Genomic DNA, 125,000 nt, shown 5'->3' on the forward strand with positions numbered 1-125,000 from the left:
AGAGGGGTGCGTGAGAGAGAGAGAGAGGGGTGCGTGAGAGAGAGAGGGGTGCGTGAGAGAGAGGGGTGCGAGAGAGAGAGGGGTGCGAGAGAGAGAAGGGGGTGCGTGAGAGAGAGAGGGGCGTGCGTGAGAGGGGTGCGTGAGAGAGAGAGGGGTGCGTGAGAGAGAGAGAGGGGTGCGTGAGAGTGAGAGGGGTGCGTGAGAGAGGGGTGCGTGAGAGAGAGAGGGGTGCGAGAGAGAGAGAGATGCGAGAGAGAGAGAGATGAAAGAGTGAGACATGCGACAGAGAGAGAGATGAGAGAGAGAGATGCGAGAGAGAGTGAGACATGCGCGAGAGAGAGAGAGATGCGAGAGAGAGAGATTAGAGAGAGAGAGAGAGATGCGAGAGAGAGAGAGATGCGAGAGAGAGAGATGCGAGAGAGAGAGAGAGATGCGAGAGAGAGTGAGACATGCGCGAGAGAGAGAGATGCGAGAGAGAGATGCGAGAGAGAGAGATGCGAGAGAGAGAGATGCGAGAGAGAGAGATGCGAGTGAGAGAGAGATGTGAGAGAGATGCAAGAGAGAGAGATGCGAGAGAGAGAGATGCGAGAGAGAGGGGTCCGTGAGAGAGAGAGGGGTGCGTGAGAGAGAGGGGTGCGTGAGAGAGAGGGGTGCGTGAGAGAGAGAGAGGGGTGCGTGAGAGAGAGAGAGGGGTGAGAGAGAGAGAGGGGTGCGTGAGAGAGAGAGAGAAGGGTGCATGAGAGAGAGAGAGGGGTGCGTGAGAGAGGGGTGCGTGAGAGAGAGAGGGGTGCGTGAGAGATAAGGGTGCGTGAGAGAGAGGGGTGCGTGAGAGAGAGGGGTGCGTGAGAAGGGTGCGTGAGAGAGAGAGAGAGGGGTGCGTGAGCGAGAGAGGGGTGAGAGAGAGAGGGGTGCATGAGAGAGAGGGGTGCGTGAGAGAGAGGGGTGCGTGAGAGAGAGAGGGGTGCGAGAGAGAGAGAGGGGTGAGAGAGAGAGGGGTGCGTGAGAGAGAGAGAAGGGTGCGTGAGAGAGAGAGAGGGGTGCGTGAGAGAGGGGTGCGTGAGAGAGAGGGGTGCGTGAGAGAGAGAGGGGTGCGTGAGAGAGAGAGAGGGGTGCGTGAGAGAGAGAGAGGGGTGCGTGAGAGGGGTGCGTGAGAGAGAGAGAGGGGTGCGTGAGAGAGGGGTGCGTGAGAGAGAGAGAGGGGTGCGTGAGAGAGAGAGAGGGGTGAGAGAGAGAGGGGTGTGTGAGAGAGAGAGAATGGTGCGTGAGAGAGAGAGGGGTGCGTGAGAGAGAGGGGTGCGTGAGAGAGAGAGAGGGTGCGTGAGAGAGAGGGGTGCGTGAGAGAGAGGGGTGCGTGAGAGAGTGGGGTGCGTGAGAGAGAGAGGGGGTGCGTGAGAGAGAGAGAGGGGTGCGTGAGAGAGAGAGAGGGGTGCGTGAGAGAGAGGGGTGCGTGAGAGAGAGGGGTGCGTGAGAGAGAGTGGGGTGCGTGAGAGAGAGGGGTGCGTGAGAGAGAGAGGGGGTGCGTGAGAGAGAGAGAGGGGGTGCGTGAGAGAGAGAGAGAGAAAGGTGTGCATGAGAGAGAGAGAGAGGGGTGCATGAGAGAGAGGGGTGCGTGAGAGAGAGAGAGAGGGGTGCGTGAGAGAGAGAGGGGTGCGTGAGAGAGAGAGGGGTGCGAGAGAGAGGGGTGCGAGAGAGAGAGGGGGGTGTGTGAGAGAGAGAGGGGCGTGCGTGAGAGAGGGGTGCGTGAGAGAGAGAGGGGTGCGTGAGAGAGAGAGGGGTGCCTGAGAGAGAGAGAGGGGTGCGTGAGAGAGAGAGAGGGGTGTGCGTAAGAGAGAGGGGTGCATGAGAGAGAGAGAGAGAGAGGGGTGCGTGAGAGAGAGAGAGGGGTGCGTGAGAGAGAGTGGTGCGTGAGAGAGAGAGAGGGGTGCGTGAGAGAGAGAGGGGTGCGTGAGAGAGAGGGGTGCGTGAGAGAGAGAGGGGTGCGAGAGAGAGAGAGATGCGAGAGAGAGAGAGATGAGAGAGTGAGACATGCGACAGAGAGAGAGATGAGAGAGAGAGATGCGAGAGAGAGTGAGACATGCGAGAGAGAGAGATGAGAGAGAGAGATGCGAGAGAGAGAGAGAGATGCGAGAGAGAGTGAGACATGCGCGAGAGAGAGAGAGATGCGAGAGAGAGAGAGATGCGAGAGAGAGAGAGATGCGAGAGAGAGAGATGCGAGTGAGAGAGAGATGTGAGAGAGATGCGAGAGAGAGAGATGCGAGAGAGAGGGGTGCGTGAGAGAGAGAGGGGTGCGTGAGAGAGAGAGGGGTGCGTGAGAGAGAGGGGTGCGTGAGAGAGAGGGGTGCGTGAGAGAGAGAGGGGTGCGTGAGAGAGAGAGAGAGAGAGGGGTGAGAGAGAGAGAGGGGTGCGTGAGAGAGAGAGAGAAGGGTGCGTGAGAGAGAGAGAGGGGTGCGTGAGAGAGGGGTGCGTGAGAGAGAGAGGGGTGCGTGAGAGATAGGGGTGCGTGAGAGAGAGAGGGGTGCGTGAGAGAGAGGGGTGCGTGAGAGGGGTGCGTGAGAGAGAGAGGGGTGCGTGAGCGAGAGAGGGGTGCGTGAGAGAGAGAGGGGTGCGTGAGAGAGAGGGGTGCGTGAGAGAGAGGGGTGCGTGAGAGAGAGAGGGGTGCGAGAGAGAGAGAGGGGTGCGAGAGAGAGAGAGGGGTGAGAGAGAGAGGGGTGCGTGAGAGAGAGAGAGAAGGGTGCGTGAGAGAGAGAGAGGGGTGCGTGAGAGAGGGGTGCGTGAGAGAGGGGTGCGTGAGAGAGAGGGGTGCGTGAGAGAGAGAGGGGTGCGTGAGAGAGAGAGAGGGGTGCGTGAGAGAGAGAGAGGGGTGCGTGAGAGTGGTGCGTGAGAGAGAGAGAGGGGTGCGTGAGAGAGGGGTGCGTGAGAGAGAGAGAGAGAGGGGTGCGTGAGAGAGAGAGAGGGGTGAGAGAGAGAGGGGTGTGTGAGAGAGAGAGAATGGTGCGTGAGAGAGAGAGGGGTGCGTGAGAGAGAGGGGTGCGTGAGAGAGAGAGAGGGGTGCGTGAGAGAGAGGGGTGCGTGAGAGAGAGGGGTGCGTGAGAGAGAGTGGGGTGCGTGAGAGAGAGAGGGGGTGCGTGAGAGAGAGAGAGGGGTGCGTGAGAGAGAGAGAGAGAGAGAAAGGTGTGCGTGAGAGAGAGAGAGAGGGGTGCGTGTGTGATGGATTGGATAAAATGCCTATTTCTTCATCTGTAATACTTTGCTATGATTCCTTACTCAAAATGGCTACCGCAGTTACCCCTCCCTTCAAGTAAGGAAAATGGCACCGAGGAATTCCCCTCAAATGCTGATGTGTCCAAGAAAAACTACAAAAACAAGACCATAAATCACAACAACAAGACCATACAAGGACGAGACCTAACAAAAGAATCACTGAGCTGTCTAGCTCTTTTGCATACAAACCCCCTCCCCTACAGCCCCTGTATATGAACGCAGGCTCTGTAGGAATAAAGTCAGACATTATCATACTGAACGTGTGTCAGCGTGATCTTTTCTCAGTGCACGCATTACCTACGTAAGAAAATAATCTGGACGGGGACAGATATTCTGCAGACGATTGTTCTGATCCAAATCAGTTGGCGCCCAACGTGGGGCTCTGGGTTTTGAACCAACGGACAGCCGTGCGCAGAGGGACCGGGGTGGACCAAGTGCGGACGCGGCAGGAGACTGATCACCTCTGGAGTACGGTAAGATAACATTTATTATCTACCGATACGCACTGTCTCCGCTGTTGGTCTATTTCTGTGTCTCATACGGCTCTCCAAGGTCACCTAAAGACAGGTAGATATCTTGCCCAGAGCCCGTTTTAAACTCAAACCTGTTACCTAGACTATCTGTCACTCAGTATATGTTTACATGTTGTATATGTTAGTCAGTGCCGCAAGTGGGAGCCCGGAGTGGAGTGGGATTTTTGTCGGCTGACTAGAGATCGTGTCATTGTACGTTGTAAACTTGGTGGAAGGAGGGGTAAAGGGGGAGTAAGGTATAGTCGGTTCAGAGAGGAAACACGGGAATCCCGGTAGTGACTGTGCGGTTTGGCGCGTTGCGAGGGAAGGAGTGTTTAGCGCGTTACAGTTGGTAACTGCGCGGAATCCTGCCGATTGATCCCTGAACAACCTTTCTCTCTCTCGTAATCAAGTTGTATGTTATGTCCAAAATGTGTTTGTGTATTAGTGTTGAGAATTCATGAGGACGGGTGGGGATTGTTGAGAGTAGAAGAGATAGCCCATAGGTGCTTGGGCGATAACCCCTAGACATTAAACTGCCCGAACTCCTGTTTTTTTCCGCTTTAAGGTACGCTTTGCAGTAGGAAAAAGAAAGTGAATAGGAAAGAAGAGGCAAGTGAATTTGCTGATAGATAATCAAGGCATATGATTGTGTTGTGAAAGTAAGTATTGAGGGTTATTTTTATGAAAGGTTTATATACAGGAATTGGGATACAATTAGAACCTGTGTATATTATTTGGAAGGGAAATAAAGTGTTATAAGTGAAGGGAAAGAAGAAAAAAAAAAAAAAGCAGGACATTTTTGCAAGTAATTGCAGTATAGAGAAAAAAAAAAAAAGGTGCAGTTTTAACATTTGAGCACAGGCAAGTAAGACAGGGAAAGGAGTCTTAGCCTGCCACCTAGTGGCGGAAAGAGAGAGAACAGAACGAAGAGGAATGGGAGCAGCTTTCCCGGTAACTGGTAAAGATTTTTTTTTTTTTTTTTTTTTTTTAAAGGGTTTGTTCGTGCTGGCCACACGAATGGGTCTTTTAAAACCAGAAAATATTCTTTTTCCTTCTGTTCTAATGGCAACTAGAAAGAGGGGTCTTTTTCTGTGGGAGGGAGACGTTCAGGGAGCGCAGTCTTGTGTGTTTTTTTGAATCCCACAGGGAAACATACCTTACGTTAGTATGGGTCAAAATAATTCTGTTGAGGGACAGAAGGGTCCAGCTGCATTTATTTTATCATTGCCAGGACAGAAGTTAATATAATAACAAGTAAAAAAGAAAGCCAGTAGGCTGTTTAAAGTATGTAGTATTACTGCAGCAGAAGGCAGGTTACAGCCAGAAGAGTGGCGAAAGATATTGAAAGAAAAGAGAGGAATTTTGAATGATAACAACCTGCTGAAGATAGCAGAAGCCTGGTTTAATGTTACCAAGGCTGTCCAGAGAAAAATGGACCGAGCAGGAGATAGAAAAGGGAGGGAAGATTGTTTTAATTGTGGTGGGACTGATTTATCTATACTCACTCCTTTGTTACCTTCGCTCCCAGCTCCAGCAGCACCCCCACCTATACAACCCACTACCCCGCCCACGAATGACAAACCAATTTTGACTGTTTATGTAGCATAACTATATTCTGTGATGCAGGCGGATGATTCCTATTACACCCCGACTGCGCCCCTAATGCCCATGATGCCAGTCCTTTCACCCCAAACAATCACTGCCCCAGCGTTAGGGATTCAAGTCTACCCTGACACAACAATAGCACACAGACCCAGCAGCAGTGTCCACTACAGTGCGCCCTATAGTTTTGACTCAGATAGTGAGTCACAGGCCGTTGCACAGGTGGCAAACATGACCTGGAATACTAACCCCAGACACCCCCCAGTACCCGACCCCTGCCCATGGTTATATGGGCAGACGCCCAAGCAGGTAGAAAGCGCCCCAATAATGTATGTCACCTCACCCCCTTCCTGGTAGACACAGGTGCAGCCAGGAGCGTAATTAGAGCTGCAGACATACCTGACCCTTCCTATTTGTCTGATATTGATGTTTCATGTGTGGGGGTAGATGGCACACCGCGCTCTAGCCCATTAACACGACCCCTACAGATAGGTCCCTACCCTGAACTATTTGCACGATTTGTAGCTTCCTCTACCTGCCCGCTTAATCTGTTTGGCGCTGATGTTTTATCCAGGTTACAGGCCTCCATAATATTCTCAGAGGACGGCACCATTGATGTAACCGCCCCGCTCTGGGAGTCAGATGTCTCTGCCCTTTGTTCCCTTCCAATACTTTTGGCATTAGCGGACAAACCCTCAGCTGCCAGTATACCGCCCGCTGTCATGGATAGGATCCCGTCCAAATTATGATCCACCGGCCCTGAGGATAACGGGCACCTAAGGGTACCACCCATTGTTGTACAGCTCAAACAAGGGCCCTGCTTCCCCGTAAACTGCAATACCCCTCTTTTCCCTGTGAAGAAACGCACCGCGAAGGGTGAACCTGATAAGTATAGAATGGTTCAAGATCCTCAAGCAGTAAAAGATGCAACCATTGTACGATGTTTTAACAACAAATCTTTTCCAGATGACCCCAGAGGCTTCCAAGAATTTCACTGTTCTCAAACAGGTAATATCCTCGGCCCCTGCCTTGGGCCTCCCAGACTATGATTTACCCTTTAAGCTTTTCGTATCAGAATGAAATGGACATGCAACTGGAGTGTTAACACAGCCACACGCTGGCCGATGTCGACCTATTGGTTATTACTCCAGCCGTCTCGATGCTGTGGCTCGTGGTGGACCGTCCTGTCTTCGTGCTGTCTTTGCTGCTCAAGCACTGCTGGATAAAACTTCAGACATTGTTCTAGGGCATGACCTCATTCTTCTGGCACCACATGACATTGCTGCTATTCTCAATCAGACACCTCAGGTTGCAATGCTTGCTTCTCATTCCAGACAATGTCACCCTTCTCTGGTGCCAAGTGCTTAACCCCTCCACTCTTCTTCCACTTCCCGAGGGGGGAGATGTGCAGGGACACGAACAAGAATAAAGCACAGCTGGAGTCGACCTACCCCATGATTGCTTCGAACTCATGAAGCTAGAAACAGCTCATCTGCCCACGGTGAGTGAAACGCCGATACAGAACCCAGATCTAATCCTGTTTGTGGATGGTTCTCGATAAGCTGATCAACAAGGCACCTACTATACGGGTTATGCTGTCACCACAGACACTGTGGTCCTACTGGCAAGCACACTACCGTCAACAGCATCTGCACAAGAGGCTGAACTACAAGCCCTCACTGCAGCGTGTAAACTGGCAGAAGGACAAACGGCGAATATCTACACTGACTCTAGATGTGCCTTTGGAGTAGCACATGATTTTGAGAGGGGTGCGTGAGAGAGAGAGAGAGGGGTGCGTGAGAGAGAGAGGGGTGCGTGAGAGAGAGAGAGGGGTGCGAGAGAGAGGGGTGCGAGAGAGTGAGGGGGGTGCGTGAGAGAGAGGGGCGTGCATGAGAGAGGGGTGCGTGAGAGAGCGGGGTGCATGAGAGAGAGAGGTGTGCGTGAGAGAGAGAGAGGGGTGCGTGAGAGAGAGAGAGAGGGGTGCGTGAGAGAGAGAGAGAGAGGGGTGCGTGAGAGAGAGGGGTGCGTGAGAGAGAGAGAGAGGGGTGCGTGAGAGAGAGAGGGGTGCGTGAGAGAGAGGGGTGCGTGAGAGAGAGAGGGGTGCGAGAGAGAGAGAGATGCGAGAGAGAGAGAGATGAGAGAGTGAGACATGCGACAGAGAGAGAGATGAGAGAGAGAGATGCGAGAGAGATGAGAGAGAGAGAGATGCGAGAGAGAGAGAGAGATGCGAGAGAGAGTGAGACATGCGCGAGAGAGAGAGATGCGAGAGAGAGAGATGCGAGAGAGAGAGAGATGCGAGAGAGAGAGAGATGAGAGAGAGAGAGAGATGCGAGTGAAAGATGTGAGAGAGATGCAAGAGAGAGAGATGCGAGAGAGAGGGATGCGAGAGAGAGGGGTGCGTGAGAGAGAGAGGGGTGCGTGAGAGAGAGGGGTGCGTGAGAGAGGGGTGCGTGAGAGAGAGAGAAGGGTGCGTGAGAGAGAAAGAGAGAGAGGGGTGAGAGAGAGAGAGGGGTGCGTGAGAGAGGGGTGCGTGAGAGAGAGAGTGGTGCGTGAGAGATAGGGGTGCGTGAGAGAGAGAGGGGTGCGTGAGAGAGAGAGGGGTGCGTGAGAGGGGTGCGTGAGAGAGAGAGAGAGGGGTGCGTGAGCGAGAGAGGGGTGCGTGAGAGAGAGAGGGGTGCATGAGAGAGAGGTGCGTGAGAGAAAGAGGGGTGCGTGAGAGAGAGAGGGGTACATGAGAGAGAGAGAGGGGTGCGTGAGAGAGAGAGGGGTGCGAGAGAGAGAGGGGTGCGAGAGAGAGAGGTGGGTGCGTGAGAGAGAGAGGGGCGTGCGTGAGAGAGAGGGGTGCGTGAGAGAGGGGTGCGTGAGAGAGAGGGGTGCATGAGAGAGAGAGGGGTGCGTGAGAGAGGGGTGCGTGAGAGAGAGAGAGGGGTGCGTGAGAGAGAGAGAGAGGGGTGCGTGAGAGAGGGGTGCGTGAGAGAGAGGGGTGCGTGAGAGAGAGGGGTGCGTGAGAGAGAGGGGTGCGTGAGAGAGAGGGGTGCGTGAGAGAGAGGGGTGCGTGAGAGAGAGGGGTGCGTGAGAGAGAGAGGGGTGCGTGAGAGAGGGGTACATGAGAGAGAGAGGGGTGCGTGAGAGAGAGAGGGGTGCGAGAGAGAGAGAGAGGGGTGCGAGAGAGAGAGGGGGGTGCGTGAGAGAGAGAGGGGCGTGCGTGAGAGGGGTGCGTGAGAGAGAGGTGCGTGAGAGAAAGGGTTGCGTGAGAGAGAGGGGTGCGTGAGAGAGAGAGGGGTGCATGAGAGAGAGAGAGGGGTGCATGAGAGAGAGAGTGGGGTGCGTGAGAGAGAGTGAGGGGTGCGTGAGAGAGAGAGGGGTGCATGAGAGAGAGAGTGGGGTGCGTGAGAGAGAGAGAGGGGGTGCGTGAGAGAGAGAGAGAGAGAGAGAAAGTGGTGCGTGAGAGAGAGAGAGAGAGGGGTGCGTGAGAGAGAGAGTGGGGTGCGTGAGAGAGAGAGGGGTGCGTGAGAGAGAGAGGGGTGCGTGAGAGAGAGAGGGGTGCGTGAGAGAGAGAGAGGGGTGCGTGAGAGAGAGAGGGGTGCATGAGAGAGAGAGGGGTGCGAGAGAGAGAGGGGTGAGAGAGAGAGGGGTGCGTGAGAGAGAGAGGGGTGCGTGAGAGAGAGAGGGGTGCGTGAGAGAGAGAGAGGGGTGCGTGAGAGAGAGGGGTACATGAGAGAGAGAGAGGGGTGCGTGAGAGAGAGAGGGGTGCGAGAGAGAGAGGGGTGCGAGAGAGAGAGGTGGGTGCGTGAGAGAGAGAGGGGCGTGCGTGAGAGAGAGGGGTGCGTGAGAGAGAGAGGGGTGCGTGAGAGAGAGAGGGGTGCGTGAGAGAGAGAGGGGTGCGAGAGAGAGAGGGGTGCGAGAGAGAGAGGGGTGTGTGTGAGAGAGAGAGGGGCGTGCGTGAGAGAGGGGTGCGTGAGAGAGAGAGGGGTGCGTGAGAGAGAGAGGGGTGCGTGAGAGAGAGAGAGGGGGGTGCGTGAGAGAGAGAGAGGGGTGCGTGAGAGAGAGTGGTGCGTGAGAGAGAGAGAGGGGTGCGTGAGAGAGAGAGGGGTGCGTGAGAGAGAGGGGTGCGTGAGAGAGAGAGGGGTGCGAGAGAGAGAGAGATGCGAGAGAGAGAGAGATGAGAGAGTGAGACATGCGACAGAGAGAGAGATGAGAGAGAGAGATGCGAGAGAGAGTGAGACATGCGAGAGAGAGAGATGAGAGAGAGAGATGCGAGAGAGAGAGAGAGATGCGAGAGAGAGTGAGACATGCGCGAGAGAGAGAGAGATGCGAGAGAGAGAGATGCGAGAGAGAGAGAGATGCGAGAGAGAGAGAGATGCGAGAGAGAGAGATGCGAGTGAGAGAGAGATGTGAGAGAGATGCAAGAGAGAGAGATGCGAGAGAGAGAGATGCGAGAGAGAGGGGTGCGTGAGAGAGAGAGGGGTGCGTGAGAGAGAGGGGTGCGTGAGAGAGAGGGGTGCGTGAGAGAGAGAGAGGGGTGCGTGAGAGAGAGAGAGAGAGAGGGGTGAGAGAGAGAGAGGGGTGCGTGAGAGAGAGAGAGAAGGGTGCGTGAGAGAGAGAGAGGGGTGCGTGAGAGAGGGGTGCGTGAGAGAGAGAGGGGTGCGTGAGAGATAGGGGTGCGTGAGAGAGAGGGGTGCGTGAGAGAGAGGGGTGCGTGAGAGGGGTGCGTGAGAGAGAGAGAGGGGTGCGTGAGCGAGAGAGGGGTGCGTGAGAGAGAGAGGGGTGCGTGAGAGAGAGGGGTGCGTGAGAGAGAGGGGTGCGTGAGAGAGAGAGGGGTGCGAGAGAGAGAGAGGGGTGAGAGAGAGAGGGGTGCGTGAGAGAGAGAGAGAAGGGTGCGTGAGAGAGAGAGAGGGGTGCGTGAGAGAGGGGTGCGTGAGAGAGAGGGGTGCGTGAGAGAGAGAGAGGGGTGCGTGAGAGAGAGAGAGGGGTGCGTGAGAGTGGTGCGTGAGAGAGAGAGAGGGGTGCGTGAGAGAGGGGTGCGTGAGAGAGAGAGAGAGAGGGGTGCGTGAGAGAGAGAGAGGGGTGAGAGAGAGAGGGGTGTGTGAGAGAGAGAGAATGGTGCGTGAGAGAGAGAGGGGTGCGTGAGAGAGAGGGGTGCGTGAGAGAGAGAGAGGGGTGCGTGAGAGAGAGGGGTGCGTGAGAGAGAGGGGTGCGTGAGAGAGAGTGGGGTGCGTGAGAGAGAGAGGGGGTGCGTGAGAGAGAGAGAGGGGTGCGTGAGAGAGAGAGAGAGAGAGAGAGAGAAAGGTGTGCGTGAGAGAGAGAGAGAGGGGTGCATGTGTGATGGATTGGATAAAATGCCTATTTCTTCATCTGTAATACTTTGCTATGATTCCTTACTCAAAATGGCTACCGCAGTTACCCCTCCCTTCAAGTAAGTAAAATGGCACCGAGGAATTCCCCTCAAATGCTGATGTGTCCAAGAAAAACTACAAAAACAAGACCATAAATCACAACAACAAGACCATACAAGGACGAGACCTAACAAAAGAATCACTGAGCTGTCTAGCTCTTTTGCATACAAACCCCCTCCCCTACAGCCCCTGTATATGAACGCAGGCTCTGTAGGAATAAAGTCAGACATTATCATACTGAACGTGTGTCAGCGTGATCTTTTCTCAGTGCACGCATTACCTACGTAGGAAAATAATCTGGACGGGGACAGATACTCTGCAGACGATTGTTCTGATCCAAATCAGTTGGCGCCCAACGTGGGGCTCTGGGTTTTGAACCAACGGACAGCCGTGCGCAGAGGGACCGGGGTGGACCAAGTGCGGACGCGGCAGGAGACTGATCACCTCTGGAGTACGGTAAGATAACATTTATTATCTACCGATACGCACTGTCTCCGCTGTTGGTCTATTTCTGTGTCTCATACGGCTCTCCGAAGGTCACCTAAAGACAGGTAGATATCTTGCCCAGAGCCCGTTTTAAACTCAAACCTGTTACCTAGACTATCTGTCACTCAGTATATGTTTACATGTTGTATATGTTAGTCAGTGCCGCAAGTGGGAGCCCGGAGTGGAGTGGGATTTTTGTCGGCTGACTAGAGATCGTGTCATTGTACGTTGTAAACTTGGTGGAAGGAGGGGTAAAGGGGGAGTAAGGTATAGTCGGTTCAGAGAGGAAACACGGGAATCCCGGTAGTGACTGTGCGGTTTGGCGCGTTGCGAGGGAAGGAGTGTTTAGCGCGTTACGGTTGGTAACTGCGCGGAATCCTGCCGATTGATCCCTGAACAACCTTTCTCTCTCTCGTAATCAAGTTGTATGTTATGTCCAAAATGTGTTTGTGTATTAGTGTTGAGAATTCATGAGGACGGGTGGGGATTGTTGAGAGTAGAAGAGATAGCCCATAGGTGCTTGGGCGATAACCCCTAGACGTTAAACTGCCCGAACTCCTGTTTTTTTCCGCTTTAAGGTACGCTTTGCAGTAGGAAAAAGAAAGTGAATAGGAAAGAAAAGGCAAGTGAATTTGCTGATAGATAATCAAGGCATATGATTGTGTTGTGAAAGTAAGTATTGAGGGTTATTTTTATGAAAGGTTTATATACAGGAATTGGGATACAATTAGAACCTGTGTATATTATTTGGAAGGGAAATAAAGTGTTATAAGTGAAGGGAAAGAAGAAAAAAAAAAAAAAGCAGGACATTTTTGCAAGTAATTGCAGTATAGAGAAAAAAAAAAAAAGGTGCAGTTTTAACATTTGAGCACAGGCAAGTAAGACAGGGAAAGGAGTCTTAGCCTGCCACCTAGTGGCGGAAAGAGAGAGAACAGAACGAAGAGGAATGGGAGCAGCTTTCCCGGTAACTGGTAAAGATTTTTTTTTTTTTTTTAAAGGGTTTGTTCCTGCTGGCCACACGAATGGGTCTTTTAAAACCAGAAAATATTCTTTTTCCTTCTGTTCTAATGGCAACTAGAAAGAGAGGTCTTTTTCTGTGGGAGGGAGAAGTTCAGGGAGCGCAGTCTTGTGTGTTTTTTTGAATCCCACAGGGAAACATACCTTACGTTAGTATGGGTCAAAATAATTCTGTTGAGGGACAGAAGGGTCCAGCTGCATTTATTTTATCATTGCCAGGACAGAAGTTAATATAATAACAAGTAAAAAAGAAAGCCAGTAGGCTGTTTAAAGTATGTAGTATTACTGCAGCAGAAGGCAGGTTACAGCCAGAAGAGTGGCGAAAGATATTGAAAGAAAAGAGAGGAATTTTGAATGATAACAACCTGCTGAAGATAGCAGAAGCCTGGTTTAATGTTACCAAGGCTGTCCAGAGAAAAATGGACCGAGCAGGAGATAGAAAAGGGAGGGAAGATTGTTTTAATTGTGGTGGGACTGATTTATCTATACTCACTCCTTTGTTACCTTCGCTCCCAGCTCCAGCAGCACCCCCACCTATACAACCCACTACCCCGCCCACGAATGACAAACCAATTTTGACTGTTTATGTAGCATAACTATATTCTGTGATGCAGGCGGATGGTTCCTATTACACCCCGACTGCGCCCCTAATGCCCATGATGCCAGTCCTTTCACCCCAAACAATCACTGCCCCAGCGTTAGGGATTCAAGTCTACCCTGACACAACAATAGCACACAGACCCAGCAGCAGTGTCCACTACAGTGCGCCCTATAGTTTTGACTCAGATAGTGAGTCACAGGCCGTTGCACAGGAGGCAAACATGACCTGGAATACTAACCCCAGACACCCCCCAGTACCCGACCCCTGCCCATGGTTATATGGGCAGACGCCCAAGCAGGTAGAAAGCGCCCCAATAATGTATGTCACCTCACCCCCTTCCTGGTAGACACAGGTGCAGCCAGGAGTGTAATTAGAGCTGCAGACATACCTGACCCTTCCTATTTGTCTGATATTGATGTTTCATGTGTGGGGGTAGATGGCACACCGCGCTCTAGCCCATTAACACGACCCCTACAGATAGGTCCCTACCCTGAACTATTTGCACGATTTGTAGCTTCCTCTACCTGCCCGCTTAATCTGTTTGGCGCTGATGTTTTATCCAGGTTACAGGCCTCCATAATATTCTCAGAGGACGGCACCATTGATGTAACCTCCCCGCTCTGGGAATCAGATGTCTCTGCCCTTTGTTCCCTTCCAATACTTTTGGCATTAGCGGACAAACCCTCAGCTGCCAGTATACCGCCCGCTGTCATGGATAGGATCCCGTCCAAATTATGATCCACCGGCCCTGAGGATAACGGGCACCTAAGGGTACCACCCATTGTTGTACAGCTCAAACAAGGGCCCCGCTTCCCCATAAACTGCAATACCCCTCTTTTCCCTGTGAAGAAACGCACCGCGAAGGGTGAACCTGATAAGTATAGAATGGTTCAAGATCCTCAAGCAGTAAAAGATGCAACCATTGTACGATGTTTTAACAACAAATCTTTTCCAGATGACCCCAGAGGCTTCCAAGAATTTCACTGTTCTCAAACAGGTAATATCCTCGGCCCCTGCCTTGGGCCTCCCAGACTATGATTTACCCTTTAAGCTTTTCGTATCAGAACGAAATGGACATGCAACTGGAGTGTTAACGCAGCCACACGCTGGCCGATGTCGACCTATTGGTTATTACTCCAGCCGTCTCGATGCTGTGGCTCGTGGTGGACCGTCCTGTCTTCGTGCTGTCTTTGCTGCTCAAGCACTGCTGGATAAAACTTCAGACATTGTTCTAGGGCATGACCTCATTCTTCTGGCACCACATGACATTGCTGCTATTCTCAATCAGACACCTCAGGTTGCAATGCTTGCTTCTCATTCCAGACAATGTCACCCTTCTCTGGTGCCAAGTGCTTAACCCCTCCACTCTTCTTCCACTTCCCGAGGGGGGAGATGTGCAGGGACACGAACAAGAATAAAGCACAGCTGGAGTCGACCTACCCCATGATTGCTTCGAACTCATGAAGCTAGAAACAGCTCATCTGCCCACGGTGAGTGAAACGCCGATACAGAACCCAGATCTAATCCTGTTTGTGGATGGTTCTCGATAAGCTGATCAACAAGGCACCTACTATACGGGTTATGCTGTCACCACAGACACTGTGGTCCTACTGGCAAGCACACTACCGTCAACAGCATCTGCACAAGAGGCCGAACTACAAGCTCTCACTGCAGCGTGTAAACTGGCAGAAGGACAAACGGCGAATATCTACACTGACTCTAGATGTGCCTTTGGAGTAGCACATGATTTTGAGAGGGGTGCGTGAGAGAGAGAGAGAGGGGTGCGTGAGAGAGAGAGGGGTGCGTGAGAGAGAGAGAGGGGTGCGAGAGAGAGGGGTGCGAGAGAGAGAGGGGGGTGCGTGAGAGAGAGGGGCGTGCGTGAGAGAGGGGTGCGTGAGAGAGCGGGGTGCATGAGAGAGAGAGGTGTGCATGAGAGAGAGAGAGGGGTGCGTGAGAGAGAGAGAGAGGGGTGCATGAGAGAGAGAGAGAGAGAGGGGTGCGTGAGAGAGAGAGGGGTGCGTGAGAGAGAGGGGTGCGTGAGAGAGAGAGGGGTGCGAGAGAGAGAGAGATGCGAGAGAGAGAGAGATGAGAGAGTGAGACATGCGACAGAGAGAGAGATGAGAGAGAGAGATGCGAGAGAGATGAGAGAGAGAGAGATGCGAGAGAGAGAGAGAGATGCGAGAGAGAGTGAGACATGCCCGAGAGAGAGAGATGCGAGAGAGAGAGATGCGAGAGAGAGAGAGATGCGAGAGAGAGAGAGATGCGAGAGAGAGAGAGATGCGAGTGAAAGATGTGAGAGAGATGCAAGAGAGAGAGATGCGAGAGAGAGGGATGCGAGAGAGAGGGGTGCGTGAGAGAGAGAGGGGTGCGTGAGAGAGAGGGGTGCGTGAGAGAGGGGTGCGTGAGAGAGAGAGAGGGGTGCGTGAGAGAGAGAGAGAGAGAGGGGTGAGAGAGAGAGAGGGGTGCGTGAGAGAGGGGTGCGTGAGAGAGAGAGGGGTGCGTGAGAGATAGGGGTGCGTGAGAGAGAGAGGGGTGCGTGAGAGAGAGAGGGGTGCGTGAGAGGGGTGCGTGAGAGAGAGAGAGAGGGGTGCGTGAGCGAGAGAGGGGTGCGTGAGAGAGAGAGGGGTGCATGAGAGAGAGGTGCGTGAGAGAGAGAGGGGTGCGTGAGAGAGAGAGGGGTACATGAGAGAGAGAGAGGGGTGCGTGAGAGAGAGAGGGGTGCGAGAGAGAGAGGGGTGCGAGAGAGAGAGGTGGGTGCGTGAGAGAGAGAGGGGCGTGCGTGAGAGAGAGGGGTGCGTGAGAGAGAGAGGGGTGCGTGAGAGAGAGGGGTGCATGAGAGAGAGAGGGGTGCGTGAGAGAGGGGTGCGTGAGAGAGAGAGAGGGGTGCGTGAGAGAGAGAGAGAGGGGTGCGTGAGAGAGGGGTGCGTGAGAGAGAGGGGTGCGTGAGAGAGAGGGGTGCGTGAGAGAGAGGGGTGCGTGAGAGAGAGAGGGGTGCGTGAGAGAGGGGTACATGAGAGAGAGAGGGGTGCGTGAGAGAGAGAGGGGTGCGAGAGAGAGAGAGAGGGGTGCGAGAGAGAGAGGGGGGTGCGTGAGAGAGAGAGGGGCGTGCGTGAGAGGGGTGCGTGAGAGAGAGAGAGGTGCGTGAGAGAAAGGGTTGCGTGAGAGAGAGGGGTGCGTGAGAGAGAGAGGGGTGCATGAGAGAGAGAGAGGGGTGCATGAGAGAGAGAGTGGGGTGCGTGAGAGAGAGTGAGGGGTGCGTGAGAGAGAGAGGGGTGCATGAGAGAGAGAGAGGGGTGCGTGAGAGAGAGAGAGGGGGTGCGTGAGAGAGAGAGAGGGGGTGCGTGAGAGAGAGAGAGAGAGAAAGTGGTGCGTGAGAGAGAGAGAGAGAGGGGTGCGTGAGAGAGAGAGTGGGGTGCGTGAGAGAGAGAGGGGTGCGTGAGAGAGAGAGGGGTGCGTGAGAGAGAGAGAGGGGTGCGTGAGAGAGAGAGAGAGGGGTGAGAGAGAGAGAGGGGTGCGTGAGAGAGGGGTGCGTGAGAGAGAGAGGGGTGCGTGAGAGATAGGGGTGCGTGAGAGAGAGAGGGGTGCGTGAGAGAGAGAGGAGTGCGTGAGAGGGGTGCGTGAGAGAGAGAAAGAGGGGTGCGTGAGCGAGAGAGGGGTGCGTGAGAGAGAGAGGGGTGCATGAGAGAGAGGTGCGTGAGAGAGAGAGGGGTGCGTGAGAGAGAGAGGGGTACATGAGAGAGAGAGAGGGGTGCGTGAGAGAGAGAGGGGTGTGAGAGAGAGAGGGGTGCGAGAGAGAGAGGTGGGTGCGTGAGAGAGAGAGGGGCGTGCGTGAGAGAGAGGGGTGCGTGAGAGAGAGAGGGGTGCGTGAGAGAGAGGGGTGCATGAGAGAGAGAGGGGTGCATGAGAGAGAGAGAGGGGTGCGTGAGAGAGAGAGAGGGGTGCGTGAGAGAGGGGTGCGTGAGAGAGAGGGGTGCGTGAGAGAGAGGGGTGCGTGAGAGAGAGGGGTGCGTGAGAGAGAGAGGGGTGCGTGAGAGAGAGGGGTGCATGAGAGAGAGAGGGGTGCGTGAGAGAGAGAGAGGGGTGCGTGAGAGAGAGAGAGAGGGGTGCGTGAGAGAGGGGTGCGTGAGAGAGAGGGGTGCGTGAGAGAGAGGGGTGCGTGAGAGAGAGGGGTGCGTGAGAGAGAGGGGTGCGTGAGAGAGAGAGGGGTGCGTGAGAGAGGGGTACATGAGAGAGAGAGGGGTGCGTGAGAGAGAGAGGGGTGCGAGAGAGAGAGAGAGGGGTGCGAGAGAGAGAGGGGGGTGCGTGAGAGAGAGAGGGGCGTGCGTGAGAGGGGTGCGTGAGAGAGAGAGAGGTGCGTGAGAGAAAGGGTTGCGTGAGAGAGAGGGGTGCGTGAGAAAGAGAGGGGTGCATGAGAGAGAGAGGGGTGCATGAGAGAGAGAGTGGGGTGCGTGAGAGACAGTGAGGGGTGCGTGAGAGAGAGATGGGTGCATGAGAGAGAGAGTGGGGTGCGTGAGAGAGAGAGAGGGGGTGCGTGAGAGAGAGAGAGGGGGTGCGTGAGAGAGAGAGAGAGAGAAAGTGGTGCGTGAGAGAGAGAGAGAGAGGGGTGCGTGAGAGAGAGAGTGGGGTGCGTGAGAGAGAGAGGGGTGCGTGAGAGAGAGAGGGGTGCGTGAGAGAGAGAGGGGTGCGTGAGAGAGAGAGAGGGGTGCGTGAGAGAGAGACGGGTGCATGAGAGAGAGAGGGGTGCGAGAGAGAGAGAGAGGGGTGAGAGAGAGAGGGGTGCGTGAGAGAGAGAGGGGTGCGTGAGAGAGAGAGGGGTGCGTGAGAGAGAGAGAGGGGTGCGTGAGAGAGAGGGGTACATGAGAGAGAGAGAGGGGTGCGTGAGAGAGAGAGGGGTGCGAGAGAGAGAGGGGTGCGAGAGAGAGAGGTGGGTGCGTGAGAGAGGGAGGGGCGTGCGTGAGAGAGAGGGGTGCGTGAGAGAGAGAGGGGTGCGTGAGAGAGAGGGGTGCATGAGAGAGAGAGGGGTGCGTGAGAGAGGGGTGCGTGAGAGAGAGAGAGGGGTGCGTGAGAGAGAGAGAGAGGGGTGCGTGAGAGAGGGGTGCGTGAGAGAGAGGGGTGCGTGAGAGAGAGGGGTGCGTGAGAGAGATAGGGGTGCGTGAGAGAGGGGTACATGAGAGAGAGAGGGGTGCGTGAGAGAGAGAGGGGTGCGAGAGAGAGAGAGAGGGGTGCGAGAGAGAGAGGGGGGTGCGTGAGGGAGAGAGGGGCGTGCGTGAGAGAGAGGGGTGCGTGAGAGAGAGAGAGGTGCGTGAGAGAAAGGGTTGCGTGAGAGAGAGGGGTGCGTGAGAGAGAGAGGGGTGCATGAGAGAGAGAGAGGGGTGCATGAGAGAGAGAGTGGGGTGCGTGAGAGAGAGTGAGGGGTGCGTGAGAGAGAGAGGGGTGCATGAGAGAGAGAGTGGGGTGCGTGAGAGAGAGAGAGGGGGTGCGTGAGAGAGAGAGAGGGGGTGCGTGAGAGAGAGAGAGAGAGAGAGAAAGTGGTGCGTGAGAGAGAGAGAGGGGTGCGTGAGAGAGAGAGTGGGGTGCGTGAGAGAGAGAGGGGTGCGTGAGAGAGAGAGGGGTGCGTGAGAGAGAGAGGGGTGCGTGAGAGAGAGAGAGAGGGGTGCGTGAGAGAGAGAGGGGTGCGTGAGAGAGAGAGGGGTGCGAGAGAGAGAGAGAGGGGTGAGAGAGAGAGAGGTGCGTGAGAGAGAGAGGGGTGCGTGAGAGAGAGAGGGGTGCGTGAGAGAGAGAGAGGGGTGCGTGAGAGAGAGAGGGGTGCGTGAGAGAAAGGGGTGCGTGAGAGAGAGAGGGGTGCGTGAGAGAGAGGGGTGGATGAGAGAGAGAGGGGTGCGTGAGAGAGAGAGGGGTGCGTGAGAGAGAGTGAGGGGTGCGTGAGAGAGAGAGGGGTGCGTGAGAGAAAGGGGTGCGTGAGAGAGAGTGGGGTGCGTGAGAGAGAGAGAGGGGTGTGTGAGAGAGAGAGGGGTGCATGAGAGAGAGAGGGGTGCGTGAGAGAGAGAGAGGGGTGCGTGAGAGAGAGAGTGGGGTGCGTGAGAGAGAGAGGGGGTGCGTGAGAGAGAGAGAGGGGGTGCGTGAGAGAGAGAGAGAGAGAAAGTGGTGCGTGAGAGAGAGAGAGAGAGAGAGAGGGGTGCGTGAGAGAGAGAGTGGGGTGCATGAGAGAGAGAGGGGTGTGTGAGAGAGGGGTGCGTGAGAGAGAGAGGGGTGCGTGAGAGAGAGAGAGAGGGGTGCGTGAGAGAGAGAGGGGTGCGAGAGAGAGAGAGAGGGGTGAGAGAGAGAGGGGTGCGTGAGAGAGAGAGGGGTGCGAGAGAGAGAGAGAGGGGTGAGAGAGAGAGGGGTGCGTGAGAGAGAGAGGGGTGCGTGAGAGAGAGAGGGGTGCGTGAGAGAGAGAGAGGGGTGCGTGAGAGAGAGAGGGGTGCGTGAGAGAAAGGGGTGCGTGAGAGAGAGAGGGGTGCGTGAGAGAGAGGGGTGCATGAGAGAGAGAGTGGGGTGCGTGAGAGAGAGAGAGGGGTGCGTGAGAGAGAGAGAGGGGTGCGTGAGAGAGAGGGGTGCGTGAGAGAGAGAGAGGGGTGCGTGAGAGAGAGAGTGGGGTGCGTGAGAGAGAGGGGGTGCGTGAGAGAGAGAGAGGGGGTGCGTGAGAGAGAGAGAGAGAAAGTGGTGCGTGAGAGAGAGAGAGAGAGGGGTGCGTGAGAGAGAGAGTGGGGTGCATGAGAGAGAGAGAGGGGTGCGTGAGAGAGAGAGTGGGGTGCGTGAGAGAGAGAGGGGTGCGTGAGAGAGAGAGAGGGGTGCGTGAGAGAGAGAGGGGTGCGTGAGAGAGAGAGGGGTGCGAGAGCGAGAGAGAGAGAGAGGGGTGAGAGAGAGAGAGGGGTGCGTGAGAGAGAGGGGTGCGTGAGAGTGAGAGGGGTGTGTGAGAGAGAGAGAGGGGTGCGTGAGAGAGAGAGGGGGTGCGTGAGAGAGGGGGTGCGTGAGAGAGAGAGAGAGAGAGAGAAAGGGGTGCATGAGAGAGAGAGAGAGAGGGGTGCGTGAGAGAGAGAGAGAGAGGGTGCGTGAGAGAGAGAGAGAGGGGTGCGTGAGAGAGAGAGAGGGGTGCATGAGAGAGAGAGAGGGGTGCGAGAGAGAGAGAGAGAGGCATGCGTGAGAGAGAGGGGTGCGTGAGAGAGAGAGGGGTGCGTGAGAGAGAGAGGGGTGCGTGAGAGAGGGGTGCGTGAGAGAGAGAGAGGTGTGTGAGAGAGAGAGGGGTGTGCGTAAGAGAGAGGGGTGCGTGAGAGAGAGAGGGGTGCGTGAGAAAGAGTGGTGCGTGAGAGAGAGAGAGGGGTGCGTGAGAGAGAGAGGGGTGCGTGAGAGAGAGAGGGGTGCGTGAGAGCAACAGGGGTGCAAGAGAGAGAGAGATCCGAGAGAGGGAGAGATGAGAGAGTGAGACATGCGAGAGAGAGAGATGAGAGAGAGAGATGCGAGAGAGTGTGAGACATGCGAGAGAGAGACATGCAAGAGAGAGAGATGAGAGAGAGAGAGATGCGAGAGAGAGAGAGAGAGATGCGAGAGAGAGTGAGACCTGCCAGAGAGAGAGAGAGAGATGCGAGTGAGAGAGATGCGAGAGAGAGAGATGCGAGTGAGAGAGAGATGCGAGTGAGAGAGAGATGCGAGAGAGAGAGATGCGCGAGAGAGAGAGGGGTGCGTGAGAGAGAGGGGTGGGTGAGAGAGAGAGAGGGGTGCGTGAGAGAGAGGGGTGCGTGAGAGAGAGAGTGGTGCGTGAGAGAGAGAGAGGGGTGTGTGAGAGAGAGAGAGGGATGAGAGAGAGAGGGGTGCGTGAGAGAGAGAGAGGGGTGCGTGAGAGAGAGGGGTGCGTGAGAGAGAGAGTGGTGCGTGAGAGAGAGAGAGGGGTGTGTGAGAGAGAGAGAGGGATGAGAGAGAGAGGGGTGCGTGAGAGAGAGAGAAGGGTGCGTGAGAGAGAGAGGGGTGCGTGAGAGAGAGAGAAGGGTGCGTGAGAGAGAGAGGGGTGCGTGAGAGAGAGGGGTGCGTGAGACAGAGAGGGGTGCGTGAGAGAGAGAGGGGGGTGCGTGAGAGAGGGGTGCGTGAGAGAGAGAGAGGTGCGTAAGAGAGGGGTGCGTGAGAGAGAGAGAGGGGTGCGTGAGAGAGAGGTGCGTGAGAGAGAGAAAGAGAGAGAGAGGGGTGCGTGAGAGAGAGAGGGGTACATGAGAGAGAGAGAGGGGTGCGTGAGAGAGAGAGGGGTGCGACAGAGAGAGAGAGGGGTGCGACAGAGAGAGAGGGGGTGCGTGAGAGAGAGGGGTGCGTGAGAGAGAGAGGGGTGCGTGAAAGAGAGGGGTGCGTGAGAGAGAGAGGGGTGCGTGAGAAAGAGAGAGAGGGGTGCATGAGAGAGTGGTGTGTGAGAGAGAGAAAGGGGTGCGACAGAGAGAGAGGGGGTGCGTGAGAGAGAGGGGTGTGTGAGAGAGAGAGGGGTGTGTGAGAGAGAGAGGGGTGTGCGTAAGAGAGAGGGGTGCGTGAGAGAGAGAGGGGTGCGTGAGAGAGAGAGGGGTGCGAGAGAGAGAGAGATGCAAGAGAGAGAGAGATGAGAGAGGGGTGCGTGAGAGAGAGAGGGGTGCGAGAGAGAGAGAGATGCAAGAGAGAGAGAGAGTGAGACATGCGAGAGAGAGATGAGAGAGAGAGATGCGAGAGAGAGTGAGACATGCGAGAGAGAGAGATGCGAGAGAGAGTGAGACATGCGAGAGAGAGAGATGAGAGAGAGATGCGAGAGAGAGAGATGCGAGAGAGAGAGATGCGAGAGAGAGAGAGATGCGAGAGAGAGATGCGAGAGAGAGAGATGCGAGAGAGAGATGCGAGAAAGAGAGAGAGGGGTGCGTGAGAGAGAGAGGGGTGCGTGAGAGAGACAGAGGGGTGAGAGAGAGAGGGGTGCGTGAGAGAGAGAGAGAAGGGTGCGTGAGAGAGAGAGAGGGGTGCGTGAGAGAGGGGTGCGTGAGAGAGAGAGAGGAGTGCGTGAGAGAGGGGTGCGTGAGAGAGAGAGAGGGGTGCGTGAGAGAGAGAGGGGTGCGTGAGAGAGAGAGGGGTGCGTGAGAGAGAGAGGTGCGTGAGAGAGAGAGGGGTGCGTGAGAGTGAGAGAGGGGTGCGAGAGAGAGAGAGAGGGGTGCGAGAGAGAGAGGGGGTGCGTGAGAGAGAGAGGGGCATGCGTGAGAGAGAGAGGGGTGCGTGAGAGAGAGAGGGGTGCGTGAGAGAGAGAGGGGTGCGTGAGAGAGAGAGAGAGGGGTGCGTGAGAGAGAGGGGTGCGTGAGAGAGAGAGGGGTGCGAGAGAGAGAGAGAGGGGTGAGAGAGAGAGAGGTGCGTGAGAGAGAGAGGGGTGCGTGAGAGAGAGAGGGGTGCGTGAGAGAGAGAGAGGGGTGCGTGAGAGAGAGAGGGGTGCGTGAGAGAAAGGGGTGCGTGAGAGAGAGAGGGGTGCGTGAGAGAGAGGGGTGGATGAGAGAGAGAGGGGTGCGTGAGAGAGAGAGGGGTGCGTGAGAGAGAGTGAGGGGTGCGTGAGAGAGAGAGGGGTGCGTGAGAGAAAGGGGTGCGTGAGAGAGAGTGGGGTGCGTGAGAGAGAGAGAGGGGTGTGTGAGAGAGAGAGGGGTGCATGAGAGAGAGAGGGGTGCGTGAGAGAGAGAGAGGGGTGCGTGAGAGAGAGAGTGGGGTGCGTGAGAGAGAGAGGGGGTGCGTGAGAGAGAGAGAGGGGGTGCGTGAGAGAGAGAGAGAGAGAAAGTGGTGCGTGAGAGAGAGAGAGAGAGAGGGGTGCGTGAGAGAGAGAGTGGGGTGCATGAGAGAGAGAGGGGTGTGTGAGAGAGGGGTGCGTGAGAGAGAGAGGGGTGCGTGAGAGAGAGAGAGAGGGGTGCGTGAGAGAGAGAGGGGTGCGAGAGAGAGAGAGAGGGGTGAGAGAGAGAGGGGTGCGTGAGAGAGAGAGGGGTGCGTGAGAGAGAGAGGGGTGCGTGAGAGAGAGAGAGGGGTGCGTGAGAGAGAGAGGGGTGCGTGAGAGAAAGGGGTGCGTGAGAGAGAGAGGGGTGCGTGAGAGAGAGGGGTGCATGAGAGAGAGAGTGGGGTGCGTGAGAGAGAGAGAGGGGTGCGTGAGAGAGAGAGAGGGGTGCGTGAGAGAGAGGGGTGCGTGAGAGAGAGAGAGGGGTGCGTGAGAGAGAGAGTGGGGTGCGTGAGAGAGAGGGGGTGCGTGAGAGAGAGAGAGGGGGTGCGTGAGAGAGAGAGAGAGAGAGAAAGTGGTGCGTGAGAGAGAGAGAGAGAGAGGGGTGCGTGAGAGAGAGAGTGGGGTGCATGAGAGAGAGGGGTGCGTGAGAGAGAGAGTGGGGTGCGTGAGAGAGAGAGGGGTGCGTGAGAGAGAGAGAGGGGTGCGTGAGAGAGAGAGGGGTGCGTGAGAGAGAGAGGGGTGCGAGAGCGAGAGAGAGAGAGAGGGGTGAGAGAGAGAGAGGGGTGCGTGAGAGAGAGGGGTGCGTGAGAGTGAGAGGGGTGTGTGAGAGAGAGAGAGGGGTGCGTGAGAGAGAGAGGGGGTGCGTGAGAGAGGGGGTGCGTGAGAGAGAGAGAGAGAGAGAGAAAGGGGTGCGTGAGAGAGAGAGAGAGAGGGGTGCGTGAGAGAGAGAGAGAGAGGGTGCGTGAGAGAGAGAGAGAGGGGTGCGTGAGAGAGAGAGAGGGGTGCATGAGAGAGAGAGAGGGGTGCGAGAGAGAGAGAGAGAGAGGCATGCGTGAGAGAGTGGGGTGCGTGAGAGAGAGAGGGGTGCGTGAGAGAGAGAGGGGTGCGTGAGAGAGAGAGGGGTGCGTGAGAGAGAGAGAGGTGTGTGAGAGAGAGAGGGGTGTGCGTAAGAGAGAGGGGTGCGTGAGAGAGAGAGGGGTGCGTGAGAAAGAGTGGTGCGTGAGAGAGAGAGAGGGGTGCGTGAGAGAGAGAGGGGTGCGTGAGAGAGAGAGGGGTGCGTGAGAGCAACAGGGGTGCAAGAGAGAGAGAGATCCGAGAGAGGGAGAGATGAGAGAGTGAGACATGCGAGAGAGAGAGATGAGAGAGAGAGATGCGAGAGAGTGTGAGACATGCGAGAGAGAGACATGCAAGAGAGAGAGATGAGAGAGAGAGAGATGCGAGAGAGAGAGAGAGAGATGCGAGAGAGAGTGAGACCTGCCAGAGAGAGAGAGAGATGCGAGTGAGAGAGATGCGAGAGAGAGAGATGCGAGTGAGAGAGAGATGCGAGAGAGAGAGATGCGCGAGAGAGAGAGGGGTGCGTGAGAGAGAGGGGTGGGTGAGAGAGAGAGAGGGGTGCGTGAGAGAGAGGGGTGCGTGAGAGAGAGAGTGGTGCGTGAGAGAGAGAGAGGGGTGTGTGAGAGAGAGAGAGGGATGAGAGAGAGAGGGGTGCGTGAGAGAGAGAGAGGGGTGCGTGAGAGAGAGGGGTGCGTGAGAGAGAGAGTGGTGCGTGAGAGAGAGAGAGGGGTGTGTGAGAGAGAGAGAGGGATGAGAGAGAGAGGGGTGCGTGAGAGAGAGAGAAGGGTGCGTGAGAGAGAGAGGGGTGCGTGAGAGAGAGAGAAGGGTGCGTGAGAGAGAGAGGGGTGCGTGAGAGAGAGGGGTGCGTGAGACAGAGAGGGGTGCGTGAGAGAGAGAGGGGGGTGCGTGAGAGAGGGGTGCGTGAGAGAGAGAGAGGTGCGTAAGAGAGGGGTGCGTGAGAGAGAGAGAGGGGTGCGTGAGAGAGAGGTGCGTGAGAGAGAGAAAGAGAGAGAGAGGGGTGCGTGAGAGAGAGAGGGGTACATGAGAGAGAGAGAGGGGTGCGTGAGAGAGAGAGGGGTGCGACAGAGAGAGAGAGGGGTGCGACAGAGAGAGAGGGGGTGCGTGAGAGAGAGGGGTGCGTGAGAGAGAGAGGGGTGCGTGAAAGAGAGGGGTGCGTGAGAGAGAGAGGGGTGCGTGAGAGAGAGAGAGAGGGGTGCGTGAGAGAGTGGTGTGTGAGAGAGAGAAAGGGGTGCGACAGAGAGAGAGGGGGTGCGTGAGAGAGAGGGGTGTGTGAGAGAGAGAGGGGTGTGTGAGAGAGAGAGGGGTGTGCGTAAGAGAGAGGGGTGCGTGAGAGAGAGAGGGGTGCGTGAGAGAGAGAGGGGTGCGAGAGAGAGAGAGATGCAAGAGAGAGAGAGATGAGAGAGGGGTGCGTGAGAGAGAGAGGGGTGCGAGAGAGAGAGAGATGCAAGAGAGAGAGAGAGTGAGACATGCGAGAGAGAGATGAGAGAGAGAGATGCGAGAGAGAGTGAGACATGCGAGAGAGAGAGATGCGAGAGAGAGTGAGACATGCGAGAGAGAGAGATGAGAGAGAGATGCGAGAGAGAGAGATGCGAGAGAGAGAGATGCGAGAGAGAGAGAGATGCGAGAGAGAGATGCGAGAGAGAGAGATGCGAGAGAGAGATGCGAGAAAGAGAGAGAGGGGTGCGTGAGAGAGAGAGGGGTGCGTGAGAGAGACAGAGGGGTGAGAGAGAGATGGGTGCGTGAGAGAGAGAGAGAAGGGTGCGTGAGAGAGAGAGAGGGGTGCGTGAGAGAGGGGTGCGTGAGAGAGAGAGAGGAGTGCGTGAGAGAGGGGTGCGTGAGAGAGAGAGAGGGGTGCGTGAGAGAGAGAGGGGTGCGTGAGAGAGAGAGGGGTGCGTGAGAGAGAGAGGTGCGTGAGAGAGAGAGGGGTGCGTGAGAGTGAGAGAGGGGTGCGAGAGAGAGGGGTGCGAGAGAGAGAGGGGGTGCGTGAGAGAGAGAGGGGCATGCGTGAGAGAGAGAGGGGTGCGTGAGAGAGAGAGGGGTGCGTGAGAGAGAGAGGGGTGCGTGAGAGAGAGAGGGGTGCGTGAGAGAGAGAGGGGTGCGTGAGAGAGAGAGGGGTGCGAGAGAGAGAGAGAGGGGTGAGAGAGAGAGAGGTGCGTGAGAGAGAGAGGGGTGCGTGAGAGAGAGAGGGGTGCGTGAGAGAGAGAGAGGGGTGCGTGAGAGAGAGAGGGGTGCGTGAGAGAAAGGGGTGCGTGAGAGAGAGAGGGGTGCGTGAGAGAGAGGGGTGGATGAGAGAGAGAGGGGTGCGTGAGAGAGAGAGGGGTGCGTGAGAGAGAGTGAGGGGTGCGTGAGAGAGAGAGGGGTGCGTGAGAGAAAGGGGTGCGTGAGAGAGAGTGGGGTGCGTGAGAGAGAGAGAGGGGTGTGTGAGAGAGAGAGGGGTGCATGAGAGAGAGAGGGGTGCGTGAGAGAGAGAGAGGGGTGCGTGAGAGAGAGAGTGGGGTGCATGAGAGAGAGAGGGGGTGCGTGAGAGAGAGAGAGGGGGTGCGTGAGAGAGAGAGAGAGAGAAAGTGGTGCGTGAGAGAGAGAGAGAGAGAGAGAGGGGTGCGTGAGAGAGAGAGTGGGGTGCATGAGAGAGAGAGGGGTGTGTGAGAGAGGGGTGCGTGAGAGAGAGAGGGGTGCCTGAGAGAGAGAGAGAGGGGTGCGTGAGAGAGAGAGGGGTGCGAGAGAGAGAGAGAGGGGTGAGAGAGAGAGGGGTGCGTGAGAGAGAGAGGGGTGCGTGAGAGAGAGAGGGGTGCGTGAGAGAGAGAGAGGGGTGCGTGAGAGAGAGAGGGGTGCGTGAGAGAAAGGGGTGCGTGAGAGAGAGAGGGGTGCGTGAGAGAGAGGGGTGCATGAGAGAGAGAGTGGGGTGCGTGAGAGAGAGAGAGGGGTGCGTGAGAGAGAGAGAGGGGTGCGTGAGAGAGAGGGGTGCGTGAGAGAGAGAGAGGGGTGCGTGAGAGAGAGAGTGGGGTGCGTGAGAGAGGGGGTGCGTGAGAGAGAGAGAGGGGGTGCGTGAGAGAGAGAGAGAGAGAGAGAAAGTGGTGCGTGAGAGAGAGAGAGAGAGGGGTGCGTGAGAGAGAGAGTGGGGTGCATGAGAGAGAGAGAGGGGTGCGTGAGAGAGAGAGTGGGGTGCGTGAGAGAGAGAGGGGTGCGTGAGAGAGAGAGAGGGGTGCGTGAGAGAGAGAGGGGTGCGTGAGAGAGAGAGGGGTGCGAGAGCGAGAGAGAGAGAGAGGGGTGAGAGAGAGAGAGGGGTGCGTGAGAGAGAGGGGTGCGTGAGAGTGAGAGGGGTGTGTGAGAGAGAGAGAGGGGTGCGTGAGAGAGAGAGGGGGTGCGTGAGAGAGGGGGTGCGTGAGAGAGAGAGAGAGAGAGAGAAAGGGGTGCGTGAGAGAGAGAGAGAGAGGGGTGCGTGAGAGAGAGAGAGAGAGGGTGCGTGAGAGAGAGAGAGAGGGGTGCGTGAGAGAGAGAGAGGGGTGCATGAGAGAGAGAGAGGGGTGCGAGAGAGAGAGAGAGAGGCATGCGTGAGAGAGAGGGGTGCGTGAGAGAGAGAGGGGTGCGTGAGAGAGAGAGGGGTGCGTGAGAGAGAGAGGGGTGCGTGAGAGAGAGAGGGGTGCGTGAGAGAGAGAGAGGTGTGTGAGAGAGAGAGGGGTGTGCGTAAGAGAGAGGGGTGCGTGAGAGAGAGAGGGGTGCGTGAGAAAGAGTGGTGCGTGAGAGAGAGAGAGGGGTGCGTGAGAGAGAGAGGGGTGCGTGAGAGAGAGAGGGGTGCGTGAGAGCAACAGGGGTGCAAGAGAGAGAGAGATCCGAGAGAGGGAGAGATGAGAGAGTGAGACATGCGAGAGAGAGAGATGAGAGAGAGAGATGCGAGAGAGTGTGAGACATGCGAGAGAGAGACATGCAAGAGAGAGAGATGAGAGAGAGAGAGATGCGAGAGAGAGAGAGAGAGATGCGAGAGAGAGTGAGACCTGCCAGAGAGAGAGAGAGATGCGAGTGAGAGAGATGCGAGAGAGAGAGATGCGAGTGAGAGAGAGATGCGAGTGAGAGAGAGATGCGAGAGAGAGAGATGCGCGAGAGAGAGAGGGGTGCGTGAGAGAGAGGGGTGGGTGAGAGAGAGAGAGGGGTGCGTGAGAGAGAGGGGTGCGTGAGAGAGAGAGTGGTGCGTGAGAGAGAGAGAGGGTTGTGTGAGAGAGAGAGAGGGATGAGAGAGAGAGGGGTGCGTGAGAGAGAGAGAGGGGTGCGTGAGAGAGAGGGGTGCGTGAGAGAGAGAGTGGTGCGTGAGAGAGAGAGAGGGGTGTGTGAGAGAGAGAGAGGGATGAGAGAGAGAGGGGTGCGTGAGAGAGAGAGAAGGGTGCGTGAGAGAGAGAGGGGTGCGTGAGAGAGAGAGAAGGGTGCGTGAGAGAGAGAGGGGTGCGTGAGAGAGAGGGGTGCGTGAGACAGAGAGGGGTGTGTGAGAGAGAGAGGGGGGTGCGTGAGAGAGGGGTGCGTGAGAGAGAGAGAGGTGCGTAAGAGAGGGGTGCGTGAGAGAGAGAGAGGGGTGCGTGAGAGAGAGGTGCGTGAGAGAGAGAAAGAGAGAGAGAGGGGTGCGTGAGAGAGAGAGGGGTACATGAGAGAGAGAGAGGGGTGCGTGAGAGAGAGAGGGGTGCGACAGAGAGAGAGAGGGGTGCGACAGAGAGAGAGGGGGTGCGTGAGAGAGAGGGGTGCGTGAGAGAGAGAGAGGGGTGCGTGAAAGAGAGGGGTGCGTGAGAGAGAGAGGGGTGCGTGAGAGAGAGAGAGAGGGGTGCGTGAGAGAGTGGTGTGTGAGAGAGAGAAAGGGGTGCGACAGAGAGAGAGGGGGTGCGTGAGAGAGAGGGGTGTGTGAGAGAGAGAGGGGTGTGTGAGAGAGAGAGGGGTGTGCGTAAGAGAGAGGGGTGCGTGAGAGAGAGAGGGGTGCGTGAGAGAGAGAGGGGTGCGAGAGAGAGAGAGATGCAAGAGAGAGAGAGATGAGAGAGGGGTGCGTGAGAGAGAGAGGGGTGCGAGAGAGAGAGAGATGCAAGAGAGAGAGAGAGTGAGACATGCGAGAGAGAGATGAGAGAGAGAGATGCGAGAGAGAGTGAGACATGCGAGAGAGAGAGATGCGAGAGAGAGTGAGACATGCGAGAGAGAGAGATGAGAGAGAGATGCGAGAGAGAGAGATGCGAGAGAGAGAGATGCGAGAGAGAGAGAGATGCGAGAGAGAGATGCGAGAGAGAGAGATGCGAGAGAGAGATGCGAGAAAGAGAGAGAGGGGTGCGTGAGAGAGAGAGGGGTGCGTGAGAGAGACAGAGGGGTGAGAGAGAGAGGGGTGCGTGAGAGAGGGAGAGAAGGGTGCGTGAGAGAGAGAGAGGGGTGCGTGAGAGAGGGGTGCGTGAGAGAGAGAGAGGAGTGCGTGAGAGAGGGGTGCGTGAGAGAGAGAGAGGGGTGCGTGAGAGAGAGAGGGGTGCGTGAGAGAGAGAGGGGTGCGTGAGAGAGAGAGGTGCGTGAGAGAGAGAGAGGGGTGCGAGAGAGAGAGGGGGTGCGTGAGAGAGAGAGGGGCATGCGTGAGAGAGAGAGGGGTGCGTGAGAGAGAGGGGTGCGTGAGAGAGAGAGGGGTACATGAGAGAGAGAGAGGGATGTGTGTGAGAGAGAGGGGTGCATGAGAGAGGGGTGCGTGAGAGAGAGAGAGAGAGAGAGAGGTGCGTGAGAGAGAGAGAGGTGCGTGAGAGAGAGTGGTGCGTGACAGAGAGAGAGAGAGGGGGATGCGTGTGAGAGAGAGGGGTGCATGAGAGAGAGAGAGGGGTGCGTGAGAGAGAGAGAGGGGTGCGTGAGAGAGGGTTGCGTGAGAGAGAGAGGGGTGCGTGAGAGAGAGGGGTGCGTGCGAGAGAGAGGGGTGCATGAGATAGAGAGAGAGAGGGGTGCGTGAGAGAGAGAGAGAGGGGTGCGTGAGAGAGAGGAGTGCGTGAGAGAGAGGGTTGCGTGAGAGAGAGAGAGGGATGCGTGAGAGAGAGAGGGATGCGTGAGAGAGAGAGGAGTGCGTGAGAGAGAGGAGTGCGTGAGAGAGAGAGGAGTGCGTGAGATAGAGAGGGGTGCGTGTGAGAGAGGGGTGCGTGTGAGAGAGAGGGGTGCGTGTGAGAGAGAGATAGGGGTGCGTGGGAGAGGGGTGAGTGAGAGAGAGATAGGGGTGCGTGGGAGAGGGGTAAGAGAGAGAGAGGGTGTGTTATATTCTTAATTATTTCAGGACGGGTGTAAGTTAAATCGTGCCATTGAAACCATGCGGGTAAATGACGTGACTGACTTACCCCCTTCCTGAAATTATTAAGAATATTAGCGGAACCAACTTTTCCAATTGTGAATATGTTATTTTGAATATGAAATATGAATGCATGTAATATTTATTCATTTAGAATGACCCCCCCCTTCTCTAACGCAGGGGGCTCAACTCCAGTCATCAAGCCCCCCAACAGGTCAGGTTTTTAGGATATCCCTGCTTCAGACAAAAATAGAAATAGGGCAGAGCAAGGCCACAAATAAAACTGCAGGAGCGTCGCATTAGAAAAAGAAGAAGCTTTATTGGATCATTAAAGACCTGTAAGAGACGTGTGCAGAGGTAAGCAATAGACTGGTTTTAAGGTGAACAAAAATAAGGCTTTTATTGCGCCTGCTTCTTTAACACATGAAAATCATCAAACGTATTCAAATAAGGGGTTAAACAAAGCCTCTGCTCCACTTGGGAGTATTTCTAGTTAAACATATGCAGTCCAGAACTCCCTTTAGATAGCATGTTTTCCAGCCCCAAACATATATTTTGATATGTGCAGATATAGAACAGTCTTAGAAAGTAAAGCTTATCTGTCTCTTGTAGTTGTAGGGGAAGGCTTCTCTGTTCTCCTGGTTGTCCGCACCCTTGTGTGCAAAGGCAATGTCAGGATCCAGGTTAAGAATCTTGTCCCCTTTGTCTTGTTATCAGCTTGCAGCTCAAGACCTGAGTTCCTGTGCAGTCTTTCCTTGGTTCAGCCCCACGTCACGTGTGAGACTAAGGCCCCGGACATGTTACCTGCTTGCTGAGCCCCTACAGCCGCAATTAGAGCGGCTTTAGTAGGGGCTCACCTGCGCTTCCGCGCGCTTGCGGAAGCGCAGGTCTTGGGGGAATTTAAAATTCCCCCGCTTGCCGGCGAGACTGGCCGGTCACGTGAGCGGTTTGCCCAATGAGGGCGAACCAGCTCCGTGATGTCACTGGCCCGCCCCCGGCCAGTGACGCACCCGCCCCCGGACCGCCCCCTGACGGCTGCTGAGAGCGCTTGCGGTAAGCAACCGCAAGGCCAGGGAAAGCACCCGCTTTCCCTGCGCCTCAGTGCGCCTCAGCACGCCAGCAGGGACCATGGACTCGGCCCAAGGCCTCGTTCAGGGTGCCAGAGGCAGGAGTTGGAGGGCGGGCGTTTGCGAGGGCGGGCGGCAGTCTGCTGGGCGATGTGTGTACATCCTCCCCAGCAGACTTTTTCAGGAGTTGAGGGGGCGGGGCTACAGACCTGAGGTTAGGGATCAAAGTTGCAGTCTTGAAATCATTCTCAAAAATGATTTCATTGGCTGCTGAGGTCCCAGTGACGCTGCTGCAGCTTCAAAAAAACAACTTGGGTTGTTTATTGAAACTGTAGCCAGTGTCAATTCCGTACTTCGGAGACAGGGCAGCTGCTACCCTGACAACCAGTATTCAATTTGAATACATTGTGTCCCACAGCAGCTCGCACGTAAGCACGCCCTCCCTCCGAAGCCAGCACCCTGAACGAGGCCTAAGGAATTCCCTGCTCTTTCTGCTTCCTGGGTCAGCTCAACTCAGTGTGAGCTCAGGAAGAATCTCCTTCCTCTCTCAGAGGCAGGTTCTTTCTGACACCTGTAATCAGCCAGGTGGTGTTGGTTAATTGTCTAACAGCAGTTAACCACCACACTGCTGGATTAGAGGCACATTTTTGAACAGGGATAAAGTCCCCTGTTACAGACCCCTGATACAAAAAAGCGCACCTATGCGTTTTGAGCCGTGAGCCCGTTATCAGGGTACTTACACCTTGATAATTACACGCAGATTCTGCACGCCGTCTGATCTTCCCTATGGACTCCAATGATGGACAGGATACCCAGTGAGTGAGTTGTTTCAGCCCAGTTTCCACATTTAGGACTTATTATTCAGTCTGGGGACAAATATTGTACTGTTATCTTTTGTGCCATTGGGGGCAGCAGGCACTAGTTCCCCAGTCCCAGGTATGGGATGCTGCTACTTTCAGGAATCTATATGGAGTCCTATTGAGGAGTTTTTATGTCATCATATGGACACAATTAATCTTTGAAGCACCGGTTTTCTCCTTATATCCCTGCTTCAGCACAGGTGGCTTAATCAGAGGCTCAATCTGCAGCCGGGATGACTTGGGCCGTAGCCTTAGGCTGGAATTATAGTGGCCGCGAGTGCGCACGAGGCGGAGTGCATGACATCACGTGCACTAGGAACCTGCGTTAGGCCTTGTCCAGGGTGAGATTGCGCTCGCTGGCGCTCGAGTGCTGTGACGTCAGGCGCACATGTTGCCCGGGCGATTCCTGGCCTTCTAGTTGCGTGCCGGGGGGGCGGTGGGGGGTGGAGGGGCGCGTGCCTGTGACATCACGTGAGCGGTTCGCCCTCATTAACTGAACCGCGCACGTGACCAGGGAAAGCGCGACAAATGCAAACACAATTGTCTTGGCAAGCAGCTGAGTGCGGAGCGCTCACGGGACCAACGCATTCTCGCAATTTGTTTGATTGCGCAGAGCACGAGCGCGCATGCGCGTCCAGCTTCACCCTGGACGTGGCCTTAGACACGTTTCAGCATGGAAAGTGTCCCGTTACAGCCAGTAACAGGCTGAGAGACATACTTACTATCCGTCACACACACACTTAGTGATACTCACCCAGACTGTGTAGCTGCAGTTACAGTACTGCGAGTTGCAGTAAGAATAACAATTATAAAGCAGAGTATCCGTGATGAACAGACCAAGGGCAGCAAACGAGATGATGGAGCTGATAACATTCATAGCCACAGACCCTCTGACCTGCACAGAGAGGAAAAGGTGAGGGAGTGATACTCTGCAGATCTGGGATTGGGGGGGGGGGTGGAGGGGGTGATACTCTGCAGATCTGTGATGGGGGGTGGGTGGTGATACTCTGCAGATCTATGATGGGGGGTGGGAGGTGATACTCTGCAGATCTGTGATGGGGGGTGGGGGGTGATACTCTGCAGATCTGTGATGGGGATGGGAGGTGATACTCTGCAGATCTGTGATGGGGGTGAGTGGGGGGTGATACTCTGCAGATCTGTGATGGGGGTGAGTGGGGGGTGATACTCTGCAGATCTGTGATGGTGGGTGTTGAGGATGTGATGCTCTGCAGGTCTGTGATAGGGGGAGGTGAGGGAGTGATACTCTGCAACTGTGATAGGGGAGAGGTGAGGGAGTGATACTCTGCAGATCTGTGATGAGGTGATACTCTGCAGATCTGTGATGGGGTGATACTCAGCAGATCTGTGAAAGGGGGTAGGTGAGGTTGTGATACTCTGCAGGTCTGACAGCAGGAGGTGAGGGAGTGATACTCTGCAGGACTGACAGCAGGAGGTGAGGGAGTGATACTCTGCAGGTCTGACAGCAGGAGGTAAGGGAGTGATACTCTGCAGGTCTGTGATGGGGGAGGGTAGGGAGTGATACACTGCAGGTCTGTGAAGGGGAGGGAGTGATACTCTGCAGGTCTGTGACGGGGGAGGTGAGGGAGTGATACTCTGCAGGTCTGTGACGGGGGAGATGAGGGAGTGATACTCTGCAGGTCTGTGACGGGGAGGTGAGGGAGTGATACTCTGCAGGTCTGTGACGGGGGGAGATGAGGGAGTGATACTCTGCAGGTCTGTGACGGGGGAGGTGAGGGAGTGATACTCTGCAGGTCTGTGACGGGGGAGATAAGGGAGTGATACTCTGCAGGTCTGTGACGGGGGAGATGAGGGAGTGATACTCTGCAGGTCTGTGACCGGCGAGGTGAGGGAGTGATACTCTGCAGGTCTGTGACAGTGAGATGAGGGAGTGATACTCTGCAGGTCTGTGACGGAGGGAGATGAGGGAGTGATACTCTGCAGGTCTGTGACGGGGGAGATGAGGGAGTGATACTCTGCAGGTCTGTGACTGGGGAGATGAGGGAGTGATACTCTGCAGGTCTGTGACGGGGGAGGTGAGGGAGTGATACTCTGCAGGTCTGTGACTGGGGAGATGAGGGAGTGATACTCTGCAGGTCTGTGACGGGGGAGATGAGGGAGTGATACTCTGCAGGTCTGTGACGGGGGAGATGAGGGAGTGATACTCTGCAGGTCTGTGACGGGGGGAGATGAGGGAGTGATACTCTGCAGGTCTGTGACGGGGGAGATGAGGGAGTGATACTCTGCAGGTCTGTGACAGGGAGATGAGGGAGTGATACTCTGCAGGTCTGTGACAGGGGAGATGAGGGAGTGATACCCTGCAGGTCTGTGACAGGGGAGGTGAGGGAGTGATACTCTGCAGGTCTGTGACGGGGGAGGTGAGGGAGTGATACTCTGCAGGTCTGTGACTGGGGAGATGAGGGAGTGATACTCTGCAGATCTGTGACGGGGGAGATGAGGGAGTGATACTCTGCAGGTCTGTGACGGGGGAGATGAGGGAGTGATACTCTGCAGGTCTGTGACGGGGGGAGATGAGGGAGTGATACTCTGCAGGTCTGTGACAGGGGAGATGAGGGAGTGATACTCTGCAGGTCTGTGACAGGGAGATGAGGGAGTGATACTCTGCAGGTCTGTGACGGGGGAGATGAGGGAGTGATACCCTGCAGGTCTGTGACAGGGGAGGTGAGGGAGTGATACTCTGCAGGTCTGTGACGGGGGAGGTGAGGGAGTGATACTCTGCAGGTCTGTGACGGAGGGAGATGAGGGAGTGATTCGGCAGGTCTGTGACTGGGGAGATGAGGGAGTGATACTCTGCAGGTCTGTGATGGGCGAGATGAGGGAGTGATACTCTGCAGGTCTGTGACTGGGGAGATGAGGGAGTGATACACTGCAGGTCTGTGAAGGGGAGGGAGGGATACTCTGCAGGTCTGTGACGGGGGAGGTGAGGGAGTGATACTCTGCAGGTCTGTGACGGGGGAGGTGAGGGAGTGATACTCTGCAGGTCTGTGGCGGGGGAGATGAGGGAGTGATACTCTGCAGGTCTGTGACGGGGGAGGTGAGGGAGTGATACTCTGCAAGTCTGTGACAGGCGAGATGAGGGAGTGATACTCTGCAAGTCAGTGACTGGGGAGATGAGGGAGTGATACTCTGCAGGTCTGTGACGGGGGAGGTAAGGGAGTGATACTCTGCAAGTCTGTGACAGGCGAGATGAGGGAGTGATACTCTGCAAGTCGGTGACTGGGGAGATGAGGGAGTGATACTCTGCAGGTCTGTGACGGGGGAGGTGAGGGAGTGATACTCTGCAGGTCTGTGACGGGGGAGGTGAGGGAGTGATACTCTGCAGGTCTGTGACGGGGGAGGTGAGGGAGTGATACTCTGCAGGTCTGTGACGGAGGGAGATGAGGGAGTGATTCGGTAGGTCTGTGACTGGGGAGATGAGGGAGTGATACTCTGCAGGTCTGTGACGGGCGAGATGAGGGAGTGATACTCTGCAGGTCTGTGACTGGGGAGATGAGGGAGTGATACTCTGCAGGTCTGTGACGGGGGGAGATGAGGGAGTGATACTCTGCAGGTCTGTGACGGGGGAGATGAGGGAGTGATACTCTGCAGGTCTATGACGGGTTAGATGAGGGAGTGATACTCTGCAAGTCTGTGACGGGGGAGATGAGGGAGTGATACTCTGCAGGTCTGTGACGGGGGAGATGAGGGAGTGATACTCTGCAGGTCTGTGACGGGGAGGTGAGGGAGTGATACTCTGCAGATCTGTGACGGGGAGATGAGGGAGTGATACTCTGCAGGTCTGTGACGGGGAGGTGAGGGAGTGATACTCTGCAGATCTGTGACGGGGGAGATGAGGGAGTGATTCTCTGCAGGTCTGTGACGGGGGGGGGGGAGATGAGGGAGTGATACTCTGCAGGTCTGTGACGGAGGGAGATGAGGGAGTGATACTCTGCAGGTCTGTGACGGAGGGAGATGAGGGAGTGATTCGGTAGGTCTGTGACTGGGGAGATGAGGGAGTGATACTCTGCAGGTCTGTGACGGGGGAGATGAGGGAGTGATACTCTGCAGGTCTGTGACGGGGGAGGTGAGGGAGTGATACTCTGCAGGTCTGTGACGGGGGAGGTGAGGGAGTGATACTCTGCAGGTCTGTGACGGAGGGAGATGAGGGAGTGATTTGGCAGGTCTGTGACTGGGGAGATGAGGGAGTGATACTCTGCAGGTCTGTGACTGGGGAGATGAGGGAGTGATACTCTGCAGGTCTGTGACGGGGGAAATGAGGGAGTGATACTCTGCAGGTCTGTGACGGGGGAGATGAGGGAGTGATACTCTGCAGGTCTGTGACGGGGAGGTGAGGGAGTGATACTCTGCAGATCTGTGACGGGGAGATGAGGGAGTGATACTCTGCAGGTCTGTGACGGGGAGGTGAGGGAGTGATACTCTGCAGATCTGTGACGGGGGAGATGAGGGAGTGATTCTCTGCAGGTCTGTGACGGGGGGGGGGGAGATGAGGGAGTGATACTCTGCAGGTCTGTGACGGGGGAAATGAGGAAGTGATACTCTGCAGGTCTGTGACAGGGGAGGGAGTGATACTCTGCAGATCTGTGACGGGCAGAGAACTCACCAGGCAGCGGGACTGCTTATTCTCAGCAGCGACCGACAGCGATCCTGAGATAATGTACTGCAGGGAGCAGAACACACGCATTACATACATGTTACTCACACACTACACACGTGACATACACACATGCATATTGTACAGTAGACACACATATTACACACATGTTAAGCATAAACACATTAAACATGTTGTACACTGTGGCATATTGACCTGCTTCCTTGCAGGTTGGGGAGCTCGGTGAAGCCCTGCTTCCTTGCAGGTTGGGGAGCTCGGTGAGGCCGTGCTTCCTTGCAGGTTGGGGAGCTCGGTGAGGCCCTGCTTCCTTGCAGGTTGGGGAGCTCTGTGAGGCCCTGCTTCCTTGCAGGTTGGGGAGCTCGGTGAGGCCCTGCTTCCTTGCAGGTTGGGAGCACTGTGAGGCCCTGCTTCCTTGCAGGTTGGGGAGCTCGGTGAGGCCGTGCTTCCTTGCAGGTTGGGGAGCTCGGTGAGGCCCTGCTTCCTTGCAGGTTGGGAGCTCTGTGAGGCCCTGCTTCCTTGCAGGTTGGGGAGCTCGGTGAGGCCCTGCTTCCTTGCAGGTTGGGGAGCTCTGTGAGTTCCTGCTTCCTTGCAGGTTGCGAGCTCTGTGAGTTCCTGCTTCCTTGCAGTTGGGAGCTCTGTGAGGCCCTGCTTCCTTGCAGGTTGGGGGGCACTGTGAGGCCCTGCTTCCTTGCAGGTTGGGGAGCTCGGTGAGGCCCTGCTTCCTTGCAGGTTGGGAGATCTGTGAGGCCCTGCTTCCTTGCAGGTTGGGAGCTCTGTGAGAACCTGCTTCCTTACAGGTTGGGGAGCTCGGTGAGGCCCTGCTTCCTTGCAGGTTGGGGAGCTCGGTGAGGCCCTGCTTCCTTGCAGGTTGGGGAGCTCTGTGAGGCCCTGCTTCCTTGCAGGTTGGGAGCTCTGTGAGGCCCTGCTTCCTTGCAGGTTGGGAGCTCGGTGAGGCCCTGCTTCCTTGCAGGTTGGGGAGCTCGGTGAGGCCCTGCTTCCTTGCAGGTTGGGGAGCTCTGTGAGGCCCTGCTTCCTTGCAGGTTGGGGAGCTCGGTGAGGCCCTGCTTCCTTGCAGGTTGGGAGCTCGGTGAGGCCCTGCTTCCTTGCAGGTTGGGGAGCTCGGTGAGGCCCTGCTTCCTTGCAGGTTGGGGAGCTCTGTGAGTTCCTGCTTCCTTGCAGGTTGGGGAGCTCTGTGAGGCCCTGCTTCCTTGCAGGTTGGGAGCTCTGTGAGGCCCTGCTTCCTTGCAGGTTGGGGAGCTCTGTGAGACCCTGCTTCCTTGCAGGTTGGGGAGCTCGGTGAGGCCCTGCTTCCTTGCAGGTTGGGGAGCACCGTGAGGCCCTGCTTCCTTGCAGGTTGGGGAGCTCGGTGAGGCCCTGCTTCCTTGCAGGTTGGGGAGCACCGTGAGGCCCTGCTTCCTTGCAGGTTGGGGAGCTCTGTGAGGCCCTGCTTCCTTGCAGGTTGGGGAGCTCTGTGAGGCCCTGCTTCCTTGCAGGTTGGGAGCTCGGTGAGGCCCTGCTTCCTTGCAGGTTGGGGAGCTCGGTGAGGCCCTGCTTCCTTGCAGGTTGGGGAGCTCGGTGAGGCCCTGCTTCCTTGCAGGTTGGGGAGCTCTGTGAGGCCCTGCTTCCTTGCAGGTTGGGGAGCTCGGTGAGGCCCTGCTTCCTTGCAGGTTGGGAGCTCTGTGAGGCCCTGCTTCCTTGCAGGTTGGGGAGCTCTGTGAGACCCTGCTTCCTTGCAGGTTGGGGAGCTCGGTGAGGCCCTGCTTCCTTGCAGGTTGGGGAGCACCGTGAGGCCCTGCTTCCTTGCAGGTTGGGGAGCTCGGTGAGGCCCTGCTTCCTTGCAGGTTGGGGAGCACCGTGAGGCCCTGCTTCCTTGCAGGTTGGGGAGCTCTGTGAGGCCCTGCTTCCTTGCAGGTTGGGAGCTCGGTTAGGCCCTGCTTCCTTGCAGGTTGGGAGCTCGGTGAGGCCCTGCATCCTTGCAAGTTGGGAGATCTGTGAGGCCCTGCTTCCTTGCAGGTGTGGGAGCACTGTGAGACCCTGCTTCCTTGCAGGTTGGGGAGCTCTGTGAGGCCCTGCTTCCTTGCAGGTTGGGGAGCTCTGTGAAGCCCTGCTTCCTTGCAGGTTGGGAGCTCGGTGAGGCCCTGCTTCCTTGCAAGTTGGGAGATCTGTGAGGCCCTGCTTCCTTGCAGGTTGGGAAGCTCGGTGAAGCCCTGCTTCCTTGCAGGTTGGGAGCTCGGTGAGGCCCTGCTTCCTTGCAGGTTGGGAGCTCGGTGAGGCCCTGCTTCCTTCCAGGTTGGGAGCTCTGTGAGGCCCTGCTTCCTTGCAAGTTGGAAGATCTGTGAGGCCCTGCTTCCTTGAAGGTTGGGAGCTCGGTGAAGCCCTGCTTCCTTGCAGGTTTGGAGCTCGGTGAGGCCCTGCTTCCTTGCAGGTTGGGTAGCTCTGTGAGGCCCTGCTTCCTTGCAGGTTGGGAGCTCGGTGAGGCCCTGCTTCCTTGCAGGTTGGGAGCACCGTGAGGCCCTGCTTTCTTGCAGGTTGGGGAGCTCTGTGAGGCCCTGCTTCCTTGCAGGTTGGGAGCTCTGTGAGGCCCTGCTTCCTTGCAGGTTGGGGAGCTCTGTGAGACCCTGCTTCCTTGCAGGTTGGGGAGCTCGGTGAGGCACTGCTTCCTTGCAGGTTGGGGAGCACCGTGAGGCCCTGCTTCCTTGCAGGTTGGGGAGCTCGGTGAGGCCCTGCTTCCTTGCAGGTTGGGGAGCACCGTGAGGCCCTGCTTCCTTGCAGGTTGGGGAGCTCTGTGAGGCCCTGCTTCCTTGCAGGTTGGGAGCTCGGTGAGGCCCTGCTTCCTTGCAGGTTGGGAGCTCGGTGAGGCCCTGCTTCCTTGCAAGTTGGGAGATCTGTGAGGCCCTGCTTCCTTGCAGGTGTGGGAGCACTGTGAGACCCTGCTTCCTTGCAGGTTGGGGAGCTCTGTGAGGCCCTGCTTCCTTGCAGGTTGGGGAGCTCTGTGAAGCCCTGCTTCCTTGCAGGTTGGGAGCTCGGTGAGGCCCTGCTTCCTTGCAAGTTGGGAGATCTGTGAGGCCCTGCTTCCTTGCAGGTTGGGAAGCTCGGTGAAGCCCTGCTTCCTTGCAGGTTGGGAGCTCGGTGAGGCCCTGCTTCCTTGCAGGTTAGGAGCTCGGTGAGGCCCTGCTTCCTTCCAGGTTGGGAGCTCTGTGAGGCCCTGCTTCCTTGCAAGTTGGAAGATCTGTGAGGCCCTGCTTCCTTGAAGGTTGGGAGCTCGGTGAAGCCCTGCTTCCTTGCAGGTTTGGAGCTCGGTGAGGCCCTGCTTCCTTGCAGGTTGGGAGCTCTGTGAGGCACTGCTTCCTTGCAGGTTGGGAGCTCGGTAAAGCCCTTCTTCCTTGCAGGTTGGGGAGCTCGGTGAGGCCCTGCTTCCTTGCAGGTTGGGGAGCACCGTGAGGTCCTGCTTCCTCGCAGATTGGGGAGCACTGTGAGGCCCTGCTAGCTTGCAGGTTGGGAGCTCTGTGAGGCCCTGCTTCCTTGCAGGTTGGGAGCTCGGTGTGGCCCTGCTTCCTTGCAGGTTGGGGAGCTCGGTGAGGCCCTGCTTCCTTGCAGGTTGTGGAGCTCGGTGAGGCCCTGCTAGCTTGCAGGTTGGGAGCTCTGTGAGGCCCTGCTTCCTTGCAGGTTGGGAGCTCGGTGAGGCCCTGCTTCCTTGCAGGTTGGGGAGCTCGGTGAGGCCCTGCTTCCTTGCAGGTTTGGGAGCACCGTGAGGTCCTGCTTCCTCGCAGATTGGGGAGCACTGTGAGGCCCTGCTAGCTTGCAGGTTGGGAGCTCTGTGAGGCCCTGCTTCCTTGCAGGTTGGGAGCTCGGTGAGGCCCTGCTTCCTTGCAGGTTGGGGAGCTCGGTGAGGACCTGCTTCCTTGCAGGTTGGGGAGCTTGGTGAGGCCCTGCTAGCTTGCAGGTTGGGAGCTCTGTGAGGCCCTGCTTCCTTGCAGGTTGGGAGCTCGGTGAGGCCCTGCTTCCTTGCAGGTTGGGAGCTCGGTGAGGCCCTGCTTCCTTGCAAGTTGGGAGCTCGGTGAGGCCCTGCTTCCTTGCAGGTTGGGAGCTCGGTGAGGCCCTGCTTCCTTGCAGGTTGGGGAGCTCGGTGAGGCCCTGCTTCCTTGCAGGTTGGGGAGCTCTGTGAGTTCTTGCTTCCTTGCAGGTTGGGGAGCTCGGTGAGTTCCTGCTTCCTGGCAGGTTGGGGAGCTCGGTGAGGCCCTGCTTCCTTGCAGGTTGGGGAGCACCGTGAGGCCCTGCTTCTTTGCAGGTTGGGGAGCTCTGTGTGGCCCTGCTTCCTTGCAGGTGTGGGAGCTCGGTGAGGCCCTGCTTCCTTGCAGGTTGGGAGCTCTGTGAGGCCCTGCTTCCTTGCAGGTTGGGGAGCTCGGTGAGGCCCTGCTTCCTTGCAGGTTGGGAGCTCTGTGAGGCCCTGCTTCCTTGCAGGTGTGGGAGCTCGGTGAGGCTCTGCTTCCTTGCAGGTTGGGAGCTCGGTGAGGCCCTGCTTCCTTGCAGGTTGGGGTGCTCGGTGAAGCCCTGCTTCCTTGCAGGTTGGGGAGCTCGGTGAGGCCCTGCTTCCTTGCAGGTTGGGGAGCACCGTGAGGTCCTGCTTCCTTGCAGGTTGGGAGCTCTGTGAGGCCCTGCTTCCTTGCAAGTTGGGAGATCTGTGAGGCCCTGCTTCCTTGCAGGTTGGGGAGCTCTGTGAAGCCCTGCTTCCTTGCAGGTTGGGAGCTCGGTGAGGCCCTGCTTCCTTGCAGGTTGGGGAGCTCTGTGAGTTCTTGCTTCCTTGCAGGTTGGGGAGCTCGTTGAGTTCCTGCTTCCTGGCAGGTTGGGGAGCTCGGTGAGGCCCTGCTTCCTTGCAGGTTGGGGAGCACCGTGAGGCCCTGCTTCTTTGCAGGTTGGGGAGCTCTGTGTGGCCCTGCTTCCTTGCAGGTGTGGGAGCTCGGTGAGGCCCTGCTTCCTTGCAGGTTGGGAGCTCTGTGAGGCCCTGCTTCCTTGCAGGTTGGGGAGCTCGGTGAGGCCCTGCTTCCTTGCAGGTTGGGAGCTCTGTGAGGCCCTGCTTCCTTGCAGGTGTGGGAGCTCGGTGAGGCTCTGCTTCCTTGCAGGTTGGGAGCTCGGTGAGGCCCTGCTTCCTTGCAGGTTGGGGTGCTCGGTGAAGCCCTGCTTCCTTGCAGGTTGGGGAGCTCGGTGAGGCCCTGCTTCCTTGCAGGTTGGGGAGCACCGTGAGGTCCTGCTTCCTTGCAGGTTGTGGAGCTCGGTGAGGCCCTGCTTCCTTGCAGGTTGGGGAGCTCTGTGAGGCCCTGTTTCCTTGCAGGTTGGGAGCTCTGTGATGCTCTGCTTCCTTGCAGGTTGGGGAGCTCTGTGAGGCCCTGCTTCCTTGCAGGTTGGGGAGCTTGGTGAGGCCCTGCTTCCTTGCAGGTGTGGGAGCTCGGTGAGGCCCTGCTTCCTTGCAGGTTGGGAGGTCTGTGAGGCCCTGCTTCCTTGCAGGTTGGGAGCTTGGTGAGGCCCTGCTTCCTTGCAGGTTGGGGAGCACTGTGAAGCCCTGCTTCCTTGCAGGTGTTGGAGCACTGTGAGGCCCTGCTTCCTCCAGGTTGGGGGGCACTGTGAGGCCCTGCTTCCTTGCAGGTGTGGGAGAACTGTGAGACTCTGTTTCCTTGCAGGTTGGGGAGCTCTTTGAGGCCATGCTTTCTTGCAGGTTGGGGAGCTCGGTGAGGCCCTGCTTCCTTGCAGGTTGGGAGCTCGGTGAGGCCCTGCTTCCTACCAGGTTGGGAGCTCTGTGAGGCCCTGCTTCCTTGCAGGTTGGGGAGATCTGTGAAGCCCTGCTTCCTTGCAGGTTGTGGAGCTCAGTGAGGCCCTGCTTCCTTGCAGGTTGGTGAGCACTGTGAGGCCCTGCTTCCTTGCAGGTTGTGGAGCTCGCTGAGGGCCTGCTTCCTTGCAGGTGTGGGAGCTCGGTGAGGCCCTGCTTCCTTGCAGGTTGTGGAGCTCGGTGAGGCCCTGCTTCCTTGCAGGTTGTGGAGCTCGGTGAGGCCCTGCTTCCTTGCAGGTGTGGCAGCTCGGTGAGGCCCTGCTTCCTTGCAGGTTGTGGAGCTCGGTGAGGCCCTGCTTCCTTGCAGGTTGGGGAGCTCGGTGAGGCCCTGCTTCCTTGCAGGTGTGGGAGCTTGGTGAAGCCCATCTTCCTTGCAGGATGGGAGCTCGGTGAGGCCCTGCTTCCTTACAGGTTGCGGAGCTCGGTGAGGCCCTGCTTCCTTGCAGGTTGTGGAGCTCGGTGAGGCCCTGCTTCCTTGCAGGTTGGGGAGCTCGGTGAGGCCCTGCTTCCTTGCAGGTGTGGGAGCTTGGTGAAGCCCATCTTCCTTGCAGGATGGGAGCTCGGTGAGGCCCTGCTTCCTTACAGGTTGGGGAGCTCGGTGAGGCCTTGTGAAGCTCTGTTAAACCCTCTGCGAACCTGCTCTCCTTCAGGTTAGGGATCCTTGAGAAAGGAGTACGTCTTTTAAACTCCACTTTCCAATCAGGAGTGGATTGGAACACCCTACTAGACCTGGAAGCTAGGGTGTGGCCTCCTATGCCTGGAAAAGTGAGGGAGTTAAATTCTTGAAGCCCTCACAACACACACATTACACGTGTTACACACACATTACACGTGTTACACACACATTACACTTGTTACACACACATTACACGTGTTACACACACATTGCATATTTTTATCTGTCTTTAATATCACGTCTCCACATATTCGGTATATAATGGCGGTGAGTGAACAATTGAAACGACGCCCCTGATAAAGCAAAGTGCGAAACGTACGTCGGGTTGCAGTTGAGAGACGACATCCTTGCAGCATGGAGTCTTTGGCGCCTGTCCACTCCTAGATACAATCTTTTTGTGTCCTTATTTGGGACTGTGGACGCCTCATTTACGGACGATTCCTCTGCAGACTGTGCGGTGATATTGAGTGAACACTCTTCCTCTATATACTTCCATCTATAACGGGGCTGCACTTCTTAATTAGCCATTATTGAGAGATATTGTTCTGTTTATGTACACTTTAGAATTAGTCTCCTTATATCCATTCCCTTTTTTGGACCCGGGCACAGGTATTATCTCCTGTGAGGATCCTTCTGACTTCCGGCATAGATTACATTATTTTGCTGATCTTATTATTATTATTATTATTATTATTATTATTATTATGTAGCCCTCTGTGTCTGCAGGCAACACAGGACACTGCCCCTTTAACTGGTATGCTCTCCATAGGACATGTGACTATGATAAGCCAGTAAGAGAGCTGATGAAGGAGACAGACAGTGTAACTGTTAGACAGGGAGCCAGCCACCTTGAGGGTCAGAGTTGCATGGAGTTTGGAGTGTATGTATGGTGTGGCCCTAATTATAATGGTCACTTGAGTATTGCAGCTCTGTGTTTATACCTGTTCCAATGTATAGATATAGATATAACGTTTGTTAGAATTCATTACAGTTGTGTTGTGTCCAGTTTCTCTGGCCTCACACCACATATACCCCACACTATAAGAGTTAAACCATAATCCACAGGACTCGGGCCCCCACCTCAGTGGCAGGTTCTATAGTCTGAGGTACAATAAAGAGGGGTTACATACAGTTAGCTCAGAGATCTACGATGAAGCATTGGTGAAACATGTTAGATTTTTGGACTTGCTGAGCCACCATAGCTCCCTACAACGTGTGACGTGGGGAGAGGATTCCCCTTTGCTGGCCCTGCAGTTACGAGTGTGAATGAGACACTGCTGCTGTAATATCTCCTCCCGGCACCCCTGACCGTGCGCAAGGTACAGGGGAGTAGGAGAGGTGCAGTGTCCCCCCTCAAGGAAATCGGAGGTGATGGGCGCAGCGGACACACAGCGGAAGGGGACTGTGAACTCTACAATATGTGAGCAACATTACCATCAAACCAAAGAGTTCCTACCACACGCTGGGAAGCGATCCAAAAACGCTGTGTGTGATTATACCGGCTGTAAGTGATTATACCGGCTGTAAGTGATTATACCGGCTGTAAGTGATTATACCGGCTGTAAGTGATTATACCGGCTGTAAGTGATTATACCGGCTGTAAGTGATTATACCGGCTGTAAGTGATTATACCGGCTGTAAGTGATTATACCGGCTGTGTGTGATTATACCGGCTGTGTGTGATTATACCGGCTGTAAGTGATTATACCGGCTGTAAGTGATTATACCGGCTGTGTGTGTGTGATTATACCGGCTGTGTGTGATTATACCGGCTGTAAGTGATTATACCGGCTGTAAGTGATTATACCGGCTGTAAGTGATTATACCGTCTGTAAGTGATTATACCGTCTGTAAGTGATTATACCGGCTGTAAGTGATTATACCGGCTGTGTGTGATTATACCGGCTGTAAGTGATTATACCGGCTGTAAGTGATTATACCGGCTGTAAGTGATTATACCGGCTGTAAGTGATTATACCGGCTGTAAGTGATTATACCGGCTGTAAGTGATTATACCGGCTGTAAGTGATTATACCGGCTGTAAGTGATTATACCGGCTGTAAGTGATTATACCGGCTGTAAGTGATTATACCGGCTGTAAGTGATTATACCGGCTGTAAGTGATTATACCGGCTGTAAGTGATTATACCGGCTGTAAGTGATTATACCGGCTGTGTGTGATTATACCGGCTGTGTGTGATTATACCGGCTGTGTGTGATTATACCGCCTGTAAGTGATTATACCGGCTGTAAGTGATTATACCGGCTGTAAGTGATTATACCGGCTGTAAGTGATTATACCGGCTGTGTGTGATTATACCGGCTGTGTGTGATTATACCGGCTGTAAGTGATTATACCGGCTGTGTGTGATTATACCGGCTGTAAGTGATTATACCGGCTGTAAGTGATTATACCGGCTGTAAGTGATTATACCGGCTGTAAGTGAGTATACCGGCTGTAAGTGATTATACCGGCTGTAAGTGATTATACCGGCTGTAAGTGATTATACCGGCTGTAAGTGATTATACCGGCTGTAAGTGATTATATCGGCTGTGTGTGATTATACCGGCTGTAAGTGATTATACCGGCTGTAAGTGATTATACCGGCTGTAAGTGATTATACCGGCTGTAAGTGATTATACCGGCTGTAAGTGATTATACCGGCTGTAAGTGATTATACCGGCTGTAAGTGAGTATACCGGCTGTAAGTGATTATACCGGCTGTGTGTGATTATACCGACTGTGTGTGATTATACCGACTGTGTGTGATTATACCGGCTGTAAGTGATTATACCGGCTGTGTGTGATTATACCGGCTGTAAGTGATTATACCGGCTGTGTGTGATTATACCGGCTGTAAGTGATTATACCGGCTGTAAGTGATTATACCGGCTGTGTGTGATTATACCGGCTGTAAGTGATTATACCGGCTGTGTGTGATTATACCGGCTGTAAGTGATTATACCGGCTGTAAGTGATTATACCGGCTGTAAGTGATTATACCGGCTGTAAGTGAGTATACCGGCTGTAAGTGATTATACCGGCTGTAAGTGATTATACCGGCTGTAAGTGATTATACCGGCTGTAAGTGATTATACCGGCTGTAAGTGATTATATCGGCTGTGTGTGATTATACCGGCTGTAAGTCATTATACCGGCTGTAAGTGATTATACCGGCTGTAAGTGATTATACCGGCTGTAAGTGATTATACCGGCTGTAAGTGATTATACCGGCTGTAAGTGATTATACCGGCTGTAAGTGAGTATACCGGCTGTAAGTGATTATACCGGCTGTGTGTGATTATACCGACTGTGTGTGATTATACCGACTGTGTGTGATTATACCGGCTGTAAGTGATTATACCGGCTGTGTGTGATTATACCGGCTGTAAGTGATTATACCGGCTGTGTGTGATTATACCGGCTGTAAGTGATTATACCGGCTGTGTGTGATTATACCGGCTGTAAGTGATTATACCGGCTGTAAGTGATTATACCGGCTGTAAGTGATTATACCGGCTGTAAGTGAGTATACCGGCTGTAAGTGATTATACCGGCTGTAAGTGATTATACCGGCTGTAAGTGATTATACCGTCTGTAAGTGATTATACCGGCTGTGTGTGATTATACCGGCTGTGTGTGATTATACCGGCTGTAAGTGATTATACCGGCTGTGTGTGATTATACCGGCTGTAAGTGATTATACCGGCTGTAAGTGATTATACCGGCTGTAAGTGATTATACCGGCTGTAAGTGATTATACCGACTGTAAGTGATTATATCGGCTGTAAGTGATTATACCGGCTGTAAGTGATTATACCGGCTGTGTGTGATTATACCGGCTGTGTGTGATTATACCGGCTGTAAGTGATTATACCGGCTGTAAGTGATTATACCGGCTGTAAGTGATTATACCGGCTGTAAGTGATTATACCGGCTGTAAGTGATTATACCGGCTGTGTGTGATTATACCGGCTGTAAGTGATTATACCGGCTGTGTGTGTGTGATTATACCGGCTGTGTGTGATTATACCGGCTGTAAGTGATTATACCGGCTGTGTGTGTGTGATTATACCGGCTGTGTGTGATTTATACCGGCTGTAAGTGATTATACCGGCTGTACGTGATTATACCGGCTGTAAGTGATTATACCGGCTGTAAGGGATTATACCGGCTGTAAGTGATTATACCGGCTGTGTGTGTGTGATTATACCGGCTGTAAGTGATTATACCGGCTGTAAGTGATTATACCGGCTGTGTGTGTGTGATTATACCGGCTGTAAGTGATTATACCGGCTGTAAGTGATTATACCGGCTGTACGTGATTATACCGGCTGTAAGTGATTATACCAGCTGTAAGTGATTATACCGGCTGTAAGTGATTATACCGGCTGTAAGTGATTATACCGGCTGTGTGTGATTATACCGGCTGTGTGTGATTATACCGGCTGTAAGTGATTATACCGGCTGTAAGTGATTATACCGGCTGTAAGTGATTATACCGGCTGTAAGTGATTATACCGGCTGTAAGTGATTATACCGGCTGTAAGTGATTATACCGGCTGTGTGTGATTATACCGGCTGTAAGTGATTATACCGGCTGTAAGTGATTATACCGGCTGTAAGTGATTATACCGGCTGTAAGTGATTATACCGGCTGTAAGTGATTATACCGGCTGTAAGTGATTATACCGGCTGTAAGTGATTATACCGGCTGTGTGTGATTATACCGGCTGTAAGTGATTATACCGGCTGTGTGTGATTATACCGGCTGTAAGTGATTATACCGGCTGTGTGTGATTATACCGGCTGTGTGTGATTATACCGGCTGTAAGTGATTATACCGGCTGTAAGTGATTATACCGGCTGTAAGTGATTACACCGGCTGTAAGTGATTATACCGGCTGTGTGTGAATATACCGGCTGTAAGTGATTATACCGGCTGTAAGTGATTATACCGGGTGTAAGTGATTATACCGGCTGTAAGTGATTATACCGGCTGTAAGTGATTATACCGGCTGTGTGTGATTATACCGGCTGTAAGTGATTATACCGGCTGTGTGTGATTATACCGGCTGTAAGTGATTATACCGGCTGTAAGTGAGTATACCGGCTGTAAGTGATTATACCGGCTGTGTGTGATTATACCGACTGTGTGTGATTATACCGGCTGTAAGTGATTATACCGGCTGTAAGTGATTATACCGGCTGTGTGTGATTATACCGGCTGTAAGTGATTATACCGGCTGTGTGTGAGTATACCGGCTGTAAGTGATTATACCGGCTGTAAGTGAGTATACCGGCTGTAAGTGATTATACCGGCTGTGTGTGATTATACCGACTGTGTGTGATTATACCGGCTGTAAGTGATTATACCGGCTGTAAGTGATTATACCGGCTGTGTGTGATTATACCGGCTGTAAGTGATTATACCGGCTGTAAGTGATTATACCGGCTGTAAGTGATTATACCGGCTGTGTGTGATTATACCGGCTGTAAGTGATTATACCGGCTGTGTGTGATTATACCGCCTGTAAGTGATTATACCGGCTGTAAGTGATTATATCGGCTGTAAGTGATTATACAAGCTGTGTGTGATTATACCGGCTGTAAGTGATTATACCGGCTGTAAGTGATTATACCAGCTGTAAGTGATTATACCGGCTGTGTGTGATTATACCGCCTGTAAGTGATTATACCGGCTGTGTGTGATTATACCGGCTGTAAGTGATTATACCGGCTGTAAGTGATTATACCGGCTGTGTGTGATTATACCGGCTGTGTGTGATTATACCAGCTGTAAGTGATTATACCGGCTGTGTGTGATTATACAGGCTGTAAGTGATTATCCCGACTGTGTGTGATTATACCGGCTGTAAGTGATTATACCGGCTGTAAGTGATTATACCGGCTGTAAGTGATTATACCGGCTGTAAGTGATTATACCGGCTGTAAGTGATTATACCGGCTGTAAGTGATTATACCGGCTGTAAGTGATTATACCGACTGTAAGTGATTATACCGGCTGTAAGTGATTATATCGGCTGTAAGTGATTATACCGGCTGTAAGTGATTATACCGGCTGTAAGTGATTATACCGGCTGTGTGTGATTATACCGGCTGTAAGTGATTATACCGGCTGTAAGTGATTATACCGGCTGTGTGTGATTATACCGGCTGTAAGTGATTATACCGGCTGTAAGTGAGTATACCGGCTGTAAGTGATTATACCGGCTGTAAGTGATTATACCGGCTGTAAGTGATTATACCGGCTGTGTGTGATTATACCGGCTGTGTGTGATTATACCGGCTGTAAGTGATTATACCGGCTGTGTGTGATTATACCGGCTGTAAGTGATTATACCGGCTGTAAGTGATTATACCGGCTGTGTGTGATTATACCGGCTGTGTGTGATTATACCGGCTGTAAGTGATTATACCGGCTGTAAGTGATTATACCGGCTGTAAGTGATTATACCGGCTGTGTGTGATTATACCGGCTGTAAGTGATTATACCGGCTGTAAGTGATTATACCGGCTGTAAGTGATTATACCGGCTGTAAGTGATTATACCGGCTGTAAGTGATTATACCGGCTGTGTGTGATTATACCGGCTGTAAGTGATTATACCGGCTGTAAGTGATTATACCGGCTGTAAGTGATTATACCGGCTGTAAGTGATTATACCGGCTGTAAGTGATTATACCGGCTGTAAGTGATTATACCGGCTGTAAGTGATTATACCGGCTGTAAGTGATTATACCGGCTGTAAGTGATTATACCGGCTGTAAGTGATTATACCGGCTGTAAGTGATTATACCGGCTGTAAGTGATTATACCGGCTGTAAGTGATTATACCGGCTGTAAGTGATTATACCGGCTGTGTGTGATTATACCGGCTGTGTGTGATTATACCGGCTGTGTGTGATTATACCGCCTGTAAGTGATTATACCGGCTGTAAGTGATTATACCGGCTGTAAGTGATTATACCGGCTGTAAGTGATTATACCGGCTGTGTGTGATTATACCGGCTGTGTGTGATTATACCGGCTGTAAGTGATTATACCGGCTGTGTGTGATTATACCGGCTGTAAGTGATTATACCGGCTGTAAGTGATTATACCGGCTGTAAGTGATTATACCGGCTGTAAGTGAGTATACCGGCTGTAAGTGATTATACCGGCTGTAAGTGATTATACCGGCTGTAAGTGATTATACCGGCTGTAAGTGATTATACCGGCTGTAAGTGATTATATCGGCTGTGTGTGATTATACCGGCTGTAAGTGATTATACCGGCTGTAAGTGATTATACCGGCTGTAAGTGATTATACCGGCTGTAAGTGATTATACCGGCTGTAAGTGATTATACCGGCTGTAAGTGATTATACCGGCTGTAAGTGAGTATACCGGCTGTAAGTGATTATACCGGCTGTGTGTGATTATACCGACTGTGTGTGATTATACCGACTGTGTGTGATTATACCGGCTGTAAGTGATTATACCGGCTGTGTGTGATTATACCGGCTGTAAGTGATTATACCGGCTGTGTGTGATTATACCGGCTGTAAGTGATTATACCGGCTGTAAGTGATTATACCGGCTGTGTGTGATTATACCGGCTGTAAGTGATTATACCGGCTGTGTGTGATTATACCGGCTGTAAGTGATTATACCGGCTGTAAGTGATTATACCGGCTGTAAGTGATTATACCGGCTGTAAGTGAGTATACCGGCTGTAAGTGATTATACCGGCTGTAAGTGATTATACCGGCTGTAAGTGATTATACCGGCTGTAAGTGATTATACCGGCTGTAAGTGATTATATCGGCTGTGTGTGATTATACCGGCTGTAAGTCATTATACCGGCTGTAAGTGATTATACCGGCTGTAAGTGATTATACCGGCTGTAAGTGATTATACCGGCTGTAAGTGATTATACCGGCTGTAAGTGATTATACCGGCTGTAAGTGAGTATACCGGCTGTAAGTGATTATACCGGCTGTGTGTGATTATACCGACTGTGTGTGATTATACCGACTGTGTGTGATTATACCGGCTGTAAGTGATTATACCGGCTGTGTGTGATTATACCGGCTGTAAGTGATTATACCGGCTGTGTGTGATTATACCGGCTGTAAGTGATTATACCGGCTGTGTGTGATTATACCGGCTGTAAGTGATTATACCGGCTGTAAGTGATTATACCGGCTGTAAGTGATTATACCGGCTGTAAGTGAGTATACCGGCTGTAAGTGATTATACCGGCTGTAAGTGATTATACCGGCTGTAAGTGATTATACCGTCTGTAAGTGATTATACCGGCTGTGTGTGATTATACCGGCCTTGTGTGATTATACCGGCTGTAAGTGATTATACCGGCTGTGTGTGATTATACCGGCTGTAAGTGATTATACCGGCTGTAAGTGATTATACCGGCTGTAAGTGATTATACCGGCTGTAAGTGATTATACCGACTGTAAGTGATTATATCGGCTGTAAGTGATTATACCGGCTGTAAGTGATTATACCGGCTGTGTGTGATTATACCGGCTGTGTGTGATTATACCGGCTGTAAGTGATTATACCGGCTGTAAGTGATTATACCGGCTGTAAGTGATTATACCGGCTGTAAGTGATTATACCGGCTGTAAGTGATTATACCGGCTGTGTGTGATTATACCGGCTGTAAGTGATTATACCGGCTGTGTGTGTGTGATTATACCGGCTGTGTGTGATTATACCGGCTGTAAGTGATTATACCGGCTGTGTGTGTGTGATTATACCGGCTGTGTGTGATTTATACCGGCTGTAAGTGATTATACCGGCTGTACGTGATTATACCGGCTGTAAGTGATTATACCGGCTGTAAGGGATTATACCGGCTGTAAGTGATTATACCGGCTGTGTGTGTGTGATTATACCGGCTGTAAGTGATTATACCGGCTGTAAGTGATTATACCGGCTGTGTGTGTGTGATTATACCGGCTGTAAGTGATTATACCGGCTGTAAGTGATTATACCGGCTGTACGTGATTATACCGGCTGTAAGTGATTATACCAGCTGTAAGTGATTATACCGGCTGTAAGTGATTATACCGGCTGTAAGTGATTATACCGGCTGTGTGTGATTATACCGGCTGTGTGTGATTATACCGGCTGTAAGTGATTATACCGGCTGTAAGTGATTATACCGGCTGTAAGTGATTATACCGGCTGTAAGTGATTATACCGGCTGTAAGTGATTATACCGGCTGTAAGTGATTATACCGGCTGTGTGTGATTATACCGGCTGTAAGTGATTATACCGGCTGTAAGTGATTATACCGGCTGTAAGTGATTATACCGGCTGTAAGTGATTATACCGGCTGTAAGTGATTATACCGGCTGTAAGTGATTATACCGGCTGTAAGTGATTATACCGGCTGTGTGTGATTATACCGGCTGTAAGTGATTATACCGGCTGTGTGTGATTATACCGGCTGTAAGTGATTATACCGGCTGTGTGTGATTATACCGGCTGTGTGTGATTATACCGGCTGTAAGTGATTATACCGGCTGTAAGTGATTATACCGGCTGTAAGTGATTACACCGGCTGTAAGTGATTATACCGGCTGTGTGTGAATATACCGGCTGTAAGTGATTATACCGGCTGTAAGTGATTATACCGGGTGTAAGTGATTATACCGGCTGTAAGTGATTATACCGGCTGTAAGTGATTATACCGGCTGTGTGTGATTATACCGGCTGTAAGTGATTATACCGGCTGTGTGTGATTATACCGGCTGTAAGTGATTATACCGGCTGTAAGTGAGTATACCGGCTGTAAGTGATTATACCGGCTGTGTGTGATTATACCGACTGTGTGTGATTATACCGGCTGTAAGTGATTATACCGGCTGTAAGTGATTATACCGGCTGTGTGTGATTATACCGGCTGTAAGTGATTATACCGGCTGTGTGTGAGTATACCGGCTGTAAGTGATTATACCGGCTGTAAGTGAGTATACCGGCTGTAAGTGATTATACCGGCTGTGTGTGATTATACCGACTGTGTGTGATTATACCGGCTGTAAGTGATTATACCGGCTGTAAGTGATTATACCGGCTGTGTGTGATTATACCGGCTGTAAGTGATTATACCGGCTGTAAGTGATTATACCGGCTGTAAGTGATTATACCGGCTGTGTGTGATTATACCGGCTGTAAGTGATTATACCGGCTGTGTGTGATTATACCGCCTGTAAGTGATTATACCGGCTGTAAGTGATTATATCGGCTGTAAGTGATTATACAAGCTGTGTGTGATTATACCGGCTGTAAGTGATTATACCGGCTGTAAGTGATTATACCAGCTGTAAGTGATTATACCGGCTGTGTGTGATTATACCGCCTGTAAGTGATTATACCGGCTGTGTGTGATTATACCGGCTGTAAGTGATTATACCGGCTGTAAGTGATTATACCGGCTGTGTGTGATTATACCGGCTGTGTGTGATTATACCAGCTGTAAGTGATTATACCGGCTGTGTGTGATTATACAGGCTGTAAGTGATTATCCCGACTGTGTGTGATTATACCGGCTGTAAGTGATTATACCGGCTGTAAGTGATTATACCGGCTGTAAGTGATTATACCGGCTGTAAGTGATTATACCGGCTGTAAGTGATTATACCGGCTGTAAGTGATTATACCGGCTGTAAGTGATTATACCGACTGTAAGTGATTATACCGGCTGTAAGTGATTATATCGGCTGTAAGTGATTATACCGGCTGTAAGTGATTATACCGGCTGTAAGTGATTATACCGGCTGTGTGTGATTATACCGGCTGTAAGTGATTATACCGGCTGTAAGTGATTATACCGGCTGTGTGTGATTATACCGGCTGTAAGTGATTATACCGGCTGTAAGTGAGTATACCGGCTGTAAGTGATTATACCGGCTGTAAGTGATTATACCGGCTGTAAGTGATTATACCGGCTGTGTGTGATTATACCGGCTGTGTGTGATTATACCGGCTGTAAGTGATTATACCGGCTGTGTGTGATTATACCGGCTGTAAGTGATTATACCGGCTGTAAGTGATTATACCGGCTGTGTGTGATTATACCGGCTGTGTGTGATTATACCGGCTGTAAGTGATTATACCGGCTGTAAGTGATTATACCGGCTGTAAGTGATTATACCGGCTGTGTGTGATTATACCGGCTGTAAGTGATTATACCGGCTGTAAGTGAGTATACCGGCTGTAAGTGATTATACCGGCTGTAAGTGATTATACCGGCTGTAAGTGATTATACCGGCTGTGTGTGATTATACCGGCTGTGTGTGATTATACCGGCTGTAAGTGATTATACCGGCTGTGTGTGATTATACCGGCTGTAAGTGATTATACCGGCTGTAAGTGATTATACCGGCTGTGTGTGATTATACCGGCTGTGTGTGATTATACCGGCTGTAAGTGATTATACCGACTGTAAGTGATTATACCGGCTGTAAGTGATTATACCGGCTGTGTGTGATTATACCGGCTGTAAGTGATTATACCGGCTGTAAGTGATTATACCGGCTGTGTGTGATTATACCGGCTGTGTGTGATTATACCGGCTGTAAGTGATTATACCGGCTGTAAGTGATTATACCGGCTGTGTGTGATTATACAGGCTGTAAGTGATTATCCCGACTGTGTGTGATTATACCGGCTGTAAGTGATTATACCGGCTGTAAGTGATTATACCGGCTGTAAGTGATTATACCGGCTGTAAGTGATTATACCGGCTGTAAGTGATTATACCGGCTGTAAGTGATTATACCGGCTGTGTGTGATTATACCAGCTGTAAGTGATTATACCGGCTGTGTGTGATTATACCGCCTGTAAGTGATTATACCGGCTGTGTGTGATTATACCGGCTGTAAGTGATTATACCGGCTGTGTGTGATTATACCGGCTGTAAGTGATTATACCGGCTGTGTGTGTGTGATTATACCGGCTGTAAGTGATTATACCGGCTGTGTGTGATTATACCGGCTGTAAGTGATTATACCGGCTGTGTGTGATTATACCGGCTGTGTGTGATTATACCGGCTGTGTGTGATTATACCGGCTGTAAGTGATTATACCGGCTGTGTGTGATTATACAGGCTGTAAGTGATTATCCCGACTGTGTGTGATTATACCGGCTGTAAGTGATTATACCGGCTGTAAGTGATTATACCGGCTGTAAGTGATTATACCGGCTGTAAGTGATTGTACCGGCTGTAAGTGATTATACCGGCTGTAAGTGATTATACCGGCTGTAAGTGATTATACCGGCTGTAAGTGATTATACCGGCTTTAAGTGATTATACCGGCTGTAAGTGATTATACCGGCTGTGTGTGATTATACCGGCTGTAAGTGATTATACCGGCTGTAAGTGATTATACCGGCTGTAAGTGATTATACCGGCTGTAAGTGATTATACCGTCTGTAAGTGATTATACCGGCTGTAAGTGATTATACCGGCTGTAAGTGATTATACCGGCTGTAAGTGATTATACCGGCTGTAAGTGATTATACCGGCTGTGTGTGATTATACCGGCTGTAAGTGATTATACCGGCTGTAAGTGATTATACCGGCTGTGTGTGTGTGATTATACCGGCTGTAAGTGATTATACCGGCTGTAAGTGATTATACCGTCTGTAAGTGATTATACCGGCTGTAAGTGATTATACCGGCTGTAAGTGATTATACCGTCTGTAAGTGATTATACCGGCTGTAAGTGATTATACCGGCTGTAAGTGATTATACCGGCTGTGTGTGATTATACCGGCTGTGTGTGATTATACCGGCTGTAAGTGATTATACCGGCTGTGTGTGATTATACCGGCTGTAAGTGATTATACCGGCTGTAAGTGATTATACCGGCTGTGTGTGATTATACCGGCTGTGTGTGATTATACCGGCTGTAAGTGATTATACCGGCTGTAAGTGATTATACCGGCTGTGTGTGATAATACCGGCTGTAAGTGATTATACCGGCTGTGTGTGATTATACCGGCTGTGTGTGATTATACCGGCTGTGTGTGATTATACAGGCTGTAAGTGATTATCCCGACTGTGTGTGATTATACCGGCTGTAAGTGATTATACCGGCTGTAAGTGATTATACCGGCTGTAAGTGATTATACCGGCTGTAAGTGATTATACCGGCTGTAAGTGATTATACCGGCTGTAAGTGATTATACCGGCTGTAAGTGATTATACCGGCTGTAAGTGATTATACCGGCTGTAAGTGATTATACCGGCTGTGTGTGATTATACCGGCTGTAAGTGATTATACCGGCTGTAAGTGATTATACCGGCTGTGTGTGATTATACCGGCTGTAAGTGATTATACCGGCTGTGTGTGTGTGATTATACCGGCTGTGTGTGATTTATACCGGCTGTAAGTGATTATACCGGCTGTACGTGATTATACCGGCTGTAAGTGATTATACCGGCTGTAAGTGATTATACCGGCTGTAAGTGATTATACCGGCTGTGTGTGTGTGATTATACCGGCTGTAAGTGATTATACCGGCTGTGTGTGATTATACCGGCTGTGTGTGATTATACCGGCTGTAAGTGATTATACCGGCTGTACGTGATTATACCGGCTGTAAGTGATTATACCGGCTGTAAGTGATTATACCGGCTGTAAGTGATTATACCGGCTGTAAGTGATTATACCGGCTGTAAGTGATTATACCGGCTGTAAGTGATTATACCGGCTGTAAGTGATTATACCGGCTGTGTGTGATTATACCGGCTGTGTGTGATTATACCGGCTGTGTGTGATTATACCGGCTGTAAGTGATTATACCGGCTGTAAGTGATTATACCGGCTGTAAGTGATTATACCGGCTGTGTGTGATTATACCGGCTGTGTGTGATTATACCGGCTGTAAGTGATTATACCGGCTGTAAGTGATTATACCGGCTGTGTGTGATTATACCGGCTGTGTGTGATTATACCGGCTGTGTGTGATTATACCGGCTGTAAGTGATTATACCGGCTGTAAGTGATTATATCGGCTGTAAGTGATTATACCGGCTGTAAGTGATTATACCGGCTGTAAGTGATTATACCGGCTGTGTGTGATTATACCGGCTGTAAGTGATTATACCGGCTGTAAGTGATTATACCGGCTGTAAGTGATTATACCGGCTGTGTGTGATTATACCGGCTGTAAGTGATTATACCGGCTGTAAGTGATTATACCGGCTGTAAGTGATTATACCGGCTGTAAGTGATTATACCGGCTGTGTGTGATTATACCGGCTGTGTGTGATTATACCGGCTGTAAGTGATTATACCGGCTGTAAGTGATTATACCGGCTGTAAGTGATTATACCGGCTGTGTGTGATTATACCGGCTGTAAGTGATTATACCGGCTGTAAGTGATTATACCGGCTGTAAGTGATTATACCGGCTGTGTGTGATTATACCGGCTGTAAGTGATTATACCGGCTGTAAGTGATTATACCGGCTGTGTGTGATTATACCGGCTGTGTGTGATTATACCGGCTGTAAGTGATTATACCGGCTGTGTGTGATTATACAGGCTGTAAGTGATTATCCCGACTGTGTGTGATTATACCGGCTGTAAGTGATTATACCGGCTGTAAGTGATTATACCGGCTGTAAGTGATTATACCGGCTGTAAGTGATTATACCGACTGTAAGTGATTATACCGGCTGTAAGTGATTATATCGGCTGTAAGTGATTATACCGGCTGTAAGTGATTATACCGGCTGTAAGTGATTATACCGGCTGTGTGTGATTATACCGGCTGTAAGTGATTATACCGGCTGTAAGTGATTATACCGGCTGTGTGTGATTATACCGGCTGTAAGTGATTATACCGTCTGTAAGTGATTATACCGGCTGTAAGTGATTATACCGGCTGTAAGTGATTATACCGGCTGTGTGTGATTATACCGGCTGTGTGTGATTATACCGGCTGTAAGTGATTATACCGGCTGTGTGTGATTATACCGGCTGTGTGTGATTATACCGGCTGTGTGTGATTATACCGGCTGTGTGTGATTATACCGGCTGTGTGTGATTATACCGGCTGTGTGTGATTATACCGGCTGTAAGTGATTATACCGGCTGTAAGTGATTATACCGGCTGTGTGTGATTATACCGGCTGTGTGTGATTATACCGGCTGTAAGTGATTATACCGGCTGTAAGTGATTATACCGGCTGTAAGTGATTATACCGGCTGTAAGTGATTATACCGGCTGTAAGTGATTATACAGGCTGTGTGTGATTATACCGGCTGTAAGTGATTATACCGGCTGTGTGTGTGTGATTATACCGGCTGTGTGTGATTATACCGGCTGTAAGTGATTATACCGGCTGTGTGTGTGTGATTATACCGGCTGTGTGTGATTTATACCGGCTGTAAGTGATTATACCGGCTGTACGTGATTATACCGGCTGTAAGTGATTATACCGGCTGTAAGTGATTATACCGGCTGTAAGTGATTATACCGGCTGTGTGTGTGTGATTATACCGGCTGTAAGTGATTATACCGGCTGTAAGTGATTATACCGGCTGTACGTGATTATACCGGCTGTAAGTGATTATACCGGCTGTAAGTGATTATACCGGCTGTGTGTGATTATACCGGCTGTAAGTGATTATACCGGCTGTGTGTGATTATACCGGCTGTAAGTGATTATACCGGCTGTAAGTGATTATACCGGCTGTAAGTGATTATACCGGCTGTAAGTGATTATACCGGCTGTAAGTGATTATACCGGCTGTAAGTGATTATACCGGCTGTAAGTGATTATACCGGCTGTAAGTGATTATACCGGCTGTAAGTGATTATACCGGCTGTGTGTGATTATACCGGCTTTGTGTGATTATACCGGCTGTAAGTGAGTATACCGGCTGTAAGTGATTATACCGGCTGTGTGTGATTATACCGGCTGTGTGTGATTATACCGGCTGTAAGTGATTATACCGGCTGTGTGTGTGTGATTATACCGGCTGTGTGTGATTATACCGGCTGTAAGTGATTATACCGGCTGTGTGTGTGTGATTATACCGGCTGTGTGTGATTTATACCGGCTGTAAGTGATTATACCGGCTGTACGTGATTATACCGGCTGTAAGTGATTATACCGGCTGTAAGTGATTATACCGGCTGTAAGTGATTATACCGGCTGTGTGTGTGTGATTATACCGGCTGTAAGTGATTATACCGGCTGTAAGTGATTATACCGGCTGTACGTGATTATACCGGCTGTAAGTGATTATACCGGCTGTAAGTGATTATACCGGCTGTGTGTGATTATACCGGCTGTAAGTGATTATACCGGCTGTGTGTGATTATACCGGCTGTAAGTGATTATACCGGCTGTAAGTGATTATACCGGCTGTAAGTGATTATACCGTCTGTAAGTGATTATACCGGCTGTAAGTGATTATACCGGCTGTAAGTGATTATACCGGCTGTAAGTGATTATACCGGCTGTAAGTGATTATACCGGCTGTAAGTGATTATACCGGCTGTAAGTGATTATACCGGCTGTAAGTGATTATACCGGCTGTGTGTGATTATACCGGCTTTGTGTGATTATACCGGCTGTAAGTGAGTATACCGGCTGTAAGTGATTATACCGGCTGTGTGTGATTATACCGGCTGTGTGTGATTATACCGGCTGTAAGTGATTATACCGGCTGTAAGTGATTATACCGGCTGTAAGTGCAATATTGTTCTTAATCTCGTCTTTTGTAATAAATTTATTGTGCCACGATCTTTTCTCTCTTCTATTTCCATTGCAACTCTGTATATATTGGAGACCCAGCCTGTCTAGATTAACCTCTGACACTCCGGATAGGAAAAGAATTACCACACAAGCTATGCAAAATTGTAAGTGCATGAATTCAAAGGTATGAACTTTAAGGGTTAATTAACCAGTATTGATATATTGCTATGTTCTCTTATTTTTATTTTGGACTTAAACGAATATACTTGAGACAACGAGCCGGAGGACATTTTTCTCCTTTCCGCATGGCAGGGCCGCTGTCGGACTTTCACCCCGATCACACGCATAGACCGTGGCGGAGCTCGGTACTCACAAACACACACACACACTGAACACTTTACGCATGGCAGGGCCGCTGTCAGACTTTCTCCACGATCACACACATAGACCGTGGCGGAGCTCAGTACTCACAAACACTGCTCCCCAGAAGTTGATGCCGCTGTATACGCTGATTGTTACAAATTCAATCGTGGTGAAAATCAGGACGGTCCCCAGGGCAATTTCTAAGAGCGCCAGAACGATGTGCGTGGTCTGCGGACAGAGAGAAGGGAGAGCAGAAAATGCTCTAAGTATCAGTGCAAAGAAAAGTGTGTGTTGGTGCAACACTCCCGCCCGATCTCACAGTCAGATCCCCGCCATGCGAGAACGTTCTGGCTCAGGTTGTTACCTTGGGGACACCTCAGGTTGTTACCTTGGGGACACCTCAGGTTGTTACCTGGGGGACACCTCAGGTTGTTACCTGGGGGACACCTCAGGTTGTTACCTGGGGGACACCTCAGGTTGTTACTTGGGGGAACACCTCAGGTTGTTACTTGGGGTAACACCTCAGGTTGTTACCTGGGGGACACCTCAGGTTATTACCTGGGGGACACCTCAGGTTATTACCTGGGAGACACCTCAGGTTGTTACTTGGGGGAACACCTCAGGTTGTTACTTGGGGGAACACTTCAGGTTGTTACTTGGGGGAACACCTCAGGTTGTTACCTGGGGGACACCTCAGGTTGTTACCTGGGGGACACCTCAGGTTGTTACTTGGGGGAACACCTCAGGTTGTTATTGGGGAACACCTCAGGTTGTTACCTGGGGGACACCTCAGGTTGTTATTGGGGAACACCTCAGGTTGTTACCTGGGGGACACCTCAGGTTGTTACTTGGGGGAACACCTCAGGTTGTTACTTGGGGGAACACCTCAGGTTGTTACTTGGGGGAACACCTCAGGTTGTTACTTGGGGGAACACCTCAGGTTGTTACTTGGGGGAACACCTCAGGTTGTTATTGGGGGAACACCTCAGGTTGTTATTGGGGGAACACCTCAGGTTGTTACTTGGGGGAACACCTCAGGTTGTTACTTGGGGGATACCTCAGGTTGTTATTGGGGGACACCTCAGGTTGTTATTGGGGAACACCTCAGGTTGTTACCTGGGGGACACCTCAAGTTGTTATTGGGGGAACACCTCAGGTTGTTACTTGGGGGAATACCTCAGGTTTTTATTGGGGGAACACCTCAGGTTGTTACTTGGGGAAACACCTCAGGTTGTTATTGGGGGAACACCTCAGGTTGTTACCTGGGGGAGACCTCAGGTTGTTATTGGGGGAACACCTCAGGTTGTTACTTGGGGGAACACCTCAGGTTTTTATTGGGGGAACACCTCAGGTTGTTACTTGGGGGAACACCTCAGGTTGTTATTGGGGGACACCTCAGGTTGCTACTGTGACGGTGCTGTCACGGTAGACCAGGTCTCTTAACATATTTATATTTAAGGGATCGGTCAATAGGCAAAACAAAGGCAGTGAAATAAAATGAGGGTTATTGGGATAAGACCTCGGAAACACACAGAAATACAAAATACAGAGAATATACACACTTACTTTGGGTCTGGGGGTAAAAACTAAGCTTTCCTAGGTGCAAGGTGCCTGCTTCAGCAAAGGCTGACCCCATGGGGTCTCTGTTCTCCAGAACCAGTACTTCGCCCTGCCCTGTCCACGTAGCACCCCGACACCTCTCAACATCCCGTCTCCTCCATCTATGGACACTATGCAAACTAGCTGGCACCTTAACCATATGCCTGGGCTGTCTGTATAGAGCCTTATGGTAAATGCAAAACACGATATAAAGTACACTTCATTACAGAATATACTTTGGGGGACCTTATACTTATTTCCCTTATAACTTGGGGATATTTGGGCTCGAAATCCAGGAGTCTGGGGGACACAGGGAAGCCCCGGTGTAATTCACCCTGCGTACCGGCAAATCATGCCTGCTCGCTGGGAAGAATGAAATGACTACCGGCAACTTTGGCCCCCCAACTCCTGCAACCAAAATAATTGTATTTCAACCCAAATATCCCCCCTAAAACTGACACACAAGAAATGTCACAGTTCTAGGGCTAAGGGAGCATGAAATAGGAAAAATACAGGGTCATCTTATTTTCCAGCATGTATTGTCCCTGGCTTATGGAGGAACCAGGGACCCCACGGGTTCAGGGGTAACCAGCAGGCTTAACCTTTGTTAGATAGCCTGATTACCCCCTCCCGTCACACCTCCCCCCCAAGACCAAGGCTCTGGGGCGGTCACCCCCGCAGGTGGCTCCACAGACCTGGAGATCCGGGAAGTTTTCTGGTCACTGGGGATGTCCTGTCGGGAGAGCCCATCTGCATTCCCGTGCTCACTACGTTTCTTGTGCTGGATACTGAAGTCATATTCCTGCAAGGCCAGGCTCCAGCGCAGAAGTTTGCCATTGTCCCCCGACACCCTCTGTAACCAGCTGAGGGGATTGTGATCAGTGATCACAGTAAAAGCTCTGCCATACAGGTAGGGCTGGAGTTTCTTTAGTGCCCATACGATGGCCAGGCACTCGTTCTCAATGGTGGCATAAGCCACCCCCAGAGGCAACAGCTTGCAGCTCAGGTAGACGATTGGGTGCTCTCCCCCATCCTCGTCTACCTGGCTGAGTACAGCACTGACACCATAGTCCGAGGCATCGGTCTGCACCACGAACCACTTGCTGTTATCAGGGGCTGCCAGGATGGGAGGACTAGCCAGGGACGCCTTCAGAGCCTGGAATGCCTCCTCACAAGCGGGAGACCAGGTAACCAGAACCGAGAGTTTCTTGTGGGTCAGGTCAGTCAGGGGTTTGGCCAGGGTGCTGTACTGGGGGGGACAAACTTCCTATAGTAGCCAGCGGTGTCTAAAAAGCCATAACCTGCTTCTTTATTCGGGGCACTGGCCACTCGAGAATTGCCCCTACCTTAGTCGGCTCCGGTAGCTTGAGATGCCCCCCGCCTACTCTATGCCTGAGGTACAGTACCTCTGCTATCCCGACTAGACATTTAGATGGTTTGAGTGTCAGCCCGGCTTTGCTATCCGTTTCAGCACCGCTGCTACATGCACTATGGGGGCTATGCACTAAGCTCTGAGCTTTCGCGCTGGCCTGGAAAAAATTAGCACGTCCGATAAAAAATGAAGCCGGCGGCGCGATTCACTAAGGCCCGCAGCCCATTTTTTATTGGACGTGCCCAAAACTGGCTTATCGTGCGTGCAATGTATTTCCCCCCTGCTATCGCACTTAAAGTACCCGTACGCTAGCTGATTGAAAAAAAAGCCGCTTGTAACATTTGCATGGAGATTTAGCATCTCCATTCAAGGCTGTTACAGGCGATCGTACAATAAATAAATACATTTTAATTAGAGTGTACATGAGCAGGGGGTCTCCCGAGCTGAACCGCATTGGTTTCAGGTCCGAGGACCCCCTACTTCAGGAGATACAGGCCCCGTTATGGGGTGCCGGTATCCCCTGCAGAATTTCAATGTCCCGGTCACGTGACGCGGACGCTTGAAAGTGCAGGGGATACTGGCACCCCATAACGGGGCCTGTAACTCCTGAAGTAGGGGGTCCTCGGACCTGAAACCAACGCGGGTCAGCTCCGGAGACCCCCTGCACATCTACACTATAATTAAAATGTACATTTAAAAAAGAATTAACAAACATCAATACACGACCCCCCTCCCCCCCTCCGCCCTAACACATACAGTACAATAATGTGCAAAATAACTATTATCCAGATATGGATAATAGATTATTTGCCCATTATTAAACACTGCATTAGCATACCTAAATAAAGTCAATAAAAACAGTATCCAGGTAATCCAATCAATACAAGCAATAGCAACATCAACAATGAATTAATTAAACCATTAACCAATGAAACCAATTAATTCCTAAACCAACTCAAAATGAATAGTAACACTAACTAATCAAACCAATTAATTACAACAACATTAATGAATGTAACATTAAAAGACAAAGAAATACATACAAACAATCTCTGAAAGAACCATAAAACGCATTAGCCAACATAATACAACATTAACTACAAACGAACACCAATCGCAAACATTTTATTACATTAAGCATGAAAAAAACAAACAATGACATCCACATAAGAAACTGACATTAAAAACACCAACAGCAATACCAAGCCAGAAATGCCCCCCAAATATTGTCATAATAATGTATTAATCTGTACCCTAAAGTGGTACAGATTAATATATTATCAGTCAATGTGCCTCCCCCAAAAAATCAAAAATCACATCCAATGAAAACACCTGTAAAAAGAGACATTTACAAAGATTCTATATAGTACTTACCATTAGAAGCGGTGGCCCTCCGACTCCCGGGGTAACAGGAAGCTCACGTACCTTGAAGGCCTCAAAAAGCATCCGATGCCATTCGCCATGAAGATCCGGCTCAGGTACCCAAATCTTCTTTTTTCTTTCTTTAATCACCTTCTTCTATCTTCATTTGTAACCATTTCTTCATCTTCTTTATCTTCTTTCTTCACCTGTCAATCCAAAATACCCCATGTTAAATCCCAGCCGATGCTGTCTCGTCGGCTTCTTGGGCTCAAATGAGGCGTCACGGCCTTAAATATGGCTTGTGACGTCACATTTAGCCTCAAAATGGTTAACAGCCACCTGATTGGCTGTTCAAACCATGTTCCGACTTTAATTTTTTTTTGTTGACATGATGTCACTTAAAGGGAATGATGCCAGCCAATCAGAATGGCTGTGCTTCATTTGCCTTTAAGATGACGTCACGAAGCCAGCGTCACATGGTATTTCAGCCAATCAGATTTTGGGAACCAATTCCACACTCTGATTGGCTGAAATACCATGTGACGCCGGCCATCTTGAATTTCGTGACGTCAACTTAAAGGCAAATGAAGCACAGCCATTCTGATTGGCTGGCATCATTCCCTTTAAAGCTGCAGTTCAGTCTTTTTTTTTTTTTTACATTTATTTTTTTACTTCAATAGTTTCATGTGGGCAATCTCTAATTAGCGGCCTAGGAGGTCGGGCAGAGCAGGGCTCACTGGGTCCTCCATCGGTGGGCTACAGATAGCTATCACCGATGCCACACTCTGGAAGTACTCCTTCAACATGTTTATGTGATATGTTCTATGTCTCCCTGTCTCCTGATCTAATTGTACAACATAGTTGCACTCGTTCATCCGCCGGAAAAATGTATACAGGCCAGCCCAGGCAGCCATGAGTTTGTTCTGCCGAGTGGGCTTCAGAACAAGCACTTGCTGCCCAGGGATGAACTCTCTATTACGGGCATTCTGATCATTTCAAGTCTTCTGCTTGGTCTGAGCATCCCTGAGGTTAGCCTGTGCTAACCCCATGAGTCGGTCTATCCGGTCTCCTGAGAGTTAGTATATACTGTAGCACAGAAGCATCAGTAGTAGTCTCCCCTTCCCACCCCTCATGGAACAGGTCAAGCGGTCCACTGACCCTGCGACCGTATAGAAGCTCAAATGGTGAAAACCCAGTAGATTCTTGCGGTACCTCATGGTAGGCAAACAGCAAGTGCTGCAGATGAATCTCCCAGTCTTTCCCTTCAGCCTCTATATAGGTTCGCAGCATCTGCTTCAGGGTGCCATTAAACCTCTCACATAATCCGTTTGTCTGGGGGTGGTAAGGGGCAGTGCGGAGGGTTGTCACCCCGCACACCTCCCAGAGACAGTGGCGCAATTCAGACATGAATTGCATCCCCTGATCGGTTAGAATTTCACTAGGGAAAACTACCCTATAGAAAATCCCTATCAGAGCCACTGCCACCTTCTTAGCTTCGATCGAGGACAGTGCCACAGCCCCAGGGTATCGGGTCGCAAAATCGACCATCGTGAGGAGGTAGTGCTTTCCGTCCAGCTAGGGACCATAAGGGGTCCCACTATGTCTACCGCTACCCTCTGGAAAGGTTCACCTATCACCGGTAGTGGTCTCAGGGGGACTCTCACACGGTCACCCGCCTTGCCTACCGCGCTGGCAGGCATCACATGAGCGACACAAAAATCTGCCACAGCCCGTGATGCCCCCGGCCAGTAGAAATGCTGCAATAGCCAGGCTCTGGTGCGGGTGACCTCCTGATGTCTCTCTAGTTGTATGGAGTGGGCTGCCTGCAACAACTGCTGCCTATACACCCCGGGTACCACTAACTGTCTCCTACCTTCCATACCCTATCTGGCGCGCCTTGAGCTTGCTCTCTGTACAAGAGCCCATGGTACCAGAGATACCAATCCGACCCACCCTCAGAGGCAGACTTGGATGTCTGAAGTCTCATGCCCTCTAAGCTGGGATCAGACCGCACTGCTTCTTGGAACCGTGTACCCAGCTCTGGCCACTCAGCCTCAGTCACTAAGTCAGGGGATAGGGAAACAGGGACAATGGTAGGGAGGTCAGGACACAGTACAGACTCTGTCTGGCTTACCTGGTCGGCCTCCGCAGGAATCAGTTCTCCCAACTGCAGGGGGACGGTGATCTCCTCAATTGGCAGGGGTACCAAAGGCTCCCCTGCCTGGGCAAGTGCCCAACTTTGGCTCCTTGTGACTGCGGCCACAGTAGCAACTTCACTGGAAAAAGAGCAGATTAGGTGTCCTAGGTCGTTACCGAGTAGCACCTCAGTATCCAACCCAGGCAAAACACCCACATCCCTCACGCCTCGGCCAGCACCCCAGTCAAGAAATACATGGGCAACCTGGATTGAACGGGGTCCCCCGTCTGGCATGGGGACCTGCATTCCTGGTCCAGGGAGCAGATCCTCTGGGCGAACCATATCAGGACGCACCAGGGTAACTGTAGCACCGGAGTCGATCAGGCCGGCTGCCTGGTGAGCTCCGATGGTCACTGGTCGCAAATGCTTCCTCCGGACATCATTGGCTTGCAGTCCGATGTCTGCAACTGGGGGCCCGTCTGTCTCTGCTGCTGTGCCGCCTGTAGGGACCGCCACCTGGGTCCGCTGCTGGACCTGTTGGATGGCTGCCTGCTGCTCCACAGTTGGTGCCAGTCCCACGGGGTTGAGTAGTTTTATCGCTGGAGGGCATTGCCCCGGAGGGGGATAACTGGAATGCCGCAGGTCGGGGCACTGAGGCTTCATGTGCCCGGTCTGGTTACAATGGTAGCACTGCGTCTCATGCGCAAAGCCTGTAGGCTTGGCTGCAGTCTCCCCAATGGGAGGCTTGGACCTCCAAGTTGGGAGAGCGTTAGAAGTGGCTGTGAGCTTACCTGCCCGAGTGGCAGGCGCTGCAGTCGGTGGTGCCACTCGCGTCCTATGCTGAGGTCGGGTGGTCACAAAATCTTGTAAGCGTATTTGTAGTCGGTAAGCAGGCAGGGGTCAGGGCTGGCGGCAGTGGTGCAAAGTCCAGGCAACAGGCAAAGGTCAGGGCAGGCGGAAGGCAGCGAGGTCGGGCTCACGGTCCGGGGTCAACAACAGTGATTCCAAATAGGTGAAAGGGTAATGTGTGACTGCAGACTGCCAGTATCCAAAATGGCCACATTGAGCAGAAACGGCAGGAGAGCCAAAAAACCTGGACCGTTGTGAAAACCCGGCACGGACCAGGCAGAATCCTTACAGTTACTTGGGGGACACCTCAGGTTGTTACTTAGGGGACACCTCAGATTGTTACTTGGGGGACACCTCAGCTTGTTACTTGGGGGACACCTCAGCTTGTGGGTGCTTTAGGGACAGGCCCCTCAGATAGGGACTTTGCCCCATTAGTTTATCATGTTAAGGACACAGCAGCGATGCCGCACAATACTTGCGGCCTGTGGTCTGGGACTAGACCACCACCGTAAGATATAGAGACGCTCCTCACGGTGGGACACTCCAGTCAGAGTCCACTCCACGCAGAGGCGGACGCCGTCGCGGATGACGACCACGTGAGACAGACTGATCTTCTCAACGGCTGACGGGACCCGGGGGCTGGAGCTCCCGGCAGGTATCCAACTCATCAATTGCACCAACAAATCACACACATTCTGTGGGTAGCGCTACCACACACTTTGGGGTGGGTTGTGGCTTCTGTGGACACCGGGTGTTTAGGTGCCCAGGGTACCTCAGTAATTTGGGTAGAAACTTCACCAGATTGTGGACAAGAAGGGACGGCCTTTCCGAGGTCCGTATAATATGTGTTATGGTGTTATCTATGTTCAGTAAACCTGTTATTATATACTCGTGTATGTGTTCATTGTATTGGGTCCTGTGACAATGTTATCCAGCGCTGCTAGGATCCCTCACATGCGGAGGCGCTGTGACCAGAGCAAATCAGGTACACCTCAGGAAACGCGCCACATGTAGTCACTCTAGACACGGGGGAAAGGCAGCTACACATATAACTCCTCCTATTAACCCATATAACTGCTCCCGATAACTCCCCCTATTACCCCATATACCCCCTCCCTATAACTCCTCCTATTACTCCATATAACCCCTCCCAATAACTCCTCCTATTACCCTATATAACCTCTCCCTATAACTCCTCCTATTACCCCATATAACCCCTCCCTATAACTCCTCCTATTACCCCATATAACCCCTCCCTATAACTCCTCCTATTACCCTATATAACCTCTCCCTATAACTCCTCCTATTACCCCATATAACCTCTCCCTATAACTCCTCCTATTACCCCCATATAACCCCTCCCTATAACTCCTCATTTACCCCATATAACCTCTCCCTATAACTCCTCCTATTACCCCGTATAACCCCTCTCTAAGCTCTTCCTATTACCCCATATAACCTCTCCCTATAGCTCTTCCTATTACCCCCATATAACCTCTCCCTATAGCTCTTCCTATTACCCCATATAAGTGCTCCATATAACTCCTCCTATTACCCCATATAAGCGCTCCCTATAACTCCTCCAATTACCCCATATAAGCGCTCCCTATAATTCCTCCTATTACCCCCATATAACCCCTCCCTATAAATCCTCCTATTACCCCATATAAGCGCTCCCTATAACTCCTCCTATTACCCCATATAAGCGCTCCCTATAACTCCTCCTATTACCCCATATAAGCGCTCCCTATTACGCTCCTTTTTCTCTCTCCTTGGGTTTTGTCCCTAATATTTTTCTCTGTTGGACTTTTATGTTCTCCTATCTATATCCTGATTAATGATTTTGTAATAAACATGAGAACTATGGAAAGTATAAAAAAAATCTCTTTATCTGCTTGTTAATGAAAAACGGATTGTTTTGCCAAATACCAACATCTGAAATACAATGATTGCCTCCTTCCTATTTCTTCTCGAGATCAGAGGACGGCCATCTTGGATTTGTGATGTAATGTAACTCATCATCTGGCTTCTGTTTCTCCTGCATCAGCACCAGCCTGTCCAATCCCTTCCCCCTCCGTGTACTGACTCTTCCTGTCCCTCCCCTACTATGTCTCCTGGTTTCCAGTTATTAATGTTCCCAATTCAGGGTCAAAACTCACCCCCAGAGCTTTCATTTGCCCCTTCTGTAACGCTTGGTAAAATGCAGATGTTTGTGCCGCAGTGGGAGTCGCCATCGGGTGGGGCGGCACGGCCATGTTCCCCTGTGGGTACAGGATGTAGGGACCGCTGACTGCATTCCCTGGGAAAGCCATTACAGGATCTCTGTGGAAAGGAGAGAACCAGGACTGACTTACAAGAACTTACTGGGGGGAGCGAGAGAACCAGTACCTGAACTTTCTGGGGGAAGGTGGGTAGGGGGGGGAGAGAACCAGTAAGTGAACTTACTTGGGGGGGGGGGAGGTGGGGAGAGGACAGGTAACAGAACTTACAGTGGGGGAAGAGAGAGAGAGAAAACCAGTACAGGGGGGAGGGGGGGAGAGAGAGGGAGCCAGTAACTGAATTTAATGGGGGGAAGAAAGAAAACCGACTGAGGGGGGGCGGGGGGGAGAGAGAGAAAACAAGTTACAGAACTTACTGGGGGGAGAAAGAGGACCGGTTACAGAAATTACTGGGGGGAGAGAGAGGACCAGTTACAGAAATTACTGGGGGGAGAGAGGACCAGTTACATAACTTACTGGGGAGAGAGAGAGGACCAGTTACAAAAATTACTGGGGGGAGAGAGGACCAGTTACAGAAATTACTGGGGGGAGAGAGGACCAGTTACAGAGATTACTGGGGGGAGAGAGGACCAGTTACAGAAATTACTGGGGGGAGAGAGAGGAGCAGTTACAGAAATTACTGGGGGGAGAGAGAGGAGCTGTTACATAACTTACTGGGGAGAGAGAGAGGAGCAGTTACAGAAATTACTGGGGGGAGAGAGAGGAGCAGTTACAGAAATTACTGGGGGGAGAGAGAGGAGCAGTTACATAACTTACTGGGGAGAGAGAGAGGAGCAGTTACAGAAATTACTGGGGGGAGAGAGGACCAGTTACAGAAATTACTGGGGGGAGAGAGGACCAGTTACAGAACTTACTGGGGGGGGGGGGGGGCGGGGAGAGAGAGGACCAGTTACAGAACTTACTGGGGGGGGGGGGGGGAGAGAGAGGAGCAGTTACAGAAATTACTGAGGGGAGAGAGAGGACCAGTTACAGAAATTACTGGGGGGAGAGAGGGCCAGTTACAGAAATTACTGGGGGGGAGAGAGAGGAGCAGTTACAGAAATTAATGGGGGGGGGAGAGAACCAGTTAAAGAAATTACTGGGGGGAGAGAGGACCAGTTACAGAAATTACTGGGGGGAGAGAGGACCAGTTACATAAATTACTGGGGGGAGAGAGGACCAGTTACAGAAATTACTGGGGGGAGAGAGAGGAGCAGTTACAGAAATTACTGGGGAGAGAGAGAGGAGCAGTTACAGAAATTACTGGGGAGAGAGAGAGGAGCAGTTACAGAAATTACTGGGGGGAGAGAGAGGAGCAGTTACAGAGATTACTGGGGAGAGAGAAAGGAGCAGTTACAGAGATTACTGGGGGGAGAGAGAGGAGCAGTTACAGAAATTACTGGGGAGAGAGAGGAGCAGTTACAGAAATTACTGGGGGGAGAGAGGAGCAGTTACAGAACTTACTGGGGGGAGGGAGGAGCAGTTACAGAACTTACTGGGGGGAGAGAGAGGACCAGTTACAGAAATTACTGGGGGGGAGAGAGAGGACCAGTTACAGAAATTACTGGGGGGGAGAGGGGAGCAGTTACAGAGATTACTGGGGGGAGAGAGAGAACCAGTTACAGAAATTACTGGGGGGGGGGGAGAGAGGACCAGTTACAGAACTTACTGGGGGGGAGAGAGGACCAGTTACAGAAATTACTGGGGGGGGGAGAGGACCAGTTACAGAACTTACTGGGGTGGAGAGAGGACCAGTTACAGAAATTACTGGGGGGAGAGAGGACCAGTTACAGAAATTACTGGGGGGAGAGAGGACCAGTTACAGAAATTACTGGGGGGAGAGAGGACCAGTTACAGAAATTACTGGGGGGAGAGAGGACCAGTTACAGAAATTACTGGGGGGAGAGAGGACCAGTTACAGAAATTACTGGGGGGAGAGAGGACCAGTTACAGAAATTACTGGGGGGAGAGAGGACCAGTTACAGAAATTACTGGGGGGAGAGAGGACCAGTTACAGAGCACATTGACTGATAATATATTAATCTGTACCTCTTTAGTGTACAGATTAATACATTATTATTACAATATTTGGGGGTCATTTCTGGCTTGCTATTGCTGTTGATTTTTTTTATGTCAGTTTCTTATGTGGATGTAATTGTTTTTTTTTTTCATGCTTAATGTAATAAAATGGTTTAATTAATTCATTGTTGATGTTGTTACTGCTTGTATTCATTGGATTAGCTGGCTACTGTTTTTATTGACTTTATTTAGGTATACTAATACTATACTAATGGATAATAGTTATTTTGCACATTTTTGTACTGTATGTGTTAGGGGGGTGTATTTAGTTAGAAATAATGTTTAGTATTTTTGTTGGCACAACATTGGTACCGCAGGCCTGCGGGTACCCCAGGACTCCCGCGGGGACCCTGGACGGCCGCTGGGTCAGCTGGGGACACCCGCCGGCCTGTTGTATTGGTTTTGCGCCTGCAAAAAGGTAAACAAATAATTTTTTCTAAGTCCAGCTTTTTTATCACCTGCCTTTAGCTGGTGAGCTTTATTCAGCGCAACTTTCACGTACGGTCAGTTTGTGTTGCTTAGTGAATCCCGCAGAAGGGCAGGATTCAGCGCAAACAGCTGATCGTACGAGCAAAGTTGTACTTTGAAAAAATTCGAACTTTTTTGGGGTGCGGGCAGAGAGAGAAAAACAGCCTGTTACAGAACTTCATAACACTTTCCTGTTCTAAAAATCAAAGAAAAATGGTTTGATAAGGAATGCAACACCCTTAGAAAAAGCCTGCGAACAATATCAAACCAAAAACACAGAGACCCAAACAATACAGAACTACGAATGAGGTACCACCAACACCTAAAGCACTACAGGCACACCCTAAGGAAGAAAAAACAAAACCACATTGCCAAAAAACTAGAAAGAATTGAAGAAGCATTAGATGAAAATACTTTCTGGCAAACCTGGAAACATCTGGATACAAAGCAGAATAACAGACACCTGGCCATTCAGAATGGCCACATCTGGAAAAACTACTTCGAGGACCTTTACCAAGAAATCCCAGAAGAAAACCTGACGCAAGAACAAAAACAAATCCTCACCAAACAAACATCACTGGAGAATATTATAAAAGATAACCAAAACCCCCTGGACATACCAATCACAATCCAGGAAATAAAAGAAAAAATACAACTAATAAAAACCAAGAAAGCCAGCGGACCAGATGGCATTCTACAAGAGATGCTGAAGTATAGCAATCCATCTATACAAGAAGCAACACTGAAAATGTTCAACCTGGTCCTCACTACTGGCTACTTCCCTGAACTGTGGAACGAGGGACTGATAACCCCTATCCACAAGAAAGGAGACAGGATGGACCCATCCAATAACAGAGGAATCTGTGTCAGCAGCACCCTGGGGAAACTGTTCAACAGCATCTTGAACAGCAGAATCCTCACCTTCCTGACAGAGCAGAGTACTGAGTAAGAGCCAGACAGGCTTCCTGCCAAACCACCGCACCACGGATCACATCTATACCCTACACAGCCTGATCAATAAACACGTCAACAACACCAACAAGGGCAAAATCTTTGCTTGCTTTGTGGACTTCAAAAAAGCCTTCGACTCCATCTGGCATCCAGGCCTATTGCTGAAAATACTAGAGAGCGGAATAGGGGGGAGAACATACGACACGATCAAAAGTATGTACTCTGAAAACAAATGCTGCGTGAAAGTTAATAACAAAAGGACAGACCTCTTCCATCAAGGCCGTGGAGTTAGACAGGGCTGCAGCCTGAGTCCCACACTTTTTAACATCTACATCAATGAGCTCGCAGCAGCCCTAGAATCCTCCTCAGCACCTGGGCTCAACTTGGCTGGAACTGAGATTAAGTCTCTACTATACGCAGACGACCTGCTCCTGCTGTCTCCAACAGAACAAGGCCTCCAACAGAAACTGGCAATACTAGAAAAATTCAGCCAGACCTGGGCACTCTCTGTGAACCTAGAAAAAAACAGAATAATGGTATTCCAAAAAAAATCAAAAAAACATCCAACCATATCTCAATTCACACTGGACGACAATGCACTGGAACAGACAACGAGCTACACATACCTTGGTCTGACAATCAGCTCATCAGGGAAATTCAACCTGGCCATAAATACTGCACCGACACACTTTATTCGAGTAAATACCCGGTATGTACCTGGCAGATACCTGGAATGCGCCGCTCCTCACCTCTGACAAGCCCCGTTGCATTTGCCTTCCCAGCCTGGGTTCATGCCTGGCTGATGGTCGGCTGATCTGTTAAATGATAATGATTAGGATTTAATAGGCTGCAATGCTTCGCGTGTCTACCAGATGGCATAAATTCATGAATTGTAATGCAGTATATATATATATACTGTGCAGTATTGCAGCCAGCGGGAATAAAATGCTTCAATCCCTGCTTGGAAAATAACTCAATGTACTCGGGCAGAAAACAGTCACAAACCTCAATACACCCGGGTATACCCGAATTCGTGGGACTAGCCAAGCTCGAATAAAGTGTGTCGCCAGTGTACACTGAAAGAGAAGGCCCGCAGAGCATTTTATGCAATAAGGAAACAGATGTACCACCTCAAACCACCAATAAGAATCTGGGAGAAAATATTCAACAGCATCATCACACCCATCCTTCTGTACGGCAGCGAGGTGTGGGGCCCTGTAACATACCCAGACTCCACAAAATGGGATACCAGCCCAACAGAAATACTGCATCTGGAATTCTGCAAATACCTTCTCCAAGTACACAGGAGTACATCAAACAATGCATGCCGGGCTGAGCTGGGCCGCTTTCCTCTACTGCTCACGGTACAGAAGAGAGCACTGACATTCTGGGCTCACCTAAACACCAGCCATCCACAGTCTTACTGCTACAGAGCAATGCAAAATCAGGACCTCCCCACTAAACCCTGTGCCATCAAACAACTTGTCCTCTCACTCCAAGGACAAAACCCCACACAGATTAACAACCTGCCGAAAAAAGAAATCAACTCAATCGCCAACGAAATGAAGAAGCAGTATGTGACAAGATGGGAAAATGATATCCAACACTCAAAGAAGCTGGAGACCTACCACAGCCTACAGAGAGAATACACTCTGGCACCCTCCCTACTGAAGGTAAAAGACCCAAAACAGAGACAGACCCTGAGCCAGTACAGAATAAGTGCCCACAGCCTAGAAATAGAAACAGGCATGCACAGACCGAACTTGAAGCCCCGGGAGATGAGACTGTGCCAAAGATGCGAGCTAGGTGAGGTGTGTGAGAGACACAGGCAGACACAGACAGAACTGGAAGCCCCGGGAGGTGAGACTGTGCCAGCGATGTGAGCTAGGAGAGGTAGAAGATGAAACTCACTTCCTGTTACGTTGCACACAATACTCTGACGTGAGGAGTGCCCACCTAGAGAAACTCACTGCTGTTATCCAGAACTTTAATAATACAGAAGAGAACCAAAAAATAGCGATCCTCCTGGGAGAAGATGAGACCCGCGCAGAACTAGCTGCACAGTATATCAGCACCTGTCACAAGCTGAGAGATGTACATTAACCCTATCCCTAGTATTCGTGTAATTATTGTCCCCCACCCCCTATTATTCACGCTTTGGCAATACTGAAATGTTCTTTCGTCATGCCAATAAAGCTGATTTGATTTGATTTGAAATGAGAGAGAGAGAGAGAGAGAGAGAGAGAGAGAGAGAGAGAGAGAGAGAGAGAGAGAGAGAGAGAGAGAGAGAGAGAGAGAGAGAGAGAGAGAGAGAGAGAGAGAGAGAGAGAGAGAGAGAGAGAGAGAGAGAGAGAGAGAGAGAGAGAGAGAGAGAGAGAGAGAGAGAGAGAGAGAGAGAGAGAGAGAACGAACTTTTTTGGGGTGCGGGCAGAGAGAGAAAAACAGCCTGTTACAGAACTTCATAACACTTTCCTGTTCTAAGGTTCAATATTAGCGTTCCCCCTTATCAGTGTGGGTGAGGGTGTACGTGGCTTGATTGATTAGAGTTGCCAGTTATTAGGGCTGTAAAAGGAAGGAGGTTGGTTTGTGCTATTTCTCTAATGAGAGAAGACGGGGTCATTAATCTATAAACACAACCTATGAACACACATCATGCAATGTGTGTACAGATAACAATGTAATGTACAGTATGGTGAGGGAAGGAGGGAGGGAAAGCTTGGGCAGACATTGGGCGGAACGGGGAAGGAAGGAGGGAAGCCAACATCACCAGGGGGAGAGTATTGGGGTCTATGGGAAGCGGAAAGATGGAGCTCGGGATGCCAGTAACGCCATGCTATTAATGTTCATATTCTAGGGCACCAATTTCTTCAAAATGCAGGTCTCCTCTGGGAAAGAGACACACAGTGCAGGTCTCCTCTGGGACAGAGATACACAGTGCAGGTCTCCTCTGGGACAGAGATACACAGTGCAGGTCTCCTCTGGGACAGAGATACACAGTGCAGGTCTCCTTTGGGACAGAGATACACAGTGCAGGTCTCCTCTGGGACAGAGATAAACAGTGCAGGTCTCTCGGACAGAGGTACACAGTGCAGGTCTCCTCTGGGACAGAGATACACAGTGCAGATCTCCTCTGGGACAGAGATACACAGCGCAGGTCTCCTCTGGGACAGAGATACACAGTGCAGGTCTCCTCTGGGACAGAGATAAACAGTGCAGGTCTCTCGGACAGAGGTACACAGTGCAGGTCTCCTCTGGGACAGAGATACACAGTGCAGATCTCCTCTGGGACAGAGATACACAGTGCAGGTCTCCTCTTGGACAGAGATACACAGTGCAGGTCTCTCGGACAGGGGTACACAGTGCAGGTCTCCTCTGGGACAGAGATACACAGTGCAGATCTACTCTGGGACAGAGATACACAGTGCAGATCTCCTCTGGGACAGAGATACACAGTGCAGGTCTCCTCTGGGACAGAGATACACAGTGCAGGTCTCCTCTGGGACAGAGATACACAGTGCAGATCTCCTCTGGGACAGAGATACACAGTGCAGGTCTACTCTGGGACAGAGACACACAGTGCAGGTCTCCTCTGGGACAGAGATACACAGTGCTGGTCTCCTCTGGGACAGAGATACAAAGTGCAGGTCTCCTCTGGGACAGAGATACACAGTGCAGGTCTCCTCTGGGACAGAGATACAAAGTGCAGGTCTCCTCTGGGACAGAGATACACAGTGCAGGTCTCCTCTGGGACAGAGACACACAGTGCAGGTCTCCTCTGGGACAGAGACACACAGTGCAGGTCTCCTCTGGGACATAGATACACAGTGCAGGTCTCCTCTGGGACAGAGACACACAGTGCAGGTCTCCTCTGGGACAGAGATACAAAGTGCAGGTCTCCTCTGGGACAGAGATACACAGTGCAGGTCTCCTCTGGGGCAGAGATACGCAGTGCAGGTCTCCTCTGGGACAGAGACACACAGTGCAGGTCTCCTCTAGGGACAGAGATACGCAGTGCAGGTCTCCTCTGGGATAGATATACACAGTGCAGGTCTCCTCTGGGACAGAGATACAAAGTGCAGGTCTCCTCTGGGACAGAGATACAAAGTGCAGGTCTCCTCTAAGACAGAGATACAGTACACAGTGCAGGTCTCCTCTAGGACAGAGATACACAGTGCAGGTCTCCTCTAGGACAGAGACACACAGTGCAGGTCTCCTCTGGGACAGATACACAGTGCAGATCTCCTCTGGGACAGAGATACTGTACACAGTGCAGGTCTCCTCTGGGACCGGGATACACAGTGCAGGTCTCCTCTGGGACAGAGATACACAGTGCAGGTCTCCTCTGGGACAGAGATACACAGTGCAGGTCTCCTCTGGGACAGAGATACACAGTGCAGGTCTCCTCTGGGACAGAGATACACAGTGCAGGTCTCCTTTGGGACAGAGACACACAGTGCAGGTCTCCTCTGGGACAGAGATACACAGTGCAGGTCTCCTCTGGGACAGAGATACACAGTGCAGGTCTCTCGGACAGAGGTACACAATGCAGGTCTCCTCTGGGACAGAGATACACAGTGCAGATCTCCTCTGGGACAGAGATACACAGTGCAGGTCTCCTCTTGGACAGAGATACACAGTGCAGGTCTCTCGAACAGAGGTACACAGTGCAGGTCTCCTCTGGGACAGAGATACACAGTGCAGATCTCCTCTGGGACAGAGATACACAGTGCAGGTCTCCTCTGGGACAGAGATACACAGTGCAGGTCTCCTCTGGGACAGAGATACACAGTGCAGGTCTCCTCTTGGACAGAGATACACAGTGCAGGTCTCTCGAACAGAGGTACACAGTGCAGGTCTCCTCTGGGACAGAGATACACAGTGCAGATCTCCTCTGGGACAGAGATAAACAGTGCAGGTCTCCTCTGGGACAGAGATACACAGTGCAGGTCTCCTCTGGGACAGAGATACACAGTGCAGATCTCCTCTGGGACAGAGATACACAGTGCATGTCTCCTCTGGGACAGAGATACACAGTGCAGGTCTCCTCTGGGACAGAGATACAAAGTGCAGGTCTCCTCTGGGACAGAGATACACAGTGCAGGTCTCCTCTGGGACAGAGATACAAAGTGCAGGTCTCCTCTGGGAAAGAGATACACAGTGCAGGTGTCCTCTGGGACAGAGACACACAGTGCAGGTCTCCTCTGGGACAGAGACACACAGTGCAGGTCTACTCTGGGACATAGATACACAGTGCAGGTCTCTCGGACAGAGGTACACAGTGCAGGTCTCCTCTGGGACAGAGATACACAGTGCAGATCTCCTCTGGGACAGAGATACACAGCGCAGGTCTCCTCTGGGACAGAGATACACAGTGCAGGTCTCCTCTGGGACAGAGATAAACAGTGCAGGTCTCTCGGACAGAGGTACACAGTGCAGGTCTCCTCTGGGACAGAGATACACAGTGCAGATCTCCTCTGGGACAGAGATACACAGTGCAGGTCTCCTCTTGGACAGAGATACACAGTGCAGGTCTCTCGGACAGGGGTACACAGTGCAGGTCTCCTCTGGGACAGAGATACACAGTGCAGATCTACTCTGGGACAGAGATACACAGTGCAGATCTCCTCTGGGACAGAGATACACAGTGCAGGTCTCCTCTGGGACAGAGATACACAGTGCAGGTCTCCTCTGGGACAGAGATACACAGTGCAGATCTCCTCTGGGACAGAGATACACAGTGCAGGTCTCCTCTGGGACAGAGACACACAGTGCAGGTCTCCTCTGGGACAGAGATACACAGTGCAGATCTACTCTGGGACAGAGATACACAGTGCAGATCTCCTCTGGGACAGAGATACACAGTGCAGGTCTCCTCTGGGACAGAGATACACAGTGCAGATCTCCTCTGGGACAGAGATACACAGTGCAGGTCTCCTCTGGGACAGAGATACACAGTGCAGGTCTCCTCTGGGACAGAGATACACAGTGCAGATCTCCTCTGGGACAGAGATACACAGTGCAGGTCTACTCTGGGACAGAGACACACAGTGCAGGTCTCCTCTGGGACAGAGATACACAGTGCTGGTCTCCTCTGGGACAGAGATACAAAGTGCAGGTCTCCTCTGGGACAGAGATACACAGTGCAGGTCTCCTCTGGGACAGAGACACACAGTGCAGGTCTCCTCTGGGACAGAGACACACAGTGCAGGTCTCCTCTGGGACAGAGATACACAGTGCAGGTCTCCTCTGGGACAGAGATACAAAGTGCAGGTCTCCTCTGGGACAGAGATACACAGTGCAGGTCTCCTCTGGGACAGAGACACACAGTGCAGGTCTCCTCTGGGACAGAGACACACAGTGCAGGTCTCCTCTGGGACATAGATACACAGTGCAGGTCTCCTCTGGGACAGAGACACACAGTGCAGGTCTCCTCTGGGACAGAGATACAAAGTGCAGGTCTCCTCTGGGACAGAGATACACAGTGCAGGTCTCCTCTGGGGCAGAGATACGCAGTGCAGGTCTCCTCTGGGACAGAGACACACAGTGCAGGTCTCCTCTAGGGACAGAGATACGCAGTGCAGGTCTCCTCTGGGATAGATATACACAGTGCAGGTCTCCTCTGGGACAGAGATACAAAGTGCAGGTCTCCTCTGGGACAGAGATACAAAGTGCAGGTCTCCTCTAAGACAGAGATACAGTACACAGTGCAGGTCTCCTCTAGGACAGAGATACACAGTGCAGGTCTCCTCTAGGACAGAGACACACAGTGCAGGTCTCCTCTGGGACAGATACACAGTGCAGATCTCCTCTGGGACAGAGATACTGTACACAGTGCAGGTCTCCTCTGGGACCGGGATACACAGTGCAGGTCTCCTCTGGGACAGAGATACACAGTGCAGGTCTCCTCTGGGACAGAGATACACAGTGCAGGTCTCCTCTGGGACAGAGATACACAGTGCAGGTCTCCTCTGGGACAGAGATACACAGTGCAGGTCTCCTTTGGGACAGAGACACACAGTGCAGGTCTCCTCTGGGACAGAGATACACAGTGCAGGTCTCCTCTGGGACAGAGATACACAGTGCAGGTCTCTCGGACAGAGGTACACAATGCAGGTCTCCTCTGGGACAGAGATACACAGTGCAGATCTCCTCTGGGACAGAGATACACAGTGCAGGTCTCCTCTTGGACAGAGATACACAGTGCAGGTCTCTCGAACAGAGGTACACAGTGCAGGTCTCCTCTGGGACAGAGATACACAGTGCAGATCTCCTCTGGGACAGAGATACACAGTGCAGGTCTCCTCTGGGACAGAGATACACAGTGCAGGTCTCCTCTGGGACAGAGATACACAGTGCAGGTCTCCTCTTGGACAGAGATACACAGTGCAGGTCTCTCGAACAGAGGTACACAGTGCAGGTCTCCTCTGGGACAGAGATACACAGTGCAGATCTCCTCTGGGACAGAGATAAACAGTGCAGGTCTCCTCTGGGACAGAGATACACAGTGCAGGTCTCCTCTGGGACAGAGATACACAGTGCAGATCTCCTCTGGGACAGAGATACCCAGTGCAGGTCTCCTCTGGGACAGAGATACACAGTGCAGGTCTCCTCTGGGACAGAGACACACAGTGCAGGTCTCCTCTGGGATAGAGATTCAGAGTGCAGGTCTCCTCTCAGACAGAGATACACAGGGCAGGTCTCCTCTGGGACAGAGATACAGAGTGCAGGTCTCCTCTGGGACAGAGATACACAGTGCAGGTCTCCTCTGGGACAGAGATACAGAGTGCAGGTCTCCTCTGGGACAGAGATACACAGTGCAGGTCTCCTCTGGGACAGAGATACACAGTGCAGGTCTCTTCTGGGACAGAGATACACAGTGCATGTCTCCTCTGGGACAGAGATACACAGTGCAGGTCTCCTCTGGGACAGAGATACAAAGTGCAGGTCTCCTCTGGGACAGAGATACACAGTGCAGGTCTCCTCTGGGACAGAGATACAAAGTGCAGGTCTCCTCTGGGAAAGAGATACACAGTGCAGGTCTCCTCTGGGACAGAGACACACAGTGCAGGTCTCCTCTGGGACAGAGACACACAGTGCAGGTCTACTCTGGGACATAGATACACAGTGCAGGTCTCTCGGACAGAGGTACACAGTGCAGGTCTCCTCTGGGACAGAGATACACAGTGCAGATCTCCTCTGGGACAGAGATACACAGCGCAGGTCTCCTCTGGGACAGAGATACACAGTGCAGGTCTCCTCTGGGACAGAGATAAACAGTGCAGGTCTCTCGGACAGAGGTACACAGTGCAGGTCTCCTCTGGGACAGAGATACACAGTGCAGATCTCCTCTGGGACAGAGATACACAGTGCAGGTCTCCTCTTGGACAGAGATACACAGTGCAGGTCTCTCGGACAGGGGTACACAGTGCAGGTCTCCTCTGGGACAGAGATACACAGTGCAGATCTACTCTGGGACAGAGATACACAGTGCAGATCTCCTCTGGGACAGAGATACACAGTGCAGGTCTCCTCTGGGACAGAGATACACAGTGCAGGTCTCCTCTGGGACAGAGATACACAGTGCAGATCTCCTCTGGGACAGAGATACACAGTGCAGGTCTCCTCTGGGACAGAGACACACAGTGCAGGTCTCCTCTGGGACAGAGATACACAGTGCAGGTCTCCTCTGGGACAGAGATACAAAGTGCAGGTCTCCTCTGGGACAGAGATACACAGTGCAGGTCTCCTCTGGGACAGAGATACACAGTGCAGGTCTCCTCTGGGACAGAGACACACAGTGCAGGTCTCCTCTGGGACATAGATACACAGTGCAGGTCTCCTCTGGGACAGAGACACACAGTGCAGGTCTCCTCTGGGACAGAGATACAAAGTGCAGGTCTCCTCTGGGACAGAGATACACAGTGCAGGTCTCCTCTGGGACAGGGACACACAGTGCCGGTCTCCTCTGGGACAGATACACAGTGCAGGTCTCCTCTGGGACAGAGATACACAGTGCAGGTCTCCTCTGGGGCAGAGATACGCAGTGCAGGTCTCCTCTGGGACAGAGACACACAGTGCAGGTCTCCTCTAGGGACAGAGATACGCAGTGCAGGTCTCCTCTGGGATAGAGATACACAGTGCAGGTCTCCTCTGGGACAGAGATACAAAGTGCAGGTCTCCTCTGGGACAGAGATACAAAGTGCAGGTCTCCTCTAGGACAGAGATACACAGTGCAGGTCTCCTCTAGGACAGAGATACACAGTGCAGGTCTCCTCTAGGACAGAGACACACAGTGCAGGTCTCCTCTGGGACAGATACACAGTGCAGGTCTCCTCTGGGACAGAGATACTGTACACAGTGCAGGTCTCCTCTGGGACCGGGATACACAGTGCAGGTCTCCTCTGGGACAGAGATACACAGTGCAGGTCTCCTCTGGGACAGAGATACACAGTGCAGGTCTCCTCTGGGACAGAGATACACAGTGCAGGTCTCCTCTGGGACAGAGATACACAGTGCAGGTCTCCTCTGGGACAGAGACACACAGTGCAGGTCTCCTCTGGGACAGAGATACACAGTGCAGGTCTCCTCTGGGACAGAGATACACAGTGCAGGTCTCCTCTGGGACAGAGATACACAGTGCAGGTCTCCTCTTGGACAGAGATACACAGTGCAGGTCTCTCGAACAGAGGTACACAGTGCAGGTCTCCTCTGGGACAGAGATACACAGTGCAGATCTCCTCTGGGACAGAGATACACAGTGCAGGTCTCCACTGGGACAGAGATACACAGTGCAGGTCTCCTCTGGGACAGAGATACACAGTGCAGATCTCCTCTGGGACAGAGATACCCAGTGCAGGTCTCCTCTGGGACAGAGATACACAGTGCAGGTCTCCTCTGGGACAGAGACACACAGTGCAGGTCTCCTCTGGGATAGAGATTCAGAGTGCAGGTCTCCTCTCAGACAGAGATACACAGGGCAGGTCTCCTCTGGGACAGAGATACACAGTGCAGGTCTCCTCTGGGACAGAGATACACAGTGCAGGTCTCCTCTGGGACAGAGATACAGAGTGCAGGTCTCCTCTGGGACAGAGATACACAGTGCAGGTCTCCTCTGGGACAGAGATACACAGTGCATGTCTCTTCTGGGACAGAGATACACAGTGCATGTCTCCTCTGGGACAGAGATACACAGTGCAGGTCTCCTCTGGGACAGAGATACAAAGTGCAGGTCTCCTCTGGGACAGAGAAACAGAGTGCAGGTCTCCTCTCAGACAGAGATACACAGGGCAGGTCTCCTCTGGGACAGAGATACACAGTGCAGGTCTCCTGTGGGACAAAGATACACAGTGCAGGTCTCCTCTGGGACAGAGATAGACAGTGCAGGTCTCCTCTGGGACAGAGATACAGAGTGCAGGTCTCCTCTCAGACAGAGATACACAGGGCAGGTCTCCTCTGGGACAGAGATACACAGTGCAGGTCTCCTCTGGGACAGAGATACACAGTGCATGTCTCCTCCGGGACAGAGATACACAGTGCAGATCTCCTCTGGGACAGAGATACACAGTGCAGGTCTCCTCTGGGACAGAGATACACAGTGCAGGTCTCCTCTGGGACAGAGACACACAGTGCAGGTCTCCTCTGGGACAGAGACACCCAGTGCAGGTCTCCTCTGGGACAGAGATTCAGAGTGCAGGTCTCCTCTCAGACAGAGATACACAGGGCAGGTCTCCTCTGGGACAGAGATACACAGTGCAGATCTCCTCTGGGACAGAGATACACAGTGCAGGTCTCCTCTGGGACAGAGATACACAGTGCAGGTCTCCTCTGGGACAGAGATACACAGTGCAGATCTCCTCTGGGACAGAGATACACAGTGCAGGTCTCCTCTGGGACAGAGATACACAGTGCAGGTCTCCTCTGGGACAGAGATACACAGTGCAGGTCTCCTCTGGGACAGAGATACACAGTGCAGGTCTCTTCTGGGACAGAGATACACAGTGCATGTCTCCTCTGGGACAGAGATACACAGTGCAGGTCTCCTCTGGGACAGAGATACAAAGTGCAGGTCTCCTCTGGGACAGAGATACAGAGTGCAGGTCTCCTCTCAGACAGAGATACACAGGGCAGGTCTCCTCTGGGACAAAGATACACAGTGCAGGTCTCCTGTGGAACAAAGATACACAGTGCAGGTCTCCTCTGGGACAGAGATACACAGTGCAGGTCTCCTCTGGGACAGAGATACACAGTGCAGGTCTCCTCTGGGACAGAGATACACAGTGCAGGTCTCCTCTGGGACAGAGATACACAGTGCAGGTCTCCTCTGGGACAGAGATACACAGTGCAGGTCTCCTCTGGGACAGAGATACAAAGTGCAGGTCTCCTCTGGGACAGAGATAAACAGGGCAGGTCTCCTCTGGAACAGAAATACACAGTGCAGGTCTCCTCTGGGACAGAGATACACAGGGCAGGTCTCCTCTGGGACAGAGATACACAGTGCAGGTCTCCTCTCAGACAGAGGTACACAGGGCAGGTCTCCTCTGGGACAGAGATATACAGTGCAGGTCTCCTCTGGGACAGAGGTACACAATGCAGGGCTCCTCTGGGTGTGAGATACACAGTGCAGGTCTCCTCTGGGACAGAGATACACAGTGCAGGTCTCTTCTGGGACAGAGATACACAGGGCAGGTCTCCTCTGGGACAGAGATACACAGTGCAGGTCTCCTCTGGGACAGAGATACACAGCGCAGGTCTCCTCTGGGACAGAGATACACAGTGCAGGTCTCCTCTGGGACAGAGATACACAGTGCAGATCTCCTCTGGGACAGAGATACACAGTGCAGGTCTCCTCTGGGACAGAAACGCACAGTGCAGGTCTCATCTGGGACAGAGATACACAGTGCAGGTCTCCTCTGGGACAGAGACGCACAGTGCAGGTCTCCTCTAGGGACAGAGATACACAGTGCAGGTCTCCTCTAGGACAGAGACACACAGTGCAGGTCTCCTCTGGGACAGAGATACACAGTGCAGGTCTCCTCTGGGACAGAGATACACAGTGCAGGTCTCCTCTGGGACAGAGATACACAGTGCAGGTCTCCTCTGGGACAGAGATACACATTGCAGGTCTCCTCTGGGACAGATACACAGTGCAGGTCTCCTCTGGGACAGAGATACACAGTGCAGGTCTTCTCTGGGACAGAGATACACAGTGCAGGTCTCCTCTGGGACAGAGATACACAGTGCAGGTCTCCTCTGGGACAGAGATGCACAGTGCAGGTCTCCTCTGAGACAGAGATACACAGTGCAGGTCTCCTCTAGGACAGAGACACACAGTGCAGGTCTCCTCTTGGACAGAGATACACAGTGCATGTCTCCTCTGGGACAGAGATACACAGTGCAGGTCTCCTCTGGGACAGAGATACCCAGTGCAGGTCTCCTCTGGGACAGAGATACACAGTGCAGGTCTCCTCTGGGACAGAGATACACAGTGCAGGTCTCCTCTGGGACAGAGATACACAGTGCAGGTCTCCTCTGGGACAGAGACACACAGTGCAGGTCTCCTCTGGGACAGAGATACAAAGTGCAGGTCAATGAGAGGACAGATAACCCCGGGGCAATGAGGGGACAGATAACCCCGGGGGCAATGAGAGGACCTATAACCCCGGGGCAATGAGAGGCCCAATAAACCCGGGGCAATAAGAGGACCTATAGCCCCGGGGCAATGAGAGGTCAGAAAACCCCGGGGCAATGAGAGGTCCAATAAACCCGGGGCAATAAGAGGACCTATAACACCGGGGCAATGAGAGGTCAGAAAACCCCGGGGCAATGAGAGGACAGATAACCCCGGGGGCAATGAGAGGACCTATAACCCCGGGGCAATGAGAAGCCCAATAAACCCGGGGCAATAAGAGGACCTATAGCCCCGGGGCAATGAGAGGTCAGAAAACCCCGGGGCAATGAGAGGTCCAATAAACCCGGGGCAATAAGAGGACCTATAACACCGGGGCCATGAGAGGTCAGATAACCCCGGGGCAATGAGAGGACCTATAACCCCGGGGCAATGAGGGGCCCAATAAACCCGGGGCAATAAGAGGACCTATAGCCCCGGGGCAATGAGAGGTCAGAAAACCCCGGGGCAATGAGAGGTCCAATAAACCCGGGGCAATAAGAGGACCTATAGCCCCGGGGCAATGAGAGGTCAGAAAACCCCGGGGCAATGAGAGGACAGATAACCCCGGGGGCAATGAGAGGACCTATAACCCCGGGGCAATGAGGGGACAGATAACCCCGGGGGCAATGAGAGGACCTATAACCCCGGGGCAATGAGAGGACAGATAACCCCGGGGGCAATGAGAGGACCTATAACCCCGGGGCAATGAGGGGACAGATAACCCCGGGGGCAATGAGAGGACCTATAACCCCGGGGCAATGAGAGGTCAGATAACCCCGGGGGCAATGAGAGGACCTATAACACCGGGGCAAAGAGAGGTCAGAAAACCCCGGGGCAATGAGAGGACAGATAACCCCGGGGCAATGAGTTACCTAAGGCTGTGCTTATAGTCACGGCGACGGGACTATAATGTATTGTATCTGCCGCTTGCACTTCTTGTAGGAGCGACGTGGCGGCACGATGGCTTGGTCGCGATCGCTGGAAGTCAGTTCTATTTGATTTTTTCAGCGACCGCAGCGTGACGTCAGCGTCGCCGGGACTATAAGCGCGGCCTCAATAGTGGATAGCAGCACCACAATTTGTCTATGTGAGGCGGATACTAGGAGAACTGCGCATTGTGCCTGAAATATTATAAATCAACAACTGCTCGGCAGAGAACAGTGGGGCTGAGAATCCTGAAGTAACACCGGGAGTCGGGTAAGGAAAGGACTCACCAAATCGTGTGCTTATTTAGGGTAAGAAAGAACCTCACCAAATCGTGTGCTTATTTAGGGTAAGAAAGGACTCACCAAATCGTGTGCTTATTTAGGGTAAGAAAGGACTCACCAAATCGTGTGCTTATTAGGGTAAGAAAGGACTCACCAAATCGTGTGCTTATTTAGGGTAAGAAAGGACTCACCAAATTGTGTGCTTTAGGGTAAGAAAGGACTCACCAAATTGTGTGCTTATTTAGGGTAAGAAAGAACCTCACCAAATCGTGTGCTTATTTAGTGTAAGAAAGGACTCACCAAATCGTGTGCTTATTTAGGGTAAGAAAGGACTCACCAAATCGTGTGCTTATTAGGGTAAGAAAGGACTCACCAAATCGTGTGCTTATTTAGGGTAAGAAAGGTCTCACCAAATCGTGTGCTTATTTAGTGTAAGAAAGGACTCACCAAATCGTGTGCTTATTAGGGTAAGAAAGGACTCACCAAATCATGTGCTTATTTAGGGTAAGAAAGGACGTGACCAAATCGTGTGCTTATTTAGGGTAAGAAAGGACTCACCAAATCGTGTGCTTATTTAGGGTAAGAAAGAACTCACCAAATCGTGTGCTTATTTAGGGTAAGGAAGGACTCACTAAATCGTGTGCTTATTTAGGGTAAGAAAGGAGTCACCAAATCGTGTGCTTATTTAGGGTAAGAAAGGACTCACCAAATCGTGTGCTTATTTAGTGTAAGAAAGGACTCACCAAATCGTGTGCTTATTTAGGGTAAGATAGGACTCACCAAATCGTGTGCTTATTTAGCGTAAGAAAGGACCTCACCAAATTGTGTGCTTATTTAGCGTAAGAAAAGACTCACCAAATCGTGTGCTTATTTAGGGTAAGAAAGGACTCACCAAATTGTGTGCTTATTTAGGTTAAGAAAGGACTCACCAAATCGTGTGCTTATTTAGCGTAAGAAATGGCCTCACCAAATCGTGTGCTTATTTAGGGTAAGAAAGGACCTCACCTAATCGTGTGCTTATTTAGGGTAAGAAAGGACCTCAACAAATCATGTGCTTATTTAGCGTAAGAAAGGACCTCACCAAATCGTGTGCTTATTTAGGGTAAGAAAGGACTCACCAAATCGTGTGCTTATTTAGGGTAAGAAAGGACCTCACCAAATCGTGTGCTTATTTAGGGTAAGAAAGGACTCACCCAATCGTGTGCTTTTTTAGGGTAAGAAAGGACCTCACCAAATCGTGTGCTTATTTAGGGTAAGAAAGGACTTACCAAATCGTGTGCTTATTTAGGGTAAGAAAGGACTCACCAAATCGTGTGCTTATTTAGGGTAAGGAAGGACTCACCAAATTGTGTGCTTATTTAGGGTAAGAAAGGACGTGACCAAATCGTGTGATTATTTAGCGTAAGAAAGGACTCACCAAATCGTGTGCTTATTTACAGTAGGGTAAGAAAGAACTCACCAAATCATGTGCTTATTTAGGGTAAGGAAGGACTCACCAAATCGTGTGCTTATTTAGGGTAAGAAAGGACCTCACCAAATCGTGTGCTTATTTAGGGTAAGAAAGGACTCACCAAATCGTGTGCTTATTTAGGGTAAGAAAGGACTCACCAAATCGTGTGCTTATTTAGGGTAAGGAAGGACTCACCAAATTGTGTGCTTATTTAGGGTAAGAAAGGACGTGACCAAATCGTGTGATTATTTAGGGTAAGAAAGAACTCACCAAATCGTGTGCTTATTTAGGGTAAGGAAGGACTCACCAAATCGTGTGCTTATTTAGGGTAAGAAAGGACTCACCAAATCGTGTGCTTATTTAGTGTAAGAAAGGACTCACCAAATCGTGTGCTTATTAGGGTAAGAAAGTACTCACCAAATCGTGTGCTTATTTAGTGTAAGAAAGGACTCACCAAATCGTGTGCTTATTTAGGGTAAGAAAGGACTCACCAAATCGTGTGTTATTTAGCGTAAGAAAGGACCTCACCAAATCGTGTGCTTATTTAGCGTAAGAAAAGACTCACCAAATCGTGTGCTTATTTAAGGTAAGAAAGGACCTCAACAAATCGTGTGCTTATTTAGGGTAAGAAAGGACCTCAACAAATCGTGTGCTTATTTAGCGTAAGAAAGGACCTCACCAAATCGTGTGCTTATTTAGGGTAAGAAAGGACTCACCAAATCGTGTGCTTATTTAGGGTAAGAAAGGACCTTACCAAATCGTGTGCTTATTTAGGGTAAGAAAGGACTCACCAAATCGTGTGCTTATTTAGGGTAAGGAAGGACTCACCAAATTGTGTGCTTATTTAGCGTAAGAAAGGACTCACCAAATCGTGTGTTATTTAGCGTAAGAAAGGACCTCACCAAATCGTGTGCTTATTTAGCGTAAGAAAAGACTCACCAAATCGTGTGCTTATTTAAGGTAAGAAAGGACTCACCAAGTCGTGTGCTTATTTAGGGTAAGAAAGGACCTCAACAAATCGTGTGCTTATTTAGGGTAAGAAAGGACTCACCAAATCGTGTGCTTATTTAGGGTAAGAAAGGACCTCACCAAATCGTGTGCTTATTTAGGGTAAGAAAGGACTCACCCAATCGTGTGCTTTTTTAGGGTAAGAAAGGACCTCACCAAATTGTGTGCTTATTTAGGGTAAGAAAGGACTCACCAAATCGTGTGCTTATTTAGGGTAAGGAAGGACTCACCAAATTGTGTGCTTATTTAGCGTAAGAAAGGACGTGACCAAATCGTGTGTTTATTTAGCGTAAGAAAGGACTCACCAAATCGTGTGCTTATTTAGGGTAAGAAAGGACCTCACCAAATCGTGTGCTTATTTAGGGTAAGAAAGGACCTCACCAAATCGTGTGCTTATTTAGGGTAAGAAAGGACTCACCAAATCGTGTACTTATTTAGTGTAAGAAAGGACTCACCAAATCGTGTGCTTATTTAGGGTAAGAAAGGACTCACCAAATCGTTACTTATTTAGCGTAAGAAAGGACCTCACCAAATCGTGTGCTTATTTAGCGTAAGAAATGACTCACCAAATCGTGTGCTTATTTAGGGTAAGAAAGGACTCACCAAATCGTGTGCTTATTTAGGGTAATAAAGGACTCACCAAATCGTGTGCTTATTTAGGGTAAGAAAGGACTCACCAAATCGTGTGCTTATTTAGCGTAAGAAAGGGCCTCACCAAATCGTGTGCTTATTTAGGTAAGAAAGGACTCACCAAATCGTGTGCTTATTTAGTGTAAGAAAGGACTCACCAAATCGTGTGCTTATTAGGGTAAGAAAGGACTCACCAAATCGTGTGCTTATTTAGGGTAAGAAAGGACGTGACCAAATCGTGTGCTTATTTAGGGTAAGAAAGGACTCACCAAATTGTGTGCTTATTTAGGGTAAGAAAGAACTCACCAAATTGTGTGCTTATTTAGGGTAAGGAAGGACTCACCAAATCGTGTGCTTATTTAGGGTAAGAAAGGACCTCACCAAATCGTGTGCTTATTTAGGGTAAGAAAGGACTCACCCAATCGTGTGCTTTTTTAGGGTAAGAAAGGACCTCACCAAATCGTGTGCTTATTTAGGGTAAGAAAGGACTTACCAAATCGTGTGCTTATTTAGGGTAAGAAAGGACTCACCAAATCGTGTGCTTATTTAGGGTAAGGAAGGACTCACCAAATTGTGTGCTTATTTAGGGTAAGAAAGGACGTGACCAAATCGTGTGATTATTTAGCGTAAGAAAGGACTCACCAAATCGTGTGCTTATTTACAGTAGGGTAAGAAAGAACTCACCAAATCGTGTGCTTATTTAGGGTAAGGAAGGACTCACCAAATCGCGTGCTTATTTAGGGTAAGAAAGGACCTCACCAAATCGTGTGCTTATTTAGGGTAAGAAAGGACTCACCAAATCGTGTGCTTATTTAGGGTAAGAAAGGACTCACCAAATCGTGTGCTTATTTAGGGTAAGGAAGGACTCACCAAATTGTGTGCTTATTTAGGGTAAGAAAGGACGTGACCAAATCGTGTGATTATTTAGCGTAAGAAAGGACTCACCAAATCGTGTGCTTATTTAGGGTAAGAAAGAACTCACCAAATCGTGTGCTTATTTAGGGTAAGGAAGGACTCACCAAATCGTGTGCTTATTTAGGGTAAGAAAGGACTCACCAAATCGTGTGCTTATTTAGTGTAAGAAAGGACTCACCAAATCGTGTGCTTATTAGGGTAAGAAAGTACTCACCAAATCGTGTGCTTATTTAGTGTAAGAAAGGACTCACCAAATCGTGTGCTTATTTAGGGTAAGAAAGGACTCACCAAATCGTGTGTTATTTAGCGTAAGAAAGGACCTCACCAAATCGTGTGCTTATTTAGCGTAAGAAAAGACTCACCAATTCGTGTGCTTATTTAAGGTAAGAAAGGACGTGACCAAATCGTGTGATTATTTAGCGTAAGAAAGGACTCACCAAATCGTGTGCTTATTTACAGTAGGGTAAGAAAGAACTCACCAAATCGTGTGCTTATTTAGGGTAAGGAAGGACTCACCAAATCGTGTGCTTATTTAGGGTAAGAAAGGACCTCACCAAATCGTGTGCTTATTTAGGGTAAGAAAGGACTCACCAAATCGTGTGCTTATTTAGGGTAAGAAAGGACTCACCAAATCGTGTGCTTATTTAGGGTAAGGAAGGACTCACCAAATTGTGTGCTTATTTAGGGTAAGAAAGGACTCACCAAATCGTGTACTTATTTAGTGTAAGAAAGGACTCACCAAATCGTGTGCTTATTTAGGGTAAGAAAGGACTCACCAAATCGTTACTTATTTAGCGTAAGAAAGGACCTCACCAAATCGTGTGCTTATTTAGCGTAAGAAATGACTCACCAAATCGTGTGCTTATTTAGGGTAAGAAAGGACTCACCAAATCGTGTGCTTATTTAGGGTAATAAAGGACTCACCAAATCGTGTGCTTATTTAGGGTAAGAAAGGACTCACCAAATCGTGTGCTTATTTAGCGTAAGAAAGGGCCTCACCAAATCGTGTGCTTATTTAGGTAAGAAAGGACTCACCAAATCGTGTGCTTATTTAGTGTAAGAAAGGACTCACCAAATCGTGTGCTTATTAGGGTAAGAAAGGACTCACCAAATCGTGTGCTTATTTAGGGTAAGAAAGGACGTGACCAAATCGTGTGCTTTTTTAGGGTAAGAAAGGACTCACCAAATCGTGTGCTTATTTAGGGTAAGAAAGAACTCACCAAATCGTGTGCTTATTTAGGGTAAGGAAGGACTCACCAAATCGTGTGCTTATTTAGGGTAAGAAAGGACCTCACCAAATCGTGTGCTTATTTAGGGTAAGAAAGGACTCACCCAATCGTGTGCTTTTTTAGGGTAAGAAAGGACCTCACCAAATCGTGTGCTTATTTAGGGTAAGAAAGGACTTACCAAATCGTGTGCTTATTTAGGGTAAGAAAGGACTCACCAAATCGTGTGCTTATTTAGGGTAAGGAAGGACTCACCAAATTGTGTGCTTATTTAGGGTAAGAAAGGACGTGACCAAATCGTGTGATTATTTAGCGTAAGAAAGGACTCACCAAATCGTGTGCTTATTTACAGTAGGGTAAGAAAGAACTCACCAAATCGTGTGCTTATTTAGGGTAACGAAGGACTCACCAAATCGTGTGCTTATTTAGGGTAAGAAAGGACCTCACCAAATCGTGTGCTTATTTAGGGTAAGAAAGGACTCACCAAATCGTGTGCTTATTTAGGGTAAGAAAGGACTCACCAAATCGTGTGCTTATTTAGGGTAAGGAAGGACTCACCAAATTGTATGCTTATTTAGGGTAAGAAAGGACGTGACCAAATCGTGTGATTATTTAGCGTAAGAAAGGACTCACCAAATCGTGTGCTTATTTAGGGTAAGAAAGAACTCACCAAATCGTGTGCTTATTTAGGGTAAGGAAGGACTCACCAAATCGTGTGCTTATTTAGGGTAAGAAAGGACTCACCAAATCGTGTGCTTATTTAGTGTAAGAAAGGACTCACCAAATCGTGTGCTTATTAGGGTAAGAAAGTACTCACCAAATCGTGTGCTTATTTAGTGTAAGAAAGGACTCACCAAATCGTGTGCTTATTTAGGGTAAGAAAGGACTCACCAAATCGTGTGTTATTTAGCGTAAGAAAGGACCTCACCAAATCGTGTGCTTATTTAGCGTAAGAAAAGACTCACCAAATCGTGTGCTTATTTAAGGTAAGAAAGGACTCACCAAGTCGTGTGCTTATTTAGGGTAAGAAAGGACCTCAACAAATCGTGTGCTTATTTAGGGTAAGAAAGGACCTCAACAAATCGTGTGCTTATTTAGCGTAAGAAAGGACCTCACCAAATCGTGTGCTTATTTAGGGTAAGAAAGGACTCACCAAATCGTGTGCTTATTTAGGGTAAGAAAGGACCTCACCAAATCGTGTGCTTATTTAGGGTAAGAAAGGACTCACCAAATCGTGTGCTTATTTAGGGTAAGAAAGGACCTCACCAAATCGTGTGCTTATTTAGGGTAAGAAAGAACTCACCCAATCGTGTGCTTTTTTAGGGTAAGAAAGGACCTCACCAAATTGTGTGCTTATTTAGGGTAAGAAAGGACTCACCAAATCGTGTGCTTATTTAGGGTAAGGAAGGACTCACCAAATTGTGTGCTTATTTAGCGTAAGAAAGGACGTGACCAAATCGTGTGTTTATTTAGCGTAAGAAAGGACTCACCAAATCGTGTGCTTATTTAGGGTAAGAAAGGACCTCACCAAATCGTGTGCTTATTTAGGGTAAGAAAGGACCTCACCAAATCGTGTGCTTATTTAGGGTAAGAAAGGACTCACCAAATCGTGTACTTATTTAGTGTAAGAAAGGACTCACCAAATCGTGTGCTTATTTAGGGTAAGAAAGGACTCACCAAATCGTTACTTATTTAGCGTAAGAAAGGACCTCACCAAATCGTGTGCTTATTTAGCGTAAGAAATGACTCACCAAATCGTGTGCTTATTTAGGGTAAGAAAGGACTCACCAAATCGTGTGCTTATTTAGGGTAATAAAGGACTCACCAAATCGTGTGCTTATTTAGGGTAAGAAAGGACTCACCAAATCGTGTGCTTATTTAGCGTAAGAAAGGGCCTCACCAAATCGTGTGCTTATTTAGGTAAGAAAGGACTCACCAAATCGTGTGCTTATTTAGTGTAAGAAAGGACTCACCAAATCGTGTGCTTATTAGGGTAAGAAAGGACTCACCAAATCGTGTGCTTATTTAGGGTAAGAAAGGACGTGACCAAATCGTGTGCTTATTTAGGGTAAGAAAGGACTCACCAAATCGTGTGCTTATTTAGGGTAAGAAAGAACTCACCAAATCGTGTGCTTATTTAGGGTAAGGAAGGACTCACCAAATCGTGTGCTTATTTAGGGTAAGAAAGGAGTCACCAAATCGTGTGCTTATTTAGGGTAAGAAAGGACTCACCAAATCGTGTGCTTATTTAGTGTAAGAAAGGACTCACCAAATCGTGTGCTTATTAGGTTAAGAAAGGACTCACCAAATCGTGTGCTTATTTAGCGTAAGAAACGACCTCACCAAATCGTGTGCTTATTTAGCGTAAGAAAAGACTCACCAAATCGTGTGCTTATTTAGGGTAAGAAAGGACCTCACCAAATCGTGTGCTTATTTAGGGTAAAAAAGGACTCACCAAATCATGTGCTTATTTAGGGTAAGAAAGGACCTCAGCAAATCGTGTGCTTATTTAGCGTAAGAAAAGACTCACCAAATCGTGTGCTTATTTAGGGTTAGAAAGGACCTCAGCAAATCGTGTGCTTATTTAGCGTAAGAAAAGACTCACCAAATCGTGTGTTTATTTAGGGTAAGAAAGGACCTCAGCAAATCGTGTGCTTATTTAGCGTAAGAAAAGACTCACCAAATCGTGTGCTTATTTAGGGTAAGAAAGGACCTCACCAAATCGTGTGCTTATTTAGGGTAAGAAAGGACCTCACCAAATCGTGTGCTTATTTAGGGTAAGAAAGGACCTCACCAAATCGTGTGCTTATTTAGGGTAAGAAAGGACTCACCAAATCGTGTGCTTATTTAGCGTAAGAAATGACTCACCAAATCGTGTGCTTATTTAGGGTAAGAAAGGACTCACCAAATCGTGTGCTTATTTAGGGTAAGAAAGGACTCACCAAATCGTGTGCTTATTTAGGGTAAGAAAGGACTCACCAAATCGTGTGCTTATTTAGCGTAAGAAAGGGCCTCACCAAATCGTGTGCTTATTTAGGTAAGAAAGGACTCACCAAATCGTGTGCTTATTTAGTGTAAGAAAGGACTCACCAAATCGTGTGCTTATTTAGGGTAAGAAAGGACCTCAACAAATCGTGTGCTTATTTAGCGTAAGAAAGGACCTCACCAAATCGTGTGCTTATTTAGGGTAAGAAAGGACTCACCAAATCGTGTGCTTATTTAGGGTAAGAAAGGACCTCACCAAATCGTGTGCTTATTTAGGGTAAGAAAGGACTCACCAAATCGTGTGCTTATTTAGGGTAAGAAAGGACCTCACCAAATCGTGTGCTTATTTAGGGTAAGAAAGGACTCACCAAATCGTGTGCTTATTTAGTGTAAGAAAGGACTCACCAAATCGTGTGCTTATTAGGTTAAGAAAGGACTCACTAAATCGTGTGCTTATTTAGCGTAAGAAACGACCTCACCAAATCGTGTGCTTATTTAGCGTAAGAAAAGACTCACCAAATCGTGTGCTTATTTAGGGTAAGAAAGGACCTCACCAAATCGTGTGCTTATTTAGGGTAAAAAAGGACTCACCAAATCATGTGCTTATTTAGGGTAAGAAAGGACCTCAGCAAATCGTGTGCTTATTTAGCGTAAGAAAAGACTCACCAAATCGTGTGCTTATTTAGGGTAAGAAAGGACCTCAGCAAATCGTGTGCTTATTTAGCGTAAGAAAAGACTCACCAAATCGTGTGCTTATTTAGGGTTAGAAAGGACCTCAGCAAATCGTGTGCTTATTTAGCGTAAGAAAAGACTCACCAAATCGTGTGCTTATTTAGGGTAAGAAAGGACCTCACCAAATCATGTGCTTATTTAGGGTAAGAAAGGACCTCACCAAATCGTGTGCTTATTTAGGGTAAGAAAGGACCTCACCAAATCGTGTGCTTATTTAGGGTAAGAAAGGACTCACCAAATCGTGTACTTATTTAGTGTAAGAAAGGACTCACCAAATCGTGTGCTTATTTAGGGTAAGAAAGGACTCACCAAATCGTGTGCTTATTTAGGGTAAGAAAGAACTCACCAAATCGTGTGCTTATCTAGGGTAAGGAAGGACTCACTAAATCGTGTGCTTATTTAGGGTAAGAAAGGAGTCACCAAATCGTGTGCTTATTTAGGGTAAGAAAGGACTCACCAAATCGTGTGCTTATTTAGTGTAAGAAAGGACTCACCAAATCGTGTGCTTATTTAGGGTAAGATAGGACTCACCAAATCGTGTGCTTATTTAGCGTAAGAAAGGACCTCACCAAATTGTGTGCTTATTTAGCGTAAGAAAAGACCCACCAAATCGTGTGCTTATTTAGGGTAAGAAAGGACTCACCAAATTGTGTGCTTATTTAGGGTAAGAAAGGACTCACCAAATCGTGTGCTTATTTAGCGTAAGAAATGGCCTCACCAAATCGTGTGCTTATTTAGGGTAAGAAAGGACCTCACCTAATCGTGTGCTTATTTAGGGTAAGAAAGGACCTCAACAAATCATGTGCTTATTTAGCGTAAGAAAGGACCTCACCAAATCGTGTGCTTATTTAGGGTAAGAAAGGACTCACCAAATCGTGTGCTTATTTAGGGTAAGAAAGGACCTCACCAAATCGTGTGCTTATTTAGGGTAAGAAAGGACTCACCCAATCGTGTGCTTTTTTAGGGTAAGAAAGGACCTCACCAAATCGTGTGCTTATTTAGGGTAAGAAAGGACTTACCAAATCGTGTGCTTATTTAGGGTAAGAAAGGACTCACCAAATCGTGTGCTTATTTAGGGTAAGGAAGGACTCACCAAATTGTGTGCTTATTTAGGGTAAGAAAGGACGTGACCAAATCGTGTGATTATTTAGCGTAAGAAAGGACTCACCAAATCGTGTGCTTATTTACAGTAGGGTAAGAAAGAACTCACCAAATCATGTGCTTATTTAGGGTAAGGAAGGACTCACCAAATCGTGTGCTTATTTAGGGTAAGAAAGGACCTCACCAAATCGTGTGCTTATTTAGGGTAAGAAAGGACTCACCAAATCGTGTGCTTATTTAGGGTAAGAAAGGACTCACCAAATCGTGTGCTTATTTAGGGTAAGGAAGGACTCACCAAATTGTGTGCTTATTTAGGGTAAGAAAGGACGTGACCAAATCGTGTGATTATTTAGCGTAAGAAAGGACTCACCAAATCGTGTGCTTATTTAGGGTAAGAAAGAACTCACCAAATCGTGTGCTTATTTAGGGTAAGGAAGGACTCACCAAATCGTGTGCTTATTTAGGGTAAGAAAGGACTCACCAAATCGTGTGCTTATTTAGTGTAAGAAAGGACTCACCAAATCGTGTGCTTATTAGGGTAAGAAAGTACTCACCAAATCGTGTGCTTATTTAGTGTAAGAAAGGACTCACCAAATCGTGTGCTTATTTAGGGTAAGAAAGGACTCACCAAATCGTGTGCTTATTTAGGGTAAGGAAGGACTCACCAAATTGTGTGCTTATTTAGGGTAAGAAAGGACTCACCAAGTCGTGTGCTTATTTAGGGTAAGAAAGGACCTCAACAAATCGTGTGCTTATTTAGGGTAAGAAAGGACCTCAACAAATCGTGTGCTTATTTAGCGTAAGAAAGGACCTCACCAAATCGTGTGCTTATTTAGGGTAAGAAAGGACTCACCAAATCGTGTGCTTATTTAGGGTAAGAAAGGACCTCACCAAATCGTGTGCTTATTTAGGGTAAGAAAGGACTCACCAAATCGTGTGCTTATTTAGGGTAAGAAAGGACCTCACCAAATCGTGTGCTTATTTAGGGTAAGAAAGGACTCACCCAATCGTGTGCTTTTTTAGGGTAAGAAAGGACCTCACCAAATTGTGTGCTTATTTAGGGTAAGAAAGGACTCACCAAATCGTGTGCTTATTTAGGGTAAGGAAGGACTCACCAAATTGTGTGCTTATTTAGCGTAAGAAAGGACGTGACCAAATCGTGTGTTTATTTAGCGTAAGAAAGGACTCACCAAATCGTGTGCTTATTTAGGGTAAGAAAGGACCTCACCAAATCGTGTGCTTATTTAGGGTAAGAAAGGACCTCACCAAATCGTGTGCTTATTTAGGGTAAGAAAGGACTCACCAAATCGTGTACTTATTTAGTGTAAGAAAGGACTCACCAAATCGTGTGCTTATTTAGGGTAAGAAAGGACTCACCAAATCGTTACTTATTTAGCGTAAGAAAGGACCTCACCAAATCGTGTGCTTATTTAGCGTAAGAAATGACTCACCAAATCGTGTGCTTATTTAGGGTAAGAAAGGACTCACCAAATCGTGTGCTTATTTAGGGTAATAAAGGACTCACCAAATCGTGTGCTTATTTAGGGTAAGAAAGGACTCACCAAATCGTGTGCTTATTTAGCGTAAGAAAGGGCCTCACCAAATCGTGTGCTTATTTAGGTAAGAAAGGACTCACCAAATCGTGTGCTTATTTAGTGTAAGAAAGGACTCACCAAATCGTGTGCTTATTAGGGTAAGAAAGGACTCACCAAATCGTGTGCTTATTTAGGGTAAGAAAGGACGTGACCAAATCGTGTGCTTATTTAGGGTAAGAAAGGACTCACCAAATTGTGTGCTTATTTAGGGTAAGAAAGAACTCACCAAATCGTGTGCTTATTTAGGGTAAGGAAGGACTCACCAAATCGTGTGCTTATTTAGGGTAAGAAAGGACCTCACCAAATCGTGTGCTTATTTAGGGTAAGAAAGGACTCACCCAATCGTGTGCTTTTTTAGGGTAAGAAAGGACCTCACCAAATCATGTGCTTATTTAGGGTAAGAAAGGACTTACCAAATCGTGTGCTTATTTAGGGTAAGAAAGGACTCACCAAATCGTGTGCTTATTTAGGGTAAGGTATGGACTCACCAAATTGTGTGCTTATTTAGGGTAAGAAAGGACGTGACCAAATCGTGTGATTATTTAGCGTAAGAAAGGACTCACCAAATCGTGTGCTTATTTACAGTAGGGTAAGAAAGAACTCACCAAATCGTGTGCTTATTTAGGGTAAGGAAGGACTCACCAAATCGCGTGCTTATTTAGGGTAAGAAAGGACCTCACCAAATCGTGTGCTTATTTAGGGTAAGAAAGGACTCACCAAATCGTGTGCTTATTTAGGGTAAGAAAAGACTCACCAAATCGTGTGCTTATTTAGGGTAAGGAAGGACTCACCAAATTGTGTGCTTATTTAGGGTAAGAAAGGACGTGACCAAATCGTGTGATTATTTAGCGTAAGAAAGGACTCACCAAATCGTGTGCTTATTTAGGGTAAGAAAGAACTCACCAAATCGTGTGCTTATTTAGGGTAAGGAAGGACTCACCAAATCGTGTGCTTATTTAGGGTAAGAAAGGACTCACCAAATCGTGTGCTTATTTAGTGTAAGAAAGGACTCACCAAATCGTGTGCTTATTAGGGTAAGAAAGTACTCACCAAATCGTGTGCTTATTTAGTGTAAGAAAGGACTCACCAAATCGTGTGCTTATTTAGGGTAAGAAAGGACTCACCAAATCGTGTGTTATTTAGCGTAAGAAAGGACCTCACCAAATCGTGTGCTTATTTAGCGTAAGAAAAGACTCACCAAATCGTGTGCTTATTTAAGGTAAGAAAGGACGTGACCAAATCGTGTGATTATTTAGCGTAAGAAAGGACTCACCAAATCGTGTGCTTATTTACAGTAGGGTAAGAAAGAACTCACCAAATCGTGTGCTTATTTAGGGTAAGGAAGGACTCACCAAATCGTGTGCTTATTTAGGGTAAGAAAGGACCTCACCAAATCGTGTGCTTATTTAGGGTAAGAAAGGACTCACCAAATCGTGTGCTTATTTAGGGTAAGAAAGGACTCACCAAATCGTGTGCTTATTTAGGGTAAGGAAGGACTCACCAAATTGTGTGCTTATTTAGGGTAAGAAAGGACTCACCAAATCGTGTACTTATTTAGTGTAAGAAAGGACTCACCAAATCGTGTGCTTATTTAGGGTAAGAAAGGACTCACCAAATCGTTACTTATTTAGCGTAAGAAAGGACCTCACCAAATCGTGTGCTTATTTAGCGTAAGAAATGACTCACCAAATCGTGTGCTTATTTAGGGTAAGAAAGGACTCACCAAATCGTGTGCTTATTTAGGGTAATAAAGGACTCACCAAATCGTGTGCTTATTTAGGGTAAGAAAGGACTCACCAAATCGTGTGCTTATTTAGCGTAAGAAAGGGCCTCACCAAATCGTGTGCTTATTTAGGTAAGAAAGGACTCACCAAATCGTGTGCTTATTTAGTGTAAGAAAGGACTCACCAAATCGTGTGCTTATTAGGGTAAGAAAGGACTCACCAAATCGTGTGCTTATTTAGGGTAAGAAAGGACGTGACCAAATCGTGTGCTTATTTAGGGTAAGAAAGGACTCACCAAATCGTGTGCTTATTTAGGGTAAGAAAGAACTCACCAAATCGTGTGCTTATTTAGGGTAAGGAAGGACTCACCAAATCTTGTGCTTATTTAGGGTAAGAAAGGACCTCACCAAATCGTGTGCTTATTTAGGGTAAGAAAGGACTCACCCAATCGTGTGCTTTTTTAGGGTAAGAAAGGACCTCACCAAATCGTGTGCTTATTTAGGGTAAGAAAGGACTTACCAAATCGTGTGCTTATTTAGGGTAAGAAAGGACTCAACAAATCGTGTGCTTATTTAGGGTAAGGAAGGACTCACCAAATTGTGTGCTTATTTAGGGTAAGAAAGGACGTGACCAAATCGTGTGATTATTTAGCGTAAGAAAGGACTCACCAAATCGTGTGCTTATTTACAGTAGGGTAAGAAAGAACTCACCAAATCGTGTGCTTATTTAGGGTAACGAAGGACTCACCAAATCGTGTGCTTATTTAGGGTAAGAAAGGACCTCACCAAATCGTGTGCTTATTTAGGGTAAGAAAGGACTCACCAAATCGTGTGCTTATTTAGGGTAAGAAAGGACTCACCAAATCGTGTGCTTATTTAGGGTAAGGAAGGACTCACCAAATTGTGTGCTTATTTAGGGTAAGAAAGGACGTGACCAAATCGTGTGATTATTTAGCGTAAGAAAGGACTCACCAAATCGTGTGCTTATTTAGGGTAAGAAAGAACTCACCAAATCGTGTGCTTATTTAGGGTAAGGAAGGACTCACCAAATCGTGTGCTTATTTAGGGTAAGAAAGGACTCACCAAATCGTGTGCTTATTTAGTGTAAGAAAGGACTCACCAAATCGTGTGCTTATTAGGGTAAGAAAGTACTCACCAAATCGTGTGCTTATTTAGTGTAAGAAAGGACTCACCAAATCGTGTGCTTATTTAGGGTAAGAAAGGACTCACCAAATCGTGTGTTATTTAGCGTAAGAAAGGACCTCACCAAATCGTGTGCTTATTTAGCGTAAGAAAAGACTCACCAAATCGTGTGCTTATTTAAGGTAAGAAAGGACTCACCAAGTCGTGTGCTTATTTAGGGTAAGAAAGGACCTCAACAAATCGTGTGCTTATTTAGGGTAAGAAAGGACCTCAACAAATCGTGTGCTTATTTAGCGTAAGAAAGGACCTCACCAAATCGTGTGCTTATTTAGGGTAAGAAAGGACTCACCAAATCGTGTGCTTATTTAGGGTAAGAAAGGACCTCACCAAATCGTGTGCTTATTTAGGATAAGAAAGGACTCACCAAATCGTGTGCTTATTTAGGGTAAGAAAGGACCTCACCAAATCGTGTGCTTATTTAGGGTAAGAAAGGACTCACCCAATCGTGTGCTTTTTTAGGGTAAGAAAGGACCTCACCAAATTGTGTGCTTATTTAGGGTAAGAAAGGACTCACCAAATCGTGTGCTTATTTAGGGTAAGGAAGGACTCACCAAATTGTGTGCTTATTTAGCGTAAGAAAGGACGTGACCAAATCGTGTGTTTATTTAGCGTAAGAAAGGACTCACCAAATCGTGTGCTTATTTAGGGTAAGAAAGGACCTCACCAAATCGTGTGCTTATTTAGGGTAAGAAAGGACCTCACCAAATCGTGTGCTTATTTAGGGTAAGAAAGGACTCACCAAATCGTGTACTTATTTAGTGTAAGAAAGGACTCACCAAATCGTGTGCTTATTTAGGGTAAGAAAGGACTCACCAAATCGTTACTTATTTAGCGTAAGAAAGGACCTCACCAAATCGTGTGCTTATTTAGCGTAAGAAATGACTCACCAAATCGTGTGCTTATTTAGGGTAAGAAAGGACTCACCAAATCGTGTGCTTATTTAGGGTAATAAAGGACTCACCAAATCGTGTGCTTATTTAGGGTAAGAAAGGACTCACCAAATCGTGTGCTTATTTAGCGTAAGAAAGGGCCTCACCAAATCGTGTGCTTATTTAGGTAAGAAAGGACTCACCAAATCGTGTGCTTATTTAGTGTAAGAAAGGACTCACCAAATCGTGTGCTTATTAGGGTAAGAAAGGACTCACCAAATCGTGTGCTTATTTAGGGTAAGAAAGGACGTGACCAAATCGTGTGCTTATTTAGGGTAAGAAAGGACTCACCAAATCGTGTGCTTATTTAGGGTAAGAAAGAACTCACCAAATCGTGTGCTTATTTAGGGTAAGGAAGGACTCACCAAATCGTGTGCTTATTTAGGGTAAGAAAGGAGTCACCAAATCGTGTGCTTATTTAGCGTAAGAAACGACCTCACCAAATCGTGTGCTTATTTAGCGTAAGAAAAGACTCACCAAATCGTGTGCTTATTTAGGGTAAGAAAGGACCTCACCAAATCGTGTGCTTATTTAGGGTAAAAAAGGACTCACCAAATCATGTGCTTATTTAGGGTAAGAAAGGACCTCAGCAAATCGTGTGCTTATTTAGGGTAAGAAAGGAGTCACCAAATCGTGTGCTTATTTAGGGTAAGAAAGGACCTCACCAAATCGTGTGCTTATTTAGGGTAAGAAAGGACCTCACCAAATCGTGTGCTTATTTAGGGTAAGAAAGGACTCACCAAATCGTGTGCTTATTTAGCGTAAGAAATGACTCACCAAATCGTGTGCTTATTTAGGGTAAGAAAGGACTCACCAAATCGTGTGCTTATTTAGGGTAAGAAAGGACTCACCAAATCGTGTGCTTATTTAGGGTAAGAAAGGACTCACCAAATCGTGTGCTTATTTAGCGTAAGAAAGGGCCTCACCAAATCGTGTGCTTATTTAGGTAAGAAAGGACTCACCAAATCGTGTGCTTATTTAGTGTAAGAAAGGACTCACCAAATCGTGTGCTTATTTAGGGTAAGAAAGGACCTCAACAAATCGTGTGCTTATTTAGCGTAAGAAAGGACCTCACCAAATCGTGTGCTTATTTAGGGTAAGAAAGGACTCACCAAATCGTGTGCTTATTTAGGGTAAGAAAGGACCTCACCAAATCGTGTGCTTATTTAGGGTAAGAAAGGACTCACCAAATCGTGTGCTTATTTAGGGTAAGAAAGGACCTCACCAAATCGTGTGCTTATTTAGGGTAAGAAAGGACTCACCAAATCGTGTGCTTATTTAGTGTAAGAAAGGACTCACCAAATCGTGTGCTTATTAGGTTAAGAAAGGACTCACCAAATCGTGTGCTTATTTAGCGTAAGAAACGACCTCACCAAATCGTGTGCTTATTTAGCGTAAGAAAAGACTCACCAAATCGTGTGCTTATTTAGGGTAAGAAAGGACCTCACCAAATCGTGTGCTTATTTAGGGTAAAAAAGGACTCACCAAATCATGTGCTTATTTAGGGTAAGAAAGGACCTCAGCAAATCGTGTGCTTATTTAGCGTAAGAAAAGACTCACCAAATCGTGTGCTTATTTAGGGTAAGAAAGGACCTCAGCAAATCGTGTGCTTATTTAGCGTAAGAAAAGACTCACCAAATCGTGTGCTTATTTAGGGTTAGAAAGGACCTCAGCAAATCGTGTGCTTATTTAGCGTAAGAAAAGACTCACCAAATCGTGTGCTTATTTAGGGTAAGAAAGGACCTCACCAAATCGTGTGCTTATTTAGGGTAAGAAAGGACCTCACCAAATCGTGTGCTTATTTAGGGTAAGAAAGGACCTCACCAAATCGTGTGCTTATTTAGGGTAAGAAAGGACTCACCAAATCGTGTACTTATTTAGTGTAAGAAAGGACTCACCAAATCGTGTGCTTATTTAGGGTAAGAAAGGACTCACCAAATCGTTACTTATTTAGCGTAAGAAAGGACCTCACCAAATCGTGTGCTTATTTAGCGTAAGAAATGACTCACCAAATCGTGTGCTTTTTTAGGGTAAGAAAGGACTCACCAAATCGTGTGCTTTTTTAGGGTAAGAAAGGACTCACCAAATTGTGTGCTTATTTAGGGTAAGAAAGGACTCACCAAATCGTGTGCTTATTTAGCGTAAGAAAGGGCCTCACCAAATCGTGTGCTTATTTAGGTAAGAAAGGACTCACCAAATCGTGTGCTTATTTAGTGTAAGAAAGGACTCACCAAATCGTGTGCTTATTAGGGTAAGAAAGGACTCACCAAATCGTGTGCTTATTTAGGGTAAGAAAGGACGTGACCAAATCGTGTGCTTATTTAGGGTAAGAAAGGACTCACCAAATCGTGTGCTTATTTAGGGTAAGAAAGAACTCACCAAATCGTGTGCTTATTTAGGGTAAGGAAGGACTCACCAAATCGTGTGCTTATTTAGGGTAAGAAAGGAGTCACCAAATCGTGTGCTTATTTAGGGTAAGAAAGGACTCACCAAATCGTGTGCTTATTTAGCGTAAGAAAAGACTCACCAAATCGTGTGCTTATTTAGGGTAAGAAAGGACCTCACCAAATCGTGTGCTTATTTAGGGTAAAAAAGGACTCACCAAATCATGTGCTTATTTAGGTTAAGAAAGGACCTCAGCAAATCGTGTGCTTATTTAGCGTAAGATAAGACTCACCAAATCGTGTGCTTATTTAGGGTAAGAAAGGACCTCAGCAAATCGTGTGCTTATTTAGCGTAAGAAAAGACTCACCAAATCGTGTGCTTATTTAGGGTAAGAAAGGACCTCACCAAATCGTGTGCTTTTTTAGGGTAAGAAAGGACCTCACCAAATCGTGTGCTTATTTAGGGTAAGAAAGGACTCACCAAATCGTGTGCTTATTTAGGGTAAGAAAGGACTCACCAAATCGTGTGCTTATTTAGCGTAAGAAATGACTCACCAAATCGTGTGCTTATTTAGGGTAAGAAAGGACCTCACCAAATCGTGTACTTATTTAGCGTAAGAAATGACTCACCAAATCGTGTGCTTATTTAGGGTAAGAAAGGACCTCACCAAATCGTATGCTTATTTAGGGTAAGAAAGGACTCACACGATCGTGTGCTTTTTTAGGGTAAGAAAGGACCTCACCAAATCGTGTGCTTATTTAGGGTAAGAAAGGACTCACCAAATCGTGTGCTTATTTAAGGTAAGAAAGGACTCACCAAATCGTGTGCTTTTTTAGGGTAAGGAAGGACTCACCAAATTGTGTACAGATAACAGATCTCACCCCCAGGTCCTGGAGGATGGGAATGACAAGCGGTTGACCCTTTCTCTGCATCTCTTGCAGTATTTCTGCATGGGGGGTGTTGTTTCTTTTCTGGGTTGGGGGGCGGGGGAGTTTAGGGGGCTTGGAAGAGGGATGGTTTGAGAGGTGGGGGTGAAACAAAGTTAAAGCTTCAAGAAGCAGCAGCAAGGCAGACAAGGGGGGCTGAGCTCAGCTAGTCAGATGAGCGCAGGTAAACCGAGTGCAGGTAATCGGAGTGCAGGTAAACCGAGTGCAGGTAAACTGAGTGCAGGGAAACCGAGCGCAGGAAATCGGAGTGCAGGCAAACCGAGCACAGGAAATCGGAGTGCAGGCAAACCGAGCGCAGGTAATCGGAGTGCAGGGAAACCGAGTGCAGGTAATCGGAGTGCAGGTAATCGGAGTGTAGGCAAACCAAGTGCTGGTAAGCCGAGTGCAGGCAAACTGAGTGCAGGCAAACTGAGAGCATTTAATCTGAGTGCAGGTAATCTGAGTGCAGGTAATCTGAGTTCAGTTAATCTGAGTGCAGGTAATCTGAGCGCAGGTAATCTGAGCGCAGGTAATCTGAGCGCAGGTAATCTGAGAGCAGGTAATCTTAAAGCAGGTAATCTGAGTTCAGGTAATCTGAGCGCAGGTAATATGAGCGCAGGTAATATGAGTGCAGGGAAACCAAGCGCAGGTAATCGGAGTGCAGGTAATCGGAGTGTAGGCAAACCAAGTGTTGGTAAGCCGAGTGCAGGCAAACTGAGTGCAGGCAAACTGAGAGCATTTAATCTGAGTGCAGGTAATCTGAGTGCAGGTAATCTGAGTTCAGTTAATCTGAGTGCAGGTAATCTGAGCGCAGGTAATCTGAGTGCAGGTAATCTGAGCGCAGGTAATCTGAGAGCAGGTAATCTTAAAGCAGGTAATCTGAGCGCAGGTAATATGAGCGCAGGTAATATGAGTGCAGGGAAACCAAGCGCAGGTAATCGGAGTGCAGGTAATCGGAGTGTAGTCAAACCGAGTGCTGGTAAACCAAGTGCAGGCAAACTGAGTGCAGGCAAACAGAGCATTTAATCTGAGTGCAGGTAATCTGAGTGCAGGTAATCTGAGTGCAGGTAATCTGAGTGCAGGTAATCTGAGCGCAGGTAATCTGAGTGCAGGTAATATGAGCGCAGGTAATATGAGCGCAGGTAATCTGAGAGCAGGTAATCTGAGAGCAGGTAATATGAGTGCAGGTAATATGAGCGCAGGTAATCTTAGAGCAGGTAATATGAGCTCAGGTAATATGAGCTCAGGTAATATGAGCTCAGGTAATATGAGCGCAGGTAATATGAGCGCAGGTATATGAGCGCAGGTAATATGAGCGCAGGTAATATGAGCGCAGGTATATGAGCCCTGGCAAACTGAGCGCAGGTAATATGAGCACAGGTAATCTGAGCGCAGGTAATATGAGCGCATGTAATCTGAGCACAGGTAGTATGAGACCAGGTAATATGAGCGCAGGTAATATGAGCGCAGGTAATATGAGCGCAGGTAATCTGAGCGCAGGTAATTTTAGCGCAGGTAATCTGAGTGCAGGTAATCTGAGTGTATGTAATCTGAGCGCATGCAATCTGAGCGCAGGTAATATGAGTGCATGTAATATGAGCGCAGGTAATATGAGCGCAGGTAATCTGAGTGCAGGTAATCTGAGCGCAGGTAATCTGAGTGCATGTAATCTGAGTGCAGGTAATATGAGCGCAGGTAATATGAGCCCTGATAATATGAGCCCTGGCAAACTGAGCGCAGGTAATATGAGCCCTGGCAAACTGAGTGCAGGTAATATGAGCGCAGGTAATATGAGCCCTGATAATATGAGCCCTAGCAAACTGAGCGCAGGTAATATGAGCCCTGGTAAACCGAGCGCAGGTAAACCGAGTGCAGGTAAACCGAGCGCAGGTAAACCGAGTGCAGGTAAACCGAGCGCAGGTAATCTGAGCGCAGCTAAACCGAGCGTAGGTAAGCCGAGTGCAGGTAAACCGAGAGCAGGTAAGCCTAGTGCAGGTAATCTGAGCGCAGCTAAAATGAGTGCAGGTAAACCAAGCGCAGGTAAGACGAGCGCAGGTAAACTGAGTGCAGGTAATCTGAGCACAGCTAAAACGAGTGCAGGTAAGGCGAGCGCAGGTAAGCCGAGTGCAGGTAAACCGAGAGCAGGTAAGCCAAGAGCAGGTAAGCCGAGTGCAGGTAATCTGAGCACAGCTAAAACAAGTGCAGGTAAACCGAGCTCAAGTAAACCGAGTGCAGGTAAGCCGAGTGCAGGTAATCTGAGCGCAGCTAAAACAAGTGCAGGTAAACCGAGTGCAGGTAAACCGAGCGCAAGTAAACCGAGTGCAGGTAAGCCGAGCGCAGGTAAGCCGAGCGCAGGTAAGACGAGCGCAGGTAAACCGAGAGCAGGTAAGCCGAGCGCAGGTAAACTCTGATGGGCACTTTCTGGCAACACTCACTGTCAAAGAACGAATGGAGGTTCAGGGGCAGGATCCTATTTAAAACAATTAGGGGCGGGATACACGACCCCCCCCCCCCCCCCACACACACAAATACAGGTTTTTACCCTTACAGTTATATGCCTGTGTTCAAATGTGGGGTCTAAATATGTAATAATATTACAAAAAAGGCAGGATGTGCTCCGTATACTCACAGTGTCTCTCTCTGGTACTGTACGCTCTCACGGGAAAGTGTCTCCCACTGCCTCTCTCCTTATTATAGCGCCTGTGCGTGCACCTTATCAGAGAGAGCGCCTGTTTATGGCTATATGTGACTGCTGTCCTGCCTTCTCTCCCCATAATCACACACAGGGGGTTTCCACTCATTTCCTGCAGTGAGTCAGTGTAAATCTGCGGTCCCGTCTGATTATAATATTATTACAGAGATAAGAGAAGCCGGGAGCCGGGAGAAGGATTTACTGGATGCATGGACCCACGTGTCCAAAGAGCTTACAATCTAAATGGTATGGACAAAGCCCTGTGTCACATGCACCACACAATGACACACATGCACCACACAATGACACACAGGCTCCTTGTATGAGTAAAGTATTTCTGTGTGACAGATACGTGCGAATATGTGAGGTACAATATAGAGTGTGTGAGTACATGTGAGTACGAGTATAAGAGGTATAGTGAGTGTGTGCGTACATGTGACTATATGAGGTATAGTGAGTGTGTGCTTACATGTGAGTATGTGAGGTATAGTGAGTGTGTGCGTACATGTGAGTGTGTGTGTGCGTACATGTAAGTATGTGAGGCATAGTGAGTGTGTGCGTACATGTGAGTATGTGAGGTATAGTGAGTGTGTGCATACATGTGAGTATGTGAGGTATAGTGAGTGTGTGCACACATGTGAGTATGTGAGGTATAGTGAGTGTGTGCATACATGTGAGTATGTGAGGCATAGTGAGTGTGTGCGTACACGTGAGTATGTGAGGTATAGTGAGTGTGTGCGTACATGTGAGTATGTGAGGTATAGTGAGTGTGTGCATACATGTGAGTGTGTGTGTGCGTACATGTGAGTATGTGAGGTATAGTGAGTGTGTGCGTACATGTGAGTGTGTGTGTGCGTACATGTATGTGAGGCATAGTGAGTGTGTGCATACATGTAAGTATGTGAGGCATAGTGAGTGTGTGCGTACATGTGAGTATGTGAGGTATAGTGAGTGTGTGCATACATGTAAGTATGTGAGGCATAGTGAGTGTGTGCGTACATGTGAGTGTGTGTGTGCGTACATGTAAGTATGTGAGGCATAGTGAGTGTGTGCGTACATGTGAGTATGTGAGGTATAGTGAGTGTGTGCATACATGTGAGTATGTGAGGTATAGTGAGTGTGTGCGTTCATGTGAGTATGTGAGGTATAGTGAGTGTGTGCGTACATGTGAGTGGGTGTGTGCGTACATGTAAGTATGTGAGGCATAGTGAGTGTGTGCGTACATGTGAGTATATGAGGTATAGTGAGTGTGTGCGTACATGTGAGTGTGTGTGTGCGTACATGTAAGTATGTGAGGCATAGTGAGTGTGTGCGTACATGTGAGTATGTGAGGTATAGTGAGTGTGTGCGTACATGTGAGTATGTGAGGTATAGTGAGTGTGTGCATACATGTGAGTATGTGAGGTATAGTGAGTGTGTGCGTACATGTAAGTATGTGAGGCATAGTGAGTGTGTGCGTACATGTGAGTATGTGAGGTATAGTGAGTTTGTGCGTACATGTGAGTATGTGAGGTATAGTGAGTGTGTGCGTACATGTGAGTATGTGAGGTATAGTGAGTGTGTGCATACATGTGAGTATGTGAGGTATAGTGAGTGTGCGTACATGTGAGTATGTGAGGTATAGTGAGTGTGTGCGTACATGTGAGTATATGAGGTATAGTGAGTGTGTGCTTACATGTGAGTATGTGAGGTATAGTGAGTGTGTGCGTACATGTGAGTATATGAGGTATAGTGAGTGTGTGCATACATGTGAGTGTGTGTGTGCATACATGTAAGTATGTGAGGCATAGTGAGTGTGTGCGTACATGTGAGTATGTGAGGTATAGTGAGTGTGTGCGTACATGTGAGTGTGTGTGTGCATACATGTAAGTATGTGAGGCATAGTGAGTGTGTGCGTACATGTGAGTATGTGAGGTATGGTGAGTGTGTGCGTACATGTGAGTATGTGAGGTATAGTGAGTGTGTGCATACATGTGAGTGTGTGTGCGTACATGTAAGTATGTGAGGCATAGTGAGTGTGTGCGTACATGTGAGTATGTGAGGTATAGTGAGTGTGTGCATACATGTGAGTGTGTGTGTGTGCGTACATGTGAGTATGTGAGGCATAGTGAGTGTGTGCGTACATGTGAGTGTGTGTGTGCATACATGTGAGTATATGAGGTATAGTGAGTGTGTGCATACATGTAAGTATATGAGGTATAGTGAGTGTGCGCGTACATGTGAGTATGTGAGGCATAGTGAGTGTGTGCGTACATGTGAGTGAGTGTGTGCATACATGTAAGTATGTGAGGCATAGTGAGTGTGTGCGTACATGTGAGTATGTGAGGTATAGTGAGTGTGTGCGTACATGTGAGTGTGTGTGTGCATACATGTAAGTATGTGAGGCATAGTGAGTGTGTGCGTACATGTGAGTATGTGAGGAATAGTGAGTGTGTGCATACATGTGAGTATGTGAGGTATAGTGAGTGTGTGCGTTCATGTGAGTATGTGAGGTATAGTGAGTGTGTGCATACATGTGAGTGTGTGTGCGTACATGTAAGTATGTGAGGCATAGTGAGTGTGTGCGTACATGTGAGTATGTGAGGTATAGTGAGTGTGTGCATACATGTGAGTATGTGAGGTATAGTGAGTGTGTGCGTACATGTGAGTATGAGAGGTATAGTGAGTGTGTGCATACATGTGAGTATGTGAGGTATAGTGAGTGTGTGCATACATGTGAGTGTGTGTGTGCGTACATGTAAGTATGTGAGGCATAGTGAGTGTGTGCGTACATGTGAGTATGTGAGGTATAGTGAGTGTGTGCATACATGTGAGTATGTGAGGTATAGTGAGTGTGTGCATACATGTGAGTGTGTGTGTGTGCGTACATGTGAGTATGTGAGGCATAGTGAGTGTGTGCGTACATGTGAGTGTGTGTGTGCGTACATGTGAGTATATGAGGTATAGTGAGTGTGTGCATACATGTGAGTATATGAGGTATAGTGAGTGTGCGCGTACATGTGAGTATGTGAGGCATAGTGAGTGTGTGCGTACATGTGAGTGAGTGTGTGCATACATGTAAGTATGTGAGGCATAGTGAGTGTGTGCGTACATGTGAGTATATGAGGTATAGTGAGTGTGTGCATACATGTGAGTATATGAGGTATAGTGAGTGTGTGCGTTCATGTGAGTATATGAGGTACAGGAGGTTGGTTTGTGCTATTTCTGTAAATAGAGGAGACTGTGTTATTAAGCAATAAACACAACCTATGAGCACACACCATGCGGAGAGATAGCAATGTACTGTGTGGGGAGGGGGGAGGGAAAGCTCGGGCAGACATTGAGTGGGAAGGGCAGAGATATAGCTTGTGCCTTTGTAATACTCTGTCTCTCTCCGTCTCTCAGTCTCTCTCCGTCTCTCTGTCTCTCTCCGTCTCTGTGTCTCTCTCCGTCTCTCTGTCTCTCTCCGTCTCTCTGTCTCTCTCCGTCTCTCTGTCTCTCTCCGTCTCTCTCCGTCTCTCTCCGTCTCTCTCCGTCTCTCTGTCTCTCTCAGTCTCTCTGTCTCTCTCCATCTCTCTCCGTCTCTCACTCTCTCCGTCTCTCACTCTCTCCGTCTCTCAGTCTCTCTGTCTCTCCGTCTCTCACTCTCTCCGTCTCTCACTCTCTCTGTCTCTCTGTCTCTCTCCGTCTCTCTGTCTCTCTCCGTCTCTCCGTCTCTCTCCGTCTCTCTGTCTCTCTCAGTCTCTCTGTCTCTCTCCATCTCTCTCCGTCTCTCACTCTCTCCGTCTCTCACTCTCTCCGTCTCTCAGTCTCTCTGTCTCTCCGTCTCTCACTCTCTCCGTCTCTCACTCTCTCTGTCTCTCCGTCTCTCACTCTCTCTGTCTCTCCGTCTCTCACTCTCTCCGTCTCTCACTCTTTCTGTCTCTCCGTCTCTCCCTCTCTCCGTCTCTCACTCTCTCCGTCTCTCACTCTCTCCGTCTCTCACTCTCTCCGTCTCTCACTCTCTCTGTCTCTCCGTCTCTCACTCTCTCTATCTCTCCGTCTCTCACTCTCTCCGTCTCTCACTCTTTCTGTCTCTCCGTCTCTCACTCTCTCCGTCTCTCACTCTCTCTGTCTCTCCGTCTCTCACTCTCTCTGTCTCTCCGTCTCTCACTCTCTCCGTCTCTCACTCTTTCTGTCTCTCCGTCTCTCACTCTCTCCGTCTCTCACTCTCTCTGTCTCATGGTATTCAGAAGCTCCGAAGACCTGAGATAGCAAAATGACCAAAACTGGCGAGAAGCCGGCGGCGGGATTCGCCTCTCACCCGGCGGCCTGCAGCGATCTGGCCTGCGCATGTCTCGCCAGCGAACGCAAGATTTTAATAAAAATTTTAATACTTGTGTATGTGAGCAGGGGTCTCTGGAGCAGAATCGCGTTAATTTCAGGTCAGGGGACCCCCTGCTTCCCGAGATACAGGCCCCGTTATCTCCCATGCATTTAAATGTCTCGCGTCACGTGACCGTGGGAATAAAATGCCCATAATGGGGCCTGTATCTCGGGAAGAAGGGGGTCTCCGGACCTCAAATCAATGCGGTCCTGCTCCGGAGACCCCTGCACACATACAATAGTATTACATTTTTTATTAAAACAGCTTCATTACCTTAGCGGCTAGCCTCAATAACCTGTTTCTTGGGGAAGAGGGGGTGGATGAAGGTGGTAGTAGTCCCAGGGTGGGTGGTTAGGCCTGCCTGGAAGGTTGCAGGAAGAGTTAACCCCTTCACTACCATAGCGGTGGGAACCGCTATGGTAATGAAGGGGTTAACCAGTAGAAAAAACGAATGGTGCATAGCCAGGGAGTCAGGGGTGGAGTAAAAAAACTTTTTCTTTATTGCTATGTCCAATAGAAAAAGCCCTGCTACCCCCCGGTAGGCCTAAACACCCACCGTTGGGGCTACTACCCCCCTTCACCCAATCACTCTACCCCAAGAAACAAAAACAGAACAACCCTACTATCCACCTCTTCTAACCCCAACCCCCTCCCCCCTCCCCCCAACTCATACAGTACGGTAATGGGCAAAATTACTATTATCCACATATGGATAATAGCTCATTTGCCCATTCTAAAATCAAACATTATCCAGCCAGCATAAATAAAGTAAATGCAACTTCTACTTACCCCTGCCATGATGAAGGGCGTCCTCATCACCATCCTCCAGGTCCATGTCCTCCGTTGGCAGCAAGAGTATAAGAAAAAATACAATCTAATGGCCCCTAACCCCTTAATCACCTTAGTGGTTTATAACCGCTATAGTAATTAAGGGGTTAACCACCCTCCCCTGCTATCCGAAAAATACACAACAATTAAAGAAAAACACAAGCACCAATACGCCACAACAATAAAAGAACTACAAAGCCTCAACTACACATGAATAAAATTATTCTAGCACCAAAACCAGAAAAGAATTAAAAATGATGTTATACCAAAATACTAGAATACAATGAAAGCCGCAGTTCCAGCAATATCCTACGTGTGTGTTTAATAAATCACTTCTGTACTGTGAGAACATAGTTGTAGCATTGTAAAAATTCAAAAAAATACATTTTTAATGTTTCTAATGTAGGAGCATTCCCAAAGTCACACCCCCTTTTCCTTCTGACAGGCGCTGGCTCTGAGCCCCGCCCTCTCTCTAGCAGTGTACCAATTGTATCTAGTAACTGCCCAGTCAGTCATATTCCAGGACTACATTGCCCAGAATGCTGTGCAAGAACTGAATTAAATAGCCCCGAGCAAGCGATCGATAACAGGAAAACGGATCGATCTGCAGCTTCGCTAATCACCTGTCAGTGTGCAGATTGTATTGATGCACATATTGATCTGCAGCTTCGCTAATCACCTGTCAGTGTGCAGATTGTATTGATGCACATATTGATCTGCAGCTTAGCTAATCACCTGCCAGTGTGCAGACTGTATTGATGCACATATTGATCTGCAGCTTAGCTAATCACCTGTCAGTGTGCAGATTGTATTGATGCACATATTGATCTGCAGCTTAGCTAATCACCTGTCAGTGTGCAGATTGTATTGATGCACATATTGATCTGCAGTTTAGCTAATCACCTGTCAGTGTGCAGACTGTATTGATGCACATATTGATCTGCAGCTTCGTTAATCACCTGTCAGTGTGCAGATTGTATTGATGCACATATTGATCTGCAGCTTCGCTAATCACCTGTCAGTGCGCAGATTGTATTGATGCACATATTGATCTGCATCTTAGCTAATCACCTGTCAGTGTGCAGATTGTATTGATGCACATATTGATCTGCAGTTTAGCTAATCACCTGTCTGTGTGCAGATTGTATTGATGCACATATTGATCTGCAGCTTAGCTAATCACCTGTCAGTGTGCAGATTGTATTGATGCACATATTGATCTGCAGCTTAGCTAATCACGTGTCAGTGTGCAGATTGTATTGATGCACATATTGATCTGCAGCTTAGCTAATCACCTGTCAGTGCGCAGATTGTATTGATGCACATATTGATCTGCAGTTTAGCTAATCACCTGTCAGTGTGCAGATTGTATTGATGCACATATTTATCTGCAGTTTAGCTAATCACCTGTCAGTGTGCAGATTGTATTGATGCACATATTGATCTGCAGCTTAGCTAATCACCTGTCAGTGTGCAGATTGTATTGATGCACATATTGATCTGCAGCTTAGCTAATCACCTGTCAGTGTGCAGATTGTATTGATGCACATATTGATCTGCAGTTTAGCTAATCACCTGTCAGTGTGCAGACTGTATTGATGCACATATTGATCTGCAGTTTAGCTAATCACCTGTCAGTGTGCAGATTGTATTGATGCACATATTGATCTGCAGTTTAGCTAATCACCTGTCAGTGTGCAGATTGTATTGATGCACATATTGATCTGCAGCTTAGCTAATCACCTGTCAGTGTGCAGATTGTATTGATGCACATATTGATCTGCAGTTTAGCTAATCACCTGTCAGTGTGCAGATTGTATTGATGCACATATTGATCTGCAGTTTAGCTAATCACCTGTCAGTGTGCAGATTGTATTGATGCACATATTGATCTGCAGTTTAGCTAATCACCTGTCAGTGTGCAGATTGTATTGATGCACATATTGATCTGCAGCTTAGCTAATCACCTGTCAGTGTGCAGATTGTATTGATGCACATATTGATCTGCAGCTTAGCTAATCACCTGTCAGTGTGCAGATTGTATTGATGCACATATTGATCTGCAGCTTAGCTAATCACCTGTCAGTGCGCAGATTGTATTGATGCACATATTGATCTGCAGCTTAGCTAATCACCTGTCAGTGCGCAGATTGTATTGATGCACATATTGATCTGCAGCTTAGCTAATCACCTGTCAGTGCGCAGATTGTATTGATGCACATATTGATCTGCAGCTTAGCTAATCACCTGTCAGTGTGCAGATTGTATTGATGCACATACTGTATTGATCTGCAGCTTAGCTAATCACTTGTCAGTGTGCAGATTGTATTGATGCACATATTGAATGGGAAAAAAATATATATTTAAAAAAAAAAAGGCAGCTTGAACTGCAGCTTTAAATACACACTTAACCAACAAAACAATTGAAGAAATACAACCGTTAACCAATCCTAAAATATACTAAAAACAAGCCATCCAAATACCAAACAATTTAGTGCAAACAATAAGCAGAAATAGAAAAAATAATCAATTGTAAAGAAGCATTTGCCAGAAAATGCATTGCCTGTCACTGTATTTATCTGTACCCTAAAGGGGCACAGATTAATACATTAGCAGTCAATGGGCAATCACAAACATAAAAAATAAACAAATACAATCAAAAAACCTAAAAAAAGACAATTACATACATTCAATATTTATCTTACCTTTATAAGTCTTCCCCCTCCGAATCCCGGCGTATGAGGAAGCTCTCGTTCCGCGACGTCCTCCCCCGCAACCCGCCTGCCTCCTTCTTGAAGAACAGCATCAGGTACAAAATTGTCAAGACGTCATAACACCGTTTCACTGCTGAAAGGATGAAGAAACCCACAATTAGGAGTTTTGAAACGCGTTGGACAATTTTGGCACAGCAGGGACACCGTAGCAGTACATACCAGTGGTGACGTCAGCAGAGGAGCCGATCGATGAGACTCTGGCAGCAGCTTACTCCGAGCATGGAAGGCGGATCTCCTAGAGGTATTCGTTTAAAGGAACAGGACTATATCCACGGTCCAATCTATTCTCACAGGCCACCCCTTGCCTCAGCGCCACAAAGGGTTTATTATCCCTGTCAAGGGAGAGGGGGTTGGCCCAGGATTAAAGGGGTTATACCCCATTTGGCCACCCCCTGCTCTCACCTGGGAAGCAAGGGGTTAACTGGACTGTGGTCCAGTAATGTGTTTTTACCTTGCTTCAGCATCCTAATGTATATTCCCCTGTAAAAATGTATTGTTTCTGTTCCAGTGTTTGCACCAACACATACACTGGGATTGATGCGGGAGGCTTAAGGGGTTAATGAGCTACAGTTTAGGAAAATACAAATATCTGTGGTGTATTTTCAGAAATATCTGGGCTTCAACAGGCTTGATTGAAGTTGGGTGTGAAAAGTACAGAGGGGGTTTAGTGTACAGTATGTTAATACCTAATTTGCAGGCCAAGGGTATATTGCTGTTAGAGACAGCTAGGACCCAGGTCTGGGGGATTGGGTGTGAAATATAGCACCTGTGACAAATGTTCACTACACACAGGCCCAGCTTCAAAGGATTTCTTGACAAGGGGTTATGGGGGCCAGGGGTGCTGTTACACAAGGAGATATCAGAATGAGTGACCTTATTAAATATAAGAATATTATGAGATGTCCTCGGCTGAATGTGCTAAAAGCTACATGTGTGTATTCGTGGGACTGATTCGCACATAAGGATTACAGACACATGATGTCTAGCAGGTACTAAGAGACAGATATTAATATCTCTCTTAATTTTAGTATTACACGGTAATATTTAGTCTTATTGGGAGCGTCGTGCATGCCAGAATGTATTAATATGTCTCGTGTGCCAGCAAGTATCACTGAACTGAAGTTATGAAGTTATTTAGATAGGAAAAGCAGTTTTTAAACGTCCTTGGGTGGGAGGAGTTTTACTCTGGGGAAGACTGTCAACCTCACCACTGATTTATGAGAGGGTCTGGGTTTAGGTTGTGTTCAATGGGAAATAATTGTATAAGAACCAGGCTCAGCCTATGCTGTATTGTCTTTCGTGTCTTGATGATTATGAAGATTGCTGTATGAACTGCCAGTCTAGATTTGACTGTTTCATCATTCCATCTTAAGTAAGTGTCATATTTTGTTTGTTATTTCTTGTTGTGTTCACCTTTTTCAAGGAATAAATTATATTTTATCATATCTAAGCCTTGTTCAGTTCAACCCAGGTATTTTTGGTGTATTATTATAGCCTGTCACAAAGTTACCGTCACAGGCTTTATAGTAAAACTGGTGGCAGCGGTGGGATTGAACTGGACCTGTATTACAGTGTACTGCGGGACTCTGTAATATAGTGGGAACTCGATGGTAATTGCGAGTTCCTGGGACTAAAGATATTGAACACACAGTGTACAACATATAACACAAGATATGGCACCTCCTCACTGTTCCCCTACTTGTGAGAAGCATTGCCTCCAGAACAAAAGTGCCGGCCATCCGTGTAACTGGAGCCGGGCACCGAGACCGGAGGAGTGCATCAAGTCGGCGCGGGGACCAGCAGCCGGCAAGGTTGAGAGAGGGGCGGCGATCGGTGAGCATGAAACCCGGCCGGCAAAGAACCACCGCTGCAGCCTCCTTAACCATCAAACCGCCCGGAGAGCAGGGAATGGACCCAGCTCCGGGACGGCAGAGACTTGGGGAGGGAGCGAGTGGTCACGGAGACCACTGAAGTCTTGCTCCAGGAGAGGTAACGGCCGTTGCAGTGGCCCGTCCATTTTCCCTGAAAGAGCTAGCACTGGTGTGTGCGTTGAGCAAGACGTGGTTCCCGGCGAAGTGGACCCAGTTCATGGCGTTGGTGCCGCACCGACCCGCTTACCCCCTCCCAGAACCCGGCGCTCGAGCAACTCTGGACTCTGGACTCAGCAGCCCCTTGCGTGGGGTAGTCCACCGGCGGCGGAGAAGCTCCGGAATGAGCCCGGTGATCGAGCACCTCCACTCTGGACTCAGTCGCCCCTTGCAGGGGGTAGTCCACCGGCGGCGGAGAAGCTCCGGCAGGCGCCGCGGCACTGCCAACAAACGGGCCACAATAATGCCCGGTGCCCGGACCGTGCATGGTCGGATGAAGAAGCCCCTCAGGGCCAGCGCTCACGAGCTGCGGAAAAGATGACCCCGGTAGCGGCATCCTCCAATGGCTCCCGCCCAGCAGGGGCGACAACCCTTCGCGGGACGTCTCCTGGAGAACCTGGCCGGGCTGCATCGGCAACAGCGGCAGAGAGCGGTGGCCATCCATTAGATCCCGGCGGAGAACCGGCGGCGGCGGAGAAGAAGCCGCCATTCCGGCATCCGGCCGGCAGCAATTTTATTTGGGGGGAGGGTTGGGGTGTCCGGAAAGTGGGTGTTTCACATTGTTTGGTGGAGTCTGCGATTCCCAGCGATGACCAGAGCCCCACGATCCACGCCGGCGACCCTGTACCAACGCCGGGTGCTGTTGCGGCAGCTACCCAGGGCTCACCCATGGCGGAGACGGCGGCGGAAGAGCCGCGATTCTGGCAAAGTGCCGGAGCCCTTTCTGAGTGGGGGGAGGGACAGGGTTTGCGGGAGGGGGTTATTTTACCTGGTTTGCATGGAGCCGTGTTACTCCACAAGCACCTGGGACCCTTGTCCTGCACCGTTTTACCTGTACCAAACCCAGGCGCTGTTGCAGCAGCGGGCCGTTGCTTCCCAGCCCAGATGATGCCGGCGGCGGCCACTCCAGTCCCCCTGCAATCGGGACCAACGAAAGCGGCAGTCTCTGCGGGGACCAGCGAGGTAAGCCAGACCAAGTCGCAGACTGACTCTGACTTATTTTTTCCTACGACTGTACCCTGTTTTTTCACTATAGGGGTGACCGGGGGGTGGCAGGAGATAGGGGTACCAGGGGAGGGGAAGGAAGGGCAGCTTGTAGGGCAGCTAGGCTTCCCCATTACCCTGGCGGAGCAGCAAGGGGACTCTCAGTTAAGAGCCCCACTGTTGCAGCCTTGCTATGGGCTGGAGGTATCAGGGGTTGTGTCAAAGTTAGACCACCCCAGGGTTACCTACCAGCCAGGAGCTAAGGTGGGTGCATCTGCACCAGCAACCCTGAGCTCACCTCCGGTAATGGGGGCACAGCTTCAGGGAGAAGGGCTAGCCCCGTTAGCACCCAGCTCTAGGGTAGGATTGCCTGGGAGAGGGTTGGGTGAGCCAGTGGGTACCGGGGAGGGAAGGCAGCAAGTGAGCCATCCAGATTTCCCCATTACCCTGGCAGAGCCTCAGGGGGTCTCTCGGTTTAGAGCCCCACTGTTGATGCCTGGCTGTGGGTTGGAGGTATCAGGGGCAGTGGCAAAGTTAGCTCACCCCCAGACTACCTGCCAGCCAGGAGCCAAGGTAGGTGCTTCTGCACCAGTGCTTCTGGGCTCCTCTCCGGTAATGGGGAGGCAGTGTCCGGGAGATGGCCTCACTCAGGTGTCCTTAGGGTCCAGGTTAGGATTAGCTAGGGAGAAGCGGAGTGAGGGAAGGCTGAAGGTAGGTAGCCAGCACCAGGTCTCAGTAGGAGATGAAGGGCTAGTGGTAGCCAGGGAGGGAAAGCAGCAGGTATGGTAGCTAGAGTTTCCCATTATCCTGGCAGAGCCTCAGGGGGTCTCTCAGATCAGCAACCCCCTGTTGTAGCCTGGCTATGGACTGGGGGTATCATGGGCAGTGGCAGACTTGTGCCACCCCAGGGATACCTGCCAGCCAAGAGCTAAGGCGGTTGCACCTGGAGAGGTGCCCCTGAGCTCATCCCTGGTAAGGGGGAGACAAGGTCAGGGAGGTAGGTGCACTCAGGTAGTTCCAGTGTCAGGGTTAGGATTGCCTAGGGCGGAACGGAGTGAAGGTGGGCTGCAGGGAGGTAAGCAGCATGAGTCATCAGCAGGGGCTGAGGTGTTGGGCCTAGGGGGGGCTAGGCAGGGAGACACTGTGGAGCAGGGGGAGATAGGAGGTCAGTGGGGTGTCAGGCAGCTGGCAGAAGCTAGGGATGGGCCAGGTAGGCAGGAGGTCCCTTGTTCTGACTGGCCAGGAGTGACCCCCCTGACAGATTCCCCAGGGTTCCCAGAGGTGGGGCTGTGGGTAGGTAGGCAGCCAGGAGCAGTAGCCAGGGCTAGGTGGGTACAGCAGTGGGTTCTGTCCCCAGGGCAGCCAAGGGTAGCTACATGGAGGAAGGGCAGCACAGGGGAGTGGAGTGGAGTGATGCTGGCCCTAGCAGCAGTGGCGGTAGCAGGTGTTTGTTTCCTGACCTTCAGTTTTGAGAGGGCAGGGGCAAAGCACCTGGGTACCAGGGACCCCAGTACAGGATACTGGGAGATTGCCTTGTCCCAGGGGGCACAGGAGAGGGTAGGAGTCAGCACCCCAGGTGGTTTCTGGATTCCAGAAGTGATGCCACTCGGGGTGGGGACTGCCCTAGAGCCAGGGAGGAGAGGCAAGGGTATAGCGGAGCAGCTACAGGTGGGCTCAGGGCCAGGGCAGGTAGGATCCCTACAGGGTAGGGACATAGCTCTTTCCCAGACTTGGTTGACAGGAAAGCGACGGTCTGTGCTTGATAGCTGGCCTCTCGCTGGTGCAGAGACATGCCAGTCTCTGGGCAGCATGCAGCCTGGTCTGCAGAGGTGCCCCTTCACAATGGGCTTGGTTCACCAGGCACTGGGTGGGGGGCAGAGGGTGGCAAAGGAGGATGCCCGGTGGCCACGTTGGAGCCCTGCTCAGCAGGATCTGGACTTCACTATCCAATGTGGCCAGGACAATGTACTGGACAATGCCGGAGGACAATTTTGCCAGGCCACCCCTGAGGACTTATTGAGTGCTTCAAGGATGCCCGTGGTGTCCCAGTGCCAGGGCGGGAAACTGGGGCACCAGGCACCCATTGAGCAGGGGAGGTGCCAAGGGAGAGAGGTTTTGGCCTGGGATTAAAGGGGTTGCACCCCATTTGGCCACCCCCTGCTCTCACCTGGGAAGCAAGGGGTTAACTGGACTGTGGTCCAGTAATGTGTTTTTACCTTGCTTCAGCAACCTAATGTATATTCCCCTGTAAAAATGTATTGTTTCTGTTCCAGTGTTTGCACCAACACATACACTGGGATTGATGCGGGAGGCTTAAGGGGTTAATGAGCTACAGTTTAGGAAAATAGAAATATGTGTGGTGTCTTTTCAGAAATATCTGGGCTTCAACAGGCTTGATTGAAGTTGGGTGTGAAAAGTACAGAGGGGGTTTAGTGTACAGTATGTTAATACCTAATTTGCAGGCCAAGGGTATATTGCTGGTAGAGACAGCTAGGACCCAGGTCTGGGGGATTGGGTGTGAGATATAGCACCTGTGACAAATGTTCGCTACACACAGGCCCAGTTTCAAAGGATTTCTTGACAAGGGGTTTTGAGGGCCAGGGGTGCGGTTACACAAGGAGGTATCAGAATGAGTGACCTTATTAAATATACTGTAAGAATATTATGAGATGTCCTCGGCTGAACGTGCTAAAAGCTACATGTGTGTATTCGTGGGACTGATTTGCACATAAGGATTACAGACACATGATGTCTAGCAGGTACTAAGAGACAGATATTAATATCTCTCTTAATTTTAGTATTACACGGTAATATTTAGTCTTATTGGGAGCGTCGTGCATGCCAGAATGTATTAATATGTCTCGTGTGCCAGCAAGTATCACTGAACTGAAGTTATGAAGTTATTTAGATAGGAAAAGCAGTTTTTAAACGTCCTTGGGTGGGAGGAGTTTTACTCTGGGGAAGACTGTCAACCTCACCACTGATTTATGAGAGGGTCTGGGTTTAGGTTGTGTTCAATGGGAAATAATTGTATAAGAACCAGGCTCAGCCTATGCTGTATTGTCTTTCGTGTCTTGATGATTATGAAGATTGCTGTATGAACTGCCAGTCTAGATTTGACTGTTTCATCATTCCATCTTAAGTGTCATATTTTGTTTGTTATTTGTACTATCTTGTTGTGTTCACCTTTTTCAAGGAATACATTATATTTTATCATATCTAAGCCTCGTTCAGTTCAACCCAGGTATTTTTGGTGTATTATTATAGCCTGTCACAAAGTTACCGTCACAATCCCTACTTAGGGAAGGGACAATGAAATAACCAGGATTCAGGTTAGCAGTTCATCAGGTATCAGATATCATTCAGGTAAAATCACGAAGAACAACAGGCATAGAGCTTACAATCGTTTACACTGGCGACACACTTTATTCGAGCTGGGCTAGTCCCACGAATTCGGGTATACCCGGGTGTATTGAGGTTTGTGACTGTTTTCTGCCCGAGTGCATTGAGGTATTTTCCAAGCAGGGATTGAAGCATTTTATTCCCGCTGGCTGCAATACTGCACAGTATATATATATATATATACTGCATTACAATTCATGAATTTATGCCATCTGGTAGACACGCGAAGCATTGCAGCCTATTAAATCCTAATCATTATCATTTAACAGATCAGCCGCCCGTCAGCCAGGCATGAACCCAGGCTGGGAAGGCAAACACAACGGGGCTTGTCAGAGGTGAGGAGCGGCGCATTCCAGGTATCTGCCAGGTACATACTGGGTATTTGCTCGAATAAAGTGTGTCGGTGCAGTATATGTGATTTGGGCTCTATCCATAACATTGGGATTCAGGTATTGGATGACAATTACCTGGGTCCAATTACCTTTTGCCAGCTAACGTGAGAAGCAATCTGGTACCTGCCCCCAGGTAGCTGGCTCATGCGCACAATCCCTCAATCAGGATTCCATTTCCCTAACCCCACTCTAAAGAGTTGGCGTCTACAAGTCTGCCAGATGAGGATCTGGGCCGGGGAATCCTGACTGGAGGTGTGAATTATGGCACTTCATGTGAAAGGATATGTCCTGCTTCATCTCCACCCTGTATACACACAATCTGGGGGGATGAGCCTTTGATCAGTGGTCTTTCTATAGACACACTGTCGCCCCCTGACCATTAACATTCCTTAAGGGCCAGTAACTTTCGCGGGCTTTACTGTAGGCATAAAATATAGTGAACTTACAATATTTTATATACATAAAAATATTCAGTTCGGTTGGGCCGAGCGGTCTAAAACTTGCCATTGACAGAACATGAAACACAGACAGAGCTCAGTGCACATCCAATGACACCTATACACGGTACAGTGCCTAAATATATATGTATAGATATCTTTTGAATAAAATGGTCATTTAGTTTAACTCTTTGGCCAAAGTGTTATAAGCCCTTGAGCCCCTACACGGCAGACCACATCTCAAGGGTTGGAGCACATACCAGCAGCAAGGAGGGGGGGAGATAGATTAAACCTCCTGAATAAGCGAGAAATGTCGTGGGTTTTCTGCATGAATAGCCTTCACCCATCTGGTTTAAATGTAGACTGGGAATTGGCCCATTTTCTATAGACTATAGACTAGTACTATGGCATAACCACCTTCAATGAGGTTTTTGTCAATTCAGCTCAATCTATCTATCAGTCCCTAAGAGTAATGCTATTGCAGCATTGTGTCTGTCTTGAACCTGTCTGGTCAAATATATATGATATAAATGACTGTTTTGGCAAAATACACTGTCTAAATATAGATGATGAGAATAATATCTGTTAGATATTTACAGACTTATTAATTTTATAGTAATTGGCACAAAATGAGGAACAACTCAGACATAGCCAATAGTCATACATATTCTGTTCCGTCTACTGTTTGCTATTAGCATGATCATATACAAAATAATTCATAACAATTTTCCTTTTTCCTTCCTAGTCCTTTCAGTAGTAGATATAGATTCATCTTTAGTTATCAGTAGTACACATAGTATAGATGGTTAGATTTATTATTATTTTGCTTTTGTTTTATTTAGCACGTTATGGTGACCCTATAATGTATTTTTTTATAAGATTTCTTTCTTTGTGTGATTCTATGTGTAAGTGCTTGTCTTATTTGTATTTTTGTATGTATGTATATATCTATACACATGTTTGAATAGAATTAGGAGTATCCTTTCAAGGATGTTTATTATTTGTATCACTTGGGTTTTCTCTGTGTTAGAGGTAGCCTTTTGAAATGTATCCTTCGTAAGTCTTCTATTTTTTAACTTGTATCCTCCATGTATCATCTGTTATTGTAGCCAGCCCCTGTGTTTATACTGTACACCCTTTTATGTTAGTTCTACTGCTTGTTTT

General features: G+C 49.8%; 1 protein-coding gene across 1 annotated transcript; it reads right to left on the reverse strand.

The window, feature by feature from the left end:
- Positions 1-32,625: 32,625 nt before the first annotated feature.
- LOC142484857 (membrane-spanning 4-domains subfamily A member 8-like) lies at positions 32,626-108,638 on the reverse strand (the record flags this gene model as incomplete). The annotated part of the gene is made up of 5 exons (XM_075584089.1): positions 108,525-108,638; positions 69,616-69,778; positions 60,246-60,365; positions 36,511-36,567; positions 32,626-32,766 (listed from the first exon to the last, which is right to left on the reverse strand). Coding segments are annotated over exons 2-5 (471 nt in total), but the record flags the coding sequence as incomplete, so codon positions are not given.
- Positions 108,639-125,000: the final 16,362 nt, after the last annotated feature.

Source organism: Ascaphus truei, unplaced genomic scaffold, assembly GCF_040206685.1.
Source record: "Ascaphus truei isolate aAscTru1 unplaced genomic scaffold, aAscTru1.hap1 HAP1_SCAFFOLD_444, whole genome shotgun sequence".
Lineage (NCBI taxonomy): Eukaryota > Metazoa > Chordata > Amphibia > Anura > Ascaphidae > Ascaphus > Ascaphus truei.